This window comes from Anarhichas minor, unplaced genomic scaffold (genome assembly GCF_050575085.1).
Source record: "Anarhichas minor isolate MPS153535 unplaced genomic scaffold, ASM5057508v1 ptg000007l, whole genome shotgun sequence".
NCBI classification, from domain to species: domain Eukaryota; kingdom Metazoa; phylum Chordata; class Actinopteri; order Perciformes; family Anarhichadidae; genus Anarhichas; species Anarhichas minor.
The window spans coordinates 9554302-9684838 of record NW_027466453.1 but is presented as its reverse complement, the minus strand read 5'-3'; the positions used below and the strand labels follow the sequence as shown (position 1 = coordinate 9684838).

At 41.9% G+C, this 130537-nt stretch overlaps 9 protein-coding genes across 18 annotated transcripts in view; 1 reads left to right on the top strand and 8 right to left on the bottom strand.

Moving 5' to 3' along the window:
* Positions 1-28624: 28624 nt before the first annotated feature.
* On the bottom strand, positions 28625-51924 carry mrc2 (mannose receptor, C-type 2). 2 transcript variants are annotated; one of them, XR_012952405.1, is made up of 30 exons: positions 51663-51924; positions 46733-47131; positions 44594-44767; positions 44292-44456; positions 43479-43592; positions 43078-43221; positions 42804-42995; positions 41729-41883; positions 41465-41569; positions 39000-39115; positions 38734-38882; positions 37560-37777; positions 36836-36978; positions 36661-36757; positions 36452-36581; positions 36147-36179; positions 35851-36017; positions 35419-35587; positions 35188-35330; positions 34855-34963; positions 34366-34532; positions 34174-34282; positions 33833-34071; positions 33548-33710; positions 33191-33340; positions 32830-32943; positions 32034-32213; positions 31163-31186; positions 29142-31060; positions 28625-28808 (listed from the first exon to the last, which is right to left on the bottom strand). XR_012952405.1 is itself a non-coding variant. In XM_076085599.1 (29 exons), the coding sequence occupies exons 1-29, from the start codon at positions 51787-51789 to the stop codon at positions 30837-30839; spliced, it is 4419 nt and encodes a 1472-aa protein (XP_075941714.1). In that variant the 5' UTR covers positions 51790-51924; the 3' UTR covers positions 28625-30836. The 2 variants fall into 2 exon arrangements, 1 of the variants encoding a protein (XP_075941714.1); XM_076085599.1 differs by having other exon boundaries at positions 28625-31060.
* Positions 51925-55300: 3376 nt separating this feature from the next.
* On the bottom strand, positions 55301-67382 carry tlk2 (tousled-like kinase 2). 5 transcript variants are annotated; one of them, XM_076085582.1, is made up of 21 exons: positions 67015-67380; positions 65443-65525; positions 62976-63053; positions 62808-62877; positions 62684-62727; positions 62429-62527; positions 61720-61821; positions 61428-61520; positions 61119-61229; positions 60815-60951; positions 60290-60442; positions 60120-60186; positions 59914-60011; positions 59678-59759; positions 59112-59203; positions 58889-58978; positions 58541-58710; positions 58216-58354; positions 57171-57282; positions 56817-56924; positions 55301-56577 (listed from the first exon to the last, which is right to left on the bottom strand). In XM_076085582.1, the coding sequence occupies exons 2-21, from the start codon at positions 65521-65523 to the stop codon at positions 56404-56406; spliced, it is 2100 nt and encodes a 699-aa protein (XP_075941697.1). In that variant the 5' UTR covers positions 65524-65525; positions 67015-67380; the 3' UTR covers positions 55301-56403. The 5 variants fall into 5 exon arrangements, with proteins under 5 accessions (XP_075941697.1, XP_075941696.1, XP_075941703.1 ...); XM_076085581.1 differs by having other exon boundaries at positions 66625-67379; XM_076085588.1 differs by having other exon boundaries at positions 67262-67305.
* Positions 67383-67594: 212 nt separating this feature from the next.
* Positions 67595-71143, bottom strand: mettl2a (methyltransferase 2A, methylcytidine). Its single transcript, XM_076085591.1, has 9 exons — positions 70977-71143; positions 70422-70510; positions 70008-70270; positions 69412-69461; positions 69235-69295; positions 68997-69136; positions 68784-68890; positions 68296-68361; positions 67595-68198 (listed from the first exon to the last, which is right to left on the bottom strand). Exons 1-9 carry the CDS (start codon positions 71126-71128, stop codon positions 67996-67998), a joined length of 1131 nt encoding a protein of 376 aa, XP_075941706.1. The 5' UTR covers positions 71129-71143; the 3' UTR covers positions 67595-67995.
* A 1478-nt stretch (positions 71144-72621) lies between these two features.
* itgb3a (integrin beta 3a) lies at positions 72622-84619 on the bottom strand. The gene is made up of 15 exons (XM_076085578.1): positions 84244-84619; positions 82866-82951; positions 82504-82708; positions 81957-82209; positions 81653-81815; positions 81394-81555; positions 81184-81279; positions 80984-81073; positions 80727-80861; positions 80216-80645; positions 76829-77051; positions 75665-75765; positions 75315-75446; positions 74747-74913; positions 72622-74601 (listed from the first exon to the last, which is right to left on the bottom strand). Exons 1-15 carry the CDS (start codon positions 84308-84310, stop codon positions 74536-74538), a joined length of 2376 nt encoding a protein of 791 aa, XP_075941693.1. The 5' UTR covers positions 84311-84619; the 3' UTR covers positions 72622-74535.
* A 6405-nt stretch (positions 84620-91024) lies between these two features.
* On the top strand, positions 91025-92731 carry rprml (reprimo-like). The gene has a single exon (XM_076080095.1). The coding sequence runs from the start codon at positions 91038-91040 to the stop codon at positions 91464-91466; it is 429 nt and encodes a 142-aa protein (XP_075936210.1). The 5' UTR covers positions 91025-91037; the 3' UTR covers positions 91467-92731.
* An 18097-nt stretch (positions 92732-110828) lies between these two features.
* tcap (titin-cap (telethonin)) lies at positions 110829-112284 on the bottom strand. The gene is made up of 2 exons (XM_076080094.1): positions 112003-112284; positions 110829-111735 (listed from the first exon to the last, which is right to left on the bottom strand). The coding sequence occupies exons 1-2, from the start codon at positions 112152-112154 to the stop codon at positions 111345-111347; spliced, it is 543 nt and encodes a 180-aa protein (XP_075936209.1). The 5' UTR covers positions 112155-112284; the 3' UTR covers positions 110829-111344.
* A 2388-nt stretch (positions 112285-114672) lies between these two features.
* LOC142936816 (melanoregulin) lies at positions 114673-117204 on the bottom strand. Its single transcript, XM_076080093.1, has 5 exons — positions 117116-117204; positions 116730-116892; positions 116278-116368; positions 116024-116187; positions 114673-115474 (listed from the first exon to the last, which is right to left on the bottom strand). Exons 1-5 carry the CDS (start codon positions 117202-117204, stop codon positions 115289-115291), a joined length of 693 nt encoding a protein of 230 aa, XP_075936208.1. The 3' UTR covers positions 114673-115288.
* A 2093-nt stretch (positions 117205-119297) lies between these two features.
* On the bottom strand, positions 119298-126319 carry stard3 (StAR related lipid transfer domain containing 3). Of its 2 annotated transcripts, none has more exons than XM_076085554.1 (15): positions 126211-126319; positions 124813-125050; positions 124649-124729; positions 124414-124491; positions 124269-124322; positions 123849-123966; positions 123651-123749; positions 123457-123512; positions 123275-123367; positions 122747-122809; positions 122121-122216; positions 121939-122018; positions 121752-121856; positions 121542-121635; positions 119298-121370 (listed from the first exon to the last, which is right to left on the bottom strand). In XM_076085554.1, exons 2-15 carry the CDS (start codon positions 125020-125022, stop codon positions 121248-121250), a joined length of 1350 nt encoding a protein of 449 aa, XP_075941669.1. In that variant the 5' UTR covers positions 125023-125050; positions 126211-126319; the 3' UTR covers positions 119298-121247. The 2 variants fall into 2 exon arrangements, with proteins under 2 accessions (XP_075941669.1, XP_075941679.1); XM_076085564.1 differs by having other exon boundaries at positions 124649-124726.
* Positions 126320-128523: 2204 nt separating this feature from the next.
* The window catches only part of ppp1r1b (protein phosphatase 1, regulatory (inhibitor) subunit 1B), an 18336-nt gene continuing 16322 nt past the window's right edge, over positions 128524-130537 (bottom strand). For all 4 annotated transcript variants that reach the window (XM_076085656.1, XM_076085659.1, XM_076085647.1 and 1 more), the window contains one exon: positions 128524-130537. This exon is cut by the window's right edge and continues 187 nt beyond it. The gene's annotated coding sequence lies outside the window, so the exon portion shown is untranslated.

Below are 130537 nucleotides of genomic sequence, written 5' to 3'. Positions count from 1 at the left end.
ATCTATTTTAAAGATGTTTCTTTGTGGAAAATAAATTGGTAAAATGTTGGAGCTATTTTGTTTCCCTTTCACTATAAAGCAACAGCTTGACTATATAGGAAAAAGAGGATTTGGGGCTAGTTTCATTACTTTTTTTCATTACATGGCATCAGAGATGTAAATCATGTGATTGCAACAGACTAACGAACTGTCTCATGATGCTCAAAAGGAGACGTTTTTCACAATGCTCAGTCTTTTCTCTACAACTTCTATGTGCATTCCTCTACCAGCCTTCAAAAGCCATATCTGTAGATAATAACTGTCCATCTCCTTCTTTTAATGTCATCTCCGTGCTCTCATGTTGCCCTGCAAGTCAAACAGCACTGCAGCCTGAGGAATGAGTCAGTCTTTCAAAGCAATGTGCACACTGTGTAGACCTCTCCGCTGGCAAAAACTAAATTGAACTGCAATGCAGCAGCACCGGAGCACTAATGTAGTGTTTTTAAATGACGGACTCCATACTGTTGCAGGAGCTTCAAGCCTATCCAGTACGACGGAGGACATGACATGTAAGCTCTTTCATCCGCAGAGAACAATTTTTCCGTCCCAACCTTTCAAAGCTGTTTTTATCCCCCCCTTAGCTGTTTCTGTAAAACAGTCCATTGGTCAGTCTTAATGTGGACAGTTTCTCTGAGGCAGCAGGACTTTCAGACTGGAGTGTTTTTTGAAGTTGGCAAGCTGCTGTATCCTGACAGCATTTATGGGGAGGTGAGCGTGGACAGGCCCATCTACTGTAAGTCATAACACTCTGGCAGCAACTGAAAGCTTTAACCTTACAACTGTCAGAGCTGTCTGGCATTTTAGCCGTTGTTACATCCCTGCTAGACATTAAACCATTAAAAAGATGAGCTCAAATAATGGATGAAATGTCAGAGAAATTGGGATGGATGAAGACAAAAATAAGATAAAACAAGAAACAAAAGGGGAAGTGATAAAGGGTGGGTGTAATATACTGCCAATACATACATCTTTACAGTATCAAATATTCACCCCCTGTAGGCTTGAAAGGGGGCTCTGAAAGGTTTCCAGCTTTTTCCTTTGCGCAGGACAGAAGTTGCAGATTGCGATTGGAATCACAAGTCTTACAATCGACTCACAACGGCCTGCAGGCAAAAAGAGGGGGGTCAAGATTAGGGGTGGGAATCTCTAGGCACCTCACAATTCGATTCCGATTCAAATGGATACGATGCGATTATAACACAATTATCTATTCTTCTTGATGCAACAAACTGTAACTGTCTATTTTAAAAACACTGCATATTTGTAATGATTCATACTTAAAAAAACAGATGAATTTACTTCCATTATCTTATTAATTCAATAGTAGAAGTAGAAGAGATGTGTCAACTGGAGGGTTACATTTCCAAGTACTGCAAAGAGAACCAACAAGAAAAGAAATAAAACTCAGTTCTATATATGAATATACGACCACTACAACACTCCTCTGTAAGGGAGAAAGGTACAGACTTTGAGAGACAGCTGTTAAGCCTACAAGGAGGTGAGTGTTTGATACTCAAAGATATATTTTCAGTGGTATATGCCTTAAAGCAGAAAAAGGGTGGTGGGATATTTTTTGGATGGACACATGAGTCACTGAGGAGCTGTGTTGGTTGCCCCTGGCAGGAAATGAGCAGTGAAAATGAGGCCAGCATCCACAGCAGGGGCTCAAGACCTGCTGTGCCCCCACAGCTCGGGCTGAGACTTAGGAGGATTAGTCTTGTCGTGCCAGTGTGTATGTGTTTTTGTGTGTTTAACAGAGCGGACGTTGGGCAGCATGATCTCTGTTGCACTGGCCTGCATCTCCCTATCAGCCTGCATATCCATCAAATAAAGCAGTCACCCAGACGCTGATATAGACGTGTACATCTTGCCGAGATGAAGACAAATCAGCTGCTACTTCGTTTGTAAAATTAGGCTGGCAATCGCATTTTATCTTGACAATCTACTCCCACTCGCAGGCGGGTTTATTAATGCAGGATGTCTCGCCTCGATTTCAGCAATCTGATCAGCCATTTGCCCTTTACCGCTGAGACGGCGGGAGGATTAGAAGTACCTTTGTGGGTTCACGCTCCGATTCTGCATTCTTGAGTTTCCCTTCAATTCCACTTTTCCAAGTGGCACAAGCACAGAGAGCCCAGTCATCTCATCCCTCAATGGCCAGAGCCGACGTCATGAGCACAGGAAGCACGCGATCGCCGACGTTCTTGGCTGATTACAACAATTTGCAGATGGGGTTGTGTCCCCAGAGGTGGCAGAGAAAGAGAGAGAGAGAAAGAGAGAGAAAGAGTGAAAGAGAGAAAGAAAGAGAGAGATTGACAGAGACACAAGGAGGAGGAGGGATGGACAGTGGCAGACTTGGCAGTACTTGGCTTGCCTGCTGACAAGAGGCTACAGAGCACAGACACAAATTGCATACAGTCATGAGAGGATTTGTAATGAGAGGCAGTATGTGACCAAGCTGAACTCACTCACTCACACACACACACACACACACACTCACGGCAGAGATTGTCGGCATTCCACATTCACAGTGCAGGAATTGACCATCAGTGTACTGCACAAGCAAATGCCTTCGCCACAGCATATTAATCCGACGACCTTTCCCCGGTTACCTCTCAAGATTTTCCAACTTTATTGTTTCCTGTCTCCCAGCAGATAAACTCAACAAAGAAGAGAGAAACCTGGCCCCTCCCAGAGGTGGTGAAAACACGGACTGTGGAGATTAATTATCCTACGGTTTAGTGCTTTCTGCGCTAAAATGCTGCTAGTTAAAATGTGTGTGTGTGTGTGTGTGCTTTCATATAGCTTCTCAGTGTGTCTTTATCTGAATTTGTCTGTGTGTCTGAAGTTACATCTAAATCTGCATCTTATTGTAGAGAAAATGTTTTTTTATTTACAGGAGAAGCAGAGCAGGGAGAGATTGATTGATGGGAGGAGTTATTGATATTTTAGAAAGCTGTGTTTTTCACACGTACCGTATTACCCTGAGGGATTAGAGGTTGCGTGTTGTGAAACTGAGCTTGAGGAGGTCTGGTAAGACGTAAACGATGGAGCGGTTTGGCAACGATATTTATTATCCAGCTCCTGAGTTTTTAAACTGGTTCCATAGACGGATATTAATCTTGGAGGGCATCTGTTAAAACAGCTTTATCTGTGATGTGAGAGGCAAATAGTGAGTATCAAGAGCAGTAACATGTATAAACGGGCTGCTTTTTTACCAATAGGTAAAAAGCTAGACTTTCACCTGATATATGGTTGTTAGTTACTTATGTTACTTGTATTTTATATGTCAACAACTCTGTTATGGATTGCCTGGGAGTTTTGTACAGTTAGTCATGGTGCCCATGAAGAGATAAAGACATTGATTATTTCCTAACCTTTCCTCTCGCGCCACCGGCAGATCAAAGTTGTATCGTATCTTGTGAAATATTTCAACTTTCACAAGATGGATTGCCGACAAACTTTGTACACACATCCATGTTTCCTGGCTGATGTATCACAGGGACTTTTGGGCAGATTATCATAAAATTCGGCCTCACAGAGCCAACTTGCATGGCTGTAGATCCTTCATCGTGTTAGGCTCTGTAGCTGCTTCAAGCTATTACATGATATACATTCACTGCTCCAATAACGTGGCTGAATCTAACGGATGTTTGTTTTCCAAGCAGGCAAACTAACAACCTGCCAGCAGCTAATTATGTGGTAAATAACTACAGGAGAAAGTTTCATGTAAAATACTTTGTCACTTTGCAAGCAGCTGTTCTGTATTTTGGGACAATCCAGCAGACTGCTTGAGTTTTCTTGTTCGCTCAAATTTGGAGGGCAAGAGGTCATCAATCTGCGATACCACCTGCTGTAAAACATCAGCATGGACACACTGACATGACTGCTGTGTCTATGTGGCTCCTTATGGTCAGACAATTAAATAATAACAACAATAATATAGTTGTATAATACAGAAATATTGGAAATACAACTGTATACTAATAATCTTCAGTCGTGTTGTTTGAGGTAAGTCAATAAATCCCAACATCATCTCTATCCCCTCAGCCACTTCTCATATTTGCTGCAGGGCGTCACCCACTTACACAGTCACACGTTAGGGAGATGCCCTTTTAGTTGTTCTGTTTGGCCACCGAGCAGTCGGGGGTTTAGTGCCTTAATAAAGGTCACGTCACTGTCAACCACTGTGGGGGGGGGGGGGGGAGAGCATTTTCTATTCCCTGCTAGTGTAAGATAATCTCACCTGTCCCTGTTTGTGAGAACTTCATTAAAATGTAGTGTTCAAGAAAATTCATATCTTGAAATAAATCAGAGAACTAAGGTAAATGTCATTCGGTTCAAAAAAGATAAAGTTCATTTTCATTAGATACCTGCAGGGTTCACTCCATTTATTTTTGTCCATCGGTTGTGAAAAGAATATCTTTAACATTTACATTTTCAGCTTTCATCCACTGCATGGTGGAGCTACTTTGGGGTTCATAGATATAGGGTCATCTTCTTTTTTACATTTTCACTTCTAATGAAGCGGTTTAGATAATTGGGTAAAAGCGAACTTGAAGGTGCTGCATTTAACGTAGCAAACGTTATTGGCATCATCCGCTAGAAGAGCAGCCAGCCGCTACCCAGAGCAATATGAGGCTGTACAGTAAGGAGAGAAATGCTGTTAATGTGCCAGCACTCAACAGTGCAGATGAAATAAAATGACCATATTTTTACGCAAAACTGTGACCGATTTAAGGTTAAAGAAACTGTAATTGATATAATTGGGGCCACAATAAAAAAAGGAATCAGTCACTCAGCTTGGTACTGAAAATGTGTAATTGCTTGAGTGTAATACCATGTACCATGTTCAGGAGGACAGCACTTTGGATAATTATAATCTTGCTGCACCTTTGGATATATGAATATAGGCAACCCAGACTGTCCACACATAATATCACCAAGGAAACAGGCTCATCCATCATCTCTCTGGGCACAAAGTGTCTCAGTCGAGGTGATTATAGAGTAATCAAACCCATGTCCACTTATGTATCTCAGAATAGGTTTGTCAAGCTGCCTAATCTGATGCTGAAATCCCTCCTCCTGCTCACATGAGCGAGCAGGCTTTCTGAAACAATATGACTTTGGTGTGGACAATTAAACACTCATTAGAGAGCCAGTCAGGTGTTTTGTCACCTCTCGCTGCTGTTGGATTGTTCTTCCCATATGTTTTGCCCTGCAGGCATTTCAGACTGGTAGACAATCATCATCCACAGCTCAGGACAATGTTGGTTGTAAAATATGACTACAATGAGAACAGAGAGCAGACAAGAAATACAAAACGAATTATTAACAGTGCGTTCTCTGACAACCGGACGGGACGAATAGTAATACGATCGTGGCAGAATGTGAATCTGAACCTGATCCCCGAATAAGTCTCCACAGAGACACTGACGTCATGGCAACCGTGACGGTGATGCCTCAGAATCTTAATGAGCTCGATGTAATTTCTGTGTATGTACATCGAGAGCAACGTAGAAAAACGGAGTCAAATTCCTTGTATGCGTTCGCATACATGGCCAATAAAGCTGATTCTGATGTCTAAGATATGTCGTCAGTTAACTGGTGGAGGAGAATCACTCAGAACAAAAGCATGGCAACAAAACAAAAAGCAAAGCTTGTCGGAAGGAAATAGCAGAATGGGACAGAGAGAAAGAGAGAGAGAGAGAGAGAGAGAGAGAGAGAGAGAGAGAGAGAGAGAGAGAGAGAGAGAGATGTGGATGTTGGGTGGTTTATCGGAAGGGAAAAAGCCACTGAGGCATTCCTAATCAGACCTGTGTAGCCCTGAGCACACACGACAACAAGACGCAAAGACTGGAGTGTGTTTTGCTGGCTGCCCACCTCCCACCTCCTTTCCCCTCACACTGCTTTGTCTCGCTCTGCATTATAAAGGGTCACTCATTTTGACCGGCTACTCAGAACACTGTGCTGCCAGGATCACTCACCAAAGCTCCTCAGACTTAGAAAAGTTTTCTTTTTTCATCTTTATTTGACAGAGTACAATGTAGAAATGTGTGGGGGCGGGGAGAGAAAGGGGTACAGCATGCAGCAACGGTCCCAAGGCCGGAATCGTTGAGCCAGCCAGTGGGGCACACATACAGGGACTCACACGCACTAACGTGTACACGTGGACGGAACCAGCTACAGAAACAAAGCATAGAGAAGATCGGGTTACAACGCACACCGAGAGCGAATGACTTGATTCTCTGCTCAGGTAGACATTACTCCTCTATATATTTACATAGAGAATAGCTGTTTGATGCCATATTAATGTTCTGAATATTAAATTTAGCACCTTTGAAATGAGATGCATCAGGGCTCGGAGACCTGCTTCAGTAGTTTGCTGTTGTCTGTGTGCATTTCAGAGTGTGTGCCTGTGGCTGCATGCATATGCCTGCAGTGCACACACACTCGTTTCTGTATATTATACTTAACTTTGCATTGGCTTTGCAAGCACAGCTGTGTATTATTCTGCAAGCATGCGTAGTACATAAGGGGGGGGGGGGGGGTGGGTATATTGGCTGCAGTCCAGCCCCAGCCACGCTATCGATGCCAGTTTTAGATGGCACATCACCAAGTTGGCAGCGACCGCTTTCAGACTCAGAGGCCCGAGCAAGAAACAGAATGGCAACTTTGTTATGTGGACTGCTGCTGCAGAGTTGGTTGTTATATGTTGCAGTTAAATGGCAGCAGTATAAAGCGTGCTGGCTTTGACTTGCAAATGGTATTTCAGACGAGTTAAGTGAGGGAGAGATTGACGCGTCAAGACCATGACCACAAATGAATGCGTGTTATCATGCATTTACATGCATAAAGAAACACCATGCTTCACTTTTTTTTTTTTTACGGACAACAATCCATCAGTTTGTGTGTTTCTGATAAGATAAGGAATATAGACCTCATTAATTCAAGAGAAAGATATTGTTGAGAAACAATCTTCTGATAAATAAAAACTCATTTGTATGTTTCTTCCCAGCATACTGCACATACAGCAGGTTTACTGCTGATTGTTTGTAGACTGGGAGGGCCTTTTGGTCGCTTGTGTGAGTATGTTTAAATGTGCTTATTTACAGTGTGATCTGGTTTGTTTGTTCTGCAACGCAAGTGTATGTGTGCGCCTTTGCTTGTGTGCACGTGTGTGTCCATGTTTATTTATGCTCTGTGGCAATGCATACATTTCTTGCTGGCCAAAGAGGAACGGATGAACAAACAGAGAGTGAAGGAGGACCAGACTGGAGACTTTAGTGTGTATGGGAGAGTTAAAGGTAATAATCAAAGCTTACTTTATGTCCTGTTTTGGGTCCACCTTCAGAGTTTGCTTTGTGTTTCTGGGTGGACATAACTCCTGTTGATGGCTGACTTGTGTCGGCAAGATGTGTAGCCTCCCTCCTGCACGACACATAAATCACTGCCACCCCCGCTGGGTGACTTTACACCACACAAACAAACATCCAACAAAGTATTACCTCACTCCAACTTTTGCGTACTTCTTTGGAAGCTATAACAAAATAAATATTCACAAAACATACACAGTCTACTGTAAATATTTTCTAACTGAGTGGGGGAAATAGCAATCATCCCACAGAGTAGTCTGAAGGCAAATGACAGCCCTACACTCCCGGTTAGGCACTTTAAAATCATCTCGATTTGGGTAGACGTTTACAATATATTGCCCACCCTTATAGGATTCTTAGCACATTTCTTTGATCTCCTCTCTCGAAGCACAGCGGGTATATACTCCTTTCTCCATTCACATTCCTGTAACACGTAAGCTGCAGCTGGTGGCTTTTCTAATAAAATTTTCAGACCAGTCAGAAACCAAAACCATGCTGATTATGAGCAGGCATCCAACACCAAAATGTCATCCTGGCTTATAAATGAGTCCTACACCCCCAGGGCAGGCCTGGAGCCAAGGTCAGGGTCTGGCAAAATAGAGGAAAGTTATCTCGGCCGAGTCGGAAGACCTCGCTGAAAAGCTTAGAGCTGGCCGCTGCAGCGTAGACGCATCTCACGATGGGGAGAAAAGCAAGTGGATGTTTAGGTTTCTTGGCTTGACAGCCACAAGGATGTGTGATTTTGTAAGAAGTGCAGGTACGCAGCTGACAACTGGCTGAAAGAAGTGCTCGGGATTTTTTAAACTAGTTGTTTATTTCCCTTGATGCACTTCTGTTTTCCATTTTCCACAATCCATTACTCCGTGTATTGCTTTCTTGTACGAGCTGGGGCTTTTTGTTAAGTAACATTTAACAGTCCCTGATAAGCTACTCTAAGTAGCTAAATGCTTTCCCCTTATATTCTGAAATGAATGTGTGCCGTCATCACTTTCAACGTGAGCATATTTTTCTTCATAAACACATTTTTATCAAATATTTGCCAGCACGCAGTTGCACACAGGTTATTATAAAAAAATGAAGAAAAATTGTTTTTAATAAATAAAGCAGAAGCATCATGTTGATGAATGGTGTTTATCTCTCAATAGTTGGAGTGGTGTGAAGAATCGTTTTAAAGCCGGTTATTATTATGAACCTACATCTGAGTCAAATTAAATTTGAGCCTCCCAGAAGCAGAACACAACAACTTGTCTTTATATTGTTTTCAATGTAATGTTTTCAAGCGCAGGTGTGTCCATGACTGACTCACTGGGACATTACAGTGATGGCTTTAGTGCTTCCAGCTCTCCCAAATGTCTGAGCCAGACAGCAAATGGCAGTGAAGAAAGAGCTCTATTCAAAATGGATTGCCTGTTTAAACAGCATGTAGAATTATACAGATTATAGATGTATACATCTAGCACTTGCATTAACAAAGGCCCTCTCTCTCTTTTTCTCTGCCAGCCTCCCATCCTCTCCGCCGCTCTCTTTTTTCATCTACTATTCGACTTTAATTCAGTCTTTATCTCTCTCACACTCATTACTTCTTTTGCTAAGACAATGACACAGGCTCACTCTAAATGGCCAGTTACGAGGAGAGATGCGCTCATCGGCAAAGAAATTAGCCTGTGTTTGTGATTTAATTTCAGATTTTCAGACTTAATTACTTGTGTGTGTGTGTGTGTGTGTGTGTGTGTGTGTGTGTGTTGCTCGGTGTGCTTGTAGATGTTTGTATGTGCAACATTGTGTGGACCAGTGCTTGTGCAAACGGGATATGTGTGGTAAAGATGATGTGCATTGACTGCATTATAGCACATGCGTGGGCACCATTAGTGATGGAGCTGTAAGATGAAGGTAATTATTGAAGACAGCACGACTCGGGTCTGTCTCCTAGAAACAAGGAATGAGAGCTTCTGTGTTTGTAGAATAGACCTGTGTTATTAACAAAATATTGTATCTTTTAAATATGACGCTGGGATGAAAGTGAAAGAAAGACCTGACAGACAGCTCTGAATGGAAGAAAAGATGAGCAGAGATTATAAAGCCATAGATAGTGAAAAGCTCAGATTCAACGCAGAATTGGACCGACTCATTTTGGAATTTGGACGATACTTCAAACATTATTAATTCCCGCCTTATACAATATCTGTACATGGCATACGTGCTACATGCTGACTCACCACCCTGACCTCAACCCCCTTTATTCTCCACCTCGCTGCATAAAGGGCTCATTACTTCATGCATCCTCACTAAACATAGTTATCGGACTTAAACCATGAGGTGGAATTGTCCCTTTCCATTTGGGGCTATTGTTCTTTTACAGTTTCTGTTTTATTATTATGTGAAAATGTACGAATAAAATGTGTTACTATTATTATTATTACTGCTGATGTTCCCAATTCAAACGGCTGTTTATACTGCCCCTGGCAAATGAGCGGAGCTTTTTGTCTTGATAGTACCACTCTAGGAATTCCTAAGATCCAACTTTTTTTAAACCCAGCACATAGCGTTGGTTTGCTTAAAATCTAAATTAAGTTTATATTATTTGACTATTCAAATTTGGGCATTTTAACCTTTGTCACCTATTTTAATTTCTACAAATTTCCCCCTGGGGATGAATAAAGTATATCTATCTATCATCTAGAATAGTAGAACCTCTTTTGTGATAAATACTCACATCATAACACACACACACGCACACACACACATTCTCTATGTTATGCACAGCACTTACGCATATTATTTACAGATGGGAGTGATAGGCAGGCATCCTGCCATCTACTCAAGGGTTCAACAGCACACACGCACGCACACTCACTCACATACATGCACAAATGCAGAGGTCATAGGTTTTACCAAAACGATCTTATGACGTCATTCTAAGAAAAGAAAAGGTACACACATAACAAAAAAACACATACACGCATCACCGCACACCTTCAAAATCACAATTCAGAGAGCAGAGAGCAAAAGGTGACAAAGTAGCAACGAAACAAGTGAGCCTAGAGCTCAACATCAATATCTCCTATTGATTTCCCTTTTGTCCTGACACAGAAAGAAGAAGAATTTCACAACACCATCCTATTCTGTCCTCTGTTCTCCCGCTGCTCCTCTCTCCCTTCATTTCCCTCTACAGGCTTTTATTGCTGAGGCTAGAAATAATGATATAATAGTGTGTGGGGGGGTGTAACTATTTCCTCTGGGTAATTTCATTGTCCTGGGTCAGAGCCCTCCCGAGTCAGGTGTCATTCCAGGTCAAGGATCAAAGAGAGAAGAGAACCGAGGAGGAGACAGGGGAGTGAATCATTCCGACCTGTTCATCAAGTCAGTTCATTCTGGTAAAAAAGCATAAACAGACATTAAATACACAGCAACATCATAACCATTGGAGACATATTAATGAGAGAATATTCTCACTGTGAACTCAAGCATGCACATGTGGCTGTTCCTGAAAATCCCATTTAGGATCTTGTAGGAGCTGTGGGGTTTAGCATGCTTTCTAAAAAGGACCAGAGTAACACGACTATTAAAATCACATTTGCACTTAAGCTGCGCATTCCTCAGGCTTCTTCTTGACAAATGAGGCCAGCTCTGGTGTTTTGACAACACTAGCTTTGCAGTGATATCCTAATCCTTTATTTGCTTCTACCAATGCTGTAGCCTATAATATATATGGGCAGCAGCAGCGGTACTCTGCGTCCAGATGGCTCTGCTGGCCTACAAGTATACACTCGAAAGACACAAGACGAGGAGGCGGATTCTCTTGGCTCCGTGTTTGATGAGTATTTAGTCGGTTGTGGTGGGTGTTTGATTGGTATTCTAATAGCAAAGGGGCTGAACGCTGACCGGCCACCCCTGGAGGGATGAGAGGTGTGAGAATAAAATCAAATTAGCTGAAAAACAAAGAGGCGTCCGCGGAGAAGCAGCCACATCTATGACGACTGGCAGACAGACAGAGCCACCCCCATCGGCTCTAATGAGAGGAAGAGCCGGGCCTCCACTCCCCATGTGGTCACAACACAGACAAGCCGGAAACAGGGACTTCAAAGCAGCCACACACAAACGCCACACACAGGGTCTGTCTGAGACATCTCCGGTCATGTGACTGCAGGCCAGGTGCACTCGGACTGGATCCTTGGCAAAGCAACATGGTTTCTGCCCCTGTCATTTTGATCAGCAGCCAATCGAAGCCTCTCTCTCCTTCGAGGTGGACATTTTGGGGGCTCAGGCCACCTCCCAGATTGGCTGAGCACCCGCTGCTCTCCAATATGCCCACCCGCTCCCCACAGTGTCACAACAGGCCTCTCATTCACACTCCTTCAAGCCCCCCCCCCTCCCTCTCTATCTATCTCCCCCTGCCAGGTGGGACCAAACACATGCCCGCTGTCTAATAAACACGAAGACGTGCCAGCGTTGCCCGGTTAGCTGCGAAGACTCCTGAGAGACATCCAACTATCACACAGACGTGTGTTAGAGCCAAACAGTTCAGGGAGAAACCAGACAGGCAATAAACAGAACAAATCCCACGAAACTTTAAAACACAGCAGAACAAAAGCAGCTGACAGACAAGCAGCGCGCACACACACACACACACACACACACACGCTCACACATCAGACAATAGAAAGAACAAGGACATAAAAGCAAAGAAAGACAGAAATATGCCAAACAGCGCTCTACAAAGCAAAGGTCTCAAAAGATTTTCAGCATGAATACACACAATATAGCAAATCAGGAGGATGGTATGGGGGTGCCAAATAAGAAATTGCCTTTCCCTTCTGTTCGTTTATTTCCTGCAAAGAGGCAACGATGACCAATGTGTCTGACCATCAAAGCAGAGCAGCTTCCAGCCAATAGCCATGTAATGTAGGCAGGAGTGGCATTAGGGGAGGCCGCCGAGCTCCTGGTCGGCTGATGGAGCCAGACCGGCTCCCCGATGATGACAGACACACAGGGGAAATCAAGCCAATCATTCACTCCCCCCCCCTCACACCTCCCTCAAGCTTCTCTCCTCCCTTTACCTCTAACTAACCACACTCCTGCTCTTTTCTTTTCTCTCTTGCCCGTATCGCTCTCTCAGCCTTCTCCTCCTCCTCCTCCGTTGATCCATTAACCCTTCCCGCTCAGCAGAGGAGCCGGGGCAATATCAGCCTGGCAAAACAAATTCAACAGACAGTGTAATGCTCTCCACTTCAGCTAAGCTCCAATTGGAGCTCTTGAACCGGAAATTACATTTTCACAGCTTGCTAACAACTGAATTACTGCCAATTATAATGGGTGTTTGAGATGAAGATGCGGTGAAAACAGCAGCTACATTTTAAGCCAATGGGGCATATTTGTCTGAGCCAAATGTTAATACCACTTAGTTTTAGTTTTTGACAGCTGCAATTTGTGTTTAGAGCAATGGACAACACCTGCCGCATTTGCCTCCTCCTTCTTCACTTTGCCACTGTCTTTTTTTTCCTGTCTTCTCATCCTGGGGAAGTGGTGTCATATTTAGTAAGACAGGCTGTAAAAATGGAGTTCAGGGCAACAGCAGCATTACCTCCACCATGTACAAATGAGAGTTTAAACAGCGAGGAGAGGAATAAGGAAGGCAGGGGCACAATGAGAAAAGGTGCTCATGTTTCTAGAAGAGAGAGAGAGAATAAATGGAGAGAAAATGATGGCACTTGGAGGGAAGTTAATAGTGATAAAGTACTCTGCTGGAAGAAAGGCACCTCAAATCCATATAGCTGCTCAACCGCCACTAAGAGATGGGATTCTAAAACAGTAATTTTGCCAGAGTTGACAGACTTGCAGAGTTTTTGAGAAACACCCCATGGTGACTGTTTGGAGATATAAATGTACCGAGTCACAAACTCACGCAAAGACAATATACCACCATCACAATTGCTTTGAATCCAGTCTCGATGTTTCCACAGGAGAGCGATTGAAACTATTCCTAATTTTGGAGACTGTATGAACATCCACACACACTGTGGAGAATTTATGTGTAAGTCAATAAAAAAACATTTGTTCCCGGATTAATTAAGAGGAAAAACAGCGTTCAAGTAAGTGTGAAATACTAAACAACGCACTGAAACTCCAGTATATTAATTCCAGTGTAAGTATGTTATGTATCTGCATAATGTATGGCAAAAATGTAACAATACAATTTTTATTTTCATGTTTGAAAAAGCTAAATTGTAGCCGAAATACATGTTTAGCTTTCTAAACATGTACCATAATGATCATGAAATTTAATATAAAATGAACTTTTCATTTTCAAAGTGACAGACAATGTGCAACCTAATATGAAATTCAAACTGGAATTTGGAATTAGAATTATGTCCTCATTATAGCGATGAACCATTGATCATTACTTCCAATTGGCTTTAATCAGACGACACCAGAGCTGCCATGTCTGCCTAGCAGACATGAATTTGGGCTTGTGTCTCTATGCAAATTTTAGGCCCATTTCAAATTCAGTTTTAAATATTAAGTTGAGTTTATAGCAATTCATATATTACTATAATTGATTTCAATCCAATATTAAGAAATTGGTTTGTAGAAAGCTAACAGCATTGTATTCCTTGGTTTACAGAGACAATGTAGTTTTTTTTTTTTACAAAACTACATTTGCATAGTGTTAGATTTTCAGTTACAAAGCTGTTTTTGGAAAAACAAAATGTAAGCTTTATATCATATTACTTTCTGTTTTCCTGTAATTTTGCTCCTGTCGATTTTAAAAAGCCATTCATGTTCAAGGCACTTTTCTTGTGGTGTGATGTGTAGCTGAAATTAGAGCTGAATTATCACACATTGTGCAGTCGGAGTATCACAAGTGTAGCGTAATTCTCAATGATAATCACACCCGTCACCAACACCATCTGGAGCATCAACGCTCTGCTCTCAGATCCAGCGCTCGCTTTCATTCTTCTCCCTGCTTGCGTCTCTCTGTGTCTACAACCCTTACCTAGACCGGTTCTGTGTGCTTTTGATAAATCATTTATCAACCCAGTCAAGCATCATAGCTTTCTCTGATGATGGAGACGCTGCATATTTCGCCTGTAAAATATCCAGCCACTGTGTGCTGATTGAATGGCAATGAAGCAGAAATGGCGTTGCTATGCAGCTCTAAGGTTACTATTCATGATACATTTTGAAAACAAAGCAATCTGGAAATAGTGCCTGACAGGGTAACATTAATTGCCACGCTCCAAAGATAGCAGATTTACAACAGAACATGTTTTATTTAAACACATTACCAAAACATTAGAGAAGGCTGGAGAAAAGCAAGCCTTCTTGTGTGATTGCTCATCTCTGGAGGCTGTGCTGTGGATGTAACACAGCTCATTAAAATGAGCAGCGATAATGGGAACAAGCTTGATTATCTAGCTAATGACATGTTGTCTCATAAAGAAACCAGGGAGCTACAGCACAGGGATTAATAACTACTGTACAACGCTGCACAGCCGAAAATATTTCACATCCACTGTCAGATCGTGAGTGTTGCGCTGTGGGCTGATGACCAGTGCTAACGTGCTGTATTTTGTGTAAACAGCAGCCAGGGTCAGAGCTGGGTTAAAGTCACTTCATCTGGATTACTAAAGAGCAGTTTTTCTCACCAGTGGTATTTAGCCATGCAGATGGTCTCTGAGATTTATGCCTCCAATCCAATATAATGGAGGTGAATGTAATGTAATTGGTCATAAGCATTGGACAAATTCAAATTTTGGCCTGATGATGGTGCGAGATGGAAAGTCAGGGTATCACCAAAGTCATAACAATTCACCTTGTAACAAATTTCTGGTCAATCCAGATTTGCAAAATGATGGTCGCTGAAAACAGCTAGTCTTTGCAGGACAATGTCCAAGTAAATCTCATGAAAGATGTTAAGTGTGTGTTGACTGCGTGAAAATTGATGACTCAAAATGTTTTTTTCAAGTGGACTAATCCTAAAAATAAAATAAAAATAAAACCAGGGTTGTTTGTCTGGCCACCTTTGGCTAGTAGTTCAATTTTGCTCTCGCCTGCACATGACACAGTAACAGGTTTCCGCAGCAGGTTCCTGTTGGAGGAGGCACAATGCTCGTCCATTGACCGAGAGGCTGCACTGGCCCAGTGGCTGTACGCCCAGGAGCAGAGGGATGTTTGTGTGTGTCTGTACCCAGTTGCTCTTTCCCTCACACAGAACCTCTATTGTGATGTTTCTGGCACTCTGCAGTAACATTTGACTTGGGTCCTCTGCCAGTTCCTCGAGCCTGGCTCGAAGAAGAAAGACAGGTGAGAACTCGCCTCCTGAATTGTTTTTCCCATAAAGAGTGTGTGGTGTCATAATGGTATTCTCGGAAGGGCAAAATATCAAATGTAAAGATTGCTTTTAGCATATTTATGGGAAATCTGATTTTCTTTCCCCCATTCGCACAGCTTACAAGACATTAAAAAAATGGTCATTTCCGATGTGATTATAGATAGCCCTTTATCTGAAAGTTTCCAAATGCCTTTTAAATGTCAGAATATTCTGCTTTCTTCTGAAGTATAGCATCAGTAGTAGAAGTATAAGGTCCCATCATCATCATCATCACATCTCCGGTGCGATTGAGCTGCTGACATTTGGGATGTTTCAGCAGTTTTGTTTGGAGAGCTGTGGGATCAAGTGTTAGCCCAGGTGACTGCCTCCCCTTTCCTCACAGCAGTTCACCCATCTCCTGCCCTACACAGGGGTCCTCCTCACCCGTCAGTCAACCTCCTCCCTGCTGAGCGACAGCTCTGTCAGCTAGTGGGGAGGGAGGGGGAGACTGAGCGAGTCCGGTCACATCTGTTGTTTTACAGGCAGCCTGCGCTCAGCCCCGGGGATCTCATTATAACCCGGCCTGTCGAGTGAATCGCTCATGAAGCACTCAGCCACACAATGATACAAACTGCTTGCTTTTAGACACAAACGCAGGCATATGTTGCTCGTCCAACACAGGCAAGTCTGACCAACCTGCCCACACACACATACATATAGAGACAAATGAGCCAAGAGGATAACGAGGCAAAGAAAAACTGCCGCTTCACTGCAACGCGCGCCATGCAAAAACAATAAGTGACACCTCTCAGTATTCACTGCTTGTATTCTGGTGCGCAGCTGTCGAACTGGGTTTAAGTTCACCTGCAAACAGGCACTAAAAGGTGAGCAAACGCAGCCTTCAACGTCAAAAAGGCAGCAGTCAGGAGGCAGCGAGGTGCGGGTTTAGATTGCCCACTGGCTCAGTGCCACTTCTTGATTAGACATAGTCGGCAGATTTGCTTCACAATGCGCTGATTCTCACTGGCATGAGGGGCACAGTGCTCCATGCAAATTGTCGGTGTCTGTTTTAACGCCGGTGTGGTTTGCGAGTGAGGGAGGCAGGAGAATGAGTAAATGAGTAGAGAGTGGAGAAGGGAGGTGGAGTGTGAGGGATGGCGAGGGTAAAAACAGCGTGCATGCTGGGATATGTATGTTGATGCGAGCCATCTTGTCACTCTGGCTCACTCTGAAGGCAGGTCGCCTATTTACCCCCCACTGTTAATTACGTCCTTGTACAAACATGCGCACACTTTGCTATCAGCCGCTGTGTCCTTCATCCAAATAACTGCTATGGTGCTTTTCTATTTAACAAAATAACAAATAAAGAGATGCTTTCAGTTTCTTACAATTTGGATCTAATTCCCCCCCCCCCCCCCCCCCTTAATTTATTTTGTGTATGACAACATTGTTCTCACCAAAGGAACCGTAAAACCAAAAGTGCTGTCCATAATCTTGGTATAATCCTTCATTGCACATAAACACTGTGTGCGCACAACTGCAGTATGTCACATTGCCAAGAATTTGTTTTCCCTTTCAAATAAGTTTGGCTAACCTGTGTTATTGTCGGACCGTTTGTGTTCTTTTAGCAATGGTGATGTGTTCCCAGATTGCTGTGATTAATTTCATGACTGCATCCTTACTATTACAGATAGGAATAGTGCTAAACTGTGAATAAACGAAGACCCAAGTTTTAATAAACCAGAACTATCCTTGCAGTTAAGTGAGAGGGCATGTGTACCTAGCTCTGATACTCTATGTTGGATTTTATGGAGAGACAACCCCAGCTATTAGTCTTGATGCACTTGAAACAAATCTATATTATTCATCTATCCAGCAAACTCCCCATGCAATCTCCATTTTCTTTCGATACCGACTCCTTATCCACCGCTCTTCCTCTCAATGTCCGTTCAATAATTCAGCACACTCCTCGCTTTTAGTGAACACCACCGACCCGTGCTCCCATGCGTCTGTTTTACTGGGACACCATTGCCCATTCTGGGAGAGTATGTCAGTGTTTTTTTAGCGTTTGAGATTTTCAGTCTAGCTGGTGGGTCAAGATCAGGAGCGGACATTAAAATTCATAACGGAGCGATCCAAATTCCGAAGGCACGTAGGTAGCTGAGAGAGCCTCGGGTCGGCATGCACAGACAACAAGCCCCAGGCCAGAGCAAGGCCACTGTCTTCTCAGTCAACTCACCTGGGCTCGCCGGGGGCATTCATGTCCACCGACTAGTCAACCTGACTTGCCGATGACTTAGAATGAGACGTTGCATCTCACATTTAACCTTCCCTGGATATTTAGGATGACACTGACAACACTTTGCTTGGTTTGGATTCTGTCCAACTCTGCTGGTCGAGCTACATCCTCCCCTTGTAAAGTTCCTGATGGCTGTGGTGCCCCAACTACAGCAGATTGACCTCCTTGTCCAAGTGGAGAAGAGGAGGCACTTTGAACGGACTAAAATTCCTACTTTAAAATAATTTTAATCCGAAAACTATCTTAATGGTGTGCAGGCTGAAACTGTCCTTGATCCGATGCATGACAGCGAGGCGGACTCCACCACAGCTTCCTATTTATAATACAATCTCTCGCCAAAGGCTACACACCAGCTTAGACAATCCTTTTAAACCAGCGTCTTATCCAGCCTCTTGTCCACGCTGCGACACTCATTTAAATGCTCTCTCGAAAGACATTTTCGGTATGTTTTTTGGCTGATCATTGTTAAACATCATTGATGTCTGTCAGAATATAGAAAAGGTTGTAATCACACACATCTGGCAGTTCAAACATTGTGGATGTAAAAATGTGACTATGCTGTGTATACATGATAATGATTATAAATTGTCAATATTCTGGATATCTATAAGAGTATAACAAAAGGAAAAAAATCTGATTAGAATGTGTGAGTGTTTTCTTATTCACACAATCTGCCCAATCATAGGGTATATGAATGATCTGTGTATGCAAATGTGTGCCGTGAAAGACCTATGTATCTTATTACACATATTCAAATTAAAGATGTAGATAAAATGGACATGCTTTTCATATTTAGATATAAGCGTTGCTTGCTGTTCTCTTTTTATAAAAGAAGAAAAAGTCCAGATGAAGGAGACAGATTTACATAAATTGTGAAAGCGTGTGCACTGATGTGAGGTGCCATTATCTCAGGCGCAATCAACTGTGCTAGAAAATGTAGCAATAGTATGTATAAAGTAAAGCCATTCACCTAACAGTTTTCAAAAAAAGGGGACCAAGAGACCTCATAAAAAGCCCTGATCCAGCGCACTAAACAAGCCATTTGATTGGATATTTCTTCTTCATTCAAATACTAAAATAAAGCCTTCACCTTTCTCTTTCACAATCTACTTTTGAAAGTTTTAATGGCTGATGAATCGATGCCTGCAGCATTTTTGCAACAAATTGAATAGTGGAAAAGGATCAAATAAGTCGAGAAATAAGCCTGGTACTTTGGCACCGCATGAGGCAAGGCCGTGGTGAAATTACCTTTATTAAGTCTACAATGACCCTATTGATTTTCTGTGGTGTGTCTGCCATAATAATGAAGATGGCGGATGTCAATGCTGCCACAGTGTAATCAGTGTATGCTCCGACAGCCTTTCTCCATGTGATGAAGATGAGAAAGGCCAGGCTGTGACACCGTTATCGGCCGATAGGCTATTGTTCTGAATAGTTTGATCTCTTCTCTTTAAGTCGGAGGGACACAACTGGACACACACACGCTCTGCGGCTCTGGGCCCAGTGTGTGTGTGTCCAGCTGTGTCAGAATCGAACACATACCGGGTCTGGCGCCGCGGAGCTCGCCATGGCGTGTGCAGTCCAGCCCAATTGGTAAACCTGGGCATCAAAGCTTTCTTTTGGCACCCATGTTGAACCAAGTTATATTTATAACTTATATTAACTTGTAGACCGGCATGTGTAACCGGGCAAAAATATTATGGTTGATTAACCGACATATTCTGAATAGGGCCATATTCTGATGCAGCACTTTGCGATTAAGACATGTGGGATACAGTCGAAGGAATGAAAGAGGGATTCTTTGCATGACTGCATAAAAACATGAGAAAATATAGAAATATTAGAGAAATGTTCATTCTCATTAGCCATGTCAATATTGTCTTTTTCAGAATAAGGGCAAAACCTGGAATATGTTGTGCATGTAAACATATTCACTGTCAGACTGAAGAAGAAAAGGACAAAGAAATGTTTAAACAAAATTAAAAAAAGTGAGAAAAGTAGCCATAAGATCGACAAACAATCCCTCAAAAATCACTTCTCACACACACACACACACACACACACACTCACAGGCAGGCAAGCTTAAGGCAGTCACAGGTACATGCTAACACAATCCCAAATTCTCTGATTTGATTCCTTGCACATCCATATCGAAGGCCATTTCTATGTAAATTCGCAGCTCTTCTGCATCCCTTGACATTGTCATTCACTGCTACGGCAACACTAGCCACAGGACACATTTTAAAGAGCCGAGGAGACTTTGATCCTGCTGAATACAAATGATGACACGGCTCAACAAAGAGGCCTTTCACACGGACTCCACTGTCACGCCAGGCCGATGCCTTGAAGGCACGTGGTGGTCGGATTAACTACACTTGAACCTGCTCAACCTCTAAGAGATGCTCGACCATGCAAAAGTACACTGCTTATGAAGACACAGCAGCACTGTTTCAGATGCTTACGTTGACAGACACAGACTTAATCAACCAAAATTGTGATAATCGGATAATCATTTAACTTCTTTATCGAGCAAAAAGTGCCAAAAATGGGCTTGTTTCCGCTTCCCCAGTGTGAGGATTTGCTGCTTTCATCCATTTAAATAATTGCTAATTGAATATATTCTGCTTTCAGGCTTGTTTTCTGGGAAATTGCTTCTTTTTTTTTTTTTTTTTTTTTACTATTTTCTAACATGAAAATTAATTACTGACATATTAATCAGTGACTGACAGATGGACTGATGGAAATAATGAAAATTGCCTGAATCTCTGCTATTTTTTAAGTAACAGATGGAGGAAAGCTTACATTTACAAGAAAGATTAAAAAATAAATTAAAAAAAATAGTGACCTGTTATCAGAAAAGGGGAAATTTCTACATCATGTTTCAACTTAACAGACGGTGCATTCTCTTCTTCCATCTCCAAGTTCCCAGAGAGGGGTGATACATTCACGGAGACGTTGGCTCGGTGTGACTTACTGCTCCTCTAAAGCCTATCTTGTGAAACTTCATGTCGTCTGCCTTGATGTGCCGAGTGCCGGCTCTCTGGGAGATGATGGACATTCGAGTCTGTGAACTACAGGCGGTCCTCTCTGTTCTGTCTCAGGTTCTTGGTTTTGCTATTCATCTCGACTGCTCTCTGTTTTCTGCAAAAGGGAAGCAACGTTGCCTTTCATTGACTCCTCATTCCCGGAATCCAGCTGAGCAGGTACAACGTTTTGGGGGATGCTCTCTGTGTGTTCTGGGGTTGAACGTCCAGAAATTCAGACTTGCTTGCTTTAATTTATTATGTATATCCTATAGACACACTTTATAATTTTGTACTATTTTCAGAATCAGAATCAGAACCGTTTATTGCCAAGTACGTTACACATACAAGGAATTTGACTTGGTGACTGGTGGCAGCAGAAACAGGCTGTTAACGCTACACTGACAAATGATCAACTTTTAAATAAAAATATCGAACTGCATCGTATTTTTAGCTTTGTTTAGGTGCTTTAGCCTTTGACTGTCTTCACCAGCTGGGCTCCAACTTTATTTTGTCTGCCATTTGGTGCTGGGTTTTTAGAGCGGTTAAAAAAAAAAACTGAAAACATTTGCCTGACTTCACATACAAGTGGTCATGTGATTGGTTGTAAACATAAAAATAATAATTAGTGCAGCTAAGTTCTGGTAATTCTATATTGGGAAGACCAACAATCTCTCTGTCAATCTACAATGACATATAGCTGAACCTGTCAGATCACAACTTGATAACTTCGTACCTCTGTAAATATCTTTAGTCAATACCAACACCACCAGTATACCCTCATTTCTCCAGCTCACTCTCCTCTCCACTTCATGGCCCACTCGCTCTCAGACAGAGAAACTCATTACAGCGAAGGATTAGATCGATCAGTATGAGGGGGGAGATGCCCAGTGGAGAGGCAGCCGGCCCGGACCGAGCAATTTATGCCAACAATGGAGCTCATCTCTGCATATCCTGACTGCTTCACAAAGGAAAACACTCAGCATCAAACCACTGGCTGAAAACACACACACACACACACACACACATCCACAGAAAGACACAATCATAGATGCACGTTCACTCATTCTACTCAGTTTATTTCGACCAAATGGACAAAGACTGGTAGGAATAGCAGAAATCTGCAAATGGTTACTTGCTTAAAAGGTAGATCGATAATGAAATTAGGCCTAGAAAGTTCATGGTTAGAAAGCAGTGCCTCACACGCACAAACGCACTTGCAGTCTGTATTCACGTTCTGAGAAACCGGCTGCACAAAGAGAAAAAGCTCATAGTGATGAAACCCCCCCCGCCCCACCCCCCAACATTTTCTTTTCAAGGCCCAAATGTTCTCCTCTAAGTGGGTTTGCCTCTACAGGAAAGGCAGAGCCTCCTGCCATTGCCCTGGAAACCAGCAGAGTAAACACAAGTGGGATTGGCTTGTTGCTCTTCAGCGTGTCTTCACAGTAGCCTCATCTCACTCCCCTTCTGCACCCTCGGCCTATCTTTATTTCCCAGATGGGAAATATTGGCTTCAGTACCTGTTTCCCCTGACTCAGGAATCCTCATCTCTTCAAGGTATGTGTGTGTGTGTGTGTGTGTGTGTGTGTGTGTGTGTGTGCGCATTAGAAAGTGTGCACATGCATGTTCATGCGGGTATGCCCATGCCCACTGTTGTGGAGGTTAATAACGGATTAAGCATCAAACAGTGAGCATCGTGGCAGCCGAGCTTTCCATAAATTAACTTCAACTTTTGTCTCTATTTCTTCCTTATTTGTGTCTCCTTATTATTATTTTCGGGTGGAAAGCCATACAAATAAGGATAAGCTAATCCTGCCCCTGGTTCGGGGTGATATTGGTACCTCTAATTGTTTACAGTAAGGAATTATCATCGGCCAGGTGGAGGAGTGGGCGCCTTGTGAAGTGATCCTGTCACTGTTATTTCACTTTACTTCACTTTGAGGCTTTGGCTATAGGCCAAGAATGCTCCAGTGCAAAATCGCTCAATAAATTTCGGTCTCAGGGGCAAAAAATGGGAAGAAAAAAAAGAGAAATCGATAATCTTAAAATGTTTGTACACAATAAGGGTTGCTTTTTGTCTCCGAGTCTGTTTTCAGGCTAAATCTCAGCTCCTTTATCGATTTATCATCTGTCCATAGGAGGGTTCGCTTTTTGAAATCAGCACAAGCTGAGCCCTAATCACACCCATTAAACTAATCACATACCTGAAAAACAGCCAACAAACAAGACAATCAAGTGCAGATCCCAGCTTCCCCAAAAGCAGCGACTGGGAACAGTGTGCCCATAATTCCTTTCACCACACGGATGCTGTCCTTGGCCTGAGAAAGAGCAGCGTCCCGCAGGCAAAGACATCTTCTCCTCTGCACAGAGGAGATAACTGCACCACACTCGGCCTCCAGTTCTTCTCCCCCCACCCCCTCCACCAACCTGCCTCTGCACACCATCCATCCTCCTGGCCGTCAAGGTTTTCCTCTCTTACGACTTGTCCATCGCAACACGCACACACTCAAACTGGAACACAACGCACTAGAAAGACGAGGAGGGAGAAGAAAGACAGAACTTAAAATTAGTTTGGACAGCAAAGCTGCCCTGCTGTGGCGTTGATGTTCTGTGTGTATCGCTGCTGATCCCGTCACTTCGAAGTGTGCAGCCTTTGATTTGGTCAGAAGTGTTTGATCCCCATTTTTAAGAAGCTGGCACACAGGGGTTGTTTTCATGGCCCAAAAAAATCACTTTGACTGGAAATCAGTGGCCGATTCCAGATGGGGCCTTCACTGCTGGGAGTGAAGTGCATCATCTCTTGTCAGTGTGTCTCCCAAGTGTTTATCAGGCGACCCACTGGCCAAGGAGATTATTATATTGACACTGCACTCACAGTTCAGAGGGGTTCGGCAATGACAAGCATCCAGCGGTAACAACAGGTGGATAGAGAGCCGTCATACTGCACGGTGACACAACAGAAGCAATCTCAACCGAGAGCTCTTACCACTGCAGATAACAGGGACATCATCGTCTCTGTGTCGCCTCGATATAAAATAAAGCAGCTGCAGCGCGAATACGCTGTGACAACTTAAAAGCAGAATATCAGAAATGCTCCAGTGGAGTCTCAGTGCTCTGATAGATTAGCAGTCGGGTTGTTTTTTTCTCACTTGCCCTCATCTCACCATGCAGATGGATGGGTTTCATTGATGAGTTTTTTAAATATTGGTTACTGAGACTATTGGTTCAGTTGAAAGCAGCTCCAGTGGCAGCAAGGACCAGGACTTTGTTTCGAAAGGGAAACATTGCTTTGGTGTTTTTTCCAAATGTCACTTTGCAATGCTTTGCGCACCATCAATTCCATTCAACTCCATAATACTGTGTTGGTTAGGAGGACGAAAGTAATTTGTCATCCTTCAGAGATTTTGCTATCACGTTTCTAATGAGGTAAATATATGTTAAGTGTATTCTGTTATGTATTAGGTAATTGTGTGGGCAATGTTGCAAATCAATGAGCGAGATGGATAAAGGATTGTTGCATTAATGTGATGGACTTCTTTGATCTAATTGGCTGGATAAGCCAAAAAACAGAGAGACATTATCTTCTGGTTAATTTACTTTGAAGTTATTTCTCAATAGAATTTCCACAAAACTGTACTAGTACATCATTATATATTATACATCGACAGGACTGGAAAGAGTAATCGAATACTATACTCATGTAAAATAAATCATTTGAAATATTTCTTTTAACTCAAGTACCAGTAAAAATGTACTTAGATAAAAGTAAAAAGTATAGTTAGAATACTCTGAGTAAACTTTACATCCTTAAAATGGAAGGGGATAATGGATAATATGATAGACCTATTAAAGTAAAGAACACATTTAACATTATGTCAACTTATACACACACACAACACAGACAGCTTTGATGTCCAAACCAACAATATTCATCTTCTATAGCCGCAGCCTTTGCAACCGCCTTCCTCACTGTAGCCTTTCAAGATATAACCAGAAAGACAATTAAACTAAACAAAACAAAAAAAACGACAATAAATAACAGTGTACACTGCAGCAGGTGCAACTACGCATTATTAAGCTGCAGAATTTAAATAGCCTGACACTTGTTATAAACATGACAGCACACACACACACACACACACGCGCGCGCGCGCGCACAGACGCTATGTAGATGTTTTCCTCCAGAGAACTACAACCATCACAGTCAGCGTGTTGGGTTACTCCCCTGTCTGTCTGAACGTCATTCTGCGAGCATCACGAAGTCCTCCACAATCTGATCCAGGTTCAACTTCTCTGGACGTTTATTCGCAGCTTACATAACATAACCAGTCCGACTCAGTCAAGCAGAAGTCACCTGGAGAATACACGGGGAACATTTGAGCTCGCTAGTCACACGAAGCGTGCACCTGGAGACGTCACGGGGTAATGTTTACCTTCAACCGTAATGACGTAACTCTTCATTATATTGCATTACTGTACTTTTTTAATAAACTGGGCCTAGCCCCATTCCTTGTGCCCGCCCGGCACACCCTCTTGCACCACAGTGAACATTTCCAGTGTCGCCTATCTGCACACGTGCTGCTGATTATCTTCTTCTTCTTCTTCTTCTTCTTCTTCTTCTTCTTCTTCTTCTTCTTCTTCTTCTTCTTCTTCTTCTTCTTCTTCTTCTTCTTCTTCTTCTTCTTCTTCTTCTTCTCCACTCTCCTACAACACCCAGAAATATCCTTGCTGCATCTAATAATTATGTCGATTTTCTCAGGTTTCTTTTCTATTCCAGCAGTAGGCTATACAGTTAATTATCATCAAGTCCTAAAACTTCACCTGGTCCTAACAGAAGCAAAATTCATTATGCTTCCTGACTGACTTGTCCTTTCTTGTGTCATACCATGCCTTGTCTTACCTACTTTTCTTAGCTCTGGTCCTGTTTATTTCTGCTCCCTTTACTCTCTTTGGACAGTGATACAGATTTATTTATTTATTTAAATTACTTAATTGGCACAAAAAACAACTTTGGTACAACAATGAGAGTAAATGTAAATTTCTTCCACCTCTGTACATCGATATCGATATCGCCAACCCCTGTTGGATATCCCAAAACGTTGACACATGCAGGTAAAACCTAAACTATCTGCATGCCTATATTACACCAGAGGAGTGGTGATTTGGGTGAACTGACCTTTTATAATAAGCCATCATAAGTACAAAGAGGAACGGTGAATGGACTTGTTTCTTCTTTTTGAGAAAGAATGAATAGGACTCAACATTAGGTCAGACATTGTGTCAATAGCGCAGACAAAATGGCCTGAAAAGTGCACATACTTGAAAACCAACACCTAGTGGTAAAAATGACGTCCATCCACCTCCATTACTGTTTTCTACACTGTATTTCGTTGCCCCCTGGTCCTTAATCAGTACATATTGTTCTGTAAAAAGGAATTAAGTGAAAGTGCTGTTTGGTTATTAGCATGAGCGGTTTGCTGATGAGCTGCATAGTCAGCCTCATAGATCCCATTTTGGACATGAAGCGATAAAAGCAATTGACTTGATTAAATAAGCCAACAGCAACTCTGAGTGCAGAGCAAGTTTTTATTAGGCAGCTTCTTTTTCAAAACAGCCCATTCCACTGCTGGTGTTCAAAGGGAAGAGTGCATGATTATATTCCTTTCAAACCCCCCCCCCCCACACACACACACTATTTCTCCATTGCCAGCCTAACAGCTGCTTCTCCTTTGGCCAGCCTCCAAATGGATGACTGAGGAAAGTGAATGGGTTTTTAATTCCACTTGTTAACACCGCTTTCTCTCTGGTTCTCCTCCCTCAACCTGCAGTGCCAGCACCGCCAGATAGGATGAGAACGTGGAGTGGAAGGAGGGACAATAAACAGCAGCAGTTTGTGAAAAACACAAGAGCCTGATCTGAACATCAACAATTTAAACGAAGAGGACATTGATTAGGCATGAGCTGAGCTATTTGAAGTGTTGCATTCTCCTTTCCCTTTTCTTTTGTTGGTTAATTAATCATGAAGAGTTTTACTCGAGTATCTCAGAGGAGGCAAAGAGGAATGAAGCAGTGATGTTGTTCTGCCACTCCCTGAGCAGACCTCCTTTGAACTCCAGAACCACAGACAGGTGAATGCAAGATGCCTCAGGCAAGATGGCTGCAGTACAGGCCACCATAAAATCCTTCTCATGATTCGACCCTTTTCACCTCACACTGACTCTATTACATTGCCCATGTGACCTTTCAGTGAGCCATCATCGCATGAGGAAATACGGGGAGAGCAGCACAACTGCTGTCAAAGAATCCTGATGAACTCAAGTCAATAAAATGAAAAGTAGGAGGTAGAACGGCTTCTAAGAAACATCTAAGGTGCATAGGTCAGGTGTTCTTATCATAAAGATGATGACAAAATTGAAGAACACACACACACACACAAACATGATCAAAGTGTACACGACACCCAACATTTCTATCTGCGGTTGACAGGGAAACATTTCAATTGCATGTTTCTCAGCTGTTGTGATCCTTTGGAGTGCACCTGAAACATTCATGTAACAAGCAAGCTTTGTGATAAACATTTAACGCAACAAAGTACTAAAACATAAGGTACAATGCAGCCACAGATAAATACAACATGACAAGAGTATTTAGACTACAGGTTGCAGCTACAAATAAGGCTAATGGTAGAGATGTTTAACAGCTAGACCCGAGACATTCAACAGACAGAAAAATGTAGTGTTCAAAGAGTAAGCAAAAGTTCCTAAAGGACGGCTTCCATACACCAGAGACACATTAAAAACGAGGAGCGGGGTTGGGAAACTTATAAACAACTGCTGGAGCATATAACCCCTGGATGCTTTAAACTGAGTGCCTGCGGCATGCAGATGGATGAGCTGTGACATCCATCCTAAGTGAGATGGATTACAGAGAGCCAGTTTGATTTGAATAACAAACTGATGGCTCTGATGTTTCGCTGCAGAGGTCCAGGTCTCTGGCCAGAAAAGGCCACAAGCTCCCGTCGCACCAGGTGATGGGTTTCAAACATCCACTGGTCTCTGTGTTGGTCTGCCTGTTCGAACATAGTCCAGCTGGGTGGATGGAGGCGGTGGAGTATGGATTGTAGCTGCTACTCTTACTCTTACTTAGTACACTAGCACATTTTCATCAGGTAAAATCACACATTCAAAACCGTTCAACTGAAGACATGATCGCAATCACAAAGAAATTGAAATTATGAAATGGATCCCAAGATGTAGATTGTAGATCAGTAGCACTAGACAATAAATAGTGACCTGTGCAGGGAGCGATAAAAGTCAGGTGAATCAAACGACAACATGAGCAGGAGGATGTGTCCCATACAGCAGGCAAGGTGTGCCCTCTGGTGGAGAAACAGAGACATTGCAGTCCACGGTTGATTTTCCAGCTCACTGACTATTAAGACTCAAAAATCTTAACACAAAGATTCAAACTAATGGATAGTGTGCAGCTTCTCTCTGTTTGTCAACAGGTAAGACATTTACATGAGAATTTGCTCCACGGTTAATAATAATTCATAAATAACTGTGAAAACAGAAGCTTTGAGAACATAGACTTTATTCAATTCATATAAAAGTGACACAAAAACTTTAAAAAACAAACAGGTGCTTCAGCTAATCTTCACGGGGACAAGAGCCGGCCGGCATCGCAGAGACGATCTCATTGGGGAACACACCGATGGTCGTTGCATCTTCACCACATCACCTCAATCAGTTGACATCATACTGTATGTAAAGACAAACCTTTACAGTAAAACCACCAGCAGAGGTCGGGGTAAGCCTGGGACAAACCACTGTACCCTTTACACTCCTCCTTCCCTACATGTTTCCTCTCTTCCTACAACCCTGACTCCTCCTCACACTCCTCTTCCCCCCCCCCCCCCTTTTCTCCTTCGTCTAGTTTTCCTTTTTTCTGTCTTCTTTCTGACCCTTCATGTCCCTGAGCTCTCCTGCTCTGATTGGTTCCAGACTTGCCACTGAGCTCTTCTTGCCGACTCAACATTCCACAGCTGGAGACTGCACACACTCACACACACTCACTCACACACTTCTCCTTACCCCTTCTCCTCCTCCCTTCCCCCTCTATCTTAGTCCAACGCACGCAGCTTTTTTTTCTTTTCTTTTACAACAGCTCTGTGAGACACCAAAAGCCTCAGACTGAAATGGCTCCAATGAATTCCTGCAAGCAAAAAGACAGAAATGCACTCAGAGGCAAGTTGAGGGAAAAAGAAAAATGTTTGATGCAAATGAACTCTAAAGAACGTGGTCATTACCCTGCGCAAATGTTAAATCTTAAAATGACGTAGAAAAAGACTGGAAGGAGGTTTTCTTTTACGAAATAGTGAATTCACTTTTAAAACATTTTTTTGGCTGTCGCGTATACAACGGAGTCATTCACTTGAGGGATGTTTTCCTTTGTGGGGCAATGAGAAGTTCAAGCGTTGGCGTTTATCCCTTAAAAGTAGGAACGTTTCCAAATGTCTTTTCCAGTCGTATTTAAGTCAAAACACATAATGAAACCTGCATCATTAAAAAGACAAAGAGTGAAAAAATATCCAAGTGATAAAACACACAGAGAAGTGAACTGTGTCCATAAAAATGATGAACTAGACAAATATCAAATTGCAACTCCATGGTGCATACAAAGAGAATCACTGCCCTTAATAATTGCTGAATCAGCACCAGATGGTACATTAGAAGCCAAAACAAACACAAGTTTGGAATGACTAAAGGCAAGTGGATGACCAAGATTGAATTCGCTCAAGATAATTGAAGAAAGTGCCAAAATGTACACAGAGCCATGGGAGCTGAAAGCCTGATCATTTCATGACAACCTTCAGTCCTGCAGTACCAAAAAGACCAATGTAGTCTACTTAAAGACCAGCTTTCAACACTAAGAACCCTCAGACGGTCGCCACTAATAATGGTCCCTGTCACCCTCCACACATTCACATTTGGACTTCTTCCTCCTCTGCTCTTCTGCCAGCTGGTGCTGACGTGTCAGATCAGAGAGGAGGAGAGAGGCGGACCCACAAAAACCACACATGCATCATCAGTAACAGTTTACAGTCTTACCGCTGCACAGATAATGACAAATCAATGGGAAGGACATGAATGCAATAAAACAACAACAAAAAACACCTCAAGTTCCGGTAAATACTGTCATGGTAAAACAGAAGAAAAGGAAAAGTGAATTTGGTCCCGGAGAAGACTGTGGCTATGTATTTAGAGGACAGAGACAAACGGTTTTAGTTAAGAGTCGATCTGTGGCTGTGATTGTACTTTTTTGCTTTGTAAGTCTTTCAATCAAAATGGGAACAAAAAAAAGGAAATTTACACCGAGCAAAAATTTACATTGGCACCAGAGGAGACATTGAGGAGTGATTTCATAAAACCGATTTATGTTGAACTTTTCCAGCTGCTGCAATAAACCTAAACTCCCGGTAGATCCGTTTGTGGGCTTCATGAACGCTTTCGGGGGGAAAAGCTGTACATATGGAAGGACCTGATTTATCTGGAGAGAAATCGGTAGAACTGTTAAGTCTTGGCAGAAGATGATTGAGAAGGCGGGGATTCAATTTAAAACTAAACAACTGCTGCGCTCTACACAGCCCTTCAGCACTTTAAAAATCTTTTTTTTTTGGTTTCAAAAGAGACAACAACAACATAAATGCCACAATGTCTGTCTGAATCAGCCTCTCCTGTGCAAGGGTCGGGTCCGGTTCTGGGTCGGTCGGTCCAGGTCGGTCTCTGCTACTCTGCCTGCTCGTTCAGCTCCATGTCAGACACCAGGATGTTCTTCTCAACCTGCTCCGCCTGGCTGGAGTTGGTGCGGCTGTAGCGGGCCCCTTCATAGGACCCCCGGGACCCGATCGTTCGCCGACGGTACAAGTAGATCACGCCGACTATCAGCACCACCAGCACCAGGCCCGTCACCATGACAACAATCAGAGTGGGCAGGTGGTTGCCACTATCCACTAGGTAGAGGTAGAAGATGGATGTCAGGATTAGTGTAAACAATTCACTTTGTGGTTAGGTCATTTGATCCGAGTAACGCGGCAGAAGATAACTATGCTTACTTGTTACAGCTGAGGTTTCAGCAGCTGCAGACGAAGGAAAGGACAGTTAGTAAAAATGTATCACTGATCATTGATATCATCCCCTACTGGGGTATTTCACAGGCTGCTCCACTGTGTCTTCACACTTACAAATACAGGTTTTTTTTCTCTGTGGCTTCTTCATTGTTCATTTATTTGAATCAATTTAAGGGTTTGCAGTTATGTATAGTGTGTGAATCTCTTTGAATTCATTAGCCAATATTTGATTTATTGATGGGTTTCATGTTAAAGGACACTGCTACTATCATTCATATTATTAGTCACATTACTATTACTGACACCATTACTGCTTTTATTATCATTATTATTAATATTCTGTATCCACTGCTGCTGTTATTATTATTAGTTGCAATGTTTCCATCATTATTCTGCTTACTATTCTCACTATATGAATCCTTTATATCATATGCATTAAATGTGTACACATGACATTATTTGCACTTCGGTCCATCCTGGGAGAGGGATCCCTCCTCTGTTGCTCTAAGGTTTCTTCCTTTTTTTCTTCCCGTTAAAGGTTTTCTTGTTTTGTTCTTCCTGTTCCGATGTGAGGGTCCCGGGACAGAAGAAGTCGTATGTGTACAGATTGTAAAGCCCTCTGAGGCAAATTTGTGATTTGTGTTTTTGGGCTGTACAAAATAAATTTAATTGAATGTAATTATCTAAGCTCCTGCACATGGATCGTGATGATTTCAAGAATTAATAAAACCTTGAAAATGATTTAATTTGCTCTGGTCTCATTGTTGACTAGTTTGATCTCAAAGTCGACTAACTCAACTAGAGCTGGTTCTGTGAATGACTTCCCCTTGGCTAAAGCGGTCTTGTGTTTGCTTACTGCGAGGCCCTTTGCAGATGACTCCATGTGTGCGATTTCTGCAGGAGCCCGGCTTCCACAGGCCACTGTTGCTCTGGATCCAGAAGCAGGAGTTTGGAGACAGAACAGAGAAGGCGACATCATGCGCCTCCCAGTTGGTGTACGACATCTCTGTGTCCCCGCTCCACACTAGGCCTCTACCTGCAGCAGGAACAGATGCACACACACACACACACACACACACACACACACACACACACACTCAGAGGAGCTTTAAACAAACTCAAGCAGAAGTGTTTCTATAGTGTAATGTGAAGTAGAGCTAATTCATCATATCATGTTCTGGCTGACATCTCTGTTTAGTCATAGTCCATTATTGGATATATAAAATATATAGTTCTTCCCATTAATTTACCAATCATAATTAAGTACATTTCACTCAAATTACCTAATTAAGATTAATGCCGTTTAAATAAATGAATTGTTCCGGCATAATGCACCTTGCTTTATCACATTTATTTGACACGAGAGAAACAGATTTAATTAGGTTTCCTCTACTTAATTAATTGTTTCATGGTTTCATATGTTATGTTTCAAATCATAATCAGTCACGTAAAACCTTCTTAGATACAATCTAAGAAGGGTAAAACTTATTAAATTATGAAAGTTATCTGCACGCAGAGTAAGATAATTGCACTACAAGCAGCCTAAAATGAATATACTTGGATTAAAAAAAAAAAGTGGAATATCTGAAGGTCAATAAGTTTTCTGCTATAGAAAGAGATGCAACGGACTGTCTGATGCAATGTGCTCAGACCTTTCACGCTGACGCCCAGCCAAGCTCCATGTGCCTGCTCTGCATAGCTCTGGATGTGTTCCCATACAAATCCGTTCTCTGTCTCATCCAAGATAGAGAGAAGTTCAGCTCCCACTAGAAGAGACAAAAAAGAAAGAAACACACAGAGATTGAACAAAAGGGAAATGGGAATTGATCATACGTGGAGATTTAACAATGGTGCAGCCAGCTCGATGAACAACACTTCTAAATTTAGACGTATTGATGTATTTTGTCAATTATGTTTGCAGTTGAGAAGGTCAGAAGCATTGCACTTAATTGGCTTTCAATTCAGTATCATGAGTTGTACGGGCAGCGCAGCAGGAGTCAGGAGGAGAGGTACCTTTTTTACAGGATGTACGTGCATCCTGCTGCAGTCTAAGACTTTGCAGGTTGAAGGCGTAACAGTGGTTTCTGAAAGGCACCCATGACCACTCCCCCAGAGAGTGGGGGCACTGGCCGGGGTAGATCCACTCATGAAGCACAGGCTCATCTGGCAAGGAGGAAAAACTGAGATGAATACATTTAAACTACAGTAACTGATCAATGAAAAATGCTGGTAAGGTGTTTCCATTTTTTACAAGATGTGTGCACACACAACAGCACTGTGTATGGCATTCTGGGGATTTGTTAGGTGCATTTGTGCCGCATCTTAATTGATATTATTGCTGTTACATTACACACACACACACACACATACCACTAATTTGACAGATAGCAGTGTCCAGTTTAGCATCACAGGGAGTCATAGTCCACTGCCCAGTAGTGGTCATGTGACCACATCCGGCCGTCTGATGGGGCTCCCCATCTTTCCAGTTTGAATACGACACTTCATCTTCACCCAGCCAGGTGAAGCTCCGTCCCTGAAAACATTAAAAAAGTAAGTCACAATTCACTGCAGTTTCTTTCAGCAAGGAAAACACTGTTGCACTTGTGTAACTCTATTCATATTTTAATAACATATACTGTAAGTTAATAATCTCACTCCATAATTGTAGATACCGATCCAGGCAGGCCGGTGCAGGCTGTTGATCAGAAGTGTGAGGTAAGCCTGTTGGTAGGGATCCGTCACCGTGGCAAGGGTCCCATTCAAAGATTCACAGAGGTGGAGCGCGCCGGTCCAGTCCAGACGCTTCTCCACAACCCTGTAGGTCACGCCACCCAGCTCTACGGGCTTCGACAGGGAGGCAGGGATAAGAGCCGGGGCCGCAGGGAGACCCGAGTCTGAAGCAACGACAAAGTCAAACAATTTTTCACACTTCTGTTTGTGGTGCAAATATCCTGCACTTTTAAAGCAGTCTATTGTTTCATTATTCATTATCACACCTTGGGACCTTTGACAGATGTAGCCGTTGCTTTCCATCTCACAGGCGCGGGAGGCCCACATGCCAGTGTTCTTCTGTGGGTTCCCATGAATCATCACCACACAGTTTCCCTGAGAGGTAACATGGTCAGAGCAGGAACAGATCAAGGACAAAAACCATGACACGTGTACAGAGAGGTGAGTTTTGTGGGTACCGGGTTCTTGTCGTGGTGTGGTCCGCTGTTGTCCAGTGGCTCTCCGGGAGCCCAGTTGGTGTAGCTGAGCAGGCCCGCCTTGGCCCACTGGAAATGGCCTTTAGAGTCTGAGGTCAGACCCACCCAAAGGTCGATGCTGGCATTTTGAAGCAGGGTTGTGACAAAGGCTATTAGGAAGAGAATCGATTGCATCAGTGTGCATGTGTGCGGTGAGACACTTATCAACAGTGATACATATAGGGACAGTTTAATATGAACATGAATATCTAAACCACATACTAATTATTGATTCTTATGATTTTAACATACTACATCCATGTGATACTGCTCACAATGACAGATTATACACATTTGCCGTATAAAAGTAATTATACATGAGGAAGTAGGTAATCTATATTCGTGGAGAGGTAAGTTCATTAAATTTAGTTTGGTCCAGCCCCCCCCTCCCAGCTTTGGACTTTACAGCCAGCTGTATTCTGCTGTAATTACCTTGCTCCAAATGATTGGACACCACTGCCAGTACACCTCTCTGTGTTTCACATTTCAGCTTGGCTGCAGACCATGTGAGTCGGTATAACTGATCAAAAACTCTGAAACACTACAGAAACACCAGATGTCATTGCGCACATTAAAAAAAAACAAGGCTCAGGTTAGGTTGAGTAAAGACCAAAACAGGTGCATGAAATAAAACATGAATAGGTACTTAATGTTTACTTGCCTGTATGGTATACTTATTTGATGCATTCTAGATACCCTGCATCCTGTATACAACTTAACAGAATAATTGCATCATACTGGGCTACTGGTGTGTTGTAGCTCTACCTTATGTTGATAGGAAGTCCATCCGTCAGGACAGCCTGAAGGTGGGTGGGGGGATGACGGAGTTGGAGGAATGGTGCCTGTGACATTCACTCTTTTACATATGTAGGGCAGGTCAGAATGGCACTTTTGATCAGCCCACTCCGCTGTTAGGGAGGGAAAAATACAAGCTCATGCATGTGTGTGCTGTATTTGATTTAATCTCATGAGGTCTCATTTTCAGGCTGTTCTTACCTTTGCTGGCGGACAAGTGGACACATCTGCGATCACGGCTGACCGGGTGCGGCCTCCCGAGGGCCCAGGACACATAATTGAGCACAGAGTGGTCTGACCAGCGGAAACGGCCATCATTTTCATAGGTGTGAAGCCCCAGCCACCAGTTGTCACCCTCCACTTTCACCATCTGAATGTGAGAGATAAACTGTGAAAAGGCATATCGAGGCCTCACAGACCTTTAAACAGGCAGGGCATGACTGTGGAAAAGGCTGGCAGCAGATTAAAAACAATGATTAAACAGATCACACAGGTTGATGCTTGTTCGGTATTTCTAAAGTGCTGCCGTCATAAAGCTGGATTGCCTGCAAAACCACCAGTAATTCATTTCCTTTATGCATCATAATCAACTCATACAAACGATGGTGAACTTTTTGATAAAGTGTGCAGTGCCTTGATTAAAGTGTTTGCCAGGAAAGCTTCCTCCTCAGCTGAGTGGACGGAGGCCAGCGAGGAGTCAAACCAGGAGCAAATCCTCTGGGCCTGGTCCCAAGTGTTGCGGTGGTCAAAGAATTTATACTCAGCCTCCTGGAAGCCAATCCACTCCGGTGAAGTGGTGCCTGACGGATGAGGGGTGAGAAAAGGAGGAAAGACAGTCATGAGACATAATAGGAAGGTTTTGAAATAAGGCCTCAGGAGATCAGTTCAGTATGCCGAGAGAATATCAAAGCTAAGAAGATGAGACTGACCTTCAGAGACGTCTGGTTCCTTCTCAACACTACCTGAAAGCCCACACACAAGAAAAAAAGTGTTTTCATGGCATACATAATGTGAGCGACCCAAAATGCAATGAGGAAAAAGGGAAGCAATCTTGAGAGACTCAAATCAGAGAGTGACACTGTAGGTGGAAAAGGGGATTTCTAAAGATGAATAGAAAATGTGCAACATGGAATACAATACAAAAATTTTGATTTAAATATGTCCGGTGCTCATGTACTAATACAGTATAGGACTTTCTAAATGAGCCCAAAGAAAAGGCACAGCGTTGTTGTACCTCTGGGGATCTTGCAGATCCAGTCTAACTCAGAGTCACAGTGCATGGCCAGCCAGGTCATAGCGCCCAGGTCTGCTGCAGCGCATTGCCTGACGTTGTAGTAGTAGCGGCCGAAGTTCTGGTATGTGAACTGAGACACAAGCAACGAGTAAACCGATTGTGCTGCCCAGTATATCTAGACAGTTAGGTTGCATCTTGTCTTTACTCACAGCCAGTCCATCAATCCACTTCCAGCTGCCATTGTCCATTGGGTTTCTGCGGTTCAGTCCAATCCAAAACCAGTGCTGCTCGTGGTCTTCTGACTCCCTGTGGGCCACACCATCATCAACACCGTTGATTCAGCATATAACATCACACATCACCTGGTCAGAGGCGCACACTCACCCAAAGGCCTCATGGAGGACCTGCAGAACGAAGTGCTCCTCCTCAGGGCTGGTGATGCTCAGCAGGTTGGCTCCGTGTCTCCGGCAGGACAGGTGAGCTTGCAGCCAGCTCAGCTTCTTCTCCAGCTGGGAGGAATGAAACACCTGCACAAAGAAGAATTTGGTGCTGTCAGCTTATTTTTGTTACAGACTTCACCGATTTAAGGGATCATTTTGGTAATTCTACACTTATATCACAACCTGTGCATTGAATGCTATGTGCTATATAAGCGTTTAAAAATACATCTTTAGATTTGCTAAATGCTACAAATACAGCATCATACAAGATGTGTTTCAGCATTTCATAAAGATAGAATTCAGAGTTGCATATGAGGGCTATCTGAATCTATATACATGTTCATAATCTAGATGAAATATCATTTTAACTCAAATATTATCATTAGAATGGACACGTACAAAGTAAAGCTACCTTGGTTTTTCACTGTGAAGAAGTTGAACTTTTAAATCGCCTTGAATTCGTCAACCTACTTTGTAAAATGTGATCATATCTGCATCTACATATAATTCACTCGGATGCTCATTAAAAATAAGAATAATTGATTATTCAAATATTAGCCAAGGCACATTTAGTCCAAGACTAAATTAATTAATAATTAAAGGAAATTTAAAGACACTTCCAGCAGAGTAGTGATGGTGTGAAACTGTGAAACATTGCTGAGGTGAACCTTGTAACAGTAGTGCAGGTTGCTGCTGCTCTTCCAGCTGCTGGGACAGGAGCCGCTGAGGCTCGGGGTCGGCTGAGGGACGGGGGGCCCGGGGCTCAGAGACGTGTCCTGGTTCTGACGGCAGATGAATTTCGCCTTCGATGACGCACACTCCCTCACCTCCCACAGACCTGTTGCAAAGCCCGTCGCCATGGAGACGCAGCCGCCGCGGACGCTGACTGAAATAGTTAAGAGGGTGAAGCGTAGGTGAGTGGAGAGAAAGAAAGGCTACACTGATGAAATGTGTGGAAATAGAGAAACGGAAAAGAAAATGCGTGGAAATCGTGATGACACAATTCTTTTCAGGGTGTCGGATGCTACATTAAACTTTTCTCCAAAAAAATGGCCAACATTTGCTGTAAACCTGTCTAATCTCCGTTAAGAATCTATTTTTTATTTTTACTGTGTGTACACCAGTGGTGGTCTTCTACATGATGATATTGTGTTTTATTGTTATTATAGAGAGATAACTGTCTGTACATGTGTCATTGTGATGCTCTCTGAAACTCATTCTCCTAGAATGGCATGATACAATCCAAGCTTTGGAGCTTTAAAGAGAACAAATGTGTTGTGGTTAAACTGTAGTGAGTTTTTCTGCCACTACTCCACCTCATAGGTGCAAAATAAATTGTGGATTATAAATGGCATATATAATAAATGTTCATCCTAGAAATGTTGTTGTGTGACAAAAACCTACAGATGGAGTAATATCCACGTCAACTAGAGCAACAAAGTGCAGCTATACTCTGTGCAGAGGTCAGACAGTTCATATCTTTGAATATGAATGACTCTAAAGCCAGAGAACTGGCTCACAACTGTTTTTTGAATCTCCAGGTCTGGTTTAGAAATTTCAATTTATCCAAACTCCATGATAGCAGGAATTTTTCAAGGATTATTCTCCTGTGTGCTGCCTCATTCAAAGCACTTGGGACCAATCCAGTTTGGGCTCTGGTTTAGAATGGAAAATCTTCAGCCAAAGAAGTTAACTCATCACAGCAGCAGGAACAAAGAAATGAATAGGAAGTGGGCGGGGAAGATACTGTAACAACCCCAATCTGGTCATTCTGCATCCTGTAATATATTATCAGATCATATCTGTAAATCATTAACATGCTCGTTGACATATGTGACCTACCTGGCTGGTCGCGATTCCAGTTGGTGTAGGACACTTCGTCCCCACTGAGCCAGTGGAAAGAGCCGGGGCTGGCCTGGTCATGGAGCCCGATCCAGAAGGAATCACCAGAGCGACCGAACACCAGGCTGTTGGCAAAGGCCTGCTCGAACCTTTAAAGATGTAAAGCAGGGGCTTTTAGAAAGGCTGCACTGACAAAACACTGTGATGTCTGTGTGTGTGTGTGTGTGTGTGTGTGTGTCACAGTATGTGTGTGTTGCTGTTCGCACCTATTGGTAATGGTAACAAGGGCAGCTCCATGGTCCTCACAAGACTTTCTGGCTTCAACAAAGGTAAACAGATCTTCACCCACCCAGTAACAAGCTGGGCTGTGCCACTTCCAACCCTGAGAGGAGAGGAGAGGAGAGGAGAGGAGAGGAGAGGAGAGGAGAGGGAAAACAAAATTCAAAAATAAATAAACCATTGAAAGAAAGCAAACATTTCCGAAGGCTGTGCAGAACTTTAAATTGCTAATTCAACAATTTAAAATCTGGATGTGCACAAAAAATGTATCATGTTTCAGTAGCTCCCTAGCTACGCCAGCTTCAGGAACTATATGGCAATACTTAGGCCAACAACTAATTGGAACATTAAAGTAAAATAGAGAATCAACATAACACAGAACTTTTTTGGTGTAGAGGTGTTGGACCAAAAAATCAAGTAAAATCTCACAGATAGAAAGACAATCAAACAACACCTAAAACATAGAGTATCCTCCACTGCATTGGTAAAAACAAAACATAAATGGTGTCTCTCAGAAAATAATTTAAATGTCGTTTTAACAGTCAAAACTGAAGTGAGTCCACTTATACCAGTCAACTGTATCCCAAGCAAATAAAAAGAACACGTCCAGACATGCAGGAATAACTTTTCCCTGCCCTCAATCCCTCCTGACAGATCATGCAGGCCTACTAGAGTTGTCGACGTGTACAGATGCAGAGAGCAGCCAACACAAAGAAGCTCAAGGGGAGAGGTTTTGCAAGACAATGATAGTGACAGACAGTCCGTGTACAGTTTTGTACAATCATATTTGGCATCTAGATAAATAAACTCTATGTTGAATAGCTAGTCTCTAATTGTGTCTGTTTTTTTTTAGCTTTTTTTCTGACAACAGCTGCATGCTGCGGTAGAAATTGACGCTATGAGAGCAATGAAAGGGCACTCAAAGACAGCTAAACAACGAGCTGAAAGCTTTAAAGCTCTGTAAAGCCGAGGAGGGCTGTAGATGCAGGTGATGATTCTCTGTAGCTTCACCATTGAGAGCGACCTTCTTCACAATATCATTTTATACTTTGTTATTATACATAATATTGAGTATAGTCACTTTGAGATACACTGAGATTTTTTTGTTGTTGTTCCTCGAGAAATTTGATATTGCACAAAAGTCTTTAAACAGTTAAATAACCAAAAAAGAGCACACATTTTCAATTATTGTAGGGCCCCCATGGTGATTGAGGGGCCTAAAGCAGCTGCTCACGCCCCAGGCAGCCTCTGACATTAGACATCAATGTTGTCCCATCTCTCTGTTTATGAAGCAACTGAGTTATGCTGATCCTAAAATCACTATCTTTGGAAGTATAAAGCAAAAATGCAACACTATAGTGTACCGAGTGGATGCTCCGACGAGTAAGATAAATGACAGCGTTACAGTGATGAGCAATCCATTACATTTTTTGGAGTAATGAGCCCAGCGCTGGATGGGGTATGTAATGTTGCTGAGGCGGTCAGCAGGTTTTCTGTCATCGTTGTTTTACATGTTGTGTAAGACAAAACGCACCGCCTCAGGGCACTGCAGCGTGTCATGCCAAATGACCCCCGTCGCATTACCACCCATGATGCCTCACTCCCCAGGGAGAGGGGTAAAGATTCATCACACCAAACAAACGGTTATACAAAGATCTTTGTTGAATGTAGCAGCTGAGAATCAGCACGACTCTCAACTTTAGATCCTTTACATCATAAATCAACGCTTTGCAAAAAAATACAGCATTGCACACACTTTGTTTTCATTTCTCACAATGATTATCCACGAAGTGGAAACACCTTAACTGTTAACTTGGACAGTGACTGTTAGCAGTAGTGATCAGGTAGGGGCAAGTCAGGTATGAGAGTCTCATATGGAGAGAATTATGGACTGAAACCAGAGACAGATGTAGATGGATTCTCCAGATGTATCTGTTTGCCATGTGGGTACAAGTAGTCAGGATTGATGGTGCATTTCTGTTGTATTTACCAAATACACTTGTTGAATGGAATTACAAACAATATGTCCCAATTTGAATACCTTAAAAATATGTATTTTGTTTTGTTTTATTGGGTCATGGGAAAGTACATGAACGTGTGCGTCCAGATTTCAGTTTGTCTGAAAGTAGACCGTGTGGAAGGGTGAGAGATAAAGGAGGGTTCTGGGGAAAGGGCTCAGATGTGAAAGAAAGGCTGAAATACTTAGAATAATAAGTATGCCCCAAGCAACACTACAGACTGTCAGCAGCTGGAATAAGAGCACGGAAATGCTACTGAATGGAGTCTTTGTGGAGTAAAACTGCGACATATAGAGAAGACAAAACACAAAAGAATTGCATCTAGTCCAGAACTGGGGGGAAAAAAACGGTAATCTAAAGCATAAGAAGTATTTGTCCAGGAGAAAAATGAGGTATGTACCAACGAATGCAAATTAAAAAGAAAACAGAATTACTTGTTTGCAGTCTTGGTGCTTTGGCTTCCCATCACTCTTTGTTCCCGGTTTCTTACAGATGGAGGCCAGAGTCAGATTACAAGGGCTGTCATCCCAGCGGCCCTCCTGCACATGTAAGCAAGACACAAAGAGAAAGAGAGAACACAGCTGTTAAATATATACAAACGGAGGAGACCCGCTGTCAGTGAGAGTCCATTAGTCCATTTGAGGTGATTAAGGCCCCAGACTTTTGAGGTCAGTGTGAGGGTGAAGGAGGTCACTCACAGCTCCCCAGATGGAGACGCAATCTTCTTGGGTGTTGCGGAAGTTGTTGGGTTCAAAGGGGTGCCAGTAGGTGAAGATGACGGGCGTGTGGTCAGTCCATTGGAAGTCCATTTGCATATTAGTGTCATGGAGCCCTATCCATAACTGGTCAATACCTGATAGAGACATTGGGGGAAGAGATATTCAGATCTTTTCAAGCATTAAAGATGTTACTTAAGAAAACGCACAGAAGTATTAGCATTAACCTTGATGCATTGTGCATGTGTCAGTGGAGCAAAAAGCACAATATTTCACTCTGTGTGTAGCGGATTAGTATAAAGTAGCATAAAATCACCACAGGACAAATAACACAGACAGACAATAGGAAGGTTAGGAAGACAATAAGGAAACAAATAACTAGGGTTAGAATAGGATTAGGGTTCCATCGATGACCATAACACTGACAAACCTTTCCACGAGGTTCAATAACTACATTGGAGCAATTCCATGACCTAAAAACTTGATTCCTCGCTTCATGTGCTGTTTTTCAGCTCAGGGAAAGAAGTGAACCGCCTGGTTTCCATTACATTTCAGCTTGCTCGTGAGATCCGGGCATAAAATATAGGAAAACAGCTGGAAATATTTTACTTGTTTTAAAAGAATGATCTACTTTTTTATGAAGACAATACATACAAATCTGTCAGAAAGCGTTTTTAATTCTTTTTTTTGCAGGCTGAAAGGCATAGCTGAAACATCGGTGCATTTTGCTTCCGTGTGCATAAAATAGAAGCTGAGAACATAATTTAAAGAGCATTCTGATAGATTGTGTGAACCCATTAGACTTTAGTAACATTAGTTACACAAACTCATATTCTTTCTACCTTCAGAAAAATATCAAAGTCCCTCACTCCCCCTGTCTGGAACATAGTTTATCTTTCAATGTTTATTATATTCCTTAAAGTCTACTACTTTTATTGTGGTACAGAAATTGAACTTGTTTTATTTGAAATCATTATATTCAATTGCTGGCTCCCAGCAGCAATGCAGTTCAAAGGAAAAGGTAATGTTAAATTATTTTAAAAAATCAACAAATCACCTTTCTTTAGGTTGCGTATGATGAACTCAAGCTCAGGTAGGGTGTGGATGCTGACCAGGTTGGCCTCCATCCTCTGACAGGTTTTCTGAGCTGTATCCCAGTCAATCTTCTCTGACGTCAACTTGTAGCAGCCAGCCTGGAAGGCCTGCCAGCCCACATCACACTCATATTTCTCATCATCTGCCCACGAATCTGTGGGAGCACAAAGATAAAACCCATCAAATTATAACCTTCGGCAGAAATGTAACTGCTGTAAAAATGTCTACACACTGACCAGTAGTGAAGGGGTCCAGAGTGGCATTGGGCCTCTTCTTACAAACGTACGGCAGAGCAACTGAACAATCGCGGTTTTGCCAACGACCCGATGACTCAGTTCTTATCACAGCACAGTTCTCCTCCTCAGCATGGTTTGGCTGGTCTGAGGGATGAGAGTAAGAAAGGAAACTCTTCAAAACATCACTATTACCAAGGTACCCTTGTTCAAAGCACTTAACCCCCAAAATAATCCAGCCGTCGACAGCTAAAGACTGAAAATGCCCTGGAAGGCCACCAAGTGTGTATTTGAGCAAACATTCAGCCTTCTGTGGGAAAAAAATGTTTAAAAAAGACCTCAGAAATGTCAAGCTTCAAAAAAAAAAAAGCCGGAAAACGTTGAGTTGTTTTTAACGGTCTGACCTGACTCCCAGTTGAGATATTTGAGTGGTGAGGAGTCGGCCCATTGCCAGCCTCCATTGATGTCCAGGTCATTGAGGCCAATCCACAAAGCAGCACTGTAGCCTGTCAGTAAACCTAAAACAGCAGAAAGAACATCTTTCTCAAATGTTATGAAATACAACAAAACCCCACGGTTTCCTCTGTGTCATTTTGTGAAGGAAGACACAATAAAAGAAAACACTCAATAGTGTGCTTCCACTTAGGCCAAACAACCTCTCCGGTTTGTCATGATTTTAACTGTCAACACTGTATTATTGGGCAGAAGACATAATTGTTACATAATAATGGACTGATAATGGCAACAGGGTCACAACATCCCAAAAATCAATTACTCCTGTTGGAAGAGTGAATGTGCAAAGCAAAGAAGAGGAAATGTGATGCTCCACAGCACATTTCATTGCTCTAGATTTCCTATCAATATTTGAGTTTTTTTCATGTTTTCCACAAGCAAACTTCGAAACAAAGGCTTCATTGACATGTCTGCCTCCTTGTTATGTTATATATACAGAATATATATATATATATATATATATATATATATATATATATTATCGTCACTGCCTAATTAATCAATGTGTAATTATATCCCTACAGGAAAAAAATAAAAACAGAAATTATCAAAATTCCATATGATCTTAGACTTTCCGTTAATTTGATGTATTCCAGGATGTATATCAATGATTAATTATCTAACTGTTTGCTCAGCATTGATTCATTTGGGCTTTCTGGCGACTTCTGAGGTTTTATTTGCTGACATGTGCACATTGACTTTACCATTGATGTATGTCTGCTCATGCAGCTTGGTGATGCTCAGCAAGTCCGCTCCCTGCTGCTGGCAACTGAGCCTGGCCTCGCTCCACGACAGCGTAGCCTGGAAGTTAAACTGGTAACAGCTGTCTGTCAGCGGGTCAGTATCCCAGAATGTCTCACAGCCGCTGCCTGACAAGTGAGGGGAAGGAGATAAGACGTTAGTTAGACCGGGGGAGAGAGCGGGAGGAAATAACAGTAAAGTTAACAGGTAGGTGAGAGGAGATTGTGGAGAAGCTATTTCTCCAGTGCAAAAAGTGATAACTCACTCTTCACGGGACAGAAGCCCCAACGCTCGTCTTTGCCGTAGTCGTAAGTGGTGGCGCACCAGAGGTGACCGTCCTCACGCCCGATACTGGTGCAGTTGTGGAACCACTGGCCGTCATACAGGAAGGGCAGGTAGCAGGGGCGGCCATGAGAGTTCCCCTGGATCGTGTAGATCTCTGGGGAGCAAAGCGGGGGAGGAGGAATTGAATCCCTGCATGCCGCAGGAGAGTCAGACCATGCTTGCGTTGCCTGAAGTTATGGCTGTGAACTGTGCTGAACTGAAATACCTGATCTGTTTTCACAGTGACTTGTGTAATCAAACACACGGTGAAAAACAGAGGATGATGTTACAGTCAAAACATTAAAGTCAAATAGTGGTCAGCAGGAAGAAGAAGAAACAAACACAAATAAGCAGCTTATCAGGAAAACGCTATTATGAACTTAATTTCAAAACTGAATCAACAGCTTTCATTTCACAAAGAAATGATTAGATCTGCATATTTATATTCCATAGCAAGATCTTTTTGAACCAGGCTAGTTTGAATTTATAAACTATATCTGTATCTATGTTTCTACAGTTTAACGAAACACCCTGAGGCTGCTGTTTCGGTCTCTAGATTCCAAAAGTACAGTGTGGTGTGAAGAAAAGAGCAACAGGGAGAGGGGAGAGGCTGGATCCGTAGTGTTACCAGAAGAAGTTAGGCCAATGGAAAGTAGGGCAGACATGTTAAACGAGGGAGGAAAGATTTCTGAAGCTCCCTTTCTGACTTCCCTCTCTGCTCCATTGCTGGCTGGCTGGCTGCAGCGGAGTTGCTACTCCGCTGACTAATGTCAGAGGCATTCCTCTCCAGCAGCCAGTTGACTTCACAAAGAAACTTGTGAAAATCGGCACTTGAAAGTTGAAAATGTCTCTGCGCCCAATTCCCTCGCCACAAAAGAGCACAAGAGGCCGAGGAGAGGAAGGATAAGGAAGAAAGTGCAGGGAGATTTTCTGGTCTTACGTTGATGGCAGATCTGGTTTTAATTGCAGTGAAGTAAAGCCTGTTAACTGTCGACTCGTATGACTGGCTGAGCCTCGCCGTAAGGTTTGTCAGTGAACAGCCATGACATTTTATATTGGTAAGAATGGTACCGATAGCGGAAATGAGGCTGAGCTGTGAACCACCATGGTTGGATTTAATCTGGACTGAAAACTATACGTAAATACAAATACACTTGAGGGCAAGGACAACTCGGCGTGTTTACTGCAGTTTACAAACACCAGCAATGTTTTCTTTGGCTCTCTGACTGGCAGTCTGCCAGCTGTCCTCAAAGATGCCCTAAAAGCAACATGTTGCTATATCCATTTGACCAGATACAGCTGTGGCATTCACAACAGTAAGTCTATCTGCCGCACCGAGGCAGCACAACATACAGTGAAGGAGCAGCTCACTGGGTCACTGTATCTCTACAGCTGGGAAATGAAGGACCTTCGTCAATAGAGAATGATTTGCATATTCCTCAATGGGTGCAATTTGTGATCTCATTTCTTATTTTTTATAGATCTGACGTGCTTGAGGAGGTGGTTGAGGCCGACCTCGGAAGTTAGCGTTACACCGGTTCCCTCGACAAAAAGTCAATGGGGCCATTGGATTTTGGATTATTGCAAATATTGTCTATGATACTTACATACTCCCATTTTTTTCAGCAACAAATCACTTCTATGGTTTTTGAGACGTGAATACAATCGGCAGAAGTGAAAGCTAAACCTCGGGCTATAAACAAACCACACCACAACCGCATGATTTCACGTCACCACCTCGTCGACGCGATTATGTTTCGTAGTCTCATTTAGCCACTTGTAAGTAATTTGAAGTCTTTGGATTAATACATTTGTAATCTCATCCATGTTTTCTTTTGATCAAATTTCAATAGAAATGGTCACAAACATAACTTTAATTAGACAAGAAGGTTGTGTAGAGTGTGTGCATCTTTCATCTATTGTATTGTCAATACAATATTCTATGTTGCTCAGGATTTGCGATTTAAAAAATGAAGGTATTTCTGTATCTGGAAGTGTAGTTATCTTGTAAAACTTGATTATCAATCTGAAGAATCCTTGCTGTGCAAATCTGATCTTTTTTAATTACCAGCATGCTTACCACGATATGTTTTAGAGCACAGGTCCTGCCCACCGCCATGCAGTGTCCATTTGAGATTTGAAGAGGCTGAGGAGCTGTTCCAAAACATGGGTGTGGGAAGGTAGTTGTTGAGGTTGTCCAACACCTGGCCACAGTTCCAGGTCCAGCGTACTCTGGGAGGCTCGCGGTCACAGGTGTACACGCCCAGAGGAGACTTTTCCCATTTGGAGGAGACATTCCCTGTGGTCACGCCCAGGCAGAGCGAGGAGCCCAGGTTGAACAGACGACCCCGGGTCACCCACTTCCAGCGCTGGTTGTCTTCCTCACAGGAGGTTGACAAGATGAGGGAGTGACCCTGCACTCCCAGGCACCCCTGGGGGCCCTCATTGAAGAACGCAAACTCGTCAGAGTCCAGCGGCTCTGTGCAGAGAGAGGGGAAACAATGGCATCAGTCGATAATGCTGATTAAAACAGGATTCCATGTTAGCAGCTAATGTGGCAAGAGAACGGGTCAGCAGCTGGATCAATACCTCCAATAACGGATGCAGTGCTGGGGTAGAGCTAGCTTGAGTTGTGGCCTCTGATTTTCCTGCGTAGTATACTTCAGTGGTATTAATATTAATTATAACCCTTTAATAACCCTAAAATCCTGCATACACATTATATAACAGAGCTCTCAGCAGGAAGTAAATGTTATGCAATAAACTGTGAAAAGTAGTTGCATGTGTTTTTAATTCATGTTTAGTGATCACGTTCGAAGTATTTCAACATGCACCAGATGTCAGGAATTCACCCCATTCTCAAGGTTTGACCTGGAATTGCCTCTCATCTTGTTCACTACCTTTTGCGATGTCTATTTATGCTGGCTTTTACTCTGGAGAGAGTAGCAGTAGAAGTCTTTATCATGAGGATCTGTAACTTAATATTTTACTGGTCTGAATTTGATTAAATTGATGAAACGGTGATGATCCTCGGGGGTGAATTGGGTAGCTGTTTTCATACTGCTGTACACGGATGCCTTTATTGGCATTATTTCAGAGTAATTCTCCGGGGAACTATAGCTGCCTGCAAGGTGTTGAACGAGAGAGCTTTGCAGTGAATGTTTGCAAAATACTGCGAGTTATGGAAAAAAACTGTTGAACTTAACACATTCAGAGCGGTGGCAGGATGCCAGCCTCAGTGACTGGAATATCAGGAACAAAACCCAACTCCCTTTTCTCAACAACATATGTGGTTTTCATTTATTCCTTCTCCCCGTTTTTTCTAAACGGATTTAGAGATTGGTAACCTAGAAGCCAGGATTGTGAATATACTGGTCTGTGGTTGAGTCTGTGTGAAGTTGGTATAGATAGAAAGACAAGTCAGGAGTGTAGGAGGGATTCTAAATGAAGGTCCTGCTAAAATACACCTAAATCCCTTCTCTCAGACCTAAGATATATAGGGGAGAAAAAGTGAGACCCTCAGCATTCCTACTCGGCGGGTTCTTGAGAGTGGCCAGGAAATGGGGAAGGTGGGAAAAGATCACTGGGCATTTGCCTGAAAAACACAACTCTCCTATGTGGACACTTCACTCCGCTCAGTCTCAGTCTGCGGCAATCCCCTGTTTCATAAGCTTAAACACTCCAAACCTCCAGTGCTGCTTTTATAGACACAGAGACAACAGTCTCATCAAGAGCCCCATACAACTCCCTGTAATCTGGAGGAGACGACAGACACACCCTCTTCTTGCACTCAGCCTCTGTGGTTGAGTTTCTCAGAAGTAGCAGTTAGCTCATTTGGTCCGAAGCAAACACAGAAATGGAGCGCATGTGGCAGAGTGGTTCAGTGTAAGTTTGGAAGAGCTCTCTATGGTGTGATCAGATATAATCAGCATGCTGTTGGTATAAAGCTATCACTCTTACAGTATAGCACCCAGCTGATAGGCTTTACTTCATTGTTTTAATCGTGTTGAGGGACATAAAAATCATAAGCATTATGTTATGCATTAAGCCCTCAGGATAGTTCATATAAACCCTCTGTGACAGGCATGTCCTCAGTTCTCTGCTGTAATTCATCTCTACTCTGTAATTACAGTATGGGTGTCTACCACAACGGACAAGATGTTAATCTACTATAATCTTAGCTCTGGATTTAGTTACACCTCTCAATGCAAGTTTAAACCTGACATATACTTGAATAGCCAGAGCTACACAATGCTGACTCTTTTAACGAAACAAGGCACACATGCCAATAAATCAGTCTTATGGCATTTTGTCACAATAGGAATTAAAGCCCCCTTTAAAAATAGACCACATTGTCTGCTTCAATGGTGCCTGTGGGAAGATTTTCACACCAGAACAGGCCCAGTAAAAATCAGCCTTGAGTGTTAAGTTCACTTCAGTATGTGAATATAAGCTCAGTATTAATATGTTGACTGCATGAGAAGTTCCTGGCATGACGCTTTTCAACCACTAGACAACCTGAAGCTGCAGCTCCAGACAGCGAGAAGCAAATTCAAGTTTTTTTAATTCCAGTCTGGAGGGGACACATACTGGATGTTTGATGTGAGAAAGCTCCCGGGCAATCAGAGAGAGTGCAGAATTCCAGATTAACTTTAAGCCATTGAGCTCTGTGAGCGCTAAGCCACAACAGCTCTCCTGCTGTGATCTCGTCCTCTTCTTTGGCCTGTCACCCCTTTTTTCAACACTGAAGACAGTTTCCTGCTGAAGAGAGAGGCTGGAACTCATGGCCAAGGACACTCGCCAAGAGAGGCAGATATTCCCAGAACCTCCACCTCCTCAATTCTGTTGGAGGAGGTTTGAGGCCAACACTTGATTGTGGGTGTCGAATCAACAGGAAATCTCAGCTTTATTATGAGTTCAACAAACTTCTCCTTGTCACATTGTTTGGTGGAGTGTCACTCATTGCTGCTGCTGTATAGTTAAAACAAAGTGGCCATTTCTTATTCATTTATTTTATACACTTATATCTAATCTAGAGATCTAGACTGCCGTTTGAGGAGATGGCATTGTTCCCGTAACCTCTCCTTATTTTGACAGATGTCTGAGATTTAAAAAAGAAACGGGCCTTTAACTGACCAGTGTGATGAAATGGCAACCAACAAATAGGCAGGAAATTCAAGCCTGCTGTTTGTTTCTTTGGTGTTTTATGGTGCTCTGAAGCAACCCAAACTGTGGATGGTTACTCATCCAATGAGTAAGAGGCGAGAGAGAGAGGCGCTATCGGGAGAGAGCAACGTCACTCAGAAACAGTAACTGGAACCTCTACGAAAGTGCGTATCAAATTTAGAAACCAGTAAAGTGCAAAGAAACTTTCCATCATTCCCACACTTAAGCACGGTATAATGGCAATAACGACTTCTCACCGTTGAGGTAGTAAATCATAGTAAGATAAGAGTTATGTACAAATGCAGTTAAAGGAGTGCTCTGAACCGTGGCACCAGAGACCACCACAGAGTCCATGATGTCTCCACAGGTAGTGAACGGGAAACTTATTTTGAAATGCCACACTAGATGTTCGTCATGCCCAAATGAACTCTGTTGCATTTCAGTTCTGCCAGTCAGAATCAGGGAAAGAATATTCCCTATAAATGATCTAGTATCATCACTGTCACCCCTTTACAGCACAACACTCTCATTACTTATGAAGTTACACACAGCATGGAAGTTCATGACAACATGCTGAGCTGTTCCCAATCAAAAATACAAAGATACAACATTTCATAAAACAAATCAACATTGATAATTCCCCCCAAATGGATGAGCAGCTCATCCATTTGGTCCAAAAGTGACTGAAGAGGGATTCTTAACTTTGGCAACGTGGGAATTTGATGGCAGGTGGTTGCAAGTCATCTTAAAGGTAAGAAACTATAAGCCTCGTCAAAAAGCTCAGGATTATTTAGGAGGTAGCAGTATATTCTTAGGGATAAGAGAGTGAACCTACACAATCTCATTATCTAAATCTGACTTCAAGATCAAACTAAAATAGGTAAATTAATGTAATAAGAAGCAGTATGTTGCCCTGAGACTGGCATGACGAGGCCATACAATTAAATGAGGTTACTATAAACTCTCTTTTTGTAAGATCAAACTGATTAAATGAAAATGATGAGACAATGTGTACATTTTCTTTATAGTAGCTGATTGTGTTAAATTGGCCAGAGATTACAGTCTGGTTTGCCCAGAGTGTTCCGTACTTCCAATTAAATGACTTGATACTGACATATATATTCTTTCTCTTTATATCGTTTTCTGTGCCAAATAAATAAATCATGGCCAACCTCTGTTGCAGTCCACCTCATCATCTCATTCATTTACTGTAGAAAGGTCACTGACAGTATACTAGTTACATTGGAAAACTCTGATTTCCAGAACATAATTACGTGGTCAAAAACATGAAACAAATACATATGCATCTAATCTAATCTTTACTGGAGTACATTGCTTAGGTGGGTTTGCCCTCCACAGCATCCCATAACATGTTATGATCCATAGGACCAGACTGAATGTGTTAATTACAGCCTGTAACAGGACGCAAAGGTCACATCTGCCCGCAGGGTGCCAAATGAGCGTCAGGTTACGTCAGCCCACAAAAACCATTGGGCACAAAAATAGAACAACAAAGCGAAAAGGTACGTTGCTTTGCGGCTGGAAATAAAGGTATTATATAAATAGAAATCACAATAGAGACACTAAGCTAGCAGCCCCTTCCCTTCTCCCCCCGCTTTCCTCCACATCTGGTTCCACTCACTGCTCGGACTTTTGGTTCGTGGCATATCGAGGCATCAAATCCAGAATACGCAGGAATGATCTTTCAGTGTCTGCTTTCTAATGCATTTTCTGACTGCGAGCCGCTACTAAGACAAAGGCACGCACAATAGATTAAACGTCGGCTCGGTTTTTTTCCGACTTTTACATCAATGAAATTGAGCGAAAGTTGATGTTTTTCTCACCCGTAACGCTCCTCTTCAGTTCCAGACTAAAGACGAATAAATATAAAGTGCATTTGTAGAATATAAGTTGCCGATTTGTCCATGTTCTCCTCGATTCCTTGTTTCGGTGACGACCGTTGCCTTGCATGCTCACAACTAATTTACAACACACACGCACACACGCGCACACACACACAGACGCGCGCGCGCTGCACAAAAAAAAACCCAAACCGAAAAAAGCGAAGTCGGAGCAGCAACTGCCCCAGTGTTTTACTTTGAGGACGATGTGTGCAGAGTTGGTGGTGAGTTTGACCGCTAGAGCTCCGTCTGCCTCTCAGTCAGATGAGAGTGAAATGAATGGAGCAGCGTCAACAACGTGTGTGTTTGCGGTTCCCAACATGAGGTCCGGGGACCTCCAGGCGCCTGTTAGAGGACCCACAATAGCAACCATGTGGTACATCGAGGGAATGAAAAAATATGTGGGCTATGATAATGGGGATGAAATCAAATACAAATTCGGACTTTTTAGAAAATACTCATCTTCATCTCCATTATGTATCGTTTAATTTATTCTTCTTTTACTTTGAGAGTTTTGCCTCTTTTGCTGAAAAAAATTCTATAGGATTTATATCCTAATGCAAATCTAAAAAAAGCACCACAGGAATGCTGTTATTGTTTTGTCATGTTTTTCTTGTGTTGTAAATGGGCTAAAACCGCAGTTTGTTTTGCAACCCTGTGTTGCATAATTACAATACATTATCCTGGAATTTTGCTAAAAGGAAACTCAAAAAAAATAGCTTACAGTAAGGCTATACAACAATTTACCTCAGACACACTGCCAGACACTGCTCTGGGTCAATAGGATACATGGTAGTTGGTCATCAATTGAAACCTTTTATTGATATTTATAATTTTCACTGCCAGTTCTGAAAGGTTGTGACGGGGTGCTGGAAGGGACTCCGACTGATTGTTGGACCTCAGATTCACGAGGAGCGCCAGAGGACCATCACTTTACCCTGACAGGATTACTAGAGGGATTGTGGAAGGTTGTTGATCCAGGTTTTTATTGGATTTAAGAGGACTTACAACTTGTCCTATGGGTAGTCCTGTGGGAGTTACTATGTGGGATACTGCTGGGGCCGTTGCTAAGAGCCAGCTAGTCCTTCTGTGACAGGTGTGAAAGTTGTGTCTGTATTGTAATATTTTTTCAGTGGATGTTGGTCTCTTTCATGGTTGTCCCTTGTCATTGATTCTGTGTGCGATTTCCATGGACAGAATCTCAAGCCGCAGCCAGGGGCAGGACAGTGTCCGGTTCGGGGAACAAAGAATTGCTTCTCTTTGCCGACAATGTGGTTCTATGGGCTTCATCAGGCCAAGAGAGATGAGAGTCAGCACCTCTGAGGCCATGGTTCTCTGCCGAGAAGCGGTGGTTTGCTCCCTCTGGGTCGGGAGTGAGTTGTCACCCCAAGTGAAGAAGTCTTCAGTATCTCAGGGTCAACAGCTGGGTTGGTGTGGCGTCGCCAGTGATGCAGCCATTGGTGAAGAAGGAGCTGAGCCAAAAGTCTAAGCTTTCGATTTACCAGTTGATCAATATTCCAACCCCTCAGCTATGGTACTGAGTTTAGGGTAGTGACTGAAAGAATGAGATTGTAAGTGGATTAAAGGTGTTTCCTCCATAAAATGGCTGGGCTCACCCCTAGAGTTAGGAAAAGGAGTTCCGGCATCCAGAGGGAGCCTGGAGTAGAGCCTCTGCTCCTCTGTGTCAAAATTGAGGTGGTTCGGTCAGCTGATCGTGATGCGCCCCGGGCGCCTTCTTTTGGAGGTTGTCAGGGCACGTCCAGCTGTTAGGAGACCCAGAAAATGCTGGAGAGATTACATATCTCATCTGGCCTAGGAATGCCTCAGGATCTTCCCAAAGAGGAGCTGAAAAACGTTGCTGGGTAGAGTTGTGTGGACATAGTATTTTATCCAACATTATAGCGACGGTATGACCTGCCCTACTCTGCCTCTGATTGGCTTACCCTGATATTCTTACCCTAACCAATCTCACACCTAATGCTTAAGTCCCTGTGTACACGTGAACAGAAATATTTTAAACCGATTTTTTTGGCCTCTAGTCCACATGCAAACAGTTATTTAAAAAAAAAAAAAAAACTTTTACGGTATTGATTTATGAAAATGCTGGTTACTTTGTATCTGTGTGGACATGTTAAACGGAATGTTTGGGAAAGGATGACGTCTTAACATAACAGATGTTTTCACTTGAACAACAACCAGCGAAGATCAGTCAAACAGACCTAAAGTAAACCCCGTTGTTCCTTCATGACCGCACTCAGAGCTTGAAGCACAGCAACACCACTCTGCCGTGTCCACTGTGGCGTCCCGTGTCAGCTGGCCCACAGCACTTTGACCGGATGGTCTTGTGCTTGGTTGATACCATTGCCTTGTTTATCATTTCTTTTGCATGAGGAAACTCGTTCCCCACCATCTCAGGTTCTTCCTTTGCAGGATACTGTTCCTGAAAGGCCACTGAGATGTGTGAATATTTCATATAATAAGACTCCCAATCAACGTTGTAGTGGACTTTCATCACCTTATATTGTAAAGTGACCCTAAGCAGCAACTCCACCTTGTCATCCTTCCATACAAGTCAATTAAAATGTTCGCCATTGCAATAAATACGTATAAAGAAATAATTAGCTATTGCTCTACTATTGTTTAATATATGTTAAGAGCGTCAAAAGATATTAAGCTCACTATGCTCCGAATCTTCTTCTCTGGTATTTAAGGTATCGTTTATTTAGTCTTCATCGCCATCTATTAGCCCGGCCTGCATTTGGAGTCGCGTTCTAGAGTGGATAGTTAAAAAAAAAAAAATCTATATTGTAGACAGGGACTAGATATATCTATCACAACCTAAGTAGGCAACGAGTACTAGCCAATCAGAGCCAAGTAGGCCGATACGCCCCTTAGATTTGTGATTTAGCGGTTTGGACTATCTTGCTTAGCCTACTGCCACAGATACCCAGCACCAGATAAGCAGCAGAAAATGGAAGGATGGATGGGTTGATTAGACTGCCAAAAAGCTGCTGTATCACTAGCCATACATATGAACAGTATGTCTCGAGAGAAAGAGAGAGCGCGCTACTTGGTGTCTTCACCGAAAATCAATATTTGAGGTCTGCTCACAGAGCATGCGGGCAAATTATTCAATTTGTGGCCTTTTATAGAGTTTCACATGCATGGCTGTTTGTGTGCTAGAATGCTGATTGTGTCTTATCAATTAACAGGTCACCACAGAGACAGAGGTCACACCACTGACTGTTTGTATTAATGTCGTCCTTCATCTCCTGACAGAAGCATGGTGAGCGTACCTGATCTATGAATGAGAGACGTTCATCATGATGCTTTAGTAATTTGACTGCTACACTACACTAACATTTGCATTAAACCATCACATCAGCCCTTTCTAAATAAACATTGGCATTAGTTCATTTTCTGACAATCTTTTTTTGTTTTTTGTTCCATGTACCTCACTTATTAGAGAATATAATAAAAGAGAATATACACTGTAATTTTAAAGTGTAGAATAAAACTTGCAGACATTCAAAGAAAGCTGTAACGGTAAATCCAGTAAGACAGAGGCCCAGAACAACAAACACATTTTAACCAATAGTATTTAATGGTTTATGCAACTCTCTGCTAAGGCCCAATCTCCCCCAACAGTACTATTAGGTAAACCAGTCCCTTGCATTTTATTGGCCAAAAATAAATTCAAACATTGCTAAATAAATATGTGTGTTTATGGTGGGGTGGGGGGGGGGGGTGGGGGTCAATCAAACAATAACAGTTCTAATTAAAGGCAACTTGAAAAACAACAGTTTTCTCCATGAAACTGGTTAAATTAAAAAGTAAAAAAAAAAATAGTAAAAAGGGTAATTTCTCAACAGCGTCCACTCCATATCAAGTAACACATCTCTAAAACCATTCGTTATAAAAATGGAGGTGGAACACTGCCACCAGCTGGAAGTTATAAGCTTTGGTCATAGGAGTTTGAGGAGGAGACGGGAGAGGGTCAGGGGAATAGTAGCTTCTGTACCTCCTCGTCACAAAGTATCTGGGTCTGGAATTTAAGCAGGGCAGGGGATCCCAGAGCGGCGGGTTGGGTGACATAGTGCCATAGATATTTCGGGCTCAACACAATAATTGGCCAGACTGGTTCTCTTATTTAGGTTCATTGAGATGAGAACAAACAGAAACGTTTGAGCGTGGGGAGTTCAGACTACCTTGGACCAGAATGGCTCATGCATGGGAGTATGTGTCAGTGAGTATGGGTCCCAGGTCTACCGCAGTCCTTTCCATCTGGCCAAGCTGAAGCAGTTCTACACTTCTTTTTATTTTCTCTCTTTCTAAGCAGAAAACAACAATCCCAAACACTGAACCCCCCTTTTCACCAACACAGTGCCAAACCTCTTACTGTGCGACTCGTCCAGGGCTTTGACCCCCAGAACAATGCCACCGTTTCGAGAAAGGAGGACAGGTGGGCTGGGATGGGTGGAGATGAGATGGATGAAGGGTGACATGGGTCTCCCTTCCCAACCCGTCCATGACTTCTCATCCACCCCTTGCCGTCGTCTGACCCGTTTCTCTTTCTATTTGTGGCAAGGTGGGACTCTGTTGGGAGGGGAGGGGGGGCACAGATTGGCGTCGCCCCCGCTCCACTCTTTCAAATGGATCAGTCAGTCAATCGATGGGCGTGGGCTCAGTTTGAGGCGCTGCTGTTGGAGGAACTGGATGTGGAGGCCACGGCCATGCCCGAGGTGCCTGAGGAGGCCACCGACTTGCGGATGTGGGGCATGAGGAAGGGGTCACTGGCCAGCTGGTGCACATCGATGCGGTCCTCCTTACGGTAGACTAGACAGCGCCTTATAAAGGCCTGGAGAAACACAGAGTGAGAGTGGAATGACTGAGCAAATAAAAATGTTTTGGTGAAAAGATAAGAAATTCCTAAATATGTACATGTGTACAAAAACCTCCTACAACTATATATGTGAAGATGAGGACTTACAGAATTAAGAAATAAAACATGGAGGGTGTTGTGGGAGTTGAAGATGCATAGATGTGTTGCAAATACTAGGGGGACAAAACCAAAGCAGAGGCGACAGAGTCCAGTACCTTAGCTTCAGGTGTGACTACTGGTTTAGGGGGAAACTGCACATCTGTTGCCTTGAGTATGGTGTTCTCCTGCAGGATGTCCTGCTGGGACTGGTTGTGGCCGAAGGGCTGCAGAGCAGAGAGAAGGAGATGAAGTGTTGTTAAAACATGGCCTAAATATATCACGTGAACAGGAACAAACAAAGTGTGTTGGTGTTCAGTACACCGTCCATAATTAAATCTTACTTAATCTTCTTTTGTCTAAAGATCAATTATTACATACAGTTAAAAAGCAAATTATGTATGCATTTTATTGACCTTATAACGGACTTAATTGCTTAAATCTCTTCATGCAACATATTTTCAGTCTCCTACCTTGCGACCATACAAACACTGGTAGAAGATGACTCCTACAGACCACACATCCACCTTGTTGGAGATTTTTGGTGGTTCCTTCCCAACCACAAAGCACTCTGGGGGCAGGTACCTAAAAGAGAAAGGGTTATATTCATCTGAATCAGTTTCAACGGATGAAATAGTCATGACTCAAAGACTTGTGTACGAAATATTGTGGTCAAAGATGATTTCAGCTCTCTGTCCCCACATATGAAGTAGTAACATCAGAGTAATTCTAACACTACCTTTAAATACCAAGACATACCTCAGTAATATTACAAATATGATTATTTCAATACATAACACATCTTGAGCATACTATTGTTATGTTTAATATCCATGTGTTAATAAGTCTGCAACTTGCATGTTCTTTGCATTCTCTTGTGAAATGACACAAACTCTACTCTTAGCCATGAACTGGAATGAAATGCCTCGTGGGCAAGCCATGAATATGTTGAGCCTGGGGTGCTGCTTCTGGCAAACTCGAGTCAACCCAGTATGCTGTAACACAGAGGTATTGTATACGACAGTGCTTTATGTGCCAAGTACAAAACTCAATGCTGCAGCATTTCCCCCCCCCCCAAGTGGTTCAAAGGGAATTCCCTAACTTATAATACAGTTTGGCTTTGATACCCAATAAAAAAGGGGTTTGTCATTCAACACAATACATCGTTTCGTTTTGCTCTCTGGATGGATTTTTTTTAAACTAGCTTTTGTTTCCAACAATGTCTATTGCTCACGCTCATATCTCTTTGCATGATGCTTCTACAAAAGTGTTATCAATTTTAAGTCCAACTCTAATTCTGCATCTAAAAACACTCAAACTGCTCATTTTATTTTCCTTCTACAGCATAAAATGTCTCCACACAGAAATGGCTGCTTTCAGCCACAGCCCCGACTACCCAACATAAATCTGACCCTTGAGGACAAATGCTCAGTAGTAAAAATAAAAAGCACAATTCATTATATCCCAGATGGTGTGCCCCCCCCGCAGCAGAGTGGCTTCCTCCAGTGTAAATCTTACCAGTATGTCCCTGCTCCCTGTGACGTCAGCTCCATCCCGTCCACTGAGTTGTAGCTGTCGTCATCCATGATCTTCGATAGGCCGAAGTCTGTGATCTTGATCTCCCCGCAGGCAGTGCCGTTCACCAGGAGGATGTTACCTGAGCAGGGCGAGGAAAGGATTTACCGGCATGAGAGAAAATGTCTGCGTAATTCAAATGTACATTCACATTTTGAGGCGAAAATGACTCAATTTCATCACTAATGTAACTGCAGTGGTTAAAGTGGTTCATTTAACTGACAGTTTTGCTGCTCGTAGAGTTTAAGAGCCTGGTGTGGAGACTCACCAGGCTTAAGGTCATAGTGGATAATGGGCGGTCTGATCTCATTGAGGTACTTCAAGGCGTTGACAATCTGCATGATGATGGAGCGGCCCTCTTTCTCTGACATAAGCTTGTGCTGCTTCAGGTAGAAGTCCAAGTCATTTCCCTCGCAGTACTCCAGGACGGTGCAGAACCTGTTCCAAAATAAGGCAAAAGTATTTATCCATCTCTGCAGGATTTGGTACAACAGATGAAAACAAAGGTAATGCTCTAGTCTACATATTGACGAATAGCTCAGAATGAACACAATCTGCATAAACATGAGTATGTATTTTGGAAGGCAGACAATCGTTTAAAAAGGAAATGACTTACGAGTCGGTGTCGAGCGAAAAGTAGTCGTAGAGTTTAACTATTCGTGGGTGGTCCAGTTCTTTATGGATTCTATATTCTCTGCACGCATGTCTGAAACAAAGAGCATTTCCAACATTCATTTGAAATGTGGCTCTGACGGGTTAATAAATGATGAAAAGAACATATTTCATATTTCATTGTATATATAATATAGTATCGCCAATGAAAATTGCACAACACTCACTTGTGATAATTTTCTTTCTTCTCATCCCTCCAGTTCTTGTTTAACTGGTGGATTTTGACCGCAACATACCTTTGCTCTGTTAAGTCAAAGGCCTGGAGAAAAGAAAGTCTCATATTAGTTCCGTACTGCATTTAGCATTACTTTTAGCTGCAGTGAGCCTCTTGCTTGACATTAAACGTCCATTCATCATTTTTACAGCTATGACAGCAGATTCTAGGAACAACGCTCACATTCTGGCACAGTCATTTACTTCGAAATGTTTGTGATGTCAAATTAGTGTAATGTAAAGAAACACGCATCCTCAGATATTTTCCAAAGTATGTGCAGCACAGCCAGCTTTCACCAGTGTAACGCCGCAATCTCTGACCTCAAAAATGACCACAGATTTGAACAGAAATCTCAAACACTCTTTTAAGAAACAGAAAACTGGTATTCATTGCAGGATGTTTTGGCAAAGGTCTTCACTACACTTATTCAAAAACAGAAACTGGAAGGTATTTTATGTGTATTAACCATTGTAAAAAAGAAGTGGTTCTGCTTAAAGGGAAAGATGAAGTTTCTCTCACCTTGTAAACTTCACTGAAACCTCCCCGTCCAAGTAAATAGAGGAGCAGGTACCGGTCATTTAGCGTCGGGTGATCTTTGAATCTGCACAGGGTGAATTTATGGAATTAAAGAAGGCACAGGGACACATCACCCGACAAACTAGGAAAGGACAATATAATGCTGCGTTCACACCAAACGCAAAGCGAATTTCCGTGTTGCGTCATAACCGTTATCAACGAAGCAATTTATTACGTACTGAGAATTATCTTCATTGTGGATCCTTTTCAACTCGCGAATATGGAGGTTTCGCACTCGCTCCAACCTCTCGAGCTCCGCCTGGATCTCTGCTTCCTCCTGCAAAGGACAACAAAGTATTAAAATCTGCGCAGTTAACAAAACAACTAAACGAAGGAGACACCACAAAAAGCATGGTCACCTATAAAAACAAAAATCAGGCATTACCTTCTTAAGATGGCCTAGTCTCAGCTTAAAGATTTCCTCTTGTTCGTGGTACTCTGCCTGCGATAACCTGGAAGGACAAAGAACAAACCTCGGTTCAACATTGAATATGCATGCAGCGGAAAAATGGCTTGTATGAAAAAGAAGATTAATAACAAACAAAAGCAACGTACGCTTCACTTTCTGTTCCATTGGTTTTGCTTTTGCGTTTGTTTTGCTCCAGGCTTGGAGGCGGAGTCTGGGCCATGGACGGCGGCTTGCGTTTGGCCAGCAGTTTCCTCTGTCTTTCAATGTCCTCTCGCTGGGAATTGATCCTTTCTTGTTGTCTGAAAACAGACGACACAATGCAATGACTTATAGATCTAAAGCATTTCTCGCTTTTGTGTATGATGCTGCCTTTACTTGTATGTAGGATGTGCTGTCATAAACTATAGGCAGAGGCCACACATGAGGATTTTAAGGTAGCAGTGTTATTTTGACCAGCCCTTAGTTTTAGCAGTATGGTCGAATTTTGCGTACTCTTGCCCTGCGGGTAGTTGGCTTTTTGTTCATTTAGATTGTTTGAACCCAGTAGTGAAATTCTGCCCCCTATGTCTTTGGAGCATGTGGATAGGGATCAAACAGTGCACCTTGAAAAATTATAATAATAGGGTGAAAGGGTGAAATGAGAGGCTAAAGTTAAAATATCAAGTTCTCACTTGATAAGGTTTTGGAAGGCATATCCATCCGTCCACTGCTCAGTGAAAGACGCTCCATGTCTCACTGTGGTGAAGTGACCAAGTCGAAGCCTGTCCTGCATGCTTTTGTCTCGGCATGCCATCTTCTCCTGTTTGGACTGAAGGAAGAACACAGAAATACAGGCATCAAGGCATTGCTTTTGACTCCATGTGGCTTAAATAACGGGTTCCAAAATGAAATAATAATTTCAAAAAACCCACAATGATCCACACTCTTGGGCCACTAATAGTTTAAAAACATCACTGTTCTATGAGACAAAATTACTTTTTCAATCAGCAGCTTCTTGGACATGGTCACACATTTATTTAAGCGTTCCTTGTATCGTTCCAGCATCCTCTGCTGTTCATCAATCTGTCTCCTCAGATCACAGTTTGCCTGGAGCAGAAGACAAAAACGAGCAAGAAAAAGGTCAGGCAAAAAGGAATAAACAAAATGTTAACTTGTTCATACTTGTACAAACAGAAGGAATGTGTCAACTCTAACATGCCCCGACCGAAAAACCAAGACAGAGGACTTTATATTTTCAAAAATGGCAAGCAGAGTAGCAGGGATGAAATGTAATGAGATTAGTACCCGCAGCAAATCGTCTATTCGGCCCTCCTTCTTCTCCAGGTCAGAGTTCTTGTTGTTCTCCATTGCTGTTAGTTTCTCTATAGTAAGGTCAGACTACAGGGTACAGTGAGCAGAAAAACAGTGTTTATGTTAATGGTGGATCATTTTTGTATCAGTGAAAAATGTAGAACAACAAGTAGTAACATCTCACAAATGCAAATGTATTGGTTTATATACTGATTATACAACAACTGCTTTTGGAATTATAATCAATTAGATAACGGCGAGCCCGCCCTGATGGCATGTCAAGTACCTGTGTGGCTTTGTGGAGCATGTGAAGAGATGCCGGCTTCAGCGAACACGTCGAGTGCTCCGTGTTGGCCGAGCTTACGGAGGAGGGGCTTCCCTGCTGCACCTGGGAGGCACAAACATTCATCCAATAAAAAGAATAAAGAATTTATGAAGACCTGCAGAAGCCAGTCATAATAAACCGTGAGAACAATCTGGCAAAAGAAATGTGCATGAAAATTATTAGCAGAAACTGTAGACACTCAAAGAAACTATCAGACATATGTGTGGGTTAAATTATCACCAAAAAAAGTCCGGGTAGAGTAACAAAATCTATGAAGTTTTTACCCGTCGTCCATCTTTTGTGCATGTCGCGAAGGCTCACTTGCTAATCGCAACCAAGTTAGTTAAATGTGACACTGTGTGGGTAACATGTTCATTTAAAATCTTTTCTTTTATCATTTGAGTGTCAGTTTGTTTATTAACATTTCTACAATATGTTCCATTTCATTATTGGTCTCCTTGATTTTAGGTTTTGTAGGAACTTTGCACAGAAGTGGGTTTGAATCTGTAATTGTTGCCAAACAGTGTTCACAGACCACATCAGATTCTTCCCACTTGTAAGCAAACCTGACCCGGTGATGTTAAAAACAAGCGTGGAAGAGAGAACGGCAGGAAAGAGTGTAGACAGATGTAAAAAAGCACGAGACAGATCATAGAGCAAACATGCTCACCGTGACAGGGGGGTTGGAAAGTGAGTGTTGTGGGGAAGAGCGGACCACTGGTGGAATCCCCCTGGCAGGGCTGGTACCAGGACCGCTACCTCCCGCAAACTGACAGACAAGTAAAGAGAGAAGAACTCCGTTCAATAGAAAGACCAAAATGACAAAAAAGGGGGTTAAAAGTAAGTATGAAAGGTTAATGCTGAAGCAGGAGTGTCGCTGGACACACAGTGTATCAAAGAAACTGGAAACGTTTCTGCCACTCACCTCAAAATAATCACTAATTTTATGTCCCCTTGCACCTGCTTTGCCTAAAGGAGAGACACAGGGAGTTCAGAGAGAGGCAGATATTTGGGATACGTGATGAGAGGATCATGAACATTTTTTTTACCTTGGCTGCTGTCAAAATGGTCTGCTTTCCGTTTTCTTACTCTCTGTTCGTTTGCTTTTTTCTCAGGAGTCTGTCAGGAAAGTAGTGGGAATCAACCGCATGCACAATACGGCAACACAGACAGATGGTTGGCATGAAAAATCTCGTTCATTTGTAACAGACACTAACCTCTAGCTCTTTGTCACTGAGCGAGCCTACACTGCAAAGACTCTGGTTGGACGACTCATTTTGGTTCTGACCCGAGCCCTGTTAAAATGACGTAAAAACACATCAAAAATAAAACACGAGGAGCAAATACACAAAGATGTTTAAAGCATGCAAGAGACATATTCATAGACATGTATAGTCAAAATGTGTGCACGAGTGGTGTAACGGACCGTGATCCGTACAGATCCTCCCTCGTGATTCGGCACACAGGTGAACCGCTGATTAATTACACAATTTAAGCTTCATAGTGTGTAATAAAGTTTTACTGATGATCATTATCGTCCAATATTCAGTAAAAATATGCGATCAGGACATCTGCGTTTATGTTTTCTATTTGCCGATCCTTGGTAATGTCACACTGTGAACAACAAAGTTAATTTGACAAGAAGAGAGCTATTAACGGTGGCCGTTACATTATGATGCATTCAACCTCTATTCAGTGAAACAATTATTGGGTGAATGTAAAAATGTATAGTTTACCATGATGTGTTCAAATGTAATCTTGTAAAATGCAGTTTTGTTGAGAACCTTGAATAAATCTAGTTGTTTGAAGGAGATGTTTTCACAGCAACATATAATAAATGTTAGAGAATTATGACATGTTTAACTTCCTAACACTACCTCTAAGCAGCTTATAATACATCATTATAACTATTTTTTATGAATAAAACCACAATCTTATTTACTAATCATTTGAATTGTGTTTTTTATGCACTATAGATGACAATAACAAAGAAAAAAGAATAACATTTAGAATTCTTGATGGTTTAGACTGACTTCAGAACGATTGAAAAAGTTTTTGGGGTGGTGGCGAAAAAAAAAAAAAAAAAAGTAGGAGCCTTGTAGACCAGCTGCTATAAAAAACAAAACAAAAAAAACCCGATGTGTATCTGCCAATATGGACTATCAAGGATCGGCAAAAAGGCGCGATCGAGGCCATCTAAAAAGTTACATTTGCTCCCTTTTATTCTGTGCTGATCTGATCCGTGATCCCCGTCTCTGATCCGTGATACAATCCAAATCGTGAGCTTTATGATATGTTGCTCACCTAGTGCACACATGTACTTGAGTATGCATGCACTTCTGAGAGAGAGCGCGCACACACAGTTAGGAAAAGGGGTGAGGAACTGAGGGAAGGGATGCCGATGTTCGGCTGAATACCGTCACCATTAACTTCCCACTGGATTTAAACCTGCATCAGTCCTAATGCCGGTTCCCTAGGTGGTGCCTGTCAGTCAAATGAGTCACATCAAAATTCAGCAGGCACTGTCCAATCAGAGAGACACTTAGTCATTCAGAGCACACTACAGCTCCCTCACTGAACCCTCCTAAAATGGCTGAACATTAGGCATGCTGCTGGGGATGTATTCCTTCCTCTGTCTGTCACCTTTAGATAATGTCATCCATTTTCCTCCTGTTCACCATGGTCTTAACTCTTCTTTTCTCTGAGCAGAGCCAGAGGAAGATACTTTGGTTGATTTAAGAATGACAGCTTGTTTTTACCTCTTCCAGATATCTGGTTGTTTGATCTGACCTGTTCAAAAGGAAATGCACTTTCCAACAATTTCAGTAGGTCCTCTCTGTTCCATTACCAAAAGGTGTGCTAGCCCTTTGTCATCAAAGAATAACAATTCCTCTTTATTTTTGACCAACTCCCAACAACCAAGAGATAACAGAGAGAGAGAGCAGCATTGCCACAGGGCTGTTCAAGGTCAATAATAAAAACTATGCTGCTCTGTGACATTGAAGGGCTTTTAGACCATTAACCAATGTTTCTTCATTTGTTGACACAGATCTACCACCCCCTACACACATTGCATCTCTTGTCATAGAGGGTGGCTGTGGCATGATGCCTTAGCGAGAGCCGCCATTTTCTCTGCGGCAGCAGCCATGCCATGCTCTGGGCTCAGCTCTGCCTATGGCTGGCACAGGGCCCACTCCTGGCGCTGACTCTCGCTCCCTAACTGTTCCAAGATCACCTTCCACAAAGACTGCTCCATCCATATAGCAAGCAAGAGGATGGAAAGCGAAATGCTGCCTTCCCTAACACCTGGTCAATAACTATTTCTGCATTCCTCCTCTGCCTGCACTCCTCCTCCCCCCTACCACCCCCTGTCCTGTCTGTGGCCTTTTTGGCAGGCATCACCACTTGCATATGCAGCCTCTACATCATGAGCCAGGGAGAGATGTCATGTCACACCAGCCAAAAAACACAGACACAGCTCAACCTTCTCCAGAGACAGACAAAGAAAAGGAGTGGGGCCAAGCCTGTCCAGGCCACACAGCAGAATGATACTGAGGCGGAGTGAGACAAAGAAAAAGAAGCGATTTACAAAAATGTGTAAATCAACAAAATCTGTGATTATAAGCACTTTGACAGGAGAAAGTTCTCATGCTACACCTCAGCGACACCTGCTGTAAAACAAACCTTAGCCACGCCGACCCCAGTAAAGCGAGCCTCCAACAGCTCTTGCCGTCGGGGGTCCAGGCTATGCAGTTCTTCCATCATGGCTGCAGAGAGACAAGAGCAAAGATTAAGGAAGGCGTTGTGAGGTCTGGTATATTCAAGTGGGAGTGACAAATCACTGTTTCAAAAGGCATTGGTTGTGATGAGTCATGGCTGTTTTTAGCTATATGGATGTGGAAAATTCCTGTTCTGAGTCATCAATAAGCCTGACAATAATGTTTTCCACTATCACGTGTGTTGCACCAGCCATGCAACTTGAATACAGTAGAATACTCACAGCATTAAAATGCACACAAATACAGCCAATAAAGGATATCAAATATGCATCATACACTTGGGCCAGATGTGTAGTCATTGCCTGCCAAAGGAAAGCATCATGTAATAACACCATGGCATTATAGGCCTTAGTTACATATCGCTGGAGTTATAAAAGGTCACTAATGGAGGGACTGCCAAGTATACTCACGGCAAGGGAAAAGGCCACAACAGACAATAAGTGCCCAGCTTGCTACCCTGTGCAAAGGTTAACGTTTAAGTTACACGCCCAACTGCTACGTTTGTTATCTATAGCTTGCATACATTCAATTAACTACACCATTCGTGTTAATTTAGGGATATATATACTAACGTTAACCCTTATTCATATTCTAACTTTACTTGGGATTGGGTTTGCTGGCTCAGTTATGGATAACTATTTGAAATATCATGATCAGCGAGGTAGCTAGCTAACATGGATACATTAGCTAGCAAGCCTCCCGATGTTGTCCGTCACTTAGCTAGCATTGCGCTATAAGGGCTAACAGTTAACGTTAGCTAGTAGCATTAAATCTGATGTTGTCGAGTAACGTAACGTTGTTGCCCAAAGAAGGCAAATGTAATTAATGTTGGCCCAATGACAGCTGTCTGATTAGATAACGACTCAGAAAAAAACACATCACAAGTACTGTCCGCAACAGTACATTGTTTTACAAACACAGTGAACTAGCGTTGGTAGCCAACAGGCTAGCTTTAACTCGTCTGTCAAAAAGAAGCATCCTCTCAGTTCTGTGTTGACGGCTGCTGGTGCCACGACACCTGGACTCACTGTAAACAGATACATGTCCAGATATATTATTTTGCTCGACAACCTAATGAGATACTTACTGCTATTCAATATTTTTCTCGGTCCTCCGGGGGCCTGTTGTTAACCCTGAAACCGTCCCCGTTGTTTCCCCAATGCTCGGCAGACCCTCCCAGAGTAGGCCGCATTCACAGCCCCGTCCCTCGCGTGCCGACTGTTAACGGTCGAGACACTAGAGTGTGCGGTGTGACTCAAGGTAGACGACGGTTGATTCCCTCGGAGGCCTCGACAACTCCGGGTAACCCAAGCCCGCCTTGCTGTGCTCCTTAGGCAGGGATATCCATCACATCCCTCTCGCCGAGGACCATACCGTGCCTATGTCGGGTAACTCGTTCCACACAATGGCGACCCTCGAGATTCGGCGTTTTTCACCAGGTATAGCTAAATTATGTTTTTAAACTAGCGTTAGTTACCCCTATCTTTTTCTCCCCCAGTGGTGAGATCAATTTCGGGTCCTGGCTTTCAGCTCGATCAAAACAAAGTTCGGCTCCAGTTGCCTTCCTCGCCGCAGGGAAGAAACCAATGTCTTTCGGAAGTTGTGCTGTTGCAGGCGTTTCAGCTGAATCCGGATCGATTCGGTTCGGTTCTCATGTTTCCACAATGTAAACAATAATCAGGAAAATCTCATATTTTCTCGTGAGATTGTTAAAGTATTTTCACCTTCGTTCAGTCCACGCCTGCCCCAAATCTCTTGTCTGGACCAATGGCAAATCCCTCTGTACACAATACAATTGAACAGCACCCACCCAGGCAACCACTAAGATGGTCACTTATCAGAAAGTTGCCATTCCCATGATGTTCACACTCTGAATTTATATATCAGTATTGCAAAGTAAGGCCCCACCCACCACTGAAGTAGCCATTTAATCATAAATAGGGATTCAACCATTCAAAACACTGTGATGGAAAGTAGAATAGGGACCAACATCATGAAGTGATTCCTTTGTTAAACAAAACACTTGTTTAACAAAGCATATTGACACCAAAGTCAAACAGATTTACACGTTTTATTGATTCTGCATGTACAAATATGTCATGAAGTTATCCTTAAAATCATGCCATTTATTTTAAACACCAGCTCGTTAAAAACAGCATTTGGCAGAATAGAAACATTTAAACAGGGGGTAACCAGCCCTTTCTCAGATTACTGAACTCATCAGCACAAAATGAGAAATGATCACTCTTGTAAGTAGAATTGCAGCACTATCAGGAACACCAAGCCATAAAACAAGTCCATCAACATTATGGCAGCTGAGATATTGTAAGGTCTTTACAGCATTTAACTATCTAGTTGCATCCCCTTTATCACATTCACACCAGAGCTTCTCAATTCCATACATCCTCAGAAAAAGGCCAGCACCGCCTTGATTTGAGCTCCTAGTTTCAGTTGTAGTTCAGCTTAAGGTCAAGCCAGGCGGGTCCTCTCCCTTGTCTTGGTCCTGGGTCTCAAGTGGCTGAGCTAGAGCCTTGCGGTACTTGCACTGGATCCACACTCTATACATAGTGAGCTGTTTGCCTCTGTTCACCTGTAGCCGTCTGTCCACAAGGTTCTGCATTTTCTCAAGCCCAGCCTCACTGAACATCTCATGTAGCTCATCTGAAACAGAAAGGACAGAAATATTTTCAGATACATAATTAAAGAACAATTCTGCAAAGTAAGCCCAATAAATCAGAATTAATGTCTATATTTTTACCTTGAGTAAAGAAATACACTCTTGTTCCATCACCTCGGACATAAAAGTTTTCTGACAGACACCTTCCTGGAAGAAGTAAAGGGAAACAACATACAAATTATTCTACAACAAATTGCAAACCTTAATTTAACACCGACAGTCTTCATTAGTGCGGTGGCGTTTTAATCTGCAGTGTACCATTAGAAGTACTGCAGGTATTGAGCAGCCAGACTTACTCTTACCATCTACCTTAAGTGTGGTCAATCATTTTCTTTAATATAATTAGAAGGAGCATACTTGTCATTTAAAACACAGAAAGTTACTCTGGTGTGACCTAAGGCAGCAGTCAATTCTGAAATGGTGCCACCAGAAAAAAACAGACCTAAGTAGGCCAACACCTTTTCAAGGATAAACACTAATAATAGGCCATGATTAATGGACCTTTCTGGAACTGGACATTCTGAACAGCTATTTGGACTGGAGCCTTGCTGGATTTCAGTCTGACGAACCTTTCTTGAAGCGAAGCTGTGCCAAATCGTAGCGTCCATAGTCTCTGAGCAGCATCACTCCCCCAGGCTTCAGCAGCCGCGCCAATCTACTGATGGACGCCTGCATCCTGAGACAGAGTGAAACTTTAAGACAACCACTGCTATATTCAATGACTCACACCGAGTGAACACCAAAGAGACGAGAAGAAGAAAGACAGAGAAAGAAGTTCATACTTGTTGGGATGCAACGCCGATAACACAAAGATTAGCACTATAACATCAAGGGTTCCATCGGGGACGGGAAAATTGGCTTCCACATCACTCAAGTCATGAACAAAGGCGAAGCAGCGCCCAGGCTCGTACTCTGGATTAGCCTGAAGAAGGGAAAGCAATGTTAAGTCTTCAGATAGCCCACAACCCTACAGATTAATACATCTATCAACATATCATCCTTTCATTGATCCCATCTCACCTTGACTAGCTCCACAGCAGTGCTGGAGAAATCACAGCAGTAAACAAAGAGTCCCGGGTCACTGCAAAGAGCAGAGATACAGTTATACCTTTACGTGCACATCATAAGACAGAAGCAGAGTACAGTATTTGTCAAACACGGCACGAAAAGACATGTCAATGCCTTGACTGCACTCACTTGTTTGTCTTCAGTATTGGAAAAACGGTATTGCCTACACCGCAGCCGACCTGCCCAATAAACATCAATTAATATAGCGTTTATTTTGTTCACTCGATGTCAAACACCAACAGATACAGTCGCAAAGTTTGTTTCTAACAAAATAAAGATTGAGAAAATGACTAGAAAAGGCATTTTTCCAAGGTTTCAAAAATATATTTGAATGGAAAATGTTTTAAAGTGTTTAAATTGGCAAAATGATAAGGAGTACCACAATGTGATCCATGCGAGTTCAGTAGAAAAGGAGGAGACTGCTCTCCAAACATTATGCACAACACAAAACAAACACATCCAATGTGTGTTGCAGTCAAACATTTGACTTGTTGCTCTTTAGTAAACGGGTAAAGATGATGTATTGAGTAAGACCCATCACTTTTCTACTACAAATGCTTTATCTGCATCTGAAACTAGACAATCATGGGACATGTGTCTGATTTTTTTTAAATTAATTTAATTAGCAATTTTAAGCAATTCTTTATCAAATTTACGTGAAATTTCATGTCATTTTATGTGTATGGTTCAAGTTTGGCTAATTCGCTTTCAAATTAAACTCTCACCTCTAGAATGCGATATGTGGCAGAAGAGCCAGGGATGTCTCCGTCGGTGTGAGACACAGTTGGAACTTCCCTTTCTTGATCCAGACTCTCCTGTTGACTGTGATCGGAGTCAGAGACCTCGAGACGCGACTCGTGGTTAAGGCTACACTGGGGGGCCAACTCTGGGAACTCTGTGAACAGCCAGTGACGGTCTTTGAAGAAACGATTCTCATGGATTGTGTAAAAACCATTCCAAAACTCATTTGCCTGGCTGTCATATTCCTCTGCAAAAAAAAAAAAAAAGGTAAGGCAGTAAAGAGTAAGAATAAACTCATTATCGAGAACATCTTACCATGATTACAAATCAACAGCGATACTGTCAATTTCTGTTAATGTTGCTATAGTTCTGTAACTGATCCCTAACAACAATGATACCTTGTTTCTCTGGAGGTAGTGGCTGATTGTTTTCTAAGACTTTCTTCTTAGCAGATGCCTCTTGTTCCTCACTCCACTCCACATTGTCCCTGCAGACAACAGAGCCATATTATCCAGTGTGGTTGAAGTGATGTGGTGAACATAAATACTTGACAATACTGAAATACTGATGTGATCATCTGGTCATCCACATATGATTACTGCAATTACATTATATAATTACTAAATGACCAGTTAACGTTATATGATTATACTATACTATATGACCTGAGAAAATATTATATTTTCCTATAAACCGGCCGAAATACATCATGAACATTGCATGACAACATTAAGACCTGTCCTTTGGTAACCCCCCTATCAAAACAAACAGAAAGTTACAGCAACTAAACAATAGATTTTACATTTGCTTATAGTTAGACACAATCAATTCAGCAAAAACATCCACACAGCTAATGTACTACAAATAACAAGAGAAAGTTTAAGGCCTCAGTCGGGGGACACTGGCTCTAACAGAGATGCACACCAAACATCTTTCTTGAATAAATTACCCACCATGCGTTGTGCTGGAAGACCTGCCGCGGGTCTGTGAGGAAACGTGTCCCGAACAGAGGCCTCTTCACATCTCCGGTGCTTGAATCTGACAGAATCAGTGGTGTTTGACTGCTGCCTTCCTCCACACCGACCACGGCATGGGGCGCCGCCATGTTTGAACTGACGCGACGGAAAAGGGGCCGCGCAACTATACGTGCTACGTTCAGGGACCATCTGACGTATTGTAATTCGAATAAATAATACAAATGCAACTCAATGTGTCGACATTTTCCCAGTTGCAACCATTGACCGGTGTTGCGACGCAGTTTTTAGAAGGCGGGGATTGTAGTTCTGTAATTATGTTGTTTTTTGGCTCTAAATATTTACTATTAGCATGTTCCCACTTTGTAAAACTGGTCACACATACAACTCGAGGGACATTTTGTCTGCAAAGTAACAGGCAATAAACTGTAGTTCCTTTTCTCACTTGCTGAAGAACGGGCTGCATCATCATATTAGCGATTTTATACGGAGCACGTGAAAGAGACACGCTTCTGTATATCCCTTCTTATATTCAGTTAGTATATCCAGATAGGCCTATCGATGGACGATCACTCAACTGATAAATCACAGCCAGTCAGACTATCATCCAGCTCTGAACACTGTCCTACAGGCTGCTTCTCAGTACTTTCATACTGCACATTCTTTCTGTGTTTCTGTGTGCCGCAGCATTTGATCAGTGCAGTGTTTATACACTAGAGGGAGACATATGCCAGGAATATCGTTGCTATGTTCCACTGGTGTCAGTCTGACCCACATGAATGTGGAGAATTCCTATACTGAGGTTTCAGTGGTCAACAATTAACTTGTGATTTGAGTGTATATTAGTTTCAACCAGTCCTAACAGACAAACTGACAAACAGCAGTTCCTCACGTGTAATTTGTTAAATATTAAAATGTACATTTAAACTGGTAATTTTTACATTTGTGGATTGATTTTGACCTCTTGTATATATCGGTTTTCACAAATACACAGGTTCCACGCCATTTTCTTGTACTCCGGAAGTCTTCGTACAGAGCCTACAGCAACTACGTATTCATAACTTTATATACTTAGCTTTGGAGTAGAGATTTATTGATAAATACGTTGAAAGAGTGTGACTTCCAAAATGCATAGTGTTCATGGCAATAACTTCAATGTTTATCTTGAGTGAAAGGAAATTAGACTATTCTAAATTCTTCTGCACACATATCTAATTATAGCATTTTCACGCACTGCAAGAGCAACCCTAAAATTGTATTTGCTACATTTAAAACACTGGTTAGTTAGTTGTTGTGTTGAGTCAAGAGGTAGTCAACATCTGGACTGAGCTATTAGATTGACAAAGAACCCCTCCTGGTACTGCAGCCAGACACACTCGTCATTTAGAAAAAATATGTACTGTAAAACAGTAGAGATGCTACATACCAATGACCAAACAAGTTAGATTACAGTATGAACAGTAATCTACACGTATGGTAATATCCACATGTCCATAACAAAGTATACACGTTTAGAAAATACTAGTAAGTGCATATTTAGTGTACAGGTAACCAGCTAAGAGGGAACACATTCTATTGTTTTATTTGTAACTTAATTTCAGCTATAAGAGAAAATAATAGACAATTGTGATAAATGTACGCTTTTATTTCCAAGGGTAACTAAAGTACCAATGAACAGTGTAAAACATAACTGGATTCAGCACACATTGCGTGGACTCATCGGGCTGGTGTGAACAGTATAGGGGAACAAAGATATGTTGTGGGATGTAAGGGGAAGTGCAAAGTTTTATCAGCAGAGCAGGGCACAACAACAGACAAGGGAAATACCAATTTGATGTCATTGGCAATGCAACAGGAAACATTCTATGACTTGATACGGTTAAGTAGATAAGTTGTGACCGGATGTGGTCGCTTCTGCACACTGACACTAGTTTTAACATCATAGTGAAACTGTCTGAATTGAATGTAAATGCAAAATGTGCACATGTACACAGCACAGCACACAGTGCGATTTAGCCTTTGCATTAACCCATACTAGTATTAGGAAAAAGTGGGAAGGTACTATGCAGCGCCCGCAGAGCAGTTTGGGGGTCGAGTGCCTTGCTCAAGGGCACCTCGGTAATGCCCAGGAGGCAAACTGGCACCCTTGTTTGTGCCTGAGTGGAACTGGGAGGCAATTTTTATATTTCTGAATTTTTTGACAACTTTTTGATATGGATCTGAAATATGAACTTCAAGTACCTTTTGTAATGTACATCTGATCCTAATAAAGGCTAAAAGTAGCTTTTTTGCATTTGTTAAAGAAAACCAAATGTCAAGCATCACACAAACATTGTCGAAGTCAAGTATAATTAATATTTATACATTTCCTCTGTGTAACAAACTGGAGTTAAACCTCACCCTGCATTTTAAAAAATGGTGGAAAAAAAATAAAAAATACAGACATCTATGCAATGAGCTTGCAGGCCATGTCCTAAGAGAGGATCAGAGCTGTACAACCAAAATACTCCTCTTTTCTCCCAAATGGAGGTTACAAAAGAGCAAGAGTAAGTTTGTTTGTTACCAACAATTACAAAGCAGCATGGCAAATATCATTTGATGTGCAATAAAATCAGCTTATATACATAAATTAACTACATGGCATTTCAGAGTAACACAGTGCTGATCACCATCGAATTTAACAAATAAAACAAACAACAAAAAAGCCCAACAAATGCAAAAACAGTTAATGGTGCAGGGATAAAAACAAAACACACATGTCAAAGGATTTATTAACTTACCATCACTGACATGCATTTAAAAAACAATATACACCACAAAGATCACCGTAAGCTAAGTCAGCCTCGAGGCTGTAGATAAGTGGATTTACTCCTTTTTACAGTTAACCGATACTCCGCAGTGCTGCATTGTTGTCAAAATGAATACTACAAGCTTTATTGTTTATTAGAAAAAAGGGAATTGGTCATACACATGAAAACCCTAGAAGCTTGTTTTAATAATTTATCAAAATACTATAGTACATATTTTATGTTTACTTATAAAATTTCCTGTGGTTCGTTTGGAACTGCCCTTTTCTTTTATACTTAAATATTTTATTACGGGGTTTTTTTTTTTTTCAGCAAAGAAAAACAAATCCCAAACAAATAAAATGGAATTGCCCTTTTCAATTGAGAGAAAAGTGAATTTAAAAAAAGCTGCACTCTATTTTCTATACGGACTCATTACTATTAGGTCATGATGATTTCTATTTTAATGTGAGCCACACTACAAATGTTGTTTCTGTTAATGAACTCCTATCAGCATGTACAGTACCAAAACTACATGACATAGTGTAAAAACAGAAAGTCTAATAGCAGGCAACTGCCTGAATTACATTAACAGTTTTAGTTATTTTTACTGTATTTGCAATCATTACACCATGTTGTTGACAGCATTAACTAGTTTTCAGCTACAGTGTAGGATCTTCTTCCCACCCATTGCTCTACTACATTCCATCTCTGTCGTTGACCCCTGAGTTGTTCCTCATTGCATTTAGTCGTTAGTTGCCTCGGTACGCGACATTGGTGAAGGTAGAGGTAGCTCCCTTGTATAAGGGATTGTTAGCCTGGGAAATGAAAACATAGGTAATGCTGTTCAATTCAGTGCCACACCATACTTTTGTTACAGTAGCAGTACTCCATTGATCCCTGAATAAGAAGCAGTTAGCGTTTTAATTTGAAAAAAGGGTTCGAAGAAGAAAGAATTCTCACCGTATCCCATTTGGCTTTGGCTCTCTCCTCCTCAAACTTGGCGAAGTCTCTGCGGTCATGGATGCTGACTAGCAGCTTCCAGATGAGCAGTCCAATGAGGCCCAGTAGCAGAATGGCTCCGGCCACAGATAAGAGCGCCACCAAAATGTCTGGACCCTGAGGACACTCTGAGAGACGAGAGACAGGAAGGGAGAAAAAGAGCTAATTTCCTCCTGGTTTCCAGGACGTTTGTTAAGCAGGGGAGGTCACTTATGGAGTTTAGCAACGACTGCAGTCCAGTATCAAACACACTATAACACAATGATTCCGTCCATAATCACCATGAGTCTGGGTTTCTGTGGTGTGGCAGAGTGTAGCTGTGATTATATAGCTGATGATGTGTTTTCCTTTAGAAAATTACCGATTTCTGCTGCACACACTGTTCCCCCTTTTTCTGTAGCCGGCCAGACACAGGCTTAAATGGCATTCAAGAACACACTCTTCTGTCCTAATAATGCACCTAAATTATAATGCTCAGTTCTCTTGATGGTTTACGTGTCTCATACATGCACACATACTCTTACAGTACCTGGCTCTTTGACCACATACAGAATGGATTTTCCATTTTCATCTTCGTAATACTGAAAGTGCTCAATGCAGTCATCCTCGTCTTTGTATGAGCAATTCACCGCATTTTTATTTCTATCATTATCATGGAAACCTGCAGGAGAAAGATGATAAGAAGACACAGGGTGATACATTGTTTAACAAAGGTTTAACAAGGGATTAATTAGTCTATTATATCTTTTGACTACCTTGCATGTTTGAAGCCTTCAAATACTTTCACTGGCATTTTGCTCATGAGATTAGCAGCAGGAAAACAGCAGTACGCATTAGCACAACAGGTTAAGATCACAGTATGCAGTAAAGAGTTCTCACCTAGTTCATCCACTACTTCAATTTCATTTTTGCAGATTTTATTGCAGCTGTTGTCTTCGGTGTACTGTCCTCTCTCGAAGTGTTGACACTCAACACACTCCCTGCAAGTAGAGTCCCATTTGGTTACCTTTATAGAATGCACAGTGTGCATACTATTGATGCTCTTTAGTAGCAGTGCATGGTTCAATTTGATTTAAGGTTGATGGACAAACAACAAAGCATAAGAGCGTCTAAGAGTAAAGCTATATCAAGATAAATCTGGGAAGTGTTAACATCTGCCGACTGTCTGGCTGTGAGAGGAGTTTGACCTTTTTCTGCTGCTCACGAAGCCACACCTGAGTTTGTTAAAAATGTGTGTGGGAGAAGTTTGTTATCATCCTGGAATTTGGGAATATCATGATGGAACGATGTTGCACTGCAGAGTGCAACCAGCCAACTTAGTTGGTTAGTTAGTCTCAAATTCTTTGCTGAAGATTTTCCCTTTGCTTGTGGCAAAGTAGTAGTAGTTTCAGTTATTTTCTATGAAATTTGGTACACATATTAATGGTCTAGAAGATGACTTCTAATATTTTTGGTGACCTCTTGACCTTTTTAGATCAAAATCTTTCCTTGACCAACATGTCAAGGTATGGTATTTTTTAAACCAGAATTTCCATAAATGTATATCTGTGGCTATTCATGGTTCCATGATAAATCCTATTGGTTTTGATGACCAGCTCTCTGGTTCTTTTAGTGCCACTACAAGGCCAAACATTTCACTTGTAAACCACAAAAAACAGGGAAATCTAGTGGAGTTACTATACATATTCTTGGTCCCCAGGGGATGAACCCTTTCCATTTTGGACACTCCATGATATTCTTCTTGAATCACCCTCAGGTCAAAATGTTTATGATATCTCATCTTCATGGTAGACTGCATGTCTGCTGAGCACATTTATGCTCCCAGGGAAATAAACCCCATAACCTTTCCTCTAGTGGCAACCAGAAATGGCAAAAAATGGCTTTAAAATGTTTGTGCTGTCTAATACATGAACGTTAAAACATCTAGGAGGTTCACTCTGTGTAATAAGAATGAGTTACTTCAAAAGTTACAGTCTGTTTTAATGTGTTTTTGTCCATTCCCTCATCTCTATCGTTTGTTAAAACATTAATAAATATGATTACTTTTTTATAGTGCAGGAATCAGGACAAGTGGGGCATTTGTCACAGGTATCTCCGTAGGCACCGGGCTGAGTGCATTGACAAACCCCACACTGGCAGTTACCCCGGCCGCTGCACAGCAGGCCAATGCTGGACATGCAGGTGTCTATGCGTGTGGTGCAGTTACAGTTGTCTCCTTTCCAGCCAGCATCGCACTGACAGAGGCCACAGCTACACTTACCATGATCTGAAAGATACAAAAAAGACGAGGTTAATGCCATTATAGTCCTTTTAAAGTACTTTTCTTTCAATTCAAATCAAATTTTTTATTCAATTAAAATATTACCTCTTATTGCATATTAATTCAAATATGTTTTTCAGTGACCGTAATCACATGGGTGTGGCAGGGCAAACAAAACTGCAAAATAAAAATGACGCAATTGCAAACTGATTCACTGTATGTGTGTGTGTGTTTTATAGGTCTATTATGTCTGTGCATTTTCCTTTGTTGCCTATTAACCTGTGAGTTTTTAAAGCATGTTGCAAGCTTGGGCACGTGTACCTTTGGAGGCGTTTGTAGATTCTGCAACAACGTAATTACTATTGTAATGTGTTACTAATGTGTTATTTTTGTTACTTTCTAAAATAAGAATGTTGCTAATGGTTGTTTAAGTGGTTTATTTAAAAAAATACTAATTTTAAAACAATCAACAGCAGTAGCCAAAAAAATAAAAAAATAACTTTTAATTACGATAACAAGTAAGCTTTGTGTACAGCTCTGTTTGTCTTGCGTAATCTATATATTCTCTTTAAAACAATGTTAAGCAACAAAATAACTTGGTAACTAATTGTTCGAAAATGTAATTTTGCTCAGCAAGGGACATGACACATTTCTCTTAATCATCCCAATACTGACAAAGGCAGGTTATGTTCTCTTTTGATTGAACATACTAATGAATCCCCGTCTCCTTACAGGCAGGAACACACACACACACTAGTGCTTCCTCTGACTCTACTGAAGTGAAGAATGGACAAAGGCCAAGTCATTCGGGGAACAGTGTTACAGTGATGCAACCATTTGCTGACAGAATCTGGAGATGAGCTTTTCTCCCTGGATTACAGAGAGATTAAGCAACATTAGAAACAAAGGCAGAGCCCAGGAGACTATAGTGTTCTTTGCAGGAAAGCAAACAGGATTTGGCACTGGATGACTAAGAGCAAAGTGGGTGAGTCACAGCCCAGCTGGATCAGACTGGGGGAGTAACTGGTCATGAAATATCACAAAGGGTCCAAGGGTCCCTAATTCCAGAGCTCAAAACAAATCATCCGCCGTTGTAAACTCCAGACTACAATTCCCCAGTCTACGCCCTGCCAACTACGGCTCCTCTTTTAGATTGTGTTTGTAGCTGTGATGGGATCAGACGTGGTTAATGGTTAACAGTCTCACATTTAACGCTTAGCAAAGCAACCGTTGAGTAATCTCTCTTACTCTGTTAACTCTGTTAACAAGATAACTGCACACAACTGTTGAATAACTGAACTAAATCTGATATTTGTTGTCAAAAACATTGCAAAACTACATTGCCATTGTAACTATGGATATCTTTTGAAGTGTAGAGCACTTAAACTTGACAAGAGTGCATAGCTGTGTTGTTCTCATTAGTCAAAGTTGATTCACACACATAAAAGGGAGTTTTTAGGGTCACATCATCCTACTCTCTCCGTGAGACTGCACAGTAATCCTGCCCATTAATCACATGCCTGGGCTTTAGTGAAGGTTAACATGGCGGCCACGATGAAGGGACGAGAACAGGGATAAAGTAAAACTACACATTACACTGTTGGAAGAAGAGAGGGAACACAATCAAGTGCTGTGGAGATAGACATATACTGGAGAGAAAGAGGTTGGACAAATTGCCAGCAGAGGAATGCAAACTCTCCTGTTCTCTCTTCCCTCAAATGTATGGGCCCTGGGGCTGTGCTTGCCGACTCCTGCGCCCAGGCCCTGCACCGGTCCCACAGCCCCTCAGCAGACGAAGAAATAATCATGCCACAGTGAATACCACAGAGATGGAGCTTTTCAGTGCCCCAGTTTTGATTAGCTCCAATTGAGCTGGGGCTGAGGGACGCTCGTTCTTTAAAGACAACAGCAGCATGACTCTGCTGAGACACAACAACTTTGCGGGCCCAAATTGAGCTCAGTGGACTGTCTTACACCAGCTTTGTGTGTGTAAGTCTGTGGGTGCGGGCAAGATGGGTGACTGTCTGCGCCCAAGCCCTGTGTGTCATCACTGAATACCTTATTACCCGTTCCTCAGAAAAACAACCTACCTTGAGCAAGACTCCTCCTTGTTGATGTCAATATGTCATATTCCAGGAAATATTCCTTGCTTGCCAACACACATATGAGCCGGCATTTTCTCCTTAGGCCATGGTGCACACACAAGGGGCCCAGAGTATGTTTAGTTTAGGAGGTTGAAACTAAAACCTGATGTACTATGAGGTCATGACGAGTATATATACATCATTTGAGATTTTAATGGTTTTTTTCTGTTTTATTTATGGATGGACGGATGGACAGATAACCTGAAAACACAATGGCTCGAGCCACGGCTGTCGCCGGCTTGGAGGCATTATAAAACAGTTTACTATTCTGCTATTGCTCAGCCTCCTCTTTACAATCACAGGCCCAAACTACTGTTACATTAAATTGCCCAAAGACAAAGCCTGTTAAAGTTGTATCACTGTGATTGAGACTTGTAATAGGGAGTGATAGCACAGCATGAGGCACTGCTGTGAGTGGTGAGTAGGAGGATTGGACATTTGTAAGCATTCCTGTTTATGCTTGGCAGCTAAATTATGCAATTATTTACATGTCCTTTACAAGCAAACAAAGACTGTAATAATAATTGCACATGAGTTTGGAAAAAGGCTGTGGATTTCTGATTTGTCAAGCTAAGTATCAGAAAACTATGTAAACTGACCAAGGTGTGTTTACAGACTGAGATTGACTGAAAACAGTGTGTTCCAGTAAGGTCACACTGGGCCTCAGAGCAGGAAAAGGAAGGGCAATACGTTTGTTTCAAGAAGTAAGAGAACATTTTTATGTTTTCCAGATAATTTACTTGCATGTATGTTTTCTGTGTGTGTGTTTATACAGTGAGTAGGCCTACTGAGTACAGGTGTAGTGAGGGAGAGTGAGATTGTCTGACCCTAGGGAGGATTGGTGTGCTGTAGACACAAGTTGGTCTTGTTTTTAATCATGTGTTTTGTGTCACAGCACTTTCAGATCCAGTAAGTGCTTCCTCCTTTGTTTTTGTTTAAAGCAAAATGTCATATTGGTGTTGGCAAAACTGCAAAGAGTACTAACACTGATTAAACAAAAGTAGAAAGAAAAGGATATCTACTCACCAGAGCACAGTGCCCCTTTGAAGTGCAAGCAGTTGAAGTTGTCACATTCGCAGAACCTGCCCCAAACCTGACCGAACTCATTTGCATGGCAGGAGCACTGTCCGCACAAACAGTCCCCTCTCCCGCTGCAGATTGGGTTCCCTGGCTTCGGGATGCAGTTGACATCATCAGATGGACTGTAGTCCTCCACCGAGCACTCGCATCTTGGGCCCAGACGACCTTGGTGACACTGACACACACCACACTCGTAGGTCCCGTTGCCATTGCTACAGATGGGGCTGTCGGCTATGGCGTTCGCCTCACAGTCGCAGCCGCAGGCAAAGTCCACAGTGACCTCCAAGGAATCCTTGAAGCCTCGCGGTTTGATGGTAAAAGTCTGGCTCTTCTCTTTGGGGCAGCTACGCAACTGAACCTCCACAGTGAATGACACCTAAAGAGGAGGAAAGGTCTCTGTGAGAATTTTTACATGTAGATACCAGATGTGCATGTCAGCATCTCAACAGATACGTACTGTGTCTCCACTCTTGAGGCCAGTGCACGACTTGAGTCCAGGGATGACCTCTCCATTCAGGCAAGTGGCATTGAAGGAGAGATTCAACTCTTCTGGGACTCCCAGTAGCTCCAACTCCACTTTAGAGCGGATTTTCTGATCAACACAAAGTTATGGAGTTAAACAGTTACATTTATAGTAGTATCATATTTGTCATTAAATAGATTACATGACTTTTTGATTTTTCCCTTATTGTCATAATTTTTGGAAGTCCTTACAGCATAAGCATCCACAATGAGGTTAACAACATTCCCAGAGTTATCATTCAGTTCTCCCACAGTTGTTCCTGCAATGAGCTGACTGTAATCCTGGGGAAGACAGGCATAACAGCAAGGTGATGACCCAGTTTTTGTGTTTTTAATACCAATAACATAAAACAAATTCATGCTGTGTGACACAAGCAGTGCAGTTTGTTTACCTTGTAAAGTGGCAACACACGCTTGGTCACGGCAAAAATTAAATTGATGTTGTTTTCAGACATTTTCTCTGCCATGAGTGCCAGGGAGGGATAATCCTGGAAGACACAGGGAACAAATAGTCTTCAATGGAGGCAGGTTCTGTCCAACAACTCCACAAACTATTAAAAACCAAAGTGAATTACTGATGTACTTAAAATTCCTGCTTTTACCAGCACAGTGGATTTGTTGTAAACGTTCTCATTATCAAGGTGACACTCTCCATCATTGGGCTGGACAATTCCAGCTATACGTCCATCCAGAGCGATGTGAGTTATGGCATCAGTGGTGAATACCAAAAGGTGTGAGGCATCTGGACGCCAGCCAATCCTGTCCTAATGAGGATGAACACAGAAATAAATATAACAAGTGTAAGGAAGACTGACAGTTTTGCACATCAGCGAGCGAGTGTATACGATTACATTTTCATACCTTGCACACCACAGCCTGCATGACAGCATCAAAACCACCCTCTGGAGCATCTCTATTTCTAGACACCTCCTGTTTCACCACTTCCTCAGTGAAGCGAGCCACCTTCTCCGTCAGTGACAGCACATGCTTGAACCCGAATTGAGCCTGGCATGTATCATGAATTCTGTATGCATTGAATAGGTGAATGGGGGATAGAAAATCAGTGGAGGAGAACTGGACAGACTTTCTCAGAATATTAGAAAATCTCCCCCTTCAGCTCCTTTTCCTCCTTAAACGTAACACCAACAATAACCTCCACACCTACCCATCGCAAGGGTTTTCCACTGCCTTTGGAGGATAGGTGTACATGTAAGGGGAGGCGGTTTTGTCCACAAAGGCTCCAAACCCCATGCGTAGGTTGCTTGTGGTGCGGCCCATGGTCATGGCAAGCTCATTGCTCAAGGTGCGAAGGCTAGCCAAGTCATCCTTCATTGAAAATGAAAGATCCATCAGATAGTAGAGGTCCACTGGGTAATCCTCCACCTGTTTCACTGACACGGTGAAACGCTTGGAATCTCCTGAGAGGGAAAGAGCGGAGGGCCGCAGAGATTGAGCAGTGAATGGTAGATTGAATGAGATCAATTGTGTGTCCAAATCTTTTTTTGACTTTCAAGTGAAAGAGATTCAATATTAGATAATAATAACATATAGAGACGTTGAAGACGTGCAACCAACTTTGGTGTATCAGGCTGCTCGTGCATGCACAACAATAATAATGGTCCTTGGTGTCTGGTCTCCAATAAGTATATCTGGTCTTGTAGATTTGTTAGCATCTGGTCTTATAGGTGATGTCTGGTTGGATGTTTAAGTACCTGGTCTTAGTGCAATACGGATTTTCTGAGGCCTTATCTGAGTGATATCATCAGCTGTGCCCGAGGCCTTGCTGCTGAGCGGTGCATCCTTGTCTATATCCAGGGTGCTGGATGGAAACTCCACAGCTGCCGGACCGCACCCTCCAACCAGTAGATTCTCCTTCAGGTCACAGCGGGATGCACCTGATCCCCCCTTCCCATACTCCTGAATAAAGAACCATTGCATTAGAACACCAGCCAATGACAACAAGAGGTATGCTGTTGGGAAATTAGGTTTCTGTTCCAACTTGCTGCACTGAGCAATGAACGGGAGAAGCAATTAGACACTGTGGTGTATGTGCATATGAACCAGGTGTTTTTACCTCCTGATAGCACCACGCACATCTAGGGTCTACAGCCAAGCACTGTCGACAAGTGGTGACCCCTTGTGATGTGCAGATGTCGGAACCTTTGATAATCACACCAACAGAAATGCAACACAAAATCAGTGGTGGAAGAAGTACTCAGATCTTTTATGTAGTGGAGTAAAAAGTACAATAATTCCCTCTGAAATGTAGTTGAGTTAAGCAGAAAATAGCAGAAAATGGAAAGTAAAAAAAACTTGCTCATAACTTATTAATCATTGAGAAAAAAAAACATTTCCTTTCAACTTGTTGTTGAAGCAAAGTGACATATCTAGATAGCATTGTTGACCACACTTTTTTATCGGAAATACCATGCAGCTCTGTTCAACCACAAACTTCAGATACCACAACTATCACATGCAGTCTCAAGAGTAGCCTACTGTGCAAAACATGTGTGCAGTTTACCCATAACATTAATGATGCTCATTATGTTTTCTGAGAGTCATTTGAACGTGCTAGCAAATTGCACCAAACGTTTTATTCTAAGAAAGTCAACAGATAATTCCAAATGCTTTACTATTTGTTATCTAGATTGGCCTATGGGTGTGGCCCACTGGAGTTAAACATAGAGTCAGTCAGTCACCAATATGTATCTACCTGTGTGTAGTGTTAAATTTGAGATCTGACAGAATATAGGCTATAAGAAGAAAAAAACTTAATTTGGCTTTTGAATAACTGCCTGAATTTATATTAACTCCAAAATGAACTGGCATAGTCAAGGGCCCCTGAAGTAGCCTAAATACCCACTGAATAAGCACCACACAGTATGGTTTTTCAGCTACAGTATTTGAGCTATTCAAAATAATTATGATGATGTAGACTTTATAGAAAGGTCTGTCATAGTGTTTTGTTCTAGTTAGTTAGTTTTTGAGTTAATTGAGGAAAAATAAAAACAAAAAGCACCCATATATATATATATGTGCATTACATATATATATATATAATGCACATATTCCCTATTCTATTCTGATTGAAATCATGACATTTTAGACTTGATCTTTGCTGAGGAGACCCGGTGAGCCTGGTCGCTTTGGGAAACCCATCCCGACTATTTTCACTCCCTTATAAGGAAAGGTGGTGAAAGCTCCAACGGAGGAGCGCAATTACAACCAACGTAGGGCTAACGCTGAATTATTCTGTGTTCCGTTTAAGAACATTCCGCTGTATTGAATGGCCTAATCATCAGAAAATATAGCCTACTGTAAATATGAACAGTAGGTGGTACCTTCAAATATGCCCCACGAGCCGGGCGGAAACAGCTACAGTTCGCGTAAGCAGGCGAAAGATAAAAAAAAAAAAAAAAAAAAGAATCGTTTAAGTGATAATAAAAACTTACCGAAAACGTTTGATGTCGATAACAAAAAAAGAAACAGTATCACTGGACGGTCTAAAAACGTTCCCATGGCTGGAGAGTAACGGGGCTGACTTGACGTGAGTCGTCTGTGGGCTTGTTCACTTCGCAACTTGAACGCCTTTCCTCATTCTTGACTTAAAAAGCATGTTGGGTCATACAGCGTCGCCTCATTCACCAAAACTCTCCATCCAGTAAATATCTCGGGGAACTGCGGAGATTACGACATGTTGACACTCGTTTCTTAATGTTTTTTTTAATAACCAAAAGACTACTTGACTTTTCCCACAAGTGGAGTAAAGTTACAGTATCTTCACGTTACAGACTAGTTTAACATAAACATATGATTTGTTTTCAAGGATCACCTGGACAGATTTCCCTGCTGCTCCTGAAAGCTACACATTATATGGGGGAATGGGCGGGGCGAAATAAACTTTTTATATTGAACAAAATCACTGAATCTTAAAACATGCAGCCCAGATGTGTGTGGCAGTCCTCTATTTTGGCACTAGTTTGAAAACATTTATGTATTTAAATTATGAAGTTTTTTTTTTTATTAAATGACATCAGGGAAGTTAATCAAATTGATACTGTTGAGCACAATTACAATAAAATGATGCACATTAATTCATCAATTCATTTTATTTTTATTTATCTTTTCAAAAATGTTCACTCTTCTGTTAACAACTCCTTCCTTTTCATTATAAGATGCATTATGGACAGAAATCGCCATCAACAATAATACGCATTCATGTGTATTAATTTAGGTGTGAACCTACTCACAACCCAAGTGATATTAATCCTCACTGTATTTTCTGGATCATACTTTGACCATGTTAGCAAACTGCAGCAAATGTTCAAATAAAATAATTCCAAACCCTTTTCTATTTGTCATCTAGCATAGGCTAAGGGTGTAGCTCACTATAACACACTTTCAGTGTGTAGTATGGAACTGGACGTGGAGAAGTAGACTGAATATTAAACTTGATTTGATTTGGCAGTGGTATAAATACTGAAAACAAGCAGCATTTTGGACACCTGTATAAAATGTACATGACGTGTTTGTCAAGACACGGTGATTTGTTGCTTTGTATGTTATAACATAAATATGAAGTATGAAAGTGCTCCTCTCCCAATATTAAAACACTATTTCACAATGAAGATATATAGTTATATACATCCTTTTTAAATATAAAATGCTTCGCAAATCGCTCTGCCCTCTATTGGATTGAAAAGCATACATCAGTAGACCTGTAAACTGCACAACATGTGTGTAATGCTGGCCTAAGGGCAAACTAGAAACCTGCCATGAAACCCTGCATTTACAGCTCAAAATTAATGAATCACCACAAGTTGAAGCAACACTTAGTTGTGTAGTTGTGGTAGATGGACCCCTGTTGGTAAAAATAATGTATGACAAGGTTATATATAGTACTAGAGTTCATAAAGGATTGTGATCAGCAGTGCTTTCTTAATTAATTTAGGGTCCAAAAGGAACTGACTTAGCCCCAAGCTATAGGCATTCCCTAGAACCAGTCTAGCCAAGCTCACTGTCCTCCTCACCAAATTAATGAATCTGATAAGAGCCCGCCACAAATACCATCTCCCCATTCTACTGAATGATGGAGCATGACGAAATTTGCTAGCTTCTAAAACAAGAAAGAAATGGCAGTAGAAAATGGGATTAAAGCTAAGATTGCTCTACAGAAATTAACTTTGGGAAGTGTGTGGTGGGGGCTTGCAGAAGCAGACAATGCTTCTTATCTCTGCTCTTGTCCATTTATTGAATCTTTATCTCTGTGCCCTGCTCTTATTCTCCAGCTTGTTGCTAAGTTACTGCCACCCGTATCCAAGAATTGCCGTGAGAAGAAATGACAAAAATAGAGAAATAAGTAGAAAAGCTATAATAGTCATCTTTTCTGCTGGCATTCTGTTCTCAGTGTGGGTGGATGGTGCAGGTAATACACAGGAGGCAATCAAACCCCCTTCTCCAGTATTGACTGATTTGGATCTATTGGCTCCAGAGCCTTCTGTGGCGATCACCCCCACAGATGAATGGCATTTTGGGAAGAGCATAGCGCCAGTCGTCCTGAGTAAAAAGCCAGAGACTGGGTCAGACGGCAGTCAATTAAGGCTGAACAAGAAGCGAGGATGGGGGCTGGAGGAGGAAAGGGGGATGGAAGGGTCCTGACCTGTGTTACAGATCTATCTGGAGCCCTTTAAGCTTTTCACTGAGTCTGAGAACGCCGTCACAGAGAGCCAATATCAAAGTGCAATTGCTCTCAGACAAAATCAGTGTTTGGATATCACAACAGGCAAACTCTTTCCTGCTACGATGGGTTTAACTGGCGGGTGGGAGGGTCAAGTGGGAGAATGTGAGTTTTTCTCAGGTGAAGGGTTGGCAGGCTTATGATATGTGCCCCTGAGTCACTGACGTGGGACAATATGTATTTGTGTGGTGATACTTATCTGATCTGCCATCCCCTCCTCCAGCTCCACTAGGATTTGCAGCTTACATTTCTCTCTCAGGGGATGACAGCGTATATGTGGAGAAAGAAGGAATAAACAAATAATACAAATAAATAGCTGGGGATACATGAGGGATGGAGGAAAGGAAAGAGCCCACATTCCCACATTCTCCAGATGAATTTGGTTTCTTCTGTGCTTGTGACTGGTGGAGAAAAAAAGAAAAGAAAGGAAAGAGTGCATTTCTGTTGTGTGTTTTAAGTGCATCCAGACTTCAGAACTGTGGGAAGTCTAATGTACCCTACTGCTGGATGTAAGTGAGGCAGCTGGACAGACACAAGTTGAAGGAGCAAAGACGACAGAATGAAAGGACAGAAAAGAAAAGGCAGATCATGGTATTCTGCATTACTGAGATGTGTCGAAATGGAAATGAGGTTAATGGGTAGCGGCTGGTGGAGTGCATGAGATGTCTCCACTGGAGATGAAGAGAGGGAATTTCTTCAATTAGATTCATGAAATCTGTAATCTGTTTCTCAAAGAAACAGATTTTCACCAGCCATTCAAATAGACAGGCTGCAATATGTGCACAAGGAACACGCACGCACACACACGCGCGCGCGCACGCACGCACGCACACACACACACACACACACACACACACACACACACACACACACACACACACACACACACACACACACACACACACACACACACACACACACACACACACACACACACACACACACACAGTAATATACCCCTGCAACATATCAAAGCAATGAAGTCATTATCTCCTGAAAATATCTTTAATGACCGATGGTTGCTTCGTGTGGGGTTGTTGTGGGGCACCACTCTGCTGCACTGTATCAGCATGTAAATAATGACTGTATTTACTTCTGCGTGATTAAGAGTCCCAAAGGTGACAAGCCCCTCAAGATCAAAACACAGCCTCTTGCACTTTCCCTGCATCTTGTGATACTTGGTCTATCCATATTTAATGTCCAACACACTTTGTTAATGCACACTTTACTGACCTTTGTGTTTCCTGGCATATACTTAAGCACACCCTCCCTCTCCAGCACACACAGGGACATGGCGGCTTCCTCGCAGTCCTGTGGGCTTTGATCAGCTAATAAGGGGCATCTCGGGGAATCTGTAAATTGAACAGAGGGAAGTTGTGAGGAAAGTCTGCTCCCTTCGCGATGGAGGGGCTTGACCATTTTGAGCCCTGAGTCCTGTCAACCTTGTGGCAGCCTCACAAACATAAGGAATGTAGGTATAAAGACCAGAGGGGAGGTGGGTGTGGTCAAACACCACCTCCTTGTTGCTAGGGATGTCTTCACTTAGTTTGTGTTGCTAGGCTGCCAATTCCCTCATGTTAAGTGGAAATGTCTCCCCCCCCCCCCACACATCTCCTCCGTCCAGGCACCTCATCGCTCCCTCCCTCTCTTTCTCCTCTAAACCAAAATAACTTCACCAACCATCTGTCACTGGGCTCACAGGTCTACTGTTGCTTAGGAACAAGTCAGACGCTCTCATTAAAGACTATGTGCATCCTCATATAAATATACAGTATCGTCATATACAGTTATACCAACAATGACCAGCGGTTAGGTACAAATCTCTGCCTGTGACCGGTATATCAATGAAATGAGTCGCGTTCACAGCAAATCTCATGTGAAGTTATCCATCACCCACAGGGTCTTCAGTATATGAAGCTTTTACAGGGCAAAACTAAGACATTCAAGAAAGACATCAACATTTTTCAAATGATTTTAGTAATTAGTTCAAAGGAGCAGCATGTTCATAGAAGTGTCCTCCTCCTTGACTTTGCAACCACTTTCTCTCCATTTGTAAATTTCTTTGAAGTTTTTTAGTTTAAAGCCTCAAAGAGGCATTGTTGGGTTTTAACTGCAGCAGAGGATTTACATATTGACAGAGAGATGAAGTGTAAGTACAAGCTACTTACCATAATCACACCGCAATGAATAATAGAACAGAATCAAATTGTGCAGCATTGATTTACATGCTGCCAATTAATTTGCAGCAACCAAATCCTAAGGCTAATGAGATTATTTGATCTTATTGTACTCAAAAAATACTCGCTGTTCTTCTGTTTTCAGCCTTTAATAAATGATCTGAAAGTAAACCACCTCGAGGCTTATGAAAGGTATTTGTGTAAGGAGCTAATCATTGTTTGTACACAAGCTTTTCAGTTGGCGGCTATAAACTGCTTACCCAGACATCAGGAGGATTTAGACAAACAGCAGATTAATTTGACAGGCTCTGTGGACAAGTTTAAAATGTTTGAGGCAATTGTTTTTGTTAACCTGTTGAAGTTCATCAGTGCAGGTGTTCAATCTCACATCACAAGGGAGGTATTATGGTAGAATAGGAAAATACGCTTTCTCTTCGGTATCCAGTTTAGGGGAGTTAGCCGTAATCCTTTGCCAATGTAATTAGATAATGAATATTAAATTGGGACCAACAGTTTCTAACTTGGTTAAAGTCACACATTTCATTGATTTGAGGGCCCTTTCCTCCTTAGAGTAGTAACATGTCCATATACAAATCTTTGAAATTTATGAATTTATGAAATGGCCTCTTTACTGGGCAAGTATCCATCCATCCAGTAACAATCTGTGTTGACGTCTAGATATCTTACAGTCATCAGAAAAAAGGGAGAATCTTGCAAACATGTCAGAATTTTCAAACAATTTTCATGTGATGGATGAAAATCGATTAAATATTTATAAGTAATCTAATAATAAAATCACTGGAGTTATTTTAAATTACAGGTACGACTTTGTGACTAATTTAGCGCTGATCTAAATAGAGAGAACTATTTATTGTTTTATACATATATACTATACTCATTACCAATAACAAAAGGTAATTCAAAGGTAAATACCACAATATGGCATGCTAAGTATTAACACATTTTTTCCCACAAATGAAGTCTGTCAATACAGTACAGATCTCATAAAATTAAAATACACATTTTGCATGTAGAAGGTCAGCAATGAGGGAGAATATTATTATTATTGTAATAAGAATCAATAAAGATTTTTCACTTATTTCCTCATATGGTTTATTTGAAGAGAAACATGCTTGCCAAAGATTCATAGGGGTTCACCGCCACCTTAGTAAGCTGATGTCCCAGAGAGCTGCAATAGTTACACACAACAAAAGGCAAAGTGATATTTGAATAATACATCCAATAAAGGCGGAGAGCTGTCTGTTGTTCGGGGGTTTCATTACAGCTGCTGCCTTAAAGGAAACAGCAAGAGCAGTGAAAGCAGGGGAGCCAATATTTCAGATAAATATTTGCCATGGTTCAATTATTAATTCATGTCTTCATTTCGAAGTTATAGCTCGCTGTTCCTATATTGGTCTCTGTCTGGGCAGTTCCCTCAGCAGAAAGCATTACACTCTATAAATACCTCTCAACATATCTGCAATAGCAGGATTGTCAATCTGCAACTCATTTTGATTCTAATTGAACTGAATGCTTTCAGGTTTTAAATGATATTCCAACACTTTCATGAGAAGCCTTCAAAGTGAATGCATGACTGAATCAATATGGGTGAGGCTTTCAGGCGTTATTGATGTGCATAAATGAGTGCTGCGTTGTGTTTCAGAAAGGACCTGGACTAATATCCAGGTTCAAAAGTCATTTAGCAAAACTCATTCTTTAAAAACGTTTTTTTTCTTGAATTAAGAGACCAACAGGAAGTGCCACTTGTTCGAAATACCTTCAGTTAGATGATCTTTTTTTAATGGGTAAAATGTGCATTATTTTGATTCCAGTAGCAGTTTCACAAGGAAATAAGAGAGAAGTGTCAGATTAAGATTTGTTCAAATGATGTTTCTTTACTTAACTTTCTTCAACAGAGGAGTCATCATCTGAGACGTTGTGACTACCTCCCCTGGTGAGGAGTGGTGGTGTGGTCCACGGGGATCTCATCGTCACTTTAAAACGCACCAGAGATTTGGCACAAAAGAAGCTCTCGCAGGCGAACACAGACGCAAAGGGACCGTATCTTATTTCAACGGAGGAAACACGTTTTGCACCTTGCGCGCTGTCTAAGAAGACTCACTTAAAGTCAGAAAAACGTAGACTTTAAGTTGAAGAAACTTACTTTATGCTGCACCTGATGCGACGCTGTTTGTCTACAGCAATAGTACGGTGATGTGGATGTTGTCATTACGCACCAAGGCTGTGGCAAAACTCGATGTTTGCCTGTAGAGCTGGACTTTAAAAGGCGTATTTTTTTGGGGGGGGGGGGGTTCTTACTCATATTTTTCACATGACGCAAAGTTTTACTTGGAGTCCAGGTTTTAATGTGAGACTGTGTGCCAGAGGAATCGCGTGTATATTTGCTGATAACCCTCAAGGAAACATGAACGTGTCCTTCTTCAATGTGACCCAGGGCGCGCTGTTTAACGGGAGTCAGACTCTCGCCGGGACTCTGGCGACATACTCCGGCAATGGCACCGACAACGTGGTGACCGGTGACGGTGGAGGATCTCTGGTGCTGGTGCAAGACGAGCGCAAACTCTTTGTCATGCGTGTGGTTCAAATTGCGGTGCTGTGCGTGTTGTCGCTCACCGTGGTGTTCGGTATTTTTTTCCTAGGATGCAACCTGATGATCAAATCGGAGAGCATGATTAACTTCCTGGTGAAGGACCGGAGACCCTCCAAAGACGTGGAGACGGTCATGATCGGGCTCAGCTAGAGCATGGAGAGTTGGTACTGTGGACAACTGGAGCGGAGATCCGGTATCTGGTGCAAGATCTGCATGTACTGCTCAAAGACGCTCTCTCTGTGTCCTAGGAAGGAAAGATATGCAAAGATGTCTCACGTCCTTCTGATAAAACGACTACAGGAGCCAGCGACCAATGTATGCGTAACGTTTGTGCGTAAAACACGGGGAATTGTTTACATGTGGGCCTGTTGAATCTTTTGAGTGAATATAATTTTGCCAACTTGAACAAAGTGACGAAATGTTTACAAGTTACCTCATTTTTTTTTTTAGTTTGTTTTTCTTTTCTCCTTTTTTGTAAATTTGAAATGATTGTAACTGAATGTTTTTAAAAACTGTTCAACCGCATGATTGTGAATTCTTATAATTCCACGTCTGCCAGTGTAATATGTGGACGTGATGAACATAGGTATTCTTTATACAAATATTTTTCTTGGTCTCGTTTGGTAAATACACTCTGAATATTGAAATCTTGCACGTTCTTCAACGAACTCGGTCTCAGTTTATGTGAGAGGTTCTGGTCCTGTTTGGCATGCTCGCTAATTGATCTGTAAAGTGATTTCTGGACCCGTTTTGCACTTTTGAAATCACTGATGCTGCATGAATTATTTTGTACCCAAAAAAAGAAATATAAACTTGAAATTGCAGCATGCAATTAAAACACTGAAATGACCATGAAGTGTTGTCATCTGTTGATTAACATGATACAGAACATGTTAACACTGAAATAATATTTGTGTTTTTCTTCCAATATTGTGTCTCCTCTCTCAACTTAGAACTGAATTTGTACTATACCAATCTCTAGAGAAACATTAATTACTGTTTGATTTTAAACTCAAATCAAATCCGACTTGTGAAATCGTGTGATCTTTAATTACACGATGAAAGCATTAAGTCAACACATTAACACACTATGCATGCACTTTTAAATTCAAAAGTTACACAGAAAAGGATATTTTACATAGTTCTCATTTAAAATGAAGACAAACTTCATTTAAAAGCTCAGTAAAAGCGTAGCATTTATTGCAGCTTCATATAGAGGTGATGAGAGGCCAGGCTGAGTTATCCATCTTGTAGACAACAAGCCGAGCTTATATTGGCTTCACAGCATTTAATCTGATCTCTCTGAAGAGTGACTATAACTGCAATCAAGGAACACGCAGGCTCACCCGGACCACTTAACTTCCGGGCAGCCCCCACTGCACCTTAAGAGTTTAAGTATGGCATCCAGAGCTCATGTTCTTCTTCTTTTGTGACAGCAGAACGTGTGTAGAGGAGAGCATGAATAAGCTGTGCGCTCAGTGACTAAGCGCACAGTGAGAGAACCTATATGCAGCTTCAGAAGGATTTCACACAAAGAGGACATAAAAGGGACATCTATGAACTTTCCATTTGCTTTAATTACTCTTCCTGTCCCTTTTCAGTACATTGCACACACTCTTTTCCTTTCTCAAGAAAAACACTTCACCATTTCTATTTCAGACCAGCAGAAAACCAAAGTATCATTCGGGTGTCATATTAGGTTTCCATTGCAGCTCAACATTTTGGTTGAATTGTACTTCTATTTCCTCAGTATTTCTATCGGCACCCCCTCCTTCTCTCTCGTGGCCCACTCAGAAGCAACCAATGTTCTCATTATTATTTCAGTACTTGTTAGGAGAGCTGGGGAAGATGAATCCCTACAAACACACCCATGCATCCACACATGTGCCTATTCACCACGCACACATTGGACACTGATGTGCAACAGACCAGCACATTCTGACCTCCACCACAAGTATCTCAGAAAAACAACATGAATAAATACAACTCATTAGATAATTAGACTTTAACAGCTGAGAACAACTTTACACTCTAGTTCAGACACAACAAATATTATGCATGCATACAAAGACTACTGCGCACTTTAAACATGTTGACATGGTAACTAGTACAACCCATGTGTGAAGTGGATTATTATTGCTTTTAAGTTTTCAGAGCACGGCAGAGAGCAATTAATATGTAAGCATAAATGATTATTCATGCTTACAAAAATGTTTAAAGTCATATTGTCATATTGTCGTTTGAAGCGGAAATGATGAACATTTATAGAAACAGTTTGTGATTTCACTCAAATATAAATACCGGATTTTATACAGAGAGGCGGTCAAGTGGTCAGGCTAAATTATCTCCTGAAATAAATGCAATCATTTTGGTGAGGATTAAGACAATTCATGATGGTTCTTTGTCAACCTAAACTTTGCTTCCACAGCCTGTACCGTTATCCTCATAGAAAAAAATAAACACAATTGTTATGGTATTGTTCCCATGTACCAGTGTTGTTGGGAACAAGGAAGCATGCTATTTTTGGAGAAAAGAGTTGCTCATTCAGTTATTAACTTATATGGCTTGAAATGATTGTGTACAGTAAGTCAGGCATTGCCTCAACGCAATCCCCACAGGGTGAGTAGGGGGTACAGTTAAGGGGGGGTATGAATGATTCAGAGAGCTCACTGGGCCCCTGGAACATGGCAAGGTTTATAGATGTGTATGATTTTGCTGTTCACAGGGGGCTCAAAAGTTTCTAGAAGCATCGGTGCCTGAAGTTAGCCTTGTTTCAGAGCTCTGAATTGGTGCACACTTCTGTGTTGTGCTCATTGAGGCCCGTTTAGAAAACAACTGAGTCAAGCAGAGCTTCGTAGGCGGGGATGTCAGAACATCAGAATTGGAACGTCATCCTTTTGTGCCACAACCAGAATAATAGCAACAGGAAAATGCCCAGAATGATGAAAAGCACGGACAAGATCAACACAGCCATAAAAGTTGTTGTAAGATGTACAAAACGAACATGACAATTGATTCTTCCGTGCAAGTCTTGTCACTTTATTATACAAACGTATTTTCTTTTGACTTGGCTGAATGTCAGTTAAATGACTCACCATCTTGCCTAAGATCCACTTAAAGTCTTGTTTTCTCACTTTGGAGGTGCCACGACTCGCCCACTACCACTGAGCATATGCTAAAGAGTTAGCATGTGGCGCCATCGATGTGTCCACAATCTGTTGCGGACACATCACATGGATGGTGCTTCTCTTCACCAATGGAATGATCTGCAATAATCATGGTATATTCTTTTGAGAAGGAAGCCTTGTACTACCTATCAGCCCACACGTTGGCCTGCTTGACAAGGTTGAGATGTAGTTCATTATAATAAGTGCATGAGGATGATATTAATAGGATAATGTTGCAGTGGCAGTGCAGGCACAACACGTTAACATGTTAACCCGTCACCCCAATCAACATGTGTGCAGTTGTGCAGGTATGGTGCGTTTCAAGCTCTCTCTCTCTCTCCATAGGCTACTCTACATTTGCGTGTCAGGAAGCGTCACCACTGACCTTTTACAATAGAGACCTCACAGAAAATAATGAACTGTGCACTGGCCATGAAATCATGACAGATATAATGGCATACACAGTTACCTGTAATAAAGATAGCTTTTCCAAGAAGTGTGGTTTTGACTAAAATAATATATCATTGTGAAGGTCTCTTATTGTGCTTTGCGTTTCGGCGTAGGCGACACGGTGTGTGAAAGCCATTTTTAATTCCCTCAGTGTTTTTGATTCGAGGCCGAGATACACAAACGACCTCAATGCCGACATATATCCCACAAGGATGCCCCATTCAATTGGGATGTGTTGTATTCAAAGAAGGAAGCAATAACAATACATGCAGTTGAAGCTGAGAAATGAACTCGGTATCTCACACAGATGAGTGGATGTAAACACTCTTTTCTCTCTCTCCCTTTGGTCCACGCACGCACGCACGCTAGACTGTGGTTTGACTTGACAATCATTTCAAAAGGTGTCACCAACACCCCTATCTACACTCAAATTATCGTATATATTCTGCATTAATTTTACTTGAACACAGCCTTTTACGAGCTGCTTCACACATTGCCACTAAAACACAATTAAATTAATTGTTTTCCTAAAGCAATTCTGTTCATTTTCATAGTTGTGGTGAGACCCCTCACTGGCTTGAGCCTGCTGGAACTGGTAGAACTCCCCAAAACACTAAAAGTGCTGTAAACACACAGGGGTCCATGTACAAATGCACACGCATACAGATAAACGTAGACACACCTTTCCTTCACATTACTCCAGGCAAATTGTGCCCCAACCAATTCAGCTGGGAACCAACAGTGCTTGCCTTCAAACTCATGAGATTTTAAATAAATCCATTAAGTGCAGGCAAATGAAAAACAAACAACAAAATTGCCTCATTCCTTCCATTACCCACAACACTATGAAGTTGGCGATTACTGTCACAGCTCTGCCCTTTCTCTCCTGTCTCTTTATTTCTCACTCACCTCACTCACTTATCAGCTCATTCAGTGCACCTGTCAGCCTCCCTCATCATCAGCACAACTCCCCTCACCTGCCTCTATCCAGCCATTATATAAACCCCTGCCTCTCAGTCACTCCTTGCCAGATCATTGCCATGTCTACCCGCCCGTTTGGCTTGTCCTGTTCCCCAGTCTGCCTGCCCTGTCTTCTCCTGCCGGATTTTCCCTCTCGTCTCTTGTTTCGTCCTTGGATTCCCTGTTGTGTTCCGGTTAAGATTCCTGTTTTGTTCATATCTCATTAAAACCTGTTTCTCACTACATCTGACTATGTCTGCTTTTGAGTCCTCCACCACACCCCGTGACATACACAAATAAACATGTAATTAACGCATTTCAAACCATCTACAAAATGATACACCTACATCATTTCACACACACAAAGGTGTTGCTATGCTGCACATATTCTCAGCCGGAATGTGAGCATCATTTGCCAATGTGACTATTGATGTCATAGTAAGACTCTGCTGTCAGCTATAACCCCAAGGCATTCTTCAGTATTTCGGTGATGTCACGCGTCACTGCTTTAACTACCTGGACCTAAACCAGTGTGTGGGTGTGAGTGTTTTCACTCCAGCAGCTCTGTCCCTTCCTCTAATCTTACCTTTTATCTGTATGCACTCTCAAAAATGTGTTCCTGAGACTACAAACCAGTACTGCTGTTGAATTCATACAAACGTGATGTTTAGTGTAATAATGGATGGAATTAGGAGATAATAAAGAACAAGATGGGGCCAACAGGGCTAGTTTAGAAATAGTTCAGTGGAAATGTTACTCTGGGACATAAAAGGGAAATAAATTTGCCAGAAATGGCAGTCAGACCTATCGCCACAGCACTGTCAGCGCTGGAGAATGGTCTGTCTGCACCCATTATCATTCTGCTATAAGGGAAAAATATGGAATGCCATTTTATTCAATAAATATTTAAAGAAGCCTATGAAATAAATCCTGGAATAAATAAGCAAGGCAATATATATTTAAAAATATGTAAATGTATATAAATGAGTCAATATAGTTAAATAAATGAATGGGTTTTTATTCGAAAAACGTTTTTCAAAGAACTTTTTTTTTTCAGGCCTCTAATTTCCATCTGTTATATTCAAATGAATGGGGCGTTATCTTACAGATTTCGACTGTCAGTGTTTTTTGTCAGTGACTACTTCAATGCTATTTGAAAGTTTGATATATTTCGATTAATCCATTTCAGGGTGAATTGGACTACTTGGACATTTAAACTACCTCCTTTCTGTGTGTGCCCTTTATGGGATTTATGGGCCTTCCTGTTTGTCTGCTCCTCCACTGACAGGTCTGCTGTCTTCTCGGAGCTGTTGATCTCTGCAAGTGTTCTCAGCAGCGTTTGTCCTGCCCTGTGATCTCACTGTGTATGGAGCTGCATGGTCTCTGTTACAGAATAGTTTCTCCTGCCCATTGGCCTTATTGTTGATGGAGCTGCTGGTCTCTGTTGCCATTCTCAGCGATGAAATACTCAATGCATCATATGTATGCTGATGATACGGTCCTGTATTCCTCTGCTCATTCTTTTGAGACTGCGAATGTCAATTTGCAGTCTAATTTTTAACAAATTGCAGCATGCCCTAATTGAAACTGCTTTTAACTGATGCTATGCTATTTCCAACCAGTAATACTCATGCAACTCTATCACCGTTAAAAGTTGTTTAATGTACAAGGCTATTCTAGGCAGGTTACCCATGAACATTAAGCTCTATATTTGTACATGTACAAAATACCTACAGTCAAAAAAACAACAATTGACCAGGCATAGGACTTCCAGACTGTTTGGAAAAAGGAGTCTATATTACTACGACCCTTGGTCTTTTAGTGACCTGCAGGCTAAACTTAATAGACTCGGTCATCGCTCTTATCAGTTTTAAACAAATTTACATTTTAGTAAACTTTTTTACCACAAACTGTTCTTCCTACAATGCATAACAATTTTGTCAAATCTTGAGGCCTTTTTGTCTGTATAAGTTATACACCATTTGTGTATTTTTAACCTCTCCTGTTGATGCATGGACATTAGGGAGTAAAAGTCCCCTGGAATAAATAAATGTGAATATCCCGATATACCATTGAAGGACAATAAATCATTATATTGGATTATTGCCCAGCTAATACTTAGTACTCACAGGTTTAGATATCACATGTGCTACTTTGTGTAAAGATCTTAATCATATTCAGAAGGAATAGATATCTGCAATAAAATCAGAACAAACAGAGAAAGCAGTGGTAGTGTAATCTATAGCAGTACAGATGGCCCCACCGTCTGATTCCGCTCTGCATTCAGAGAAAAAGAAGCAAAATAGGTACAACAGTCACTCACTGTTTTCATTGAGGAAATTCAAAATTGAATTATCTAATGAGTCTCCAACCCGAAGGAAAGTTTCAGATGAAGCATAATACTACAAAGGCTCATTGTCTGTGGAGGCCTTCGGCAGTACGGTTAAACTCTCATGAGGAATGGCGAGTCGTACGTTGCACTAAACCAGCTTTCATTTCTGTATTTAATCGAGGATCACATCCAGGTCAATCCTGCATCTGGATACACACACAGATCCAGTCAGAGCGAGGAGACAGCTCGGCACTGGGGATGTCAGATCGAAAGAGAAGAAGGAAGCTTGGCACAGGTTGTGCCTGATTAAGTCAGCATTCAGAGAGGAGCACTGGAGAGACGAAGTTGAGACACAATGACACCATCTTGGCTGCCTTAGCTGGGGACAATTACCATAAGACTAATCAAGTGCACAATAAACAAAAAGCAAACACCCAACAGAATGGGAGCTCATTCTTTCAAATGATTGAATATGCATTTCTCTAATGACCGCATCCTCTCAAGGGGATGGTGGGTGTCTCATCCCATTGATTTCCGCTGAAAATCCCTTGCATTGACCATAAACTGGTGCACTGTTGTGCAGCATCATTACAAATCCTTCCCATTTTCTACGATACACCTCCCCCAAGCACTTACATTCAAATGACCGGGTGCAAGATAATTGGTGTCTGCGTCTAACTAGTTGACTATGTATTAATAAACTTAGGAGTCTGCATGTGTTAATTGGCTTGAGTTGGTGGTAGGCACTGTACAAAGCTTGCCCACAGCCGAGGGAGGAGGTGGTGGGAAGCGTCTGTCAGTCAGCACTCCTTAGGGAGGTGAGAAAAAGAAGAGAGTGAGAGGATATATATTCAAAGCCTTATCTCACATTGCTTCTCTGGCTCTCTTTATTTTATTTATTGGTTTATTTGATAAGGGACAGTGCACATTAATAAAAACATTTCTGTAAATGTGCCAGAGTTAGCCAAAAGGCTATTTTTCATCCGTAGTCCCAAGAGGCAGATGTTACAAAATAAACCTAAAAACAGAATAAAAGATTACATTTAAAAGGTTATACAATATTGACGCTTTACAATGCGTGCACAAACAATGAGAAAAAGTGAGCACAACCAACTTTCTACCTCATCCCTGCATCCCAGACAGCGGATAGCCAAAGAGAGAATAACATCCACGCTCTCGTCTCTGCCCTTCAGTCTATTTCGGCTCTGTCATGTCAATCTTGTTATTTCGTCGACTCTAGATATCATGTCATTTCATCTCATCCATGTTGTCATTATGTCATTCAACATTACAGAACATTGCTACTGAGACGGCTCCAAACTTCTGCTTCCCTAAAGGGGTCGAAGTGACATTGGATAGCCCTGATGAGAAGAAATAAGAGCCTTTCTGACTGTCCAGTTGTTCGAATCAGAGATTTACTAATCACCTGCCGCAGGGATCAATCAGAAATAATTACAACAAAGCTGTAAACTTAGTACAAACCCACCAACATTTACTGGATTGCAACACCATTCAATATCTATTGTTGAATGGTGTCTTTCTTGCGGCTGTGAGCAGTGCATGTTTAGCAGAGGAACAGAGAGCAAGAGGACATTAAAAAAGAACCTTAAATAAAATTGATTGTTACTCTTCGCTGACATTATCTAAACAAACCTTGCGCCATGCCCATGCACACACACACTCACACGTGATTGTGAACACACATACACACACTGCCACCAACACAAGGGCTGCAGGGTGGTGTTGCCATAGGAACGGAGAAAGGTAATGGCCATGTTCTTGAGCTGATGATGTCGCAGGGGGTGAAGGGCAAAAGAGGGGGGGGGGGGAGGGGGGGACTTATGGACTAATGATAACAGCTTTAACTTCAAATCTGCCGTCTAACTGTCACCATCCCCCGACTGACGACAGCGACAACTGTGACACCCCAGCGTATGAAAAGGATAACATTGGAAGAAGTTCTAGGCAACAGTGACGCCATGCTATTTGCTTTTCACGCCTTCAGCGGAACATCCAGCTAATGCGGTTACTGCTGTTAGCTTTGATGCAGCGAGAACTGCTGGGCATCTCCATGCATGGCCTTCCCTCTCCACCCATGGGGTATAAATAAATGATCCCATAATGCAATGAGTTAACCCTTAAACCAACACTGATGACAATTTCTGTGAGTGTGTGTGTGTGCGTGTGTGTGCATGTGGGATTAAATATTACTGAGAAGTGCACCTAATTTAATCATACCTCAGGAGCCTGTGCCTATAGCGGGTCTCATTTATATTTGACATATGTCATATATGCATATGTGGTTCCTGAAAATGTTCTAATAATCTAGATATTACTTCTGTGGCCTGACTTTAATTCAATTGAGGGCTTGGTGGTATGGTTTAAATCGATATCATGATTGAAAGAATTATAATTAGTACTATATTAACTAAGTACATTTACTCAAGTACTCAACTACAGCACAATTTTGAGGTACTCGTACTTGATTTTCTACTTCTACTCAACGACATTGATTTGGTAGCTATAGATAGAAAATTACTTTTCAGATTAGGATTTTACATACAAAACATAAGATTCATTTAATAAACTGATGCATTGATATAGGTTAAATTACCCAACAGTATATTAAGTATATTAAAATTAGCTTAACCCCGACCAACTACAACATCAAAGCACTGCTTCATATTAATACACCAACAACTAGAAAGGTGCACTCAGTGGAGTGCCGCCATGTGTGTCTGCAACAACCACTGCTGTAATGTTTGATCAAATGAAGACAACCCACAATTGGCTAACCCCCCCGTCTAGACTGCGAGTGTATCAGACCTGTTAAGTCGCATGGATCACACAACTGATAAGCTCTCATTTAAATCTATGCAGATATCTCCACCGGCTCTCTGAAGGCTCTCAGGTCCATCTCACCGGCATAAAAGCAATTTTTAGCAGCGATGCTGTCAGCTGTGGCCGGGTAAAACAGACGGTAAAAGGGTGTTTTGAGAAAGTGTGAGTCACCTTAACCCCCGAGAGGTCTTTGAGCATGCAGCCATAACTGGCCACCCAAAATATTACGCAGTCTGCTGCAGCAGAATGTGAGATTAGCCGTAGACAGAAAGAGAGGGGCACACTCACTCACAGACGCAAGCAAGCTACTGCAGGATTCTCCTGGTGGAAATAACAATAATGATGCAGTAATAATAATAATAATACACTGATATTCTGCATAATGAGTACTTTTTCTTAATACTAATGTATTTCTCGTCATGTTAGATTTTGGATTTTGGACCTTTACTTGTAATGTAGCATAATGTTGTATTGCGACTTTTATTTCAGAAAATGATTTGAACACTGCAATATGGCTATTGTATGCAACATCACATAAAATACTGAAATTGGTGTTGACAAACAAATTGTTAACTTTTATACACTACATGATACTTTTTAAATGTGGGAAACAATACTTTAATAACATATTTTACAAGCTTTTAACTGCAATTTCCAGAATTCTGCCAAATGGCCGCGCAATATATAAAGATGATGAATTATGATCTTGAAGTATTGTCCAGCCTTCGTTTATGTTGTTAAAGTTGTCCAGGGATGACGCTATTTGATTATCTCTTAAAACATTTACAAGTTGTAGATTGTATTTCTGTGTTGGTAATGCATGAAGCGCGTCTCTTTCTTTTCCTTTTGTTCCTATAAAAAACAATCTGTTATTCCAAAAGAGTTGATGTGAAGTACGTGGGCTGCACTGGATAACAGGATGATAATTATCTTTTGGCCACTCTGCCAATTAAACTTAGTTTATTAGTTTCTTCATCTCTCACAGAGTTGGTCATCACCTGCTGCTGAGGTTGTTCCCATCTCCCCCTACCCCCTCCTCCTCCTCCTCCTCTTTCAGCGCTTGATGCTTCCCTTTGTGTCACTTTACCCCACACAATGACAGGGGCTTTTAAAAATAGAGACGATCCACCCAGATTACAGCGTTTTAATTACAGAGCTGTAGATGTGATGGGGGTGTAGAGGCCCCTTTTACTGACAAGGGGTGGGGAGGGTTGAGGAGGGAGGGAGAGTTGGAAGGCAGAGGGGTACACTAAATGTGTGCTAATTAGGGTCGTCTGCCATATAGCGAAGCTCTTAGGCTCTAACCGGTATTTTGCATGGATTGTTGGCTGTGTTGCGTTCTGAGCACTCCATAAACACACACCAGTAGCCTTATCGTTGTTATCTTAAATATTAATACCAGAAAATCACCTGTGGGGAGACAGGGAGCAATTCAAAGCCATGACAACTGTATCACACTCGGCTCCTATTATCAGGAAAAAACTAGAATGATGATACCTGTTCTGCATGTGCTTGTCAGTGTTTTCAGTCAACACATGAAGAAGATTTAATTTCAACAAATTTGACTGATTTTGAGGTATGAAAACGTTTTTTTTAATGTAGCGACGTAAAAAGTAAAATATTTGCCTCTGAGATGTAGTGGAGTAGAAGTAAAGTACAAGTACCACAAATTTGTACTTAAGTGCAGTACTTTAGTAAATGTACTACTGGTAACCGAGTTGAATAACGCCATTAAGTTATATAGTTAATGCTATGGTTTAGCTAATATTACATATCAGGAAGGTGGCTTTAAACATGCAGTAATATTGTTTAGCCTACATTGCATGCGTTGTTCTGTAGAGCAGTGGCTACTGTGCAGTTACCGGCGTATTATTTGCTTGGGCTGCAGGTAATCCCACTTGACTCACGGCAAACTCTCATATGCTATAGACAATCATTCACACGTAGTTCACTTTTGCCCGAACAAACAAATGAATGTACTGTAGCCTCCAAACATAGCGAGAGCATGTTAATGTAAAAAGCTTAACTCTTCCAAAATGGAAATCCTTATCGTCTAGTCCCTGAGCACATTCATGGCCAAGTTATGCCTCCTCTGGGCACTCTAGCTCAAAATGGCTTTAATTTATATCCCAGCCTCAATCTCGAGTCACATGTTAAAAGGTTAGCTTAGTCTGGTATTTTCCATTTATCTCTAGATATTTGATTTCGTTCTATGATCTTTGAAAGAGTTATTCATGTAAGGCTGACCCGAATGCTACCGTTCTCATGGTAATCTAAATCCAAATCCGTATTCAAATGCATCCGTTTTTTGTTATTGTTTTGTTTCCTAATAGTCTATATACACTACCCCAAAAATCCCAGGATGAAATCAGGAAAAGTAATCTCATATTTGTATGATTATGTTGAGTTATTCTGAGATGGAAAGCAGTTTGTTGTGTGAGTGCGTTTCGGCACTGTCCCAGGAGGACGTCGATAAATGTACAGTCTCAACAAAGCCAGATCTTTTATTATATATGTGGGCATAGGCTAAAGTCCATTTATTTATTCATTTGTTTATAGGGCCCATCGATGAATCAATCTTGTATTGACTGATAAATAGTAATTGGGGGGTTAAAATGAAGTGTCTAATCTAAACACATCTTTTTAATATCTAGGTTATTGATTAAGGATGAAGTCTATGTTATCACCTGTTGTAACATTGTAGCCATTAGGTAGCATATAAATATTTTATTATGTAACTGAGCCACATGCCATAATGTAAGCAGCACCATCTCTTTGTTCACATATCTCACGCTTAAAGGCGTCATAGTGGACACACCTAAATGCAGGGAGAAACGGGGAAACCGAGGGTTGAATACTGGTGGTTTTAATGATAAAGAAAATGTTGAACACAAAACGTGGGAAGCAGAGGAGTCCAAAAATGAGCAACAAAATGTCCAAGAAAACAAAACTTCAAAACAGGGAACACGGCAGAGGAGAGCAGAGATGAAACGGGGAACATACCATCAGCAGAGCTGGTGACACGACGGACCAGGATACACAACAGACAAATCAACAATGAGACAGGGGACACACAGGGTTTAAATACACTGAGAAGGTGCAGGTGATGAGACACAGCAGGGTTCAATCAAGGGCGGGGCAGACAATCACAAAGGTGGGAAATAGACAAGGACAGGAAGTGAAGTGAACACAGGACACAAGAGGCAGGGAAAGTCAAAATAAAACGGAAGAAACAATTAAACACAAAACACAAAACCGTGACACTTAGAAGTTAAAACTAAATGAAAAGCACTATTGAAACATGTCTAAGTGCTCCATTTGCTCATGACATTTTAGTGCTGGAAAATAAAATAATTAGCACACAGATTAAAATCACTAACAAAAATCCCAAAATGTCCAATTAGCATCATAATTACTTTTCACTTGGATGTTGATTAGTTTTTGACTCATATATTTGATTCAGTAAAGTCTTACCTCATTCAGACTATTAGTATCTGGAAGATCTAGCAAGGTTTTCATTTATATTCGCAGATCTGTTACTTTGACAATTAAAAGATATTTTTATTTGATAGGTGTAATACAAACTATTTACATCCACTGTGATTCACTGTTGGAAAAACAGTGAATCATAAAAAAGTCCTGAGTGGGCAGATTCTTTTTTAGACGATGCATAGTTATAGTTGTAGTTCTTTGAGTTACCAGCTGCTCTGCTTTTGGCTTCCAAAGTGAGAATAATTACACAAACAGCCTGTACTGCATACTGTAGGTCAATGTAGTGATCACAGGCAGGGGGAGTGCGTGTATGTGTGGGTGAGTGTATTTTAATATGTGTGCAGGCCGTCGCTTGTGTTTTGGCACCATGGCAACTTGCTGCTGTGTTTCTCTGCATCTTAGGAAACAGGTTAGAATTACATACCGAGGATTTGGTAAATTATATCAGCTGAAGCTCTCACATATGGCGTGGACAGAAGATATTTAACCCCACTTTGAGCCGTATGATTCACATGCCTTTTGGATATTTCTTGTAAGTGTGCCTTATTTTAACTTGTTCGTTTCTGTGGTTATTAGTCAGCTAAAGCTCTTTATCTTAGCAACAACTAACCTGCTGCCCCCAGCACTGAGTCTTAAGTCATAATACAATCATTTCTAGTATTACAAGAAGTAATGTTTTTAATATTGCTTCCCTATGGGAAGATAAGCCTTCAATCCCCCCCCCCCCCCCCTCTTCCCGTGGAGTTGAGCTTCACCTCTAGTATAAATAGAGTTTATTCTCAGCCACCGTGCCTCCAGGCAGAGAGCCTCATTACAGCACCATCTCTCCTCCAGCAGCCCCCCACTATTCTGCAGCGTCTTCCAGCGACCATGATGCCTTCTGGCTCTGCTCCTTCCATTAGGCCCGGTGGTCATGTCAAGGAGGCTACAGCAGACTGTCACCCCACACACAAACTAAATCTCAGGATTTCACACTCACGGCTATTCTTGCCTGTCTGTCACATTACCAGCTTGCTAACAAGCACACAGATATATTATTTATGGTCTACTCTTTAACTTGGACAATTGCATAAAATGTGTGCGCATGAGTTTGCGAGTAAGAGTGTGTGTAATCTAGTGCTGCAGCAGGTTTTAGAGCCTGGTTTACAACTTCTAAAGGATAATTAACTTATTTTAAATAAAGTTTTGTAAGTCAGGAGCATTTAGTTCAGAGTTCCAAAGGTTAAAAGTCTTCCAGCAGTAAACATAATGTAAAGAATTGGTACAGTGCATTTTGGGTTATAACAGTTTAATGGCTGCCTAAACCCAGCGACTGTGTCACTTAGAGTTTACTCAGGTTATAAAACAAATCATGTGCTCTTACTTTAAACTGAATTAATTAAAGCAAAACTTTCTGTTTGGCAAAAAGACCTGAGCAGCACGGAGCGACTTGCTTTCATGTTGGTGCAAATGCTTGAAAATGTGTTAAAAGTTTGGAGAATGTCACAACACAAAAATAATGTAATGAAATTAAATTATTATTTGTTACAACCACACTTGATGGCTGATATGATCATGTTTATTATACCTTTAACATAAATTGACTGCTATTGTTGCCAGCACATTAGCTGCCACTCTTCTGGATTTATTAAGGTGCTGTCATTCTGAACATGGACAGAACATTGAATTTGACAACACAAATAACTTTTTTAAATATGTGGACGAAGTATGGAAGGTGACAATACAGACAATATCACCAGAGAGGATACAGTAACTGGATGTTATTGGAAATGTTAAAGATAAGGGCCAGGCTATTCAAGCCGTCACGTTTGAACGAGTCACATGTTTGTTGCATGAATAGTCTTCAGACTAACATTAGCTGACACTGTTGCTCTATTATTTATGAAATTGACATAACTTGCATCACTGAGCTAACAAACAACCGGTGGCCAGAGATATCATTTATATTGGATGGAAAGCATTAATCATTTATCAGGGTGACAAATATTTCTTAAAACATACATACCACCATTTATAACATTTGTTTTGAAATGACAGTGGAATTATAGTAACTTGAATAGACTTTCTTAAATCTTGGGTCAAAGAAGTGTCTTCAAATAGCTTGGAAGGAGTAAAATATAGATGAGTTATTGCCGAACAAATTGCATTCGCCCCCTCGGTTTGACACAATGTGGATTAATCAACTAGTCCCCCCGGGGAAGAGGACAGAATAGCAGGCTGATGAAATAGTTTAGACAATCAGAGGACAGTCAGATCATGCTGATTGTGCTGTGTGTGTGTGTGTGTGTGTGTGTGTGTGTGTGTGTGTGTGTGTGTGTGTGTAATATTCTCAATATGCAGGCCTTGAGCTGCTCATGATCCAGAATGCCCAGATGCACCAGGTCATCATGAATAACATGACCATATTGGCTCTCAGCTCGTTCGGATACTCCAGCTCTCCGTCGGGCCCTGGGGTATCAGACAAGGATCAGGGTCAGTTCATTCCATAAAGTGTCAAATGTTATTAAAATGGATATTGACTTTTGGAATGGAGAAAAATTCACATTCATTTGTTCAGTGTGTTGGAGTGTATCACCCACATTATCACATTTTTCCAATCCACATGTAAAAACAATGTCAGGTTCTATATGATAGCGTCCCAAATTCCAAAGTTTCCTCCCACCTCACTGTTGATGTGTTGAAACTCAAATGTGTTTTATGTTTCAAGATATCAACAGTGAGTTGCATGGAATTGTTGGGCTGTTGGATGTTAAAACAAAATACATAAGTATGTAACTCCTATTTGTTGAATGGAACTGGGAAACTATGGACATAATCGAGGACTGAGTCTCTTTGTTGGATAAAACTATTTACATTTACATTTATAATTTTGTGAATAAATAATGAAACTTGTTGTTAGTCTTAATTCTTAAAATACATAAACAAGGTTTTTTCGGTTCTAACACGAAAGATATTGTTAGTTAAGTAATGAAAACTTTGTAATGATTTTAAAGGCAGGAGACATTTTCTCTTCAGAGGCTCACCTGTGTCAGGCAGATTCAATCTGTGTATTAGTCCATGAAAATCATTCCTAAAATAGCTCAAACTTTCTCAAGCTTTGAAGACACATGGGTGTTAATTACTGCAGGTGTGGCAGGACGTAATTAAAGTAAATTGGTGTTATGTTGTCGATTTGATTTAAATACATTGCAAAGATTAAGCAAAACTTGATAGAAATCTATTTTAAGGACATTGATGCTTTTCAAGTCAGATGAGCTTTTAGAGATGGTCTATTGGCTTTGTCATATCTTAAGTTGAGATTTCAACCCACACATTTATTTTTTTATGAGACAGGATGTTCAGGGAAGCAAGGAACGGGATGTTTCATGTCTGAGATGTACTTGGGCTTTTTAATAACACTATCAGAAATGTAGAAAAAGAAGATGTGTGCATAAAAATCACAACTAAGCAACTAGTTCGTTTTTCTCACTAAATGAGACCCGAATGAAGAGAAATGCTTTCCATTCTCTGTCACCTAAGTCAGAAGGACTCAAACTTCAAAATCCCAAGGTAGGATTCAGAGTAGTAACATTATGCATCTGGGGCCCATTTAATAAATCTGTATGGTAAAGAAGACACTAAACTGTGTTTTATGTATCAGTTGTCATTGGGCCTTTAATCATTGCCCATTTGTAAACACAAAGGAGATGTAACACACTCATTACTATTTTTTCTTTTCATGAGTTTCCCTCACCCAGCAGCGCTAAGACGTCACGCCTGCAGCAGGTAAAACCAACCACAGAGCAACACCCAGCCAATAGCCAATTAACAGGGCCGCTCCTGTGATGTCATGGGGCCCTTCACAGCTGGGTGACAAGAGAAGTGCCAACAACAGGCTTTACAGTAATTGTGATGAGAAGTGTACTGATTGGGAAAGATGCTTGTGACTATAATGCTGTTGATTGTGAATGGCTGAAGATATGAGTTAATCAGATGCTTTCGATTTGCATGATGTTTTATCTTTTTCTTTAAATAGAGAAAAATTGTGCTGCAGAAACAGAGAAAAAGAGAGAAGGATAATCAGTTCACTCACCAAATATATATATATATTTCTTTGTATGGGAACTAGTAGGTAAAAAAAATCATTCATCTTCACTCAAAGATCATAATTTCACATTCATATTTGACATTTTGTTCATTTTCAATAGATGAAACAGCAAAATAAATATAAAGTTGTTCTATGCTAATGCAATTTTTATGCCATTACTTTCTTCAACCTGCATTACCCAAATTGGCCACTAGGGCGCAGCAGCAGATGTTAAGTGGGATGGCAAAGAGCAAGCAAGATTTACTTCTATATTGATAAGCAAGCGTGTGACAACACATACGATCTATTGCCGTGCAACACCGTGTGACCTTGTCTTTAAATACACTGTGATGAGAAGCTGGAAGGATGAGAGGGCACACTACTCCATCTCTGCAGGTGACGACAACAATAGCAACACAAATGTGAAAACTGCACAACAACAGCGTAATTCACGCCTTGAATTTAATATTTTTAACATGTTTAAATAAGAAAGGTATACTATTTACACATTTTCTTCACTGGTTTCATCTGAGGTACAGGTGTTAAGATCATGCACAGTGTAAGCAAAGTCTTAAGAGTTGCATTAACTGGCTTGCAGTAGCAGTTTTACCTGATGGGGAAAATACAGCCAGAACCATGTAGTTGAGGCAGCTGAGGCCTAGAATTTCAGTGTCAATTTACAAGGTTTGTCTGTGACAACACACAACATCTCAGTTTCTTGGCACCCACTGAAAATAGTTTCAGGGTTCAAAGGTTAATTTGGAGTTTGAAAACTGAACTGTGAAGGGAGGGAGGATTTAAGCAGCAGTTTGGAAGGGTATAATTATAAAGATAGGGTGTGAAGGGTGAAGCACACCCAAAATCTCTGATAGAACACTCGGATTAAGAGCTCAAATGAGAGGGACGTGCCAATCTGACTGCCTCTCCACTGTCTCCAGGGTAATGCCAATGTTTACCCAGCTATTAATATCAAACCACCACACGTTGCCTATCACAGAGACACAAGATAGAGTGACATGAGAGACAGAGAGAGAGAGAGAGAGAGAGAGAGAGAGATACGTCAGGAGGAGTTAATGAGACAAATCAGAGGAGGAATGAGATTAAAGAAGGGCCGCAAATGGCAGAAGTAATAACTGATCAATTAGATTGAGCATATAGATTTAGAGTAAATGAAGAGGAGGTGGTGCAGTGCATCCAGTAAAGCACTGCACACCAACAGGGGAACAGTGCGCTCTGTGTTGGAAACAAACACAGGTGGTGGAACATGAGAGATAAATGAGGGCTGTAAAGTGGTGAAGTGGGGATTGTTCAGAGGGTGGAGGACACTCTCACATTGTATATGTATCCAAATTATGGGTGACAGATACCTAGGTATTTATTCCAGCCCGTCTGGCATCATGGCACCTCCTTAAATGCATTTCACTGCTGCTGTTATTCGCATATTTTCTTTATTCATTCATATTGTAATTTGTTTGTCACATCATATCATTGTCTGGCTATAACCATTTTTTGCTGAAGAAATATTTATCCCCTATTTTCTTTGTTGAATCCCATTTTCTCCTGTCCAGAACCCAATATCTAAAGCTGCAAGAGAGTCCTTATCACAGATGTTACGGCCTGGCCAAAATACTTGCAAACCAGGTTACAATAAGCTTTGATTACTTTTCACTCAGGTTTATATTTTATCTTCATTGTTTTAAGTATTGTGTCATTCAACAAAGTCTTACTGTGGCACAAAGCTTTTTTCATTCACCATTGAATGTGAAGAGAACATGTTCATGCTGTATCCAAAAGAAAACAGTGACAAAAGAGTGAAGAGCAGCTTGGCTTTTATTATAAAATATAAATATCTAGGGAAAATATTTCAACATGATTGCACACATTTCAAATTCATTCACAACACTATTCTCATGCTAATCTGTTCTTCTATCAGATATACAGCATATACGATACATATATATATATATATATATGAGCTGCACACTCAACTAACAAGCAGATCACTTACTACATAAGGTTATTAGTTTCAGTCCTCTTGGTTAGAGGTGTCAGCCAACACACACACACACACACACATTATGTACAACTGCTGTGTCTGATCATGCCAAAACATTCTGTGCTCTTCATGGAGATCAGAGACTGACCAACATCACGGCATGTTCCAACAACCCCTCACCCCTCCCCTTCCCCTCTCCCTCGCCCATCTTTCCATCTGTCACTTTCTGCGTCATTGCATCCCTTCACCACCTACTACAGGTATAGTCCTTCAATCTGATAACCTCAAGAACACTTTCATTTACCAGGATACTTGCACTATTCATTACAAAATAGAGACAAAACGCAGAGTGGTTAAGAAACTGTTCCACAGAGAGATCGGCAGATATGGTGAGACCAGCTGGCCAGCACAGGCAGAGATCAGCCCATGACACAGCTGAGAACACACACCCCTCCTCACCATCACAATGCAAATGCCTTCACATTACCATTTCTAATACCACTGACCACCACAAGCCAACAATGACTGGTGCTGTGCTCGCCAAGAAACACAGATAGTGCTAGAGATCTACAGTATTTAAGGTTTTTGATGAATGTCACTAGAGATAAATCTATATATATCTTGTCATGCTCTTTCCTGACACACACAGCTCAATGAATAATCTTTCCCAATCGTCACCCAACTTGTCTCTCCTTGACATCCCATCTTTCTCTTCTTCTTTTTTTCACCCTCTCTGGGCCTCTTGAGACATGGAGCGCCCAAGGTCTTTGGGCGCTTTGAAGAACTCCATAAGTGTTGGCTTGACTGGGGGGAGGTCTCTTGTGATCTCGTCCACGGTCTTCTTGTTGGGACAGGCTCCGTCTGGGATGGGGAAGGGCTGCATGTCCTCCTCGGTGTGTGGGGCTCCACGTCCAAGCCTGACACCCAGCTCTGCGGGGGTGAAGATGGGCAAGGGGAGGGTTTTTCTCTTTGGCAGCAACTGGTGCTCCCTCACCCCTCTTTCCACTGTGCCCACTCTGAAGACACCAGAGGGGCAGGTCTGCTTCAGCGAACGGGCCTGCCACTGCCGGGACAGTGTCTCCCTACGAGAGTCGTCATTCATGTTCATTGTCTGCCTGCGGGCATCAGAGAAAAAAGTTGTTGGAAACTGTGGGATCACTCATTGTGATTTACCTTCGTAATTAGACTACAACTGCCTTCCAATATGAGAACAGTTTCACCAAGAATTGCCAAGTAGATGAGCAAGTAGATCTCAATCCATCCTGATGATGGTAAGGACGATTTTTAATCACAGCCAGGATGTAATTAATAGAAATTGATTTTTTACCACTTATTCACTGGTGACACATAGAATGTTCTCTGTTTGGTCTGTGAGCTCTCACCTGTCCTGAGGTCGAGTCTTGAGACTGACACTACGCCAGTCAGCGCTGTAGCTCTCCCTATGAGCCTTGTTTTCTTCCTGTACGCTGCAGGTCAGCTCAGCTCCCACCACCACACTGTTACGCTTCTCCAGGACGGTACACACTGGCTTCATCTCTGCTGTGGGAAGATCTGTCTCGGATGTATCGCCTCCAGTCGATCTTGTTGATCAGTCTTAAGGTTTGGTGTTGCGTCTGTGAGGAGGCTGTTTGTTCGAGGGAACAGGGATGCTTCAGCTGGCTGTATCTCCTGGCTCCCACTATCTCTTTGTGCTGTCTCTGTCTGGACTCGGGTCTGTCCTTTTATAGATGTTCTGTTGCTATTCCTGATCCATGTTGTCACACTACAATCAGTCTGCACTGACATCCAACACCAAGTGCTCCGTGTCTCATTCCCAAAAAGCTGAAAGCCCCCACATTCTGAGGAGGGGTAAGGGGTATAATTGGGGTAAAGATCCCCTGATTCTCAAACGTTATGCCCTGTCTTCTTTGTAATAACTCAGCCCAACATTTTCCACTTCAGATCGCGATGTCTTTGAAGGGAAAGTATCATGGAGACACTCTGTATGGAGATTATACAAACATGTTGACAGACACACACAACAGGTTTAGTCTTCGGAGAGGACTCTTAATAAGGGTTTGGTCCTGATGTACACGAAGCAGCAAGTGACACCTCGTTAATGTGGAAAGATAACAATGATGCAGCTGTTTTTCATACGCAGAGGATATTTCAGGCAATAGGTTAAATGTGTGTGCGTCAGAAACAACAGGTCTGTCACTGGGAGATAAAAGGTGAAAAGCTAGATAACTTTATGGAGTAGCTTGTCACATCCTGCGGACTTTAAAATCATAATACAGTTCACAGGGAGTTTCTACAACAGCTGTGCCTTGTGACAATATCAACCCCCCTATTTAAATGTCATTGCAGTGTGCTGCCAGTAGCAGTGAGAGCTCCATCCCCAGTGATTCATTACCTCAGTGACAGAACGCCATGCAAGCCATAATCAACTCAGGTTACAGACTGTGAAACACACACACACACACACACACACACACACACACACACACACACACACACACACACACACACACACACACTAACCTCTGACAGTTGTCTGCTGGTGTGATGTTACTACCGGTCCCTGACTCTGACTCATTCATCCATGTCAGGTACTGATATCATCAGAGATCAGATAACACACACAACAACATAACGTATAATGATCCTGATGACAAGATCAATCACACAGTCTTTCACATGTAGTAGTGAAAAAAAAATGCATTCAATCTGCTATATCTGTGCCAAATTATGACATCAAATCAAAACATCAAGCTAAAATTGATGCCATTCATTTTCACTGACTATTCGTGCCCTATATACTGTATCTCATGTAACAGTTAAATGCTATTTTCCCTCTGCCTGTCAAGTGTACTCTTGTCAGGAGGATGACATTGCATATTTGAATTATTGCTCAGTGTCAGAGAGGTGAAAGAGGGCAACTGCACCGTAGGCATCCTTGTGGTCATGCCTTCAGTCATGTTATGATACCATGGCAACCACGAAATACTATTTCAGAAACCTAATAAGTCACAACACAACGTCCCCCAGTGTTGAGATTGTAAACTTGAGTAGATAGATAGTACACAGAGTACTTTTTGTTATGATTGAGGTATTCACCTGCTAAAACTGCAGGAGGACATCATATGGCTGTCACCTCCTTGCTGTATTTGGGTGAGTCATGCTATGCTAATGAAGCCAGGGGTGTGGAGGGTTAGTTCGTCCTCATCGATGACTCCAATCGCACCACGCTACGCTAGGGCTGGGAAGAACTTTGTGTTGCATAACAGCATTGCCACGGCTGCTGGGAAGTGGCATTTAAATGAGCCGTCTGTGAGACAGAGATGGGGAGTGGGAATGAGAGGGAGGGGGAGGAGGAGGAGGAGGAGAAGAAGGGCGATGAAGGCCGGGCCTGTTAGGAGGTGGTAAATAAGGTAAAATTGAGTAAGTCACATTTATTTTGTGACAGAAGAATACATTTGAGAGAATAAAGAGTCCTACACAGCTTTGCAGTTACAAGCACTTGAGGCGAAAGTGAACTTTCTATTGATTCCTGCACACAATCTTCAACTTGACATTTGTGCTTCATACTGGCACTTTAGAGTCAAGTGTTACCAGTTATTTCACTGTGTGTGTGTGTGTGTGTGTGTGTGTGTGAGAGAGAGATAGAGCCAGTGTGCTGGCAGGCTGCTCTCAGCAGTGTCTCTCTTACATAACCACAACATCAACAACATCAACTCCAACTTGCAACCTGGTCTAGTCCCAGCGGGACGGTCAGATGCCAATCAGGTATGTTTGTGGATCAGACTGTAAGCCATGGTTACGCTGGCGACGGGCCACACGAGGGATCAGACTGAAGACCCCCGTTGTTTCCACTGCAAAAGAATGTTGCTCTGCATGCCACAGTCTCCGTGGAATCACTGCTCGGATTGCAGATAGACAGTTATGCAAATTCTTCTTGTGGAAGCTTGTATCACTTCACATATGCCGCCCCCAGGAAATCCATTATACTAACATGTCACACTCTACAGGTTTTAGACTGGAACTTTATTTCATCATAAACTGGACAACAGAGCAAATACACAAACTTCCACATGAGCTTAGAAATCTTTCACATTTTCAGTAAATTCCCGGAGGGGAAAAAACCCCTCATGCTTCACCTCAGTCACATACACCACCAATTTTAACTACATTACATTTCCATCTGCTATTTATAGAAACACACATTCTCGTGAGGAACAATCGGACATACTGGACTATTTATTCAGTGTTGTTACCGATCATGTGATTGAATGATATAAGTGCTGATCATCATAGGACAAAACATAAAGAGGCTCTGCTCAAAGGAACATCGCTACCCTGGAGGTTCACAACAGCTGAACAATGAACAAGCTAAGAACTCGATAAAACTCTGTGGTGGACAGAAAAAAAGACACCACGGTAACATTTACCAGAAAATCTGCAACGCCCTTTTAGATTTTGACCAAAGAAAACAGAATAGCACTCAAGCTGGGTAGTTGATGGAGAAAGGAACAATTTTTCAGCCTAAAACTTCCAAGAAGGAGCAACAGACACTGGGAGGTAAGACTATGCATTTCTGTCATCCAGGTCTCCAGGGTTGATAACTACTGCCCCCTGCCTTGTGTCTGTTATTATTGCAGCCAGTAGGTCTTAAGATCTGTCACTCAGGTTTCAATCGTCTCTCTCGCTCTCATCTTCTTCAGTGGCTCTTCCGTTCATGGCCTCTACCCTGGCCATCAGCAGCGGCAGGTTTATGGCCAGGCCCGGCACCTCCTCGTCAGAATCATCGTTTGGAGGATAGAAGCGCTTCGCCTTTGCCAAAAAATCTTCAGCTATATCTAGATACAGAAGACGGTCCTATGAGGAGGGAGGAGAAGAAGAAGAAGAAGAAGAAGAAGAAGAAGTGGTTGAAGCAGTTAAACCGAACGTGTTTTTTGACACAATATGGGTGTTACAGTGGCAGTGTCCTCTACTGCACCACAGGTATTGAGTAAGTCAACCTATGTCCTCCGGTGGCTGTGATCTGAACCACGGGTACAATCTTGATTACTTCAAAATGATAATTGTAACTGCACAAAGATAATCAGAATAAATACAATTTTACGCAGATAAGATAAGATAATGCCCCTCGCTTTAGAGATACAAGGCTCAATAGAGTTTTGGATTCTTAAGTTATTTGAAAATAGACCTTGACAAAACTGATGCAAGGGGTTGAGGTAAGGACTCCTCGTTGTGGCCTGGAGCACAGGGATGGAGTAAACACTCCCACATTTAGGTTTAGGTCATGGTTAGGATGAGTGATATGTCTCACCCCACCCAAGGGTGCTTTTTTCTTTTTTAACCCTATTCTCCAGGTCACAGCGAGGGCTCTCTCACTTGAGGGATTGGTATGAGTTCAAAGTTCACCAGGATTAGGAGATATCTTTCTGGCGGTGGCTCTCTGCTGTAAAAGACGGACGTCTCAGTGTGGAGCGTATGAAGCAGCTCACGTGCTGCTGGGGCATTACGCATACGGTCATGTGAGGCTCCAGCAGACACATTCAGCAGTGAGTCTGCCTCTGCCATGAAACCTGAAAACAAAACAAAAAAGAAAAGCCATTTCTGGTTACTCTGTATGAAGAAGCAAATATCAGTTCCAGTCCTTCTCTGTCCATCGTTACCCAAGTTCTCCAGGATTTGCTTCCATTTCTCTCTGACTTCTCGACGGGTATCTCTCATGGCCTCAATGTCAACACTTAGTCGGCGATAGCCCTGAACAAGAAAAGGCCAAAGCTTTAAAAAAAACAATTTCTTTCAGCTTGGTGTAATTTCTCTCGTAGGACAGGCTCACCATTGTCCTTCTGCCCCAAAGCTGGTTTGAATAACTGATCGTACAAATTGTTCACAGCTTGAGATGACTCATCATTTATGTTGTCTGTCTTTTGCACTCATTTGACTCTTTTGCACCTCATGTAAGTAGATTTTAAGACCTGTTTTGCACCAGTTAGAGTCACCTGGAGTTCTTTTTCACTATGGTGCAAGTTGTTAATGGTTTCTTTTTCCATCTTAAGCTTAACACGAGTGAAAGAAGCCTCAGATTCTAGCTATTTCGTCTACATCTTCCCTCACATACCGTGGATCCCATGCGGGTCTTGGTCCTGGCCTGCAGCAGGCCGTAAAGGACCCGGTCGTCTGGTCTCTCCGAGTGGCTGCGGTCGCCTGGCTCACTCCACAGGTTGGTCTCCTCATCGCGACGCTTCTGGACTTCCCGGTTAAAATACTCCAACGGATCCTGGCTGTGTGGTGAGCCAATACACAAGCACAGTTATCACACTTTCACACATGCATAATCAGTTGTGACACACTTGACAATCACTCGTTGAAACTATGAAAGACATTTTTGGGCGATTTTCTTTTATATTCCCCAGGTGAGAAGTGTAACTGATAACAATACTCGTGTATTAAAGTGATATGTGGTGAAGGACTTCTCTGTTTCTGGCCTGTCTAATGTGTTCTTACGGTACTAAAGGCTGCTTTTCATCGTCGTCGTCGTCGTTGTCTCCAGCACAGCAGCAGCAGCAGCAGAGCTTCATAAAGACTGAACCCATCTAGAGTCGGTGAGTAGTAGGTGTTCACAATGGTTGATAATCCAGGCGTAAATCTTTGTTTCACTTCTTTGAATGGCAGAACAACTTCCTTGGTTCTTCAAGCGATAGTGATGCTGATTCCAGTGGCGAGTCTGATCTTATCTCAGAGGAAGAGGGTTTGATAAAAATGACCAGAAAGACCAACAGATCTAAAAAGTTAACAAAAGCAAAGGTCACTGATCCCCAAACTCTATCTCATTTTCATCTTCCCAATTTCAGGGCCCAGTCTCGGCTCCACATCCAGCAGAGGTTTGTCCGCTAGATCATATGCAAGAGTCCGGGTAGAGACGCTCAGGCAGATGGCTGCCCTAGGACTGGTACTTCTCTTCAGCCTTACACGGAGAACAAAGAGACCAGTGAGACGCTCGCTGGATCGATTAAAAAAAACACACACATATTTACAGAGCCACAGCCTCAGAAGACAGTCACAACATAATCATGTGAGCTGCTCCATGTCTTGTCCTAAGCATTGTGTTTTGCCCTGAGGACACCACATGTCCTCTTCAACAGCAGGTCTGATTACACACTCTGTAGCCAATATACCATGGCTGTATTTGTTTAAAGATTATTCAACACCCTGTGTATATGGTCCCTGAGGTTACTTAACCACAAATCTGTACACATGTGATTAAATAAGAATCATTAAATGGATTGCTTGGCATTTCTGAAGACTTCAGATGGCTTCATGTCCATGGATTATCTCAAGTCTGTTGGGGAAAAATCAGAAGTCTGCATTGTGAACATTGTGGACTTGTTGTAACAGCGTGTGTAACATATTTCTTGGGGTATTATTATTCACAATAATACGCTATGACATTATGCTCAAGTCACAGGGTATTATTGTAAATGTCACAATTATCAGTGGTTTAAATTGGGATTTGTTGTGTGGGGCACTCTGTGGATTCCCAGAAAACAATTTGATAAACAACCTCTATTTTAAAATGCACTCTGGCACCTTTTTGTTGTTGTACTAAATCCACTGCATCTATCTGACAGTTTACTGAGGGGATTCAGATTATTAATACAAGATATAATCAACTAATAAATTAGGATTTATTATAGATTAAACTACCCAGCAGTAGCCGTTAAATAATATGAGCTTCATCTTTACCAGCAGCAACATTAAAGCGATGAACATATTAATGCATCAATAATTAAATTAATAAACTTTTACTCGAGTAATATTTTGAATCCATGACTTCAGTTGTAACAAAGTATTTTACACTGCATTTCTAATTTTACTGAAGTTGAGATGCGAGTACTTCTTCCACCACGGTATCTTAACATTTCTTGCACAAGCAGTGTCGGGTGTGCACCGCTTCTGAATCTGATATCTTCCTTTATACCCGTTTTTCTCCCAACAAATTCCTAGTTTTTTTACCTTTCTAGTTTACCGTTGCAGTTCATTTTGGAGCCATGTCGCAATGTAAAGCAGCCTGAAGCACGGTTTGTATTTTAAAATAAAACTGCACCTTCTCTTTTGAAAAAACACTAAAAAAACATTAAGGTGTCTGCAACATCATCCAGCATGATCGGTTTGGCGGCGGGTCACTGATGGTCTGGGGATGCATATACTTGGGAGGGTCACACAAGCCTCCACGTGGTAGCCAACGGTACCCTGACTGCTGTTATGTCCCGGGATGAAACCATCAGCCCCGTTGCCAGACCATCACACTTGTGCAACGGGTCCTGCATGGGTTCCTCCTGGTGCAGGAAAAGACCCGGTCTGATTCTGGTTTCCATTGAAAGTTCTTGCAGCATTTTGTTCTCGACGAATTACACAATGAAGATATCAATAAAGATTTCAACCTCCAGATCAATGTGTGATTTAAGTGTTCCCTCAATTTTTTTTGCGCAATCATTTTAAGTAAGACACATTCTGTATCACCTGTTGTAATTCAGTCACAGTGGCAAAAATGAAATACTCCCAAAGCTCATATTTATACACATATACAAATAAGATATACCGAGTACAAATAGATAAAGCAAGAGGTCTATATGAGCTACTTTGTGTGTCTGCAAGTTAAATGAGGTTTGGAAGCCGGGACACGGTCATGAGTTCATATATTTTATTGGACAGAAGACACTGGTTAAGACTTAAAAACAGTATTCAGTATTCCTGTGATGGCTTTAAATTAACACGTGTGATGAATGATCCTACATATTCAAAGTATTATAAAAAAGTATGATCAAAGAAAACAAGTACTATATGCAGGCTTCATATACATACAGTATAATGTGACGGTATTAAGCATTGATTTAACAACATCAAATAAATGCAAAACAAAAGAAAAGGCAGACGTGTCGTGTCACTGTGATAAAGGCACCAAATTGTTGATAACATTGATTTCTTTCATTTGACATTCTCTCAGTACAGTAGGTCGCTAAAATCAATCCTCACAAGTTATCCACTTAAAGCTGACTTGTTTTGGACTTCATAAGAAATAATAATAATCAGACTGCGATCAAAGCATTCACAAATACCTGGGCTTACAAAGTTAAATGTCTCAAGGCCATGTTGTGACTGTGATGTGGTGAGCGACCACATCACAGTCACAACCGCACAATGACACCCAGAAACACGCTCCTTCAACGTGTGAACAGTTCAACAGTCGTTTCGTGCCTCATTTCTCAAGATTGAAAAGCACACACATATATATATATCTATATATATCTATATATCTATAGTAGTTTGAACCAATAACCAGACCTCAGTCTTCTGCCGGTTTTCGTTATGGAACGGCACTCGGAGCGTGCAGACCTCCGCCAAGACCATGAACCCTCTGTTGCGATCCTGGGCCCATGCTACCCTTCCACCGGGCTTCATAAAAAATACAAATGCTGACAAACAAACCGAACAGAAAACACGACCTCCTTGGCGGATGTAATGATAACTCGGGATTTTCTGGAGGTAAAGCTAAAACTAGAAGCTGCATTTCTCATTGTATAAAAACAACATCATGCTCCATGATGTAAGAATAACCAGGGCCTGAAGGGAGGCCTGAACTAAAGTCAATGTAAATCATTTCAGTAGATGAATAACTTGATGACACAATGAGCCGGCTGTTTCACCATAAGGCCACTGAAGGTCATCAGCACCAGAGATAACAAAGTATACAGAGAGCTACATATGAACAGCATCCTCCTCATGAGCGTGATAATTCATTGGCAACACAGATTAACAGATACCTAATCTGCATCCTGGTTTGACTTCCTGGCTGATCCAAAAGTGCAAAACCAAAGCAGTATTTACAGAGCGAGGACGATGTCAGACTAAAAGGCTTTCACTGTGTGTGTGTGTGTGTGTGTGTGTGTGTGTGTGAGTGGCGTCTCCATCTAGTGGTAATTAAACTGCAGGTGACTTCTTACCCCTTCTGTCACAGTGTAGGCAAGGAGAGTGAAGGCTGGACGTAGCTTTACTCAGTCAGATGTAAATGTTGGTTGTACATACGGCAGTGAGGTGCACCAGAGAAACTTAAGAAGACGGTGTGGTAAAAACATACGCACAAAATAATCTAAACAATGAACAAAGGCAGCAAATCAATGGCTGACAATGTGTTCAGCAAGATACAGGCCCATGAGAGACGGCTGCTTCATGCCATCGCAGCGGTTCTTTTGAAACAACCGAGACTCGAACAGTGAGAGTCGATGACCTCCTCCCCCAGGTTGTTTCAGTGATGTCCAGCCAGCCACAGGAGGACTCGGCAGGCTCAGGTTGTACAGTTCTCATCGCACAACGAGGGACACGGCAAAACAACTACAGGTTCCACACAAAAATATGTACGTGATCACGACAAACTTTGAAATCTGAAAAACTCTTCTTCTCTTGTGACTGAAATGTGTGGTCACGTGTCTCCCGTCTCCTGCGATTAGAAGTCATGGTGGCACATCCCTTCAGCCGAGGGTACCGCTACGCCCCGCTTGTTTTTTAAGGTCCGCTTAAAGAAAGCAGCGGTGACACTTCTCCACCCTGCCGTGGCACAGTTTAGACGTCTCTCCCGGTTTTAGGCGAGGTGGTGAGAGCGGAGAGAGGGCCGCAGCTCAGCGATGCGTTGGCGTAAATGGGACATGAACTCAAACATGGTGGCGGCCAGACTCTGGTGGATGAGGTAGCGAGGCAGTCGGCCCTGACGACACACAGAATGCGAGTGTTAAACACGTGTTGTTCAGCAGCTCGAAGATGCGTTTGTCTTTGTGTGTACTATAATTAAAAAGTCCATACTTGTCTTTGATATACTTCTGTTATTAGATTCTTGTATAATTAATAAAGTCATGTTTTAAACCTGCATCTATCTCACCTTCAAGTCTGTGTTCAGCACCCAGATGAAGGTGCAGACGGACGGGTTGCTGCTGGATTTGAGGACCACAAATCCTCCTGGACCGTTCTCTCCCCTGAGACCCACGATGAAAGAAAAGGTAGAGAAGAAGAAGAAAGAGAAGTTAAAGACATGAAACAAAAACACGACTGACCACTTTTGTCTAGATCGATACGGTGGTCGTGCTCTGACCTGACGTAGCGACCGACTGGAGGTTTGGCGTCGTGGTCGGTGGCCATGCCAGCAGACAGGTAGCAGTCTCGTTTGCGCTCCACTCGTCGCACATTAACGAAGTCCCTAAAGGAAGAAATAAATCAAATCAGAATAGATGGGACAGATAAGAAACAGCCACAGATGGAAGCCTGCGGTGCGGATGTACCTCGCAGACACAACTCCCCCTGCTGCTCCGGATGACACATCATATGACACCAGAGTGTTGTCGTCAACCCTCTGAAGGATCTGAGGAGGAGGAGGAGGAAGAGGCAGAAAGCACCGTTAGACTTCATCACAACACAATGAAACAATAAAAGATATTCAGAACGATGACGTCAGCGTTGTCACCTGGCAGCCAGAAATGGTTCTGTTCCACTGGACCATCTTCTCCGGCTGCAGAATCACCTCCTGATACACGAGCTCAGCAGGACACTGCATGAAGGCCTGAACACACACAATAACACACACACACACATGTTTCAAAATGCCCCTTTCTAACTTATGTTACAGTGGGATTTTTCCCCAATTAAACTTTTTATGACAGTGGGAGTCACAAGCCCTCAGCCTTTCTGAGCTAACTAGCTAGCTGCTGTTGGCTACATTAAGCCACTTAAATAGCCCTCAGCTAGTTAGCATGTGGTAAATAGCAGCCTTTCTCTGAATTCCTCTCTGGGACACGTGACCCACGCTAAAGGAACACTTTTCCAGGACGTCTCTGTAACATCAGTAGTCTAGATTCATTCATCACTCCGCCCTCTAGAGGTTGTTCAAACACATGCGCGTGCCCATGAGCTGCAAAGTGTACCTGATACAGTTACAGCAGAGTGTTCAAAAGGGCTTCACTGACACACAGCCCTGACTGCTCTGACTCTACAACAACGCAGCGCTAAATCAGTGCTAAACAACAAGACATGCCAATCGTTTGGATCACTAACGGAGCTTTTTTACAATGGACACACAAAGTGCTGATGTACCTTCAGAATAAAAGTCTTTCCATGGAAGGGGATCTCCAGAGTGTAGACGGAGTCTCCCGAGTCCTGACATGAAACAAAATACCGTTAGCGCCGTGATGCTTCCTCTTTCATTTCAGTGAATCTAAGGAAAACTAGAGTAAAGTCATTTTCCTGTGAGTCTCCCAAATAGCTCAGTGAGTCTTCTATCTCTGCTTTCTTAATAGCAAAGAGCTGTATACACAATATTTAATTAACTACATCGCAGATATATGATACAACTGGCTGTAAGTAATAGTTTTAGTACTCTGAATATCCATCTTTGACTCTTATTTCTCTCCAAACAAGCTAGTAAAAACTGGATCCATCAGGGTTTATAGTGTACATATTCAATACATGGTACGGCCTGATCCAGTTAAATTAAATTGCAATCAAACCCCAACCGTCCATGTGGCTTGTAGCAAAACACTTGTGTGTGTGTGTGTGTGTGACCCTGACCGAAGGGGAAGAGAAGCCACTTCTCTATTGGAAAGTCACAAATCAAACACTCACGTTGTTCTTTTCAAACTTCCAGTTGTCCTCCTGGTCCAGGATCTGTTCTACCACCGACATGGCCTCGCGACCCTGACTCACGTACTGCTTCTCCTGGAAACAAGAGTGAGAGGAGGAAAGAGAAGGATCAGTCAACGACCGGGCGAGGAGCAGAACGCCTCCTCAGGACGGATGCAGGGTACCTGCGTGGTGACAGCTTTGCGTCCGAGACCCTCCTCATCCAGATCCTCCTCGGAGCCTGCGAGACACAAGTTCGGAGGCAAAAACTTCAAATTGAGGCTCAAATGAGAAATGTTCAAAAGATACGGAGAAGACAAGAGTCTGCACTCGAGTCGGATTAAACAAGAACCGATCTACGGAGACGAGCAGACGTCACCTTCGACGGACTCGGGCGGAGAGTAAAACTGTCCGTCTGAAACAGCTCGCGGGTAGATCGGGGCTCGCTCACAGGCTGCGTTCACCGCTGCCAGGTACGCTGATGTCAGAGGAGCACATTTATTTATTATAAATAAAAAAAAGGAGAAAGATATTTTTGTGGAGTCGTGCTCAAACTAGTCGGGAATCTTTCACTCACCTCTCTCATCGTCGGCCTCCTGAGTGAGCACCTTGAAGTCAAGAAACCAGGTCTCCAGCCAGGCCACCACGAACGAAGTGATGGGTATCACGTAGCCAAAGGGGTTCTCGGAGAGGAGCTGTGAGGAGACAAGAGACCGTGTCGTCCTCAAGCTGCGTAACAGTAAAAAGTACTAGAAGTGCTATCGCAAGAGGCGGCAGCAGTGTTTGACGTTGGTTTACTTCTCTAGTGTCGGATGTAAAAAAAGGTAAGAATGCCTGTGATTGTCTGCGTGACGTAAAACAATAAAGTCATAAACCGGCTCATCGTCCGGTCAGACAGCTTTCATTACTGGCATGAATGCAGAAGTGAAAAGGTCTTTGTGGTTTTCACTGATATGCTCTCTCACACATGCACACGCACACGGAGGGGGACACTCACACTAGACATGATGACCTTAACAACGAGGAAGACGCTGGTCACTAGAGTGGTAACCTGAGGAGGAAGATAGATTTGTGTTGTAATTCAGGAAGAGGTATTACATCGTCTCACCGGTGTGTGTTTCACTATGACTCGTCTCACTTACCGCAACGACCCACCAGTGCCTCAGCCGAAACGCAGCGTAACCCACTTGTAGACACAGGAAACGAAACAAGGCAAGCAGCTGAGGAAAGGAGGAAGGAACAGAAAAATAAAGCGACCTCAGGCATTTAACGGCTATGGTGTGGTTCAGAGATGTTGACTTATGTTAGCATTTGCTCCTCTCATGTCAATAAATGCAGACATAAAGATACTATGAAATGAAATGTACACAGACTTACAAAGATGTCAAAGAAGGAAGACCTGTAGTCATAATGGACAACCTCCTTCTTCAAGCCGTCCCAGATTGTGCTGGAGATCTGCTGGAGAACAGAGCAGAGTCCACATCAGAGTCTCACCCGAAACCTAACGTCTTCTGTCTCTAGAGCCCAAAATGAAAGCTCACGTTCAGCTCGATGATCCACAGGAGGGAGATGAAGAGCAGGTCGAAGGTCACGAAGAGGCAGAAGGTGCGTCGGACATCGGAGATGGCCTTACGCTCGGCGGGTGGTACCATGTATGGCGAAGGGAGGGACAGCGACGTGGAGTAGGAGGCGTTCAGGGACGCGATGGCAGGGAGGCTGGCCCCGAGCTCCCCGTAGTCTCCACCTGGCATTCCTGCTAGACAGGAAACTCCCCCCCCGCTGAAAAAGGGAGATAAAGTTGGCATAAAGTTATTCCGTGTTCACCAAAAAATGGGGAGAATGTGCATGAAAAAGGGCCAATACTCATACATTGTTCACCCATTGTGGATTTAAAATCCCCTAAAAAGCCGAGTATAAAAGTAGTTGAATAGTAGTAGATGTGAATAAATGTGAGAATACATTTTCTCTCTTCTTGCTGATCTGCGTGCAGTCTCATGACGTTCCTGACCTCAACAGATAAACAGCTTCAGGTCTCGTTGTTAGTTTATTGCCTCTCTACATAGAGCACCATTGTTTAACCGTCATTTTGACCGGTTGTCTTTCGGCCAACAGTCCACGACCAGTGTTTCTTTTAAGAATGTGTTTCTCCATTAAAAGAAGTTGCTGTAAAACAACTCTATGACACTGAGAGCACAATCTGGACTACACAGCATGCTTTGTGTCTGTTTGTGCTGCTGGATGTTTGAAGGATGGTCCAGGATCTGATCTTATAAAACACTCGGTGAGAAAAAAACAATGTACCTTTTTAAAAAAAGCACATTTACTGTCAGTGCAGTAGGCTGCTTGCACTCTGGCAACAGATGTTTTGGCAAAATCATTTCGTGTAACAGGAAGAGAGTGTTTTTCAGTCGATGCTCAGTGAGTTGTATTTGCCTCTTGAACTGTTTCCAGACAATGAACTTAATGTTAAGAAGCATCATGAAGCATCTCCAGGTGATCTAGTTAACGGTACGTGGAGGGACTACATTCATCAGGACGTCTTTAGCATTCAGATTTGTTTTAGTGGTTTAGACTTCACTTCTGTTAAAAACAAACAACTGTCGGTACTTCAAGCTAACAAGCTAACTCACCTGTCAGCCAGTGTTACCAATAAAACGACTCAGACAGAACATAACAACCAGGATCGCTGCTACACGTTTGTAAACAAAGAAACACTATTTAAACTAAAAGTAGCTAGCTAACTAGCCTTTGGTGTTAGCTATCACGGTTAGCTTGCCGTTACACCGGCTAAGTTACACCATGAAGTAAACATCACACACACTCCCTGTCTCGCGTGAACAGCTTCACAAAGTTAGACTGTGAAACAAGGACATGTCGTTAACGTAAGCCCGCATTTAACTATTTCATAAAAAAACCCAAATTTAAAGCATTAAACTTACTTGATTTACCGCATCATCATGTCAGCGTTACCAGTCTTCCGGGCTGACATTTCAGAGATGAAATGTTGCCGCAAGATGTTTCCGTCCTTCGTGTCAACACGCCAAAAAAGAAAAATCACGTGCAAAACATCTGTCTGCGCTAAATGTTATTTAGGAAAATCAAATCAACACAATAGCAGACCAAAGGAAAACCCACCATTTACTTGGGGGAAATCGACATTGCCTAAGAAGCAGTTTGTTGGAGCTTTTTTTGTCGTTTGTGGAGGAGAAACCGTGCAGAGCAGCACGTGAGACAGTTTTTTCTTTCATTTAAAGAGTATTACTTTGTATACCACGTACAACCTGTGTTGGTGCTATTGCATTTAAATGTGGTCACACAATTAAAGCGAAGAAGAATATTGAATAAGATTTTACGTCTGACTTTGAGCCTGTATAGTTTTAATCATGAGTATATCCTGCCCTCTGGTGGACACAGTCCGTAACTACATGCCGATTGCACGTTTTATTTTTGAATGTGTAACCGGAAGTACTACCGTGTTATTGTATCCAGCTTGACACAAATAGGCTGTAGTTACTCAGTGTGACCGCCAGAGGGCAGAAAAATACATGCTTCGATCGTGGGTTGAAGGCTGGAGCTACTAATATTTATAAAGAAGAGAGGACAGTTATACTCTTATACAGTAACCAGTTAAAACAATTTAATCCATCAAGTTATGATCATTTCTTTGTTTCTTTCTAATCGATTTAGTTTGGTCGCTTACTCGTAAACTATACTGGAAATTTAAGTACGCTTGTATTAAAGTGTATTTGATGTATTGCAGTTCCTCACTGTGACCACTGGAGGGCAGTGCACAGTTCAAAATAAATAAATCAACCGTCGTCTCCACACTACACCTAGCATCAAAGCAGATAGCTTCTTATACAGTATAAAGATCATTAGCTTAAGATAGCAAGGCTACCGGAAACACTTACAATGTAAAATGTTTTTTTCGCAACCGTGAATGGAGGTTACCATGCGGAGGAGTGACGTAGAGACGCCAGATATGACTCTGATAGCGGCAGCGACCTGTCAATCACAGTAAGCCCGCCCTAAATTATACTTCGCTTTATCCTCTATTTTACTCTAAATTGACCATAATTTATTAAATGAACATCATGCTGTTTTGAAGAAGACTTGAAACTAGTGATTGAGATCATAAACTCATGTTCACAATGTTTACTGAGGTAATAAATCAAGTGAGAAGTAGAGTCATTTTCTCATAGACTTCCATACAATCTGACTTTTTCGCCCCCTGCTGGTCAGTAGAGAGAATGCAAGTTTTAAGACACTTCCGCATTGGCTTCATTCGGCAGAACCGGAGAATGCCGCCAGTTACTGTGCCGACCGTTAACTTGCCTGAGAGTAAAGAAAGACACAAAAACAAAAGACACGTACTAACTACAGCTTCCGGTGAGGACATTCAAAATAAAGCTTTCAGAATACACACAAGTGTACAGACCGGTATGCACTGTTTTAGGGGAATAGAAATGTTACACTCCAAAAAAACTACTCGAAACACTATCGTCGTTTAAAGGGGGACTCCCGTACCAAGTTGGATATATATCAACACCTCAAAGCAACACGCCAAACACCACAGGAACAATTGCTCACACTGTCAAGAAATGCAAGAGAATACCCTGTCCTGTACTTCCGGTTTCGTTAAAAAACTGAATATGGCATTTAAAAAAAACAAGTACTTAGCTGGATGTATAATATTATAAATATGTTATATTACATATCTTCTGTCAACTTCAAAATGAATCATTGGCCTACTTTGAGTTATTTTAAAGCTTTTTTTTTGAGCTTTTGAACTAGCTCAAAGTTTTATAGGGGTCGATTTCATTTAGTAGTGGCTATATGTGCATAAAGATATGGAAAGAAGAAGAATTTTTTCATCGTAAAACACATATTTTGATGACATTTTTCTAGACCTAATATACCTAACTAATAAATACAAGTTTCTGTGGAGGTAGAGTTATTAACTACTTTATTGTTATTTTGCACTGGAAAGGTATATTTCTCCCGCTGATTTGGCATGAGAATGAAGTTAAGATAAAAACCAAGTCATCAATTGTGATAAAGTCACGCAACATATCTTTCCTATACTTTTGGGTTATTTTTAAGAAAATGTTACAGTACTAATAGAGCTAGAATATGTCTTAATAAACAGCACCAGAACAGTTTCAGTGTTTGTGTTGTATGAAGGACGATGGCTGAAAAGGGTCGTGTGCAGCAAGCAAATTAATGAAAAATCATATTTCCTTACATTCGGATCAGTTTAAAGGAGAAAAGGAAAAACTGTTTATTTTGATATCATATTGTTGCTCACTTTAAAACAACTACATTACATTGAGAAACAAGAGAATAGAGAAAAATGAAATAAAAATAAAGACAGACTAAGCATTAGAGTTCATACATGTCTTGGTTGTTTTCTTCTGACCCGGGTGGAAAGCGGAGGTGAACAGAGAGCGGAGGAGAGATGACGCCATCGGCCGCAGAGTCACGTCCAGTCATCCCACTATTTGGGCAGGTCAGGGGTCAAAGTTTAACACAGTTTTTATGTACAAACTGCAGCCCAGATGATAAAAACAGCAAGTTTGTGCAGTGACCATTTTGCTCAAATGTCAGTCAGTAACCGTAGACAGTAGACAGTAGAAACATTGACAGTGCTCAGCTACTCAAACACTGGACGTTAGATTAGAAAAATAGCTCTTACAACATATCCATGATGCACAGTTAAAAAGAGGACAATAGAAAATCGTCAACATACAAAAGGGAATGCATGAGCACTAATAAATCAACAGTATTGGATTTTAAATCACATTTTTTGATTCCTTATCATGGTGTAAGTTCACAATGAATCCAGTTTAAATGTGTGATGCATGGAGGCAACGGTTGGGTGTTTTAAACTAATTAGAGGTAGCTTTGCCCTTTAAAGATTTCTTTATAAGCATACTGTGGTATGAAATAACCACATACATACACTCACTTACTCATGGATTCAACAAAATTATAGACAAAAACGTTTTGGTTCTTATTACTGAGTCTTATTTAATTTAAAGTGATACTCCAAATATTACTGGTGTCTATCTTTTTATCATAGATTCACTTTTGGAAGATGTAACTAACGGGCAGAGTAGAAGCAGATTATGAATCAGAAATGGTCTGACAAGTTTCTGTGGGTGTTTTTACACTTTTGGATGCTTTGATGAAATTAATTAATTAATTAAAGTCGACTACGTCTGCAGTTCTCCCTCAAGCAATCAAGAGGTTAAAGCTATAATCCATAAGACTTCAGTGTGTGGTAACTTAACACAACTCTGATACAGTGTTAGGAGAGTGGACAGTAAACAGTTAGGCTGATATCAATGAGACTAAATTAAAAAACAGTAATCCAGGATTACACGCAGCAATGTTTCCTGTGCATCCTATGTTTTTAGGTATTTTGAATCCCTCATGAGAGAGGCGGACTCCGCCACGAACAATGAGAACTGCTGTATCGAGAGACGATTACAGAATCTGAATACATTGAAACAATGTCGACCATAACAAGCATTACACTGGATTTCACTCCATGAAAATATTAAGGATTACAATTTTAAGTTCTTGATATGGTTGGAGTATCACTTAAAATTTTTTGAACAAACTTCTGCCACGAGATGGCAGTGCATGTACATTTAATCTCAACATTGAATATGCTGCAAATCAGAACGGAGATGTTTCAAAATAAAGTGTAGAATGTATCGCACGCATTTAAAGACTTTCAAGTACTTTAGAAAAGGTTGATTAATGTGTCCAAGAGAGTTTATATGTGTGTGAGTATGATTATTGTGGAACTATCACCCTCTTTAAAGGAACATTTAGCTCTGTGCAGAAGCATTAAGGTAGAGGGAGGACTGGTCTTACAGGGTATTTGGTCATGTTGACCTCGTTGGCCCCTTCACTCTCAGTACAAAGGGACATCAGGGCCAAAGTGGCATCTGTAGATCATTCCTCACCTGCTCATACGGGCTGACTCCTGACACACAAACTGCCTCTCTGTTCTCTCTTTAATCCACCGTTACCTTCAATATAGGTGAAGTAGTAGAGAGATCTTTGCTCACTCTCAATGGAAGTATCTTTCTCATCCTCACTCGTCTTCACACATCCACAGAGCAGCACAAACCCGTTAGCTCGCCTCTTCTGAGTTCTTTAGATTTAAACCACTTGACAAAACACCTTCACTCTCCCTAGTTTACCCAACCCAGCCTCTCTCTGTCTCTCTCTGTCTCTCTCTCTCTCTCTCTC

Coding starts and splice junctions, on each gene's coding strand:
- mrc2 (XM_076085599.1), bottom strand. CDS start 51,789: ATGCAAGGCAACGGTCGTCACCGAAACAAGGAATCGAGGAGAACATGG. Junction 44,457..44,593: donor GGGCTTCTGTCCCGTGAAGA/GTGAGTTATCAC, acceptor CTCACTTGTCAG/GCAGCGGCTGTGAGACATTC. Junction 34,283..34,365: donor CACACCACGACAAGAACCCG/GTACCCACAAAA, acceptor GTTACCTCTCAG/GGAAACTGTGTGGTGATGAT.
- tlk2 (XM_076085582.1), bottom strand. CDS start 65,523: ATGATGGAAGAACTGCATAGCCTGGACCCCCGACGGCAAGAGCTGTTG. Junction 60,187..60,289: donor AATGGAACAGAAAGTGAAGC/GTACGTTGCTTT, acceptor TTGTCCTTCCAG/GTTATCGCAGGCAGAGTACC. Junction 59,204..59,677: donor GTTTCAGTGAAGTTTACAAG/GTGAGAGAAACT, acceptor TCTTTTCTCCAG/GCCTTTGACTTAACAGAGCA.
- mettl2a (XM_076085591.1), bottom strand. CDS start 71,128: ATGGCGGCGCCCCATGCCGTGGTCGGTGTGGAGGAAGGCAGCAGTCAA. Junction 69,296..69,411: donor CCAATACTGAAGACAAACAA/GTGAGTGCAGTC, acceptor TGCTCTTTGCAG/TGACCCGGGACTCTTTGTTT. Junction 68,199..68,295: donor AGTGTATTTCTTTACTCAAG/GTAAAAATATAG, acceptor TTTCTGTTTCAG/ATGAGCTACATGAGATGTTC.
- itgb3a (XM_076085578.1), bottom strand. CDS start 84,310: ATGGGAACGTTTTTAGACCGTCCAGTGATACTGTTTCTTTTTTTGTTA. Junction 82,952..84,243: donor ATCGACATCAAACGTTTTCG/GTAAGTTTTTAT, acceptor TGATTATCAAAG/GTTCCGACATCTGCACATCA. Junction 82,210..82,503: donor CCGTATTGCACTAAGACCAG/GTACTTAAACAT, acceptor TTTCCCTCTCAG/GAGATTCCAAGCGTTTCACC.
- rprml (XM_076080095.1), top strand. CDS start 91,038: ATGACGCAAAGTTTTACTTGGAGTCCAGGTTTTAATGTGAGACTGTGT.
- tcap (XM_076080094.1), bottom strand. CDS start 112,154: ATGAAGCCAGTGTGTACCGTCCTGGAGAAGCGTAACAGTGTGGTGGTG. Junction 111,736..112,002: donor AAGACTCGACCTCAGGACAG/GTGAGAGCTCAC, acceptor TGATGCCCGCAG/GCAGACAATGAACATGAATG.
- LOC142936816 (XM_076080093.1), bottom strand. CDS start 117,204: ATGGGTTCAGTCTTTATGAAGCTCTGCTGCTGCTGCTGCTGTGCTGGA. Junction 116,893..117,115: donor GAAAAGCAGCCTTTAGTACC/GTAAGAACACAT, acceptor CTCACCACACAG/CCAGGATCCGTTGGAGTATT. Junction 116,369..116,729: donor AGACCCGCATGGGATCCACG/GTATGTGAGGGA, acceptor TTTCTTGTTCAG/GGCTATCGCCGACTAAGTGT.
- stard3 (XM_076085554.1), bottom strand. CDS start 125,022: ATGCCAGGTGGAGACTACGGGGAGCTCGGGGCCAGCCTCCCTGCCATC. Junction 124,492..124,648: donor CTTCCTTCTTTGACATCTTT/GTAAGTCTGTGT, acceptor TCCTTTCCTCAG/CTGCTTGCCTTGTTTCGTTT. Junction 121,857..121,938: donor GGGGGAGTTGTGTCTGCGAG/GTACATCCGCAC, acceptor TTCTTCCTTTAG/GGACTTCGTTAATGTGCGAC.